Here is a 139,375-nt window from a genome sequence, read left to right on the forward strand (position 1 = left end):
TTCAATAAGTTGAGGGTGGGATCTAGGAATTATCAAAGCTCCCAGGGGCTACTCGTGCTGTTGGCTTGCAGACCAGTCTGAGAAACAAATCAGAAATACAAACTTTATCTTTGAGAAACAGTTAAGTCAGATATACAAACTTTATCTAGTGTCCGCATCTTGGTGGTGGTACAGTGTAGTCAGCCAGATTTTATCCTAATACTCTTTCATCTGCAGAATCTGCTTCCCCAGAAAAGAAGTGTGTGAAGAGTCTTTGTTCTCTGGGATTGAGATGGTGAGTGTGGGAGTCAGCACAGAGCCCTGCCATGCCAGGTGAGTTTGAAAACCAGACTGGGGGTTAAGGAGTATGTGGGGGATGAGTTGGTTTCTGCTTTGATAACCATAATCACACTTCATGGGGCCACTGTATACTTCCCCCACAGGTGGGAGGTAGAGACAGATGAAACTGTTCTACAGCGGCGGCAAAAACAGATAGATTATGGCAAGTGCACACCTGGTTATCAGTGTTTCCTGCAGCAGGTCCCCAAGTGAGTGCAATTGTGGGTGGTCACAACAACAGTGTCATCCAAGTGGCTTTGGTTCAATGTAGGGTGATGGAAAGATACTAGAATCTGAGTGTTCTCACAAAGTTACATTATTACTACAACTAATTCTCTTGCACTGTAGCCCCCAAAATAAGTTTTCAAGATTTTTTTTTTTCAAATAGAACAAATCATACTTGGCCAATGAGAATTTTTAAAGTTCTATTTAGTTTGCTATGAAGTTTTTTCTTTCTAACCATTTTTACCTCATACCTCCAGCTGACTTCACTAATTACAACATACTTGCCTAATTACATGTAAGTTTCCATGCATACATGCATACTAAGTGTATAAAAAGGTAGCATGTATTTTAAAGGGATGTCAGATACTGTCTTTATATCTACCTTGATTTCTGAGAGAGTTGAAATATCTAAATTATCTTTCCCAGAAGAATATTAGGAATTTAGGAAGTTAGGTGCTTAATCCCATCTGAAGATTTATTTTTTCTGATTGAATTGAGGGCATTGGTCCTACCTCACTCTCAGGAAATCCCCGAGTCTCCAAATTCACTGTGATAAACAATGAGCTGTGCCCCTTTATCTTGACCTGAGTCTGACACATATTTGTCATTGCCAGGGCCAAGCGACAGCCAGGACTTCACCCTCAAACACCAAACAAGAAGAGGAGATACAGCCGTCGGTCCTGGGATGCCCAGATCAGGCAGTGGAGAAGAGCCCTACATTCCTGGGACCCCCCCAGCCAGCCTCTGCAGGGCAGGGTGTCTGAGGGGTGTGTGCATTATTCTTGGTTTGTTGTTTGAGTGGTGGACTGAGCCCAACCTCTCCTCAATTTGCAGAGGTTTGGCTTTTACAGGCTGAAAAGGGAGAGTCTGAATGAGGTGTATATTCCTCTGACTCTGCTACCTTCCTAGGCAGGGAATGGAGGAACTCTTAGAGCCAATGGGTTCCACCCCTTTGGATGACCTCCTGAATGACTGGTTCCAGGCCCTGGAACCCTCACCAAATCCAGATGGAGGCCAGAAGGGAGCCCAGGTAGTATCCTCTTCTAAAACCCATTGGAGGGCGCCTGGGTGGCTCAGTGGGTTAAGCCTCTGCCTTCGGCTCAGGTCATGATCTCAGGGTCCTGGGATCAAGTCCCGCATCGGGCTCTCTGCTTGGCAGGGAGCCTGCTTTCTCCCCTCTCTCTCTCTCTCTCTGCCTGCCTATCTACCTACTTGTGATCTCTCTCTGTCAAATAAATAAAATCTTTAAAAAAAAAAATAAAAAAATAAAACCCATTGGAGCAGGTTTAGAAATGGGGTCTGGCCCATGAGGTAACCATTAGATGGTGTTCATGGTAGTATTCGAAGAAAAATGGGGCAGCAGGAAAAAATAGGACATAAATAAAAAATTTGAGAACTAAAGGTGACATAAGGAGATTTAACTGTAGTTGGTAATGGTGGGAAAGTTGGGTTGCATTGAAGGTTATTTTATACTTGATGAAAGGTGTATCTTCCTTGGAAATGAGAACTTGAAAGGTGACATGAAGGGTTTGGGGTATTTATTTTTCTTTTAAGTGTCTCAATTTATTTCCGTGTTTTGGAATAAGCCAGTACTAACTTTCCTTCTTATTCTCAATTATTGAACTTTTTTTAAAAAGATTTTATTTTTTTTTATTGAACTTAAAAAAAAAGATTTTTTAAATTTATTTGACAGAGAGATAGAGAGCACAAGTAGGCAGAGTGGCAGGCAGAGGGAGAGGGAGAAGCAGGCTCTCCACAGAGCAGGGAGTCCAATGCAGGGCTCAATCGGAGGACCCTGGGATCATGATGACCTGAGCTGAAGGCAGCTGCCAACTGACTGAGCCACCCAGGCATCCCAATCACTGAACTTTATTAAGTACTGTTAATAATAAAAATGAGTATCACCAAGTGGTGAAAATCAAGGGTTTTAGAGCCTCAAGAAGTGCATTGTAATATTACCTTGGCCCACCACATGGGCAATCACTTAATCTCCGACCATTTCATCTGTCAAATAGGGAGATTTGTCTCATTTGATGATTCTAAGCAAAAAATGAAAATACATATTTAAAGTAAGTAGTATAGTGCCTGGCACATAGTGCTCCACAACAGCAATTATTGGAAACCATGTCTCCTATACTTCATGGCCTCTTTTGCCAAGGGATTTGAAATGTGCAAATAAAGAAAATGTGCAGTGCATCTTCCCTCCACCCCCATTTTCTTGATAAATAGCTCACTTTCCCTCTACTCTTCTTTTTCAGTTTGCAGATTCGGTGGCTCCTGCCTACTCCCTTCCCGGGCTCTGTGAGGAAGAACCCCACCACTGGTTCTACTTCCTAGCTCATCACAGTTAAATATCTGTCCCAGATTTGAGTAGGACACAAAATATTTAGAGAAAACAGATGTCTTTCAAGGGACATGTTGCTAAGTGTAAGAGTGAAGATTACTTGCATTTCTGCTACTTCCCAATTAAAAAATAATCTTAAACTGCCCTACAAAGAAATCACAACACGAAGGCATTGTTTAAAACTTCTTTTCCTGGGTGCCTGGGTGGCTCAGTGGGTTAATGCCTCTGCCTTCGGCTCAGGTCATGATCCCAGGATCCTGGGATCGAGCCCCGCGTCAGCAGGGAGCCTGCTTCCGCCTCTCTGCCTACTTGTGATCTCTGTCTGTCAAATAAATAAATAAAATCTTAAAAAAAAAAAAAACACCTTATTTTCCCATTTTTGCCTGCTTTTCTAAACCTTCTTTGATAGCTGAGACTCAAATTTACATAAGAGCCGGTAACCATGTAGCTGTTCCCCAACCTATTCCCTACTAACGTCTACGTTCAGTCTTTTCAAAAAAGACTTAAACTTTGGCTGAGGTGGGAGGTGGTGGTAGTGGTGGAAATTTAATAAAGGGTGGCATCCTCCTCCTGAAGAGGAAATACAAAGCTATCAACATCTTTTACACAAGCTGCCTCTTTCCTCCCTCCCTCCCGTTCTGTCTTAAGGAAAGTGGTCCAGCTGTAACCACCATACTCCCCCCACCCCCCCACCCCCGCAAGCAACTGAACCGCCTATGATGTCATAATCACAACCCCATTACCTCATCCTGCTGGGGGGTGGGGGTGCGTAGAGGAAGGAGGAGGAGTGAACAGCCCTGGGCCCACCTCGGCTTTACAAAGTGTTTTGGGTGAGGGTTAATTACTGAACCAGTTGGGAACGGCCCCGCAACCGTTGCAAGTCTGAGGTTTATAAGGCTCGAGGCGATCGGGCAGCTGGAAGAGGGGCTCCTGGGACTCAGAGCAGGCCCTAATCGGCTCTTGGACTACATTTCCCAAAAGCCTTCACGCCGCGGACGGGTCCTCTGTTGGCGGAAGGGGGATTCCTTCCGAGAGGCTGCCGTAGAGGGCGGGACAGGAGAGCAGGTAAGAGGAACTTTGGCTATTTCTGTTACGCGGCCCAAATCGAGTAGGGAGCCGTACTTGGGCCAATGTCGGAACCGAGGGCGAGGGGAATGACTTTGTTTACCTTCGACCAACACGGTCTCCCCCGCGGGTTTGGAGATGTGCCGCCAACTGGGCCCGTCCACCTTCTGCAATATTTTGGAGGGGGTGACTCGATAGTGAGGAAACCACGTTCATCCCTAAATCAAAGATCCTGGCTCATTCCCGGCAGCACTTTCTAAAAATGACTTTGAGAGAGAAATGACGCGGGTTCGAGCCTCCGCGGACGGTTCAGGGCGATTCTGCGATCCAGAGCGATCCCCCACTCTCCTTAGGGGCCCGTTGGTTCGTGCCGGCGCCTTTTAAGGGCACCGTGGGGCGAACGGAGCGCTCAGAGCTGCTCTGGCCGCGGCCCTGGGAGCTGGAGGAGCCGCGGTAGGTGGCGAGGGCAGGTGGCGCTGGGGCCTCGGGGCGGGCACCTCGACCGTCCCTCCCTCCTTCCCTCCTTCCCTTCCCCCAGCCCGGTCGCGCGCGCTGCATGGCCTCTCTGGACGCCTCCGCGGGGAGAGCACGGGACCTGGTGGGGGAGGGGTTGGCGGAGTGCTAAGTCCCAGACCCTCTACAGCCCCTGTGTCCTGAGTTCGCTTCCCGCGGCCAGATGATGGAAGCTGATTGGGAAGAGGCGAAAGACAGCCCCCCTGAGCGAGCCCTGGTGCCCCCCCTAGGGGCTAGCGGACGCCCCATGCCCCACCCCGCAGGGACAGGCAGGGCAACCGAGGGAGAGGTTGAAGACTGGAGGGGGGGGCCTACCCCTTTTGCTTCTTCATCCGGGTGGGGGGAGGGGTGCTCCCCACTTGTCACCCCTATCCCCGCCAGAGCCATATGGAGGAAGAGCAGTCAGGTCCCCACTTACCTGTTCATGCACCTCCCTGCCTCCCTCATGTTTTCCTTTAGTGTCCCCCAGAGGTGTGGGTCTGGGACCTGGGGGGAAGGTCCCCAGGGATTTGTGACTCTCCTCCCCCTTGGTCTGACTTGATCCTAGGTTCTCCAGGTTTCAGCACAGCCTCAGCATCCCTAAAACCCGAATGTCAGGGGCGCCTACCATCCAATAGGAGATGGGGTGGGGGTCCAGTCTTTATTTTAGGGGGCTGATGGTGGAGGGAAAGCCTGGATTGAGAGTTGGGCCTGGTGGGGTGGTGGGGAGGGCCTAGCGGCCTGCTACTCTTTGAAGGGCTGAGCCCTGTGCCAGTTGTTAAGCTGAGAAGTTTTAACTTGTTTAGTGAACGTTCAGGGCTGCCTCTGCCCCTCAGATATACAAAATGGAAGGGAAGGAAGGCGGCAAGAGAGGGTTTCTTACACTTTTTTCTATGCCTGCCTGAGAAAGAGGAGGCCCCTCGCGGAGCTGGTTTGCCTTCTTTTGTGTCCTGGTTTGATTCCTTATGGCTTCCGTTCTGTTCCCCCTCTCAGCCTGGCCTGTTTTAGGAAACTCAGGCTGAGAGTATCAGTTGCGTGGTGGTAGTTGCATTGTTCCAATTACCGCCGTGTGTGGCCACATCCCAACAATTAAAATGCAGAAAAACACAAAATCACTCTCTTCACTTGATCCCAGAGAGGGCTGGGAGTTCGCTGTTTGGCCAAATGCCTCATGAAAAGCTTGAAAGAGTTTGCTTCACTCCCTGCTCTTCATGGCTGGTCAGCCTGAGGCCTGGGATCTCTGGGGTAAAAGCTTGCAATTAGGCTCCCTGTCTAGTTGATCTTTTGGGGGCAGAGTTAAGAAACCAAGAGGGAAGTGATATAAACTTTAGCTTTTCCTACAAGAACATAGGGGAAGCCACTGAAGGGAGCTCTCAGGAAGCTGGAACTTTGTTCAGGGTGGTAATAATAATTATGCATGAAAATGATAGTTAACTGTAATGATGATTGACTTCTCCCACAGCTTCCAAAAAACTACAGATACATCTACATGTAGTTCTTTGCTCTTCCTTACCTACCTTTCTCTGAGGTGGGAATGTGGTAGAGATGATTCTCTCTTTTTGCAAAGTAGAAAGTGATCTGCCTCCAAGGTCATAGGAGAGCCGTTTTGGGCTTCCCTAGGTGTTCAGGTAAGGGAGGTTGGCATCCAGCCAAATAGATAAACCCAATTGCCTTCTTCATCTTAATGATACTATCACTTGTGGCATTCTTGGGCTGTGTAGAGCAACAAACAGGAGGGTTTGAGAAGCCGCAGTCTATGTGGACTCCTGATTTGTATAGGCTGGATGGTATGCTTTTTGCATTTTGATATTTTGTGTTACAGTGTACCTGTGACAGATTAATAGACAGATTTTTTTTTTCTGCCCATTTTACACATAGGTTAACTAAGGCCAAGAAAAGTAAAATTATCTCCCAGAACTGTCGTAACAAATTGGAGCAAGACTTACATTTCTTGAATGTTTGTTGTTTCTACTAGAAAATGCTGCATACACTCTCTGATGAGCTGTCTGCCTGCTGGTCATTTCTGGGAATAGGCAGAACCATATGGAAACACTAGGTTATCCTCCCCTCCTCCATTGAGCAAGGTCCCTCAGGCGATTGTGTGGGCTTGAAGCCTGTTCTCTGATGGAATTAGTTTGCTTATACTGAAATTGACCATGAGAAGGAGTCTTGATTAATTGAATGCATGGTCTTTGAGTAAGATCAAGCTAAAAACTTAGTTGAATGAAGTCATACAGTTGTTATTTTTAACATGTATAGAGTAATGTAATTGGAAGAATCCTGGTACCATTTCTATCTTCTTACCATTTTGTAAGAGAATACATACAGTATGTGTTAGAAAACAACAATAAATCAAACATTCAAGCTAGGGAAGAACATAAAACCTTTTTCACTTTGGTCTGAATCAAAAAGTCATTCCTACAACCAGTGCCCCTCCCTGTTCCCTGTTACTATTTCTGTAGTTTAGGAAAAGGGTACTTCTCTGTTTCTGATTAGAAGATAAAATATTGGGGTAGTGAGGATGGAAGTAACCATTTGGGCTTCCCTTTTTCACGTGAGCTGTTTTTAAGTGGTGTTGGTACACCGGGTAGACAAAGCATAGCATGAACCAGGTTAAGATTGGCAAATAGGTTTCAACTTGCTTGCTAACTCCAGTTCATTTTACTGGTTAACTGGAGTTCCAGGTTCAGGGTGTTTCTGAGGCTGTATTGAGGCTTAGCAGGAAAGAGCTATGATCAAATTAACAATGTCTGCCAGAGGCCTGGCATAGGGATGCTGTGGTATGTGTGCCATGCATTTTCCACCTTTGGGCCAGGTACATCTCTAATATCACTTGGGGCTGGTCCCTCTGTAATTGGCAGACTCAGCAGGCATGACTGGAGAGGGAAGTCCCAATGGTTCTAGAATGGTGCTGCAGTGGCAGAAGACGGCTCACGAGTGAGGTCTGGAAGAACGACAGGGAAGACATCCATCATTTGCTCCAAAGTGTGCAAGTCAAATCCTGGGGAGAATCATGATAACCCTGATCACTGAGCAGCTACAGAAGCAGACTCTGGATGAGCTGAAATGCACACGCTTCAGCATCAGTCTGGTAAAAGACCAGTCTTCCTGCTTCTCTACAACCCCCTCCCCCTTTTTTCTGAGGCTGTTTGTTGCTACTAGTTTACCCATGTCCTGTGCCGGATGAGTCATGGTACTTATACTGGAAGAGCCTACTAAAGACTCAAAACCCAGCCCAAAAGGAAGGGGGCAGGTATTCTTCCATTGATAGAGAAGGGACACCAAAACTTGGGTGGAGAAGGGTTTGAGATATTGGAAGATACAGATTATTTTACTTACTAACTTTGGGAAGACAAGAAGAAGAGAACATTTAGGAGTCCCTCATATCCCTATAGCCCATGAATTCCAGGGGTGAGCTCAAGAGGCCCTCCTGGAAATCTGTGTCCTAAACCTGAATCACAATGGATATTCTCTCTCTCTTAGCCTCTGCCTGATCATGCAGACATCTCCAACTGTGGGAACCCTTTCCAGCTTGTGTCTGGTAAGGCATTGTGTGTATGTCTGTGTGTATGCCCGTGCTTCCATCCACACCTTTCTTGCACTGGTTTCCAGTGACCCCGGCTAGCTAGCCTACCTCCACAACTTTCTGGCCAGGGTTGCCTGCTGAGATTGATGCTCATTTCCATTTTACTGCGCCAGCATGGAAGTTATTTGTTTAGTTGGCTCTTAATCAAGCCTTGATGGGACTTTTATAATCTGGTTTTATTTATTTGGTTGTTCGTTTATTTTATTTTTTTTGCCCCCCCCCCCGCCAGTCTGTTTTTTTTTTTAAATAGGTAGTATATTCATTTAGTTCAAAAATTTTTAAATAATAAAAGTTTATTAAGTTATAGTGAGAAAAAGTCTGCTTTCTCCATCCATCTCCCACCATCTCCCTAAAAGCAGCTCTTCTTATTACTCTGTCTATCCATCTAGAGTTTGTTTATAGAAATAGAAGCAAATATAAATGTATTTTTTTATTCCTGCAAAGGGTTGCATATTATATTTATTATTTGCTCTTTTTTGTAAACTTAACTATAATATAGCCAGAAGATCTTTCCATATCAGTGTGTTAATTTGAGTGTTTCTTTGTGGGTGGCCAGAAACAAAGGAACATGAATAGTCTTAGGGTTTCCCAAGCACAGGTTCCACGTCAAAGGCCTTTCTACACTGTTTGCACTCTCTGGAAATTAAAATGATTTTTTACCTGCTGGATTACCTCTTACTCCTTGGCAGCCCTAACTCCTGTCTTGGTGCTGGTGGCACATGGGAAAGGGAAAAACTAAGGAAAAGGACCATGGGCCTGCTTTTTACAGCTTGGGGCTGGTGGGTAGGGGAGCAGAGTAGGGTTAGGTGGAGTAAGGGATGAACAGGGCAGACATGCATTTGCTTCTCTTTAATTGGTCTACCTTTGAGAGGGAGTAGCAGGCAGTATATGAGACTGTTGTCAATTTCAGGTAGTTCCTCATAATGGAGGCAGTACGTATAGTGATTAAGAGACCTAGCCTTCGCATCAGACAGACCTGGGTTTGAATCCTCCTTTGGTCATTTCATTCCTACATGACTTTGGACAAGTTATTGGACTTCTATCATCAAATAGGGATAATAATACCTACCTCATGAGGTTTTGGAGAAACCTCCCATAAAGTGCTCATTACATGGTGTGGCAAATAGCCCTTAAAAATATGTTAGCTCTCTTTAATACTATTTTTATTGTGAATGCTTTACAGAAGGTGCTTCCTGGAGGGGCCTGCCCCACTGTTCCTGTGCTGAGTTCCAGGACAGCCTCAACCTCAGCTACCACCCCTCAGGCTTGAGCCTGCACCTCAGACCACCCAGCCCGGGAAGTTCCCCACAGGAGCAGCCCCTCTCCCAAGTCCTAAGCCCTGAGCCCCCAGACCCAGAGAAGCTTCCTGTGCCCCCTGCCCCACCATCCAAGAGGCACTGCCGCTCACTCTCAGTGCCCGTGGACCTGTCTCGCTGGCAGCCGGTGTGGCGGCCTGCCCCCTCCAAGCTGTGGACTCCCATCAAGCACCGGGGCAGTGGTGGAGGGGGTGGGCCGCAGGTGCCTCACCAGAGCCCCCCAAAGCGGGTCTCCAGCCTCAGGTTCCTCCAAGCTCCCAGTGCCTCTTCTCAATGTGCCCCGGCCCACAGACCCTACAGTCCCCCTTTCTTCAGCCTGGCCCTGGCCCAAGATTCCTCTCGACCCTGTGCCACCTCCCCACAAAGTGGCTCCTGGGAGAGTGATGCTGAGTCCCTGTCACCTTGCCCGCCCCAGCGCCGCTTCTCTTTGTCACCCAGCCTGGGCCCACAGGCAAGCCGCTTCTTGCCCTCTGCCCGGAGCTCCCCTGCATCCTCCCCAGAGCTGCCCTGGCGACCTCGAGGCCTCCGCAATCTTCCCCGAAGCCGCTCACAACCCTGTGATCTGGATGCCCGCAAAGCTGGAGTCAAGCGGCGCCACGAGGAAGACCCCCGGCGGCTGCGGCCTTCTTTGGACTTTGACAAGATGAATCAGGTGGGACCAGTAGGACTAGGGAAGCTTGGTTGGAAGGAGGGAGACTATTCCATATTCCCTGAGAGCTGTACTCTAGTTCCATGCACTCCTGGAAGGTTCCTTTCTTTTTTATTTTAAAAAATTTTTTCCTTATTTTTTAAGTAGGCTCCACACCCAGCATAGAGCCCAACATGGGGCTTGAACCTGAGATCAAGACCTGAGGTGAGATCGAGAGTCGGACGCTTAACCGACTAAGCCACCCAGGTACCCCTGGCAGGTTCTTTTCTGTTTGAGCTTTTGCTAGGGTGATTTACCATCCTGGTTGCCCAGGACTGTACCCATTTTAGCACTCAAAGTCCACGTCCTGTGCCACTCCATGTCAAGAAAAACTGAGGTGAGACCCATGTTAAATCTTATAACTGGAATTCCCAGTTGTTCTGTTAAAGGCATTTCCCCCTCCATTCTGTGGATGCAGAAGCCATAAAAGTCCCATCAGCAGTGCCCTGCCCCTTCTTGATCTCAGGGCTCATTTTGCCACTTGTCCTTCATTGCTTCCCTTGGGTCTGTGACGGCCTAAGCAAAATGGGTTGCTGCCCTTATTCACATTCAGCAGATGTATTTTGACTTACTGGTGTGGTACAGCTGTTGTATGCATGTGCCCACTTTTTTCATACCCTTCCTTTTGGTCCGCCAGGTCACAAACCTCTTTGAGAATCTACGTGCTTATTCATAGAGTCATTCCTCCAGCGAGTCAGCAGATGTTACTGAATACCTGCTATGTACCAGGCTGTGACTAGGCACTTGCAATATTATGAAACATACAGATACTATTCCTGCCCACAGGAAGCTTATAAATGAGCTCCTAATCTTGAATCTGATAGAAACTATGGGCTCATTTCTCAAAGAATTTGGAGAAATTATAAATAATAAATTCATAAAATTTATTTATATATTTTTATATATAAAATATGTATTGTATAATTTATATATAAATTATAGTTTATATAATTTTATAAAATTATAAATAATACATTTATAAATTATAATATGTAGTTCACATATTTCACCCTTCGGCCAAAAACTTTTTTTAAATTCTTTTTTTTTTTTTTCTCTTAAAGATCTTATTTATTTGACAGAACACAAACAGGAGAGCGGTAGACAGGGAGAGGGAGAAGCAGGCAGAGGGAGAGGAAGAAGCAGGCTCCCCTAGAGCAAGGAGCCCAGTGCGGGGCTTGATTCCAGGAATCTGGGATCATGACCTGAGCCGGAGGCAGACATTTAACCAACTGAGCCACCCAGGTGCCCCAAGCCTAGGACTACTGCCTGCAAGAGTAACCAGAGGGACACTTGGAAATAGCTTGGACCCAGGGTTTTGTGGAAGTTGGTATCTATTTTTGCAATCTTAACTTTGTTGTTTGTTTGACAGAAACCATACTCAGGAGGTCTCTGTCTCCAAGAAGCAGCCCGGGAAGGCAGCAGCATCTCTCCACCGTGGTTCATGGCCTGTAGCCCCCCACCCCTCTCTGCTTCCTGCAGCCCCATTGGGGGTTCCTCCCAGGTGCTGAGTGAAAGCGAAGAGGAGGAGGAGGAGGGGGCCGTGCGGTGGGGGCGGCAGGCACTGAGCAAGCGGACACTGTGCCAGCAGGACTTTGGGGACCTGGACTTGAATCTAATTGAGGAGAACTAAAACTGAGAGGCTACTTCCTGGGGCCACACAGACTGACTCTCTATGGCTACTAACAAGTGTCGAGGCCCCAAGGCCAGGGGCCCAGCCTGGGAATGGGGGTGAGTGGAGGGCTCCGACTCAGGGCAGCCGGAAATCTTCTCGCTCCAGGAAGCTCGACCATGCCAAGAGACTGGCCGGGACAAGATAAACGGAGCTGGTGGCGGGAGGGACAGCCCCAGAGCAGACCCTTCCCATGGCGGCCCTGAGTGTGAGTATCCCTGCCACTGAGAAAGCAATGGGCAGGGAAGGAAGGGGTCTGCTGACCCCAGCTCGGGGAATTTCACTAGCCCCTTTGCTTCAAAGGGCACTTGTGTCTTAGAATTTGGCCAGGGTGGGGGGGTTCATTCAGCCTCCTTGGAGAAAATGTGTGAGAGTGTGTGTGTGCGTGGGAGTGTACTTGGGGAAAGGTGTGTTTGTGTAGCCTTAGGGAAGGAAGGCAGTTGCTCCTTTACAGCAGAGCGTCATGATACCCCCAGGATCTTGAATTTTCACAGGATAGCAGGCTTATTCAAGAAGTCAAAAGGAGGGCACCAAGTTTTTCTTTTTTCTGAGTAGCTCTGGAACCAGGCTTATAATCCATGAGCACCACTGGCTCTGCAGAGGATTGTTTTTGGGGTATGGCAGGGTCTTTTAAGTGCTGTGACCCCAGCTAATGGTCTTTTTCTTAGGCCCATTCCCTCCCCTAGGTAGATCTAATATTAGGACTGGAGAGGGCTCTTTACATTGATTCTGAGCTGGCCTTTTTTTCTCATCAGATTGCCTAGGCTGTATACAACCTGCCTTTGTGTCTAAGTAGATGTAAGTGCATGTGGGCAACTGAGGCAGAGTTGTGGGGGGGTCCATCTTCTTCTTTACCTGTCTACTGATGGGACTTTTTCCCCCCTCACTCTCTGAGCTTTGAGGGTTGAGAACATGGAGGGAAGGCTCTGTATTGGTCCCCATCATCTGAGGCCCAAAGGCCCATCTGCAGCAGAGGTGGCATTCAGTGCCCACTAACCATGGGTAAGCCCATCCCAGTACTGCCCTTTGGAAGCAGACTGTAGAGAAATTTGTTAGAAGATCCAGGCCTACCCTCTTTTCTGACCTGCTTGAGAAAGCAGAAGGGCATGTCAGCATTTACCAGTTTGCTTGTCTTCCATTCCTGCCAGGAAATGTTTATTTGCCTCTAATTGGACCTGAGAGACCTCAGGGAGGTTGGGGCTCACTGAGGAGTTGGCTGAGGATGTGTAAAGCAAAAGCTATGAGAAGCAGCTGGGAGTTTGTTGTTGTTGGATTGAATTCTCCCCCCCCCTTTTTTTTTTTTTGTTTCTCACCCATAACTTGAGCCAGGGCAGCAGGTCCCAGTGGTTGCGGTAATGGGTGTAATGGCTTCTGGACTCTTGGTAGGCCTGGCACCAGTGGAGGTATATACTGAAACTGCCGCCAAATAACTTGAGAGGCTTTATCCAGCTCTGGTTGACCCTGCACAACTGAATTGGACCTGTCCTTCCAGTTTATTGGAGGAAGGGGATTCTCTTCAATTTCCAGGGTGTCTTAGGATCCAATTCCTCATGTTAGGGAAGAAGACCAAAGCCCATATGTTTTCTTCCTCATGGAATTGAGCCTGTCATTTTCTTGGTTTCCCACATATTGGATAGGAGTGTCACTGAGGCTGCAGTTTCCTCACCTCCACTCCTGAGGAGGTGGCCATTTCTTCTTGAGCCTCTGGCTCTAGAGGTTCTACCCTTTCAGGGCTCTTCCCTTTCTCCTGATAGTTACCAGGTATTACCAGTGAGCTACCAGGTCTGTGGGGGGCCTGAAAGAGGCTCTCTGGAGAATCCAGGGAAACTGGGAGCCCGGGAGTTGCCCATCCTTGGTTTCATCCCTCCCTTGGCTCCTCTCCTTTTTTAGGCCATAATTTCCCTGGTGCCAGCTTCTTTTTCTCTGGGGGCATCCTTATCCGTGGGCTCTCTGCTGCATATTGGCTGTGCTAGCTTCCAGTAGGCCACTGGCAAGGCCAGTGGGGTCTCTGCAAGCCCTAAGCTGAAGAAATGAGGGCAGTTTCTGCCTCTACTCTGGCTTCCCCAAAGCCCTAGGGGTGCAGTCCTTAGAGGAGAGGGTCTACCGATACCATATTTGAATTCTGTTACTTTAAGATCTGGAAAGTTAAACTAGTTGAAACTGTCATCTTGCTTCCCAGTCTAAGCACCCATGACCCTGGTACAAGCCTTTTCAAGAAATGGTTCATTTTGCTTTACACAGTAGATCTGTTCCAACAGTTCTGTGTAAGCCAGATGCTATTTTGCGATGCATTTGGACTGCTGACCATTTTAAAAGCAGCCTGTGTGATTGCTTCTTTTGTAAAGCAAGCAACCTCCCTCTACTTTAGCTGTTTTGACTATTCGATTTTCACATATTGGGCTTACCCAGAGTGGAGCACACCTTTACAGGGCTGTGGTTGACGCTGGGTAGACCTCTGCATCTGTGTTGTGTGTGTGGTGTGGCTGACCAGTAGGTGAGTATTCCTGCGTGTGTGAGTGAAGCCACTCCCAGGCTGGTGCTCTCCTCCTGTGCCCGGTGACTGCCCAGTGGCAGCTCCAGCTGCCCTTCACTCCCACCTGCTGCCAAAGTCCCTGTGCTAATGGGATTACAAATACAAAAAGTGGAAAAAAATTTTTCGTAAACTTTGTTTTATATTAAAAAAATCCATTAAGTCTGTGTGTGTTAAACATGAGGTCCTGCCTCTGTGGCTGTGTTTGAAAAAATAAAGTTTTATTAGAATAATTCATTTTCCCAAGCAATCTTGTGTACTGCAGTGTCTTCTTCCCTTCTCCACAAAAAAAGGCAAGGAGGAAGCAGGGAGAAGGCTACCTAACTCTAACAGCCCCCTCCTCTAGTGCATGTCTGGGCCTTCACACTTGGAGGGCAGTATCTAATCCTTAGGCCCTTCAAGGCATGGCAGTAATATCCTGGGGCCCAGGCTTGTGTTAGGCCTTGGTTATTTCTGGCAGTCTGATTTGGTCTTTGTTTCCCTGGTACCTATCTCTTCCCTACGGTCACTCTTCCAACAAGTTGAAGTCAAGTATTTATACATTCTAGTTCCCTGAGAAATGTTTGATGGTCCAGTCAGGAACTTGTCTAGATTGGTTTGTAGGCTTTAGGAAGTGGGGAGAGAAAGCAGACTGAGAGACTTGACCGGGAATCTTTTTCTAGGAGTTTTCACATCTTATACCCCAGAGAGATGGAGATTTCATCATCAGAATTCAGATTCTAAAGACCTAGGCAATTTCTCCATTCTAAAAATTATCCTAACAGCAGAGCTTCTCTTTTATTCTAGAAGTTGGTATTTTCCATAATGCTTCAGTTTGGGTTGTTCGTGTGTTAAGGGAAACTGTGGTTCATTCTCTTTAGACATTGCTATTCCACCCTTTCCCCTGTGTTAGCATTCTTCCAATTTGTGTGGGTGAAATGTAGTTGCTTAGAGATCCAGGCAGGAGCCTCTGTCCCTGAGGCATAGCCTTTCTTTACTACCAGTTGTGCCACTGACTTGCCAGGCGTAAGAAGAGTCAAGTTGCTTAGCCTCCGTCCCAGTTTCCTGCTTCAAATTTGTGGCACTCATTGTTGAATACCAATGAAGTGTGCAGGAGGACAGGATTGGCTTGATAACCTGGAGCAGGAACTTTTGAGGGGTTGAAAGTACACTCCAAAAAAGAGGGGCAGTTGTCATCTGCCCCCCAAACAAAGGAGGGGTTTTGAGGAGGGTGGGGCTTTGGCATGTGTTTAAAGGAGGCTCAGTATTAGAAGTTTTTCTCTTTCTTTAAAACTGCTGCTGTTTCATTTCACCTACTATTTGAGAAAGGGTAAAGTTTGAACATCTAAAGTGACTTTGCTTTTTTTCCCTTTATGTTCATTTTGTTGTTGTTAGGTTTTTATACTGTTTATTTTCTGTAAGGCAAAGTGAGATTTCATTTTTCATTCCTGAAGTCCTGCTAGTATAGGAAAGAATGTAAATTCCATGAGGACAAGGGTTTTGTTTAATGTTGTATCCCCAGCACATTGAAAAGTTACTGGCACATGAAAAGGCCTGCCATATTTGTTGAATGAATTTCTCATCTTTGCCTTCTCATCCCTGAACTTAGAATTAGTTAGAACTTAGAATTACTGTCTCTGGTGCTGAGAAACCAGTTTTGAACACTGGGGCAATAATTAGAGCTCCATACAGGAGAAAATCCCAACAGTGGATTTTGGTAGAAAACCTGAAGGGCAGCCACCAGGTCTTAGGAATTCACCCTTGTTCTCCTCTTACCAACTAGAGTTTGTGGGCCATGTGCTTTGAGAGATGTCTCTTGGCCCAGGAAAGCATTCTGATTTAGGCCTCAGGTGAGATGGAAGTTCCAAGGAGTAGGGAGAGAAAAAATTCAAGGAAATGTTTCCTTAGTGCTCCACAGGGTTAGTTCTAGAATGACTTCCCAAGAGGTTTCATACTTTTTCTAAAGTCAGTAGTTGCTGCCTGCTCCCTTTTGGAGCCCTGGACCTTTGCTGCAAGAAAAGTATGTCAAGGGTAAAGAAAAGGTATGGACAGGAGTTAACTGTGTAGGCACATAAGTCTTAGAGAAAGAACCAGCTACTACTCTGTCTGTAGGGCAGATCATTGAAAGAAATGGTCACTTTTAGGATAACAAGGATTGTTTCTAGACCCTTTGTCTTTCTGGTTTGTATCTATTTCCATATATACTCATTCTGCATCCATAAAACTATGCAACCTGTGCTAATCTGATACTACCCACGGTAATGATTGAGGTTTCCCATTGCCTGGTATGCAAGACCATCTGGGCCAAAATTTCAGTATCTCCCCTTCTCTACTGTCCCTTTTCTGCCAGGAGTTATCAATCTCCCATACCTATATTAAATGAATTGAGATGGGAATGATGGGGTTTTCCTTGCCCCCACTCCCACTACTTCCGTGGTAAGATGAGGTGCTACTGAAGCAGAGAAGAGAATCTCTTTATTGCTGGTCTCATTCCAGTTCCCCTCAAAGTTTAACTGAGAAATACTTGTAATTAAATAACACTGGCAGACTTGGAAAGGGAAAAAGTTCCATGACTTTAGGTCAAAATACCAAGATGTTGGAAGCACATGGGCCTTCACCCGGTGGGAAGAGTGGTATTACAACCTCCACAGGATGTAGGTCATTGGTCAGTTGGAAAGGAACCCATGAGGTACTGGTAGTATAGAATAGGATGGTACTATGTTATGAGCCAGTGAGAAGAAGGATATTGTGTCCCATGGACCAATGGGGAAAGTTTCCTAAGAGATACTGACAGGAATGGTAGGGCCTATTTTCAGGATAGGAAATCAGTAGGTATCGGGTTGCTAACTGCTTGGCTCAAAACACCAACCTTAGGTGCCTTGCCCCTGAACCACCCCCCCCCCCGCCCCCAGTAAAAGTCTTTGGTGTCCAAGGCGGCTAAGCTAAAGCCTACTCACATATGGTACCCCCCCAGAAGGGATGTTGGGACCAGGATGGTGCCATGGAAGACTGAAGGACCCGCCCACTTTCCCACCCCGGCCGAAACTGCAATTCCCCTCCTTGCCGCAGGGGGCACTGCAGGCCCCGGGGAGGTTGGGGCGGAGCGCTGCGAGGGGCCCGGAGCTGCCGCCCCGCTCCGGAGCGCGGGGGGCGCTGTGCGGGGCCCGGGCTGCGGCTCCGCTCCCGGCCACGGGGGGCGCTGCGCGGCGCCGGTGGTTGGTGGTGGCTGTTGGGGGGGGTTGGGGGGGAGCTGCGGCCGCGGGTGGTGCGGAGGGAGGCCTTGCGGGCGGATCGGGCGCTCAGCGGCAGAGGTGGTGGGAGGCGGCGGGAGCGCGGGTCTGGCCGGCCCTGGCGATGGCGGACGCCGCGGCCTCCCCGGTGGGCAAACGGCTGCTGCTTCTGTTCGCGGATACCGCGGCCTCGGCCTCGGCCTCGGTCCCCGCGGCGGCGGCGGGCGGAGATCCGGGGCCTGCGCTGCGCACTCGGGCCTGGCGGGCCGGCACGGTGCGGGCCATGAGCGGGGCGGTGCCCCAGGACCTAGCGGTGAGTGGCGGCCGAGGCGGGCACTTGAGGCCGGGGCTGCTGGGCCTGCGGGCGGCCTCCCCGGGGGCCTTTGTGAGGGGGCGGTGGGGTGGGGGTGACCCAGTTCCGCGCCCCCAGATCTCCTTAGCGCCCCCCACCGGCCCCTCAGCACCCCTTGCTCTGGCCGGCATGGCTTCCGCGTCGGGGTGCGCGCCCCGGTTTCCCCCGGGGGGGCGGCCAGGGCGCCAGGAGCTGCCGCCTCCACGCGGGAGGCCCCGCCTCCTGAGGGACCCCTTTCTCAGCGTCCCCCCCCAAACACGCCTTGGGAGCAGGCTCCCGAACCCTGGGAGCCCGGGCCCCTCAGAGTTCGACTGGTGCTGTAGCTGCGTCCTGAAATACGCGGACCTGTAGTTCCCAGCCTCCCTGGAAACCTGCGCCCTGTTCCCTTCCTCCCCGAGCCCCGAGTGGGGCGGGAATGTGGGCAATTGTGGGAGGCACAGAGGCTGCAGTCGGAGCTGCTCGGGGGCTTTTTTATCTGGCAGTTACTTCCTCCTTGTTTGAGCCGGGCTCGGCCTGGCGGTCTCCAGAAAGGCCAGCTCTTGGGATTCTCTTCGGGCTCCTTTTTCTTTCAGCTTCTGGGTGACAGGAGCTGCAGTTGTGGCTGTTTTTGATAAGTTTGAGATGTGTCTTAGCAGCCGAATGGGGCTGCTAGGTGGTGCTTTTTTGCTCCCTGCTCGGCCCTGGGAGAGGTTTTGTTTTGAAACTTTGTGTTGGAGCTTGGGCGCTTTTGAATACTTGCCTTGGTATATTTTGTGATTAAGTTAAGTAAAATAGAACTTAACTAGTATTTGGGTGCGTTGTGTTATTTTTGCTAATGTGGCGGCAAAATACTGTCTTTGAGCTTTGGCAAGCCCCTTTAGTTCCTCATTCTGGTAGCGGCCCTAGCTTCTCTAAGATACTCTTAAAATAGGGAGATTCTTTTGGAATGTAATACATCAGCAGGCAGAAGGTAAATTTTCGTGATGAACTTGCTCCTGCAGATACTGTATTTGGTATAAATTGGAATGATTTGCAGAGATTTGATATTAATATTGTAGATTTCTCATACCCATTTTTCTATTTATTGATTAGTCGTGTTAGGCTTTTTCCTCTCCCCCTTATCAAGCTTTATGGGTTGTTTGGCTTGCGGCTGGCTTAGCCTTTGCTTCTGCTACTTGAGTTCACATTCTTTGATCTTTTTCCATGCTAAATAAGAAAAGGCTGCTTGGACATTTATGAGGCTTCAGTGGGGCGAATTTGTAAAAAGATACCAGAAATATAAGGGAATGAGGATGATGATTAGGAAGGGGATTTGGATTTAAATTCCTCCGTGCTTTCTTCAAAAGACTGCTTTCTAGGTTGAGGTGGGGGAGAGGTGTCTCTCTGAGAGCCAATAATTCACCCCCATAATTGCAAAACATAATGAAGATCCACCATTATATGCATACTTTGACCTATGGCCTAGCAAGCCCTATCTTTTCAGTTGGAATTTTATATTCTAGTTGTTTCCACCATCAGATGAATTGCTAATGAGCTCTGCACCTGAAATGGCTACCCATTCACTTTGTTTTTTTGCTGGGCTCCCTAAGGGCAGAGGTTTTTGAAGCTCCCTGAAATGCTGGACACCTACTAAGCTAAATACTGAATAATTTTACCACTGGGCTCATTGAATTGGTTTCTCAAACCAAGTAAAAAGTTGCAGTGATTCTTGGAAATTAAAGCCCAGCCTATCTTAGAACTGTTGAGGTCTTGCATGGAACTGTATACATATAGAAGCAAAGGCAGATTAGGGTTTTGAGGATAAACAAGCTTGTCCTGTGTATTTATCAAGGGACATAGATGAGAAAACAACCACAACAAAACTCAGAGCCTTTAGAATTTTTCACCAGTTTGCAAAATTGCTCAAGAATTGCAGGTGCTATGTTGAGGTTCTATTAATGACAATGACTAGTCTAGGATGAGAACTGGACGTTTGTTCTTCTTTTTCATTAAGAGATTTCCTTTGGACCCTAGACATGTGGGCCTTACCAATTTGCACCACACACCGTAGTAAACACAACCGTCTTCCAATCAAAAGTGTTCTTCCTGTACTCAAGGGTGGAGTTTTCAAGCAGCTGGTCTGTGATTGGGCAGATTTTCATTCAGTTAGTTTAAGATGTTTTCAGGCATGCTTGGTTTTGAGTAATGCATAGCAGGGCGCCCCCTGTTAAGGATGAGTAATTGAGGGTTGGATGAATGAGTTTTTGAAGTGATTGAAAACACTTCTTAGTTTTAGGCTCCATTAATACCCTCTTTCTAAATACTTTTTAATGCTGAAATGTTTCAAAATGTACCCGTTCTCCATTTAGGGAACCCTTTTCTGGAAAACAATACCAAAGCCATGTACTACCTTAAAATGAAATATGAAAAACAAAAAGTCAGGATCCTGTTGATTGGGAGTTTTCTTGATAAGGATTTTATAGTGGCCATCTTCATCAAAGCTATGCTAACAAGTAACTACTGAGGGAAAAAGCCTCCCTGCCCTCCATGGAATAGTAGCTTTATTTGTGTTTCTAAATAGGCTAGTTTAAAAAAAATAGTCTTGTTGCAAGATTAGTTTAATGGATTTTTATGCATTTATTTTCTGACTCTTAAGTCTGTCCTCTTTGTGTTTTAAATCATAATTGGTTCACATGAGTTGCAGAGACCTTGGGACCTTCATATAGTAGGGACGGTAGATAAAACACAAAAAAATGGGTTTTCCTTTTCCTTTTTTTTTCGTGTGTGTGTGTGTGTGTGTGTGTGTGTGTGAAAAATCAAGACTTCTGGTTTGTCAAATGTCAAACAACGAAAAGTATACATAGGGAAAGCCAACAATCTAGCTCTCAACAGGCTTCCACTTGTAAAAGAAGGCTTTGCTCAACTTAACAGTAGTACAAAAAATACAGAAACATTCATCTATATACAAAAGGTTGCTTTTTTTTTAATCAGATAGTATCACACTTCACGATATCTGCAGCCTGCTTCCCCCCGCCCCCTACTTTTTAAAGTAAGGACTCTGGTTTTTTTTGTTTTTTGTTTTGTTGTTGTTGTTTTTAATTTTATTTTTAAATAATCTCTATACCCAACATGTGCTCAGAACTTAACCCCGAGGTCAAGAATTGCAGGCTCTACCACCTGAGCCAGCCAGGTGCCCCTGTCTTTATTTCCATTCAACATTATACCGTGGGCATCGATACCTATAGATATTACTCATCCTTTTAGGTAACTACATTGTATTTCATAGAATAGATGTACCATCATTTGTTCTGTTATTCCTCCTTATGCTGTTCAAGATATTGAAAAAAAATTTGGTATTACAAATAATGCTGTGGTTAATAAACTTGGGCATATATCTTGTATAATTATGGTTTTATTTCTGTAGTTTAGAGATTCAGGAGTGGGTTAGGAGCTATAGGAGTATATGCATCTTTTATTTTATTAGGTAATGCCAGGTTATTTTCTAGTAAGATGATAGCATTTCATAATCCCACCAGCATTGTGTGCATGCAATGCTGCTTTCCCTTTTACCTTTGCCATCATCAGTCTTTGTCATTTTTCGCACTCCAATGGGTGAAGAATAATACAGCAATTTCATGACTACTAGTCTTTTTCTATGTTTATTGGCTGTTTGTGTTTTTTTTTTATAAAGATTTTATTTATTTATTTGACAGAGAGAGATCACAAGTAGGCAGAGAGGCAGGCAGAGAGAGAGAGAGAGAGAGAGAGGGAAGCAGGCTCCCAGCTGAGCAGAGAGCCCGATGCGGGACTCGATCCCAGGACCCTGAGATCATGACCTGAGCCGAAGGCAGTGGCTTAACCCACTGAGCCACCCAGGTGCCCCTGTTTTTTTTTTTTGTTTTGTTTTGTTTTTTTAATGAGTTCTATGGCTATCTTTTTTGCCCATTTGAAAAAAAAAATAGGTGTCTTACCACTCTGTACAAGTTCTGTGCATTTTCAGGATAGGAACCCCTTTACTTCACAAGTGTGTTGCAGTTGTTTTCTCTTCTTCATCTTCTGACTTGATGAGTTGTCTTGCCATATAGAAAAACAAAATGTTTATATTATCAGATCTCTTGGACTTTTCTTAATGGCTTCTGGGTTACTTACTTGGGGATAGCTCCCCTATCTTGAGCCTATATAAATGTTGTTCAGTTTTTCTTTATTTTTACCTTGAGATCTATGGTCCACCTGGAATATTTTTGCAAATGGCATGTGAGGCGGGGGATCTAACCGGCTTCCTACTGAGTGACCAGTGGTGGCAGCAGCAATTTTATTAAGTAAACTGCCCTTTGCTTGCTGTTTCTTAGAATTAATTGATGCCTTTATTAGCACTGATTTGTTTTGAATGTGTCGATCGTAGCTATCACAGCTATCCAGAACTTGGAAGAGGAGTGAAAGCATATCTGCCTTATTTCTTTATCCCTCAATCTTTCATCTTTATCTGGAGGAAAGGTGGACTCTAAAGTACTACTTTCCTTTGATTCCAGATAATGTAGTAATTGTAGCAGTGTCCAGACTAGTACCATGTTTCTTCTGTCTGGGACTCTTCCAAGAGGAATGAAAGCTTATCTGGATCTGCCTTACTGTTTTACATCCTCCTCCTAGTCTCAGGTTAGGTGCACTTTAAAATACCTCCCGACTTTGTTTGTAGGTAATGTAATGATTATAATCAGGTCCAGGACAGTACCATATTTCTGGTCCACAGTCTCAGCCTGTGTTCACACAAACCTAGAACCCCAACCCTAATTGAAATGGGAGTTTATGGATGTTAATGATTATCCTTAAGTGTCCTTTTCTTATAATTTCAGAAATTCAGTAAAAATCTGCATGATACATGATAACGCTGTTTATTAAAGTAAATAATATATGGTTTTGTGGATCAGTGTAAGGTTTAGAGAACTTTAAATAAAAGTGAGATTGTATACATGAATGTGTAATGTTTAAGTGTGAGCCCCTCTAACCGCACATTTCATCTTAATTCTCTTAGAGGAGATCTGTTTTTGAGACATTGAGCCATACTTGAGTTTTTCAGGCACTCAGGTGCTTCATATTGTTCTTTTCTTTTTAACTTTGTCTTGTGTGTATAATGGTTAACAGTTGTCTCTTACTTTGTGTTTGCATTCTGTTTATTTTAGAGCTGTGTAGTATATTCATCAGTGATCACATACACTTGTCATTTTGTCCATCCAGCATCTTCTCCCTTTACTACACAATTAGATCTTTCCTCTTAATTATCCACTTATTTCTAAGAGTTCCTTCACTAATTCCCCACCTGCCAAGGACTCATTCCCTCCTTCAGTACTCACTTGCTGACTTCTTATTTCCAAGTTGTTCTGGCTGATTCGGTTTCCCACTTCCCTTCCCCTAAATGGTGGGTAAGTAACGTGGCCTTTTCTTTTCTTAGGGATTTTCTCAACAGCCGGAATTGATTCCTGTAGGCTTTGCTTCCACAAGGCCTGGGGGATACAACACCTGTTGCTGCATCTCCGTTTTTCCACTCCCTTTGACATGTTGGTGGTTTTTAAGCCCTCCCCTACCCCACTGCCCCAACTGCCAAAGTGTCTTTTACCCTTGTTCTGTAGATGGATAAAACCTGCCTGATTGTTCAGTAGTGACTCATATAATATGACCTCTCTCAGTTTTGCAAGGGCAAAAACTCCATTTTTGTATGTGTGTTCAGGGATAATCAGGCTCTAGGGAACTGCTTCTCACTAACCAAATTCTCTGGAGACTGATTCGTAAATTGTCATATAAGGTTATTAATTTACAGTGGGAGATACACCTATCCAGAGATCTGCACAGAGCCCCCTCCTGATCTACTCAAGAGACCAAATTACAGATAGGAAGGACCCTTGGTGTGCAAAGAATCGAATGGGGGAAATTGGGTGTTGCCAAAAGGATATTTATAGCAAGCATCCCTGATTCAGTGATCTTGCACTTAATACTTCCTGCCTTCTACTGCTTGCTTGCTTTCTTTTTTTTTTTTTAAGATTTTATTTATTTATTTGACAGAAATCACAAGTAGGCAGAGAGGCAGGCAGAGAGAGTGGGGGAAACAGGCTCGCTGCTGAGCAGAGAGCCCAATGCAGGGCTCCCAGGACCCTGGGATCATGACCTGAGGGGAAGGCAGAGGCCTTAACCCACTGAGACACTCAGGACCCCCTCCCCTTTGCTTTAATGTTAACCATTGAAATCCTATAAGGAGAAGAGAAAAGCCTGTCTGTTCCAGGTTCTACCAGTTCTGTAAAGCCTGTCTGAATCCCCAGCATGCTATTTTTTTTTTTCTTTGCTCCTTTAGTACTTTGTTATATGCCTCTTTGGAATATTAATCACAGTTTTTCTTCTTATAGATAGATAACAAGATATATAGCTCATCTCCGCTACTAAATTGTAAGTTCCATCAAGAATAGAACATGCATTTTTCTGTTATTATTTTAAGAGGCCTTCTCTATCATATCTTAAAAATAATATTTAGAAGCCGGTATTAGATTAACTTTCACATCTGATTTATTATGGAATTTCTACTCTGTGGCTTCCTTTTATAAGGTGTTTATAACTGACTTTTAATTTTTGTGTTACATATTTCTGTTGATAGGGACTCAGTGCTAATTTTTTTGTCTTGAGATTATTGGAATCTTAACTTGGGACTCCAGTCCCAGGTCCATTGTCCCCTGGTTTTCGTGACTTATATCTGACTTGTTAGATTAGAAGCATTAGATGTTTTATTTTTGTGATTCTCGGGTAATGCATGCCTATGATACAAAAATGAAGAAATTATTTTGAGGGTAATTTTTAAAAGTAGCCTCTGTACATCACAACTGATTAGAAACTGCTGTTTATGTTTTGACATCTAACCTCTTTTTTAGAATTGTTAAAAGTCGAATTCATATTGTATTTTCAATTTTGTGTTTTGCTTTTTTACTTAATGTAGTAATTTTCCTGTGTTACTGAAAACTTTTGTATATTGTGATTTTAATTTTCTTTGTGCCCTTATTTATTTTCCAAAGGTAACATGTATTGTTCTCATAACTGAAAGGAAAACAATAAAATTGTCTAAGAAAACTCTTATAATTTTTATTGGCTGGATAATTTATTTAACTGTTACTCTTTCATTGAATATTGAAATTGTTTCAGATTTTAGGCTTTACCAATTATGCTGTTTTGAGCATTTTTGTGACTAAAGCCTATCCTGTGTTTAGGGTTATTTCCTAGGATTATTGCTGAAGGTATTATTAGGGAGACACGGAGTGTGCACATATTTAAGATTCTTGATAGATAACGTTTTTTTCTTTTATCAGTTGTAACAGACCAGTAGTGTGAGTTTCTTATGGAATGCAAGTTGATCTGGAGCCCAAAGTCAGCTAGGCCTTTTATGCTTTTATTTCATTTAATCCTCAAACAATCCTTTGAGATACTTACTGTCCCTATTTATAGGCAAAGGAAGTGAGGCGCAAAGAGGCTAAAGTGACTTGCCCTGGGCTACAACAGCTAAGAAATGAGGAAGTTGGGATGCAAACCCAGATCTTTGTGATTCCACAGGCCCTAAAAACACTATATATGTATATATGCTTGAGTTTTTATTCTCATTATCCCTACAGTTCTCAAGTACTTAACATCTAATTTATTGTGGATGTTAGAAAGTAGGGGGAGGTTTGAGGTGGTGAATAGGGTTAATTGTTAGGAAGCTATCTCATGATCAAAGGAACCATATAGAGAAAATTGCTTTTTGTTTGAAAACTGCGGTCTTCTTTTTTTTTTTTTTTAAGATTTTATTTATTTATTTGACAGACATCACAAGTAGGCAGAGAGGCGGGGGGGGGGGGGAGCAGGCTCCCCGCTGAGCAGAGAGCCCGATGTGGGGCTCGATACCAGGACCCTGGGATCATGACCTGAGTCGTAGGCAGAGGCTTTAACCCACTGAGCCACCCAAGCGCCCCTGAAAACTGCTGTCTTCTAGACATGCATCATTCCCCACCTTGGCTGTCGAGATATCCCACAGTTTTGTAAAGTCATTTTTTAAAAAGATTTTATTTATTTATTTTGACAGAGAGTGAGAGAGATCACAAATAGAGAGGCGGGGGGTGGGGGTAGGCAGACCCCCTGCTGAGCAGAGAGCATGATGTGGAACTCCCATCTGAGGACCCTGAGATCAGGGAGGACCCTCCGAGTTCAGGGCCCGAGCAGAAGGCAGAGGCTTAACCTACTGAGCCACCCAGGCGCCCCTGTAAAATCATTTGAAGCAGACTTTACATTTTGTTTAGAATTGTTAAGAAAACAAAATTCAACTGGTAGATTTTATAGATCTTACTGGCTTTATTCGACAATAACTGAATCAGGCAGCAACCCTTGTGGCTAATAGAAAGGAACTCCAGAGAGCTGTGCAAAGTGAAAGACTTTTATAGGCAGAAGAAGGTTGGACAAAGAAGTTATTCTAGCAAAGAGCTGATTGTTTCAGACAAGGCCACTTTCCTTGAGGGGGGACAGAAGGGATCTATCAGGCTGATTACCTCACTCACTAGTACTGACCAGGTAATTCTAGATTTACTGGTTTAAGATTCCATTCTCTAGAGAGGTTTTGTTGTGGTTTGATGACCTGGGCTTAGCACAGGTGACTCCATTTTGGACCTGTTGTCCTTTTTGAACAAAATGTAGGTAGGAAATTGGAAAAGAAAATTTAGGGACCTTGGGAGTTGAGTTAGTCTTCCAATTCCCTTACTCTCAGTCATCACCATATCCTGTTACTTCTATTTCTGTGGCTTCTCAAATAAACTTTTCCCTTCATACAGCCTTATGGGGTTAGGCCTTTTTCATCCCTTTCCTGCATTGTCATGGCTTTGTAATTGGTCTCCCTGCCATTAGTTTCTCCTCTCTGTAATTAATCTTCCACCCTGTTCCCAACGTTAATTCTTTCCCTTTTAAAAAGTATTGAGTTGCCTGGGTGGCTCAGTCATTAAGCGTCTGCCTTACAGCTCTGGTCATGATCCCAGAGTCCTGGGATCAAGCCCTACTCAGGTCATGATCCCAGAGTCCTGAGATCAAGCCCTGCGTCCGTCCGGGCTCCCTGCTCCACGGGAAGCCTGCTTCACCCTCTCCCATTCCCCCTGCTTGTGTTTCCTCTCTCACTGTCTCTCTCTGTCAAATAAATAAATAAAATCTGAAACAAGAACAACAAAAGAAGTATTATTTTAGCATTACATGAATTTTTTTTTTTTTTTTAAAGAAGAAGGAGCATTTACTGATTAAGGCTAAAATACTATTATCCCTTTTGTCCCAATCCTTCTCTTTTCTCTCACTGCCACCCCCCCCCAAATCTGCAACCAGCTTTTTTTTTTTTTTAAAGATATTTATTTATTTGACAGAGAACAATGGAAGGGGCAGAGGGATAAGCAGACTCCCTGCTGAGCTGGGAGCCTGATGCAGGGCTTGATCCTAGGACCCTGAGACCACTACCCACGCTGAAGTCAGATACTCCACTGAGTCACTCAGATGCCCCTGCAAACAGCTTTTTTGCATATAATACATCTTGGAGATCTTTCCTTGTTAGTGTTTTAGATGTATCTCATTTTTTAAAAACTTCTCAGTGCTGTTTCACAGTATGAGTAAAGTGTGTTTAGCCATTCATCTAATAATAAAATACTTTGTAATTCTTATTTTGATCTTCTATTTTAAACTGAGCATTGAGAAGTTTTTTCCCCCAAATGGCATTATCTTTATAAAGCATTTTACGATGTCTTCTCAGTGCCCCTAAACTATCAGTGACTCCCCCAAAGCCTATTTCTGGGAACATAAACCCACATGTGTCCAGGGTAGCAGGCTTATGAAAATAGCTAGGTGACAGACCAGAGGGTATAGTGGAGATTGGTAACTGGGGAGTGCAGACACTGCCTAAAGATGTTCAATGCATATTAAAAACAAACCAACAACAACAAAAAAATCCCACTCTGCTGGCCAAACAAGACACCTTTGCCACCAGATTTCAATGCATCATGCACTAACATGCCAATCAGAGTCCTTACAGCTTGTTTACTAATCCTATGGCTGCTGCCTAGAGCACTCAATCTACTTTTGTTTCTTTTCCTTTGTACCTGCTGAAAGTCTTCTCTCCTTTCTCTGCCAAAATGCTTATCCTTTAAGACCCAGCTTGGGTACTACTACCTCTTCTGTGAAACTGTTCTAGTTTCTCAAGGCAGATGCCTTTTCTGACCTAACGTATCATGTTCGGATCTTTGTTACTGCCCTTGTTACATAGCTCTGTAATCATTTCTTTTTTTTTTTCATTTAAGGTTTTATTTATTTGTCAGAGAGAGGGAAGAGAGAGCGCGAGCCTGAGCGGTGGGGAAGGGCAGAGGGAGAAGCAGGCTCCATGTTGACCCCGATGTGGGACTTTATCTCAGGACCCTGGGATCATGATGTGAGCCAAACGCAGAGGCTTAACAGACTGAACCACCCAGGTGTCCTGCTCTATAATCATTTCGGGTTTTTTTTTTCTTTTTAAGATATAATTTATTTGTTTGACAGACACAGGTAGAGAGGGAACACAAACAGGGGCAGTGGGAGAGGGAGAAGCAGGGTTCCTGCTGAGCAGAGAGCCCAATGTGCGGCTCGATCCCAGGACCCTAAAATCATTACCCGAGTGGAAGGCAGATGCTTAATGACTGAGCCACCCAGGCGCCCCTCTGTAATCATTTCTGTACCTCTCTGTTAACTCATCTGAGTTAACAGATGAGTCCCTCCTGTCAATTGCTAGCTTTATTCACCTTGGTATTCTTGGCCCCAGTAAATGCTATACATTAACATAAGAGGTGTTCTGTTTCTGTTGAAAGTAAATAAATTTTATTAATTGTAGGAAGAATGGCCTTAGGGAGAAACAGAATCCAAATTGATGATTAAACAATAAACATGAAAGCTTGTATTACTCAGGTTACTACTATTGATGTTACCAGTCTTAGGAGAAATTAATTGATTTTTTTTTAAAGATTTTATTTATTTATTTGACAGAGATCACAAGCAGGCAGAGAGGCAGGTGGGGGCGGGGGTGTGGGGGGGTCGGGGAGGTGGAGCAGGCTCCCTGCTGAGCAGAGAGCCTAATTCGGGGCTCCATCCTGGGACCCTGAGATCATGACCTAAGACGAAGGCCCAACCCACTGATACACCTGGTGCCCCAAAATTAATTGATTTTATTAAAGAATTTCTTTTATTTTAATGTCACTAAAATAAATGTAAATCACTTAGATACCATAAAAGGAATTTTGAAATAAAAACAAGAGTGTTACCACTAACTTGCCTTAACTAATGAAATATTTTATATCTAGTCCTTGGGTTTTAGCTGTAGCATGTGTAGTTCTGTTTGCTACTTCTAATAGTAAAAATTTTTAAAAGACTTTAAATAATCAACTCAAACTGTCTTAGTCTTGTTCTGTTCAGTTGATCAACCTGCCTTGGTCATCTCTGACTCAGTCTAACCACAGTCATTGATTTTTGTTAGTTTATATCTCTTCCCCCTGTTCTGTGGCCTAGCCACTACCATTTTAAGAGTTCATATTCTAGGTACTTTGATCTGAAATGATTATTTACTTTATATGTTCTAACTTCTTCCATTACTCTAGGTAGGAAGTAAAGCACAGTGCTAGGGCCAAAAATAAGCCTCGCTGTTCAGAGAATATGTTTACATTCCATATTGCTCTTTATTTTCCTTTTTCTAAAGACTTACTTACTTTGGAGAGAGAGCAGTGAAGCGAGCGGTGGGGAGGGGCAGAAGGAGAGGAAATCCCAAGAGGACTCTGCACTGACCACAGAGCCCTATCTCACTACAGGGGGCTCCATCCTCAGGACCCTGAGATCAGGACCTGAGGTCAAACCAAGAATTGGACGCTTAACCGACTGCCCCACCTAAGCACCACCCCCCCCATTTTGCTCTTAGAACAAATTCATATTGTTAGCTGTGAGATATAGCTTGATCCCAGAGCATAGAGCATTGCTGTTCTTTTCAAAGTAAATGCTTTATTCCATGTGTGTCCTTTGCCCAGGTGGATTGAGAGATAATTTCCCTTAAGTTAAGTGAGATCTGGCTTTCCAGTAACTGAACTTTTCCCTGATGTTTTCAGATAAGTGATGACAGGATTTCTGAATCTTAACTTTATGAATGTTGAAGTTCTTTGGTACTAAGAGTAAAAATTATTACAGCTGTAGTACAATGACTTCTTTCAGCGTTGTTCTTGTATTTGTGAGTTGCTATATTTTGTGCCTTATGGGTTGATTTCTCTTTATATGGTTGGCAGATTAGAACTGCAGTGTGGTGCCTGGCCATCACTCAGCATGGAGCCTCAGCTTCTGTTTTTCTGAGTGATGCCCAGTACAGGGCTGTGTCACTCACAGTCACACACAGCAGGGGATTTAATACTTCATGCTTCTTTACATGTCATGCAAGATCTTGTGTGTCTTTTAGCCATCTCCTCCTCCTGACATCAGTTATGTAATGGTACCACTCTTGTTCAAAATCCAAGTCATTTTTGCATTTTCCTTTACCCTTTTATCCAGCCAGTCATCAAGCTTGGTGATATAACTCATGGATTCTAATAAGCACAAGTCATTTTTTTCCTAGTCTTACTGTTCCCACTGTGGGTCATGGAAGAACACTCCCTGTTATCTTCCCCCAACTCCAGTCCATCTATATCCACTGGTAGGTAGGTGAATTTCCTTAAAACCAACTGCTGTGTTCATATCTTGACCTCAGTTAGAAACCTTTTAATGGCAACTGTGTACATGAATGCACACCCACACTCACACACACACACACACACATACACACACGCAGAAACACCCTCATGCCTCTCATTGGCGGCTGGATGAAGCCCCAGTTTTTTATCCCAGTATTCCGGGTCTTCCACCTTGACTTTTAGTTTTTTAGCCTCATCTCCTATTGCCTTCCTCAACAGTCTGCTTGTATAGTCCTGGCCATCCTAGAACTTGATTGGGACTTTTTTTTTTTTTTTTTGGCCTCAGACCATATAAGTCCCTCAGGACCCTTAGGTGATCTCTCCTGCCTCTGAACATCTCCCATACTTTATTTTACTTTATTTCTCTTTATATTGCCTAAGTAGTGCTTTGCAATTGACCAAAGTGCTTTTGAATCCATTACTTTATTTAAATTTCACAACCTGTGTGTGAGGGAAGTAAGACAGGTGGGTCTTAACACAAGGCACGAAGCTAATGCTTGAGGAGGGAAGAGTGACTTGCCCAGTTTTGCAGTTCATAGAGTGGGGCTAATGCTCAAATCCAAGCCTCCTAGAAGTTAGCTCCAGCCTTTGTTTATTATGCTGCTACTACCTACCTTTCTTGGTGTCTGAGTTTGCCCATAAGTGTACATTTGATTATCTCTTTCCAGTTGTCTGCAAGTTATTTGAAGTTGTGTTTTATTCCCTTGGAAATATATGTATATATGAGTGAGATAAGTGATAAATACGTTGCAATTCAGTGTTCTCTTTCTCTGTAAAAAATCATTCTTCTGCTTTCTGAGCCTTGTTTCCTCTTTGTGTGTGTGTGTGTATAAGTAGAAGTGAGCTTACTTATTATAATAAACTAGAGCTTTATATAATGAATTTAATTTCTGGGATAACTTTTCAGCAGTGCATTCCACATCCACAAGTATGCATTGCCTGTGAAGAGATGAAGCCTAATGCTAGGCTACTGTGAAGTGATTTCACACTTTTAAAGTATAAGTGTTCTGAAATTTCATATAATTGTACCTATAATTTTATATATTGACTGGATGAGAACATGTATACCAACAAAAGCTGATATGAATTCAGCAACGGTTTTAATAGATTCAAATTTTATTCATTCTATCATCAACATTTTTTTTTAAAGATTTTATTTATTTATTTGACAGATCACAAGTAGGCAGAGAAGCAGGCAGAGAGAGAGAGAGAGGAGGAAGCAGACTCCCCGTGGAGCTGAGAGCCCGATGCGGGGCTTGATGTGGGGCTCGATCCCAGGACCCTGAGATCACAACCCCAGCTGAAGGCAGAGGCTTTAACCCACTGAGCCACCCAGGCGCCCCATATCATCATCATTTTTAAAAAGATTTTTTTTATTTATTTGCGTGGGGGAGGAGAGCACAGAGGGAGAGAAGCAGACTCCCTGTTGATCAGAGAGCCCGCTGTGGGGCTCAGTCCCATGACCCTGAGATCACGGCCTGAACTGAAGGCAGACGCTTAACCAACTGAGCCACCCAGGTGCCTTTATCAACATATATTTAAAAAATAATAGTACATACATATAGAACACGTGCAGTACTCACTATAGGAAATGCTTGGTGCCCCTAGTGCTTAAAATCTTGGTAACTTCATGGTTCCTAGTTGGGAGTCACTACTAAATGGATTTTGGCTTTATCCTACATCGCTCATTGTTGCCTTAGGAAGCTTCTTGTGAGAAATGTCCTACAGTGCCAAACGGTTGGAAAAGCATTGCTTCCCTGAGTAATTGCTTTGTTTTCCTTTTAGACAGTGGGAAGGGTGCTTGGCTGCCTCAGTGGTTAGAACATGTGACTCTTGATCTCCAGGTTGTAGGTTTAAGCCCCATGTTGGGAGTAGAGTTTAATTTAAAGAAGTAAAAGAGGGACACCTGGGTGGCTCAGTCAGTTAAGCTGCTGCCTTCGGCTCAGGTCATGATCCCAGCAACCTGGGATGGAGTCCCGCATCAAGCTGTTTGCTCAGCAGGGAGCCTGATTCTCTCTCCACCTCTGCCTGCCACTCTGCCTGCTTGTGCACTCTCTCTCTCTCTCTCTGGCAAATAAATAAATAAAATTTTTTAAAAACAAAAAAGAAAAAGATGTAGAAGGTGGGACCTATGCAGCTGACTTCCCATTTTCAAACTGACCTTTAAGAAGCTTAGAGCCAAAAACATCACTCAGTCATACAGCTGTATAGATCCTTAGGGCCAGCTTAAGTTTTCCGTTTTATACTTTATACTTTTATACTATACTTTCCGTTTTATACGAAAGTATACTTTATACTTTCCATTTTATACGTGACTTCTGTTGGAGTTTTCTTGGTCTTGATTTTTTTCATGTATATTTTACCATCTTATTGCTTGTGTTTCTCAAAAGGCAACTAAAACTCTGTGAAAATGAACGAACACTCTAGCCCTTCTGTGACCAGCTATATCTTAGGTCCTGGGTGTATCTATTCTAAGTACTGATACCTATTTGCATAGGTCTTGCTCTATATGCTGCATGTGAAACATGCTTAGAAGTCACAATTTATATAGAAAAGCCAAACCTAAGCATGCTATTTATTAGAAAAATGTAGTTTCATTTAATATTAATCACTTTCCTAAACTTCTTACACTGCTTAACCATATGTCAAAAAGTGGAGTGTCTCTTGTGGAAGCAAAGCCTTGTTGTTGATAATAACATGCCTCTCCTAACAGGTATGAGATCACTTCAGGCAGGGGTAATTTTAAAAATTCACACACACAACTGGGAGGGCAGCTTTCCCCCCCCCCACTGTTTATCCTTTTGAGTTTTGTACCATGTGCGTATATCACCTATTCAAAAAAATTTATCAAAGAAGTTCACAGTCATTTTCAGTAGAAGTGTAAAAAATTTTTCTCCAGCCTATTAGACCATGAGCTCCTTGAGACCAGGAAATGTGCTAGATTTCTCTATTTCTGATCCTAGTGCAGTGCTTTATACATAGTAAGCCCCCAACTGGTGTGCATCAGATGTAAATTGGAAGTCAAGAGTTAAGATTTCAATAGGATCATGCCTAAAAATTGTTAACTGTGGATGTGCCTCTTTAACTCTGCTACCTTTTTAGAGTGTAGCTGAGTGCAGCTTCCTTGCTGTGAAATAAGATTTTTTTTTTTAAAGATTTTATTTATTTATTTGACAGATAGAGATCACAAGAAGGCAGAGAGGCAGGCAGAAAGAGAGAGGAGGAAGCAGGCTCCCCGCCGAGCAGAGAGCCCGATGCAGGGCTTGATTCCAGGACCCTGGGACCGTGACCTGAGCCGAAGGCAAAGGCTTTAACCCACTGAGCCACCCAGGCGCCCCGAAATAAGATTTTTTTTTATTGAAATTCATTAAAAGAACTTAAAAATGGGGCGCCTGGGTTTCTCATTCGGTTAAGCGTCTGCCTTCGGCTCAGGTCATGATCCCAGGGTCCTGGGATTGAGTCCCCCATTGGGCTCCCTGATCCGCAGGAAGCCTGCTTCTCCCTCCCCCACTCCCCCTGTTTGTGTTCCCTCTCTCGCTGTATCACTCTCTGTCAAATAAATAATAAAATCTTTAAAAAAAAACAAACAAACTTAAAAACAACTTAGTAGAGGGGGGCCTGGGTGGCTCAGTCATTAAGTGTCTGCCTTTGGCTCAGGTCATGATCTCAGGGTCCTGGGATCGAGCCCTGAATCAGGCTCCCTGCTCAGTGGGAAGCCTGCTTCTCCCTCTCCCACTCCCCCTGCTTGTGTTCCCTCTCTTGCTGTCTCTGTGTGTGTGTGTGTGTGTGTGTGTGTGTGAGAGAGAGAGAGAGAGAGAGAGAGAAATGAATAAATAAATATTTTTGAAAAAACCGACGACTTAGTAGATTTTTCCCAGTCACGGTTTAATTATTACAGTGTGGGATTTTTCCATATGTGACCTCCAAACTACTTTTCTTTTTTTTTTTTTTTTTAAAGATTTTATTTATTTATTCGACAGAGAGATATCACAAGTAGACAGAGAGGCAGGCAGAGAGAGAGAGAGAGAGAGAGAGAGAGAGAAGCAGGCTCCCCGCTGAGCAGAGAGCCCGATGCGGGACTCGATCCCAGGACCCCGAGATCATGACCTGAGCCGAAGGCAGCGGCTTAACCCACTGAGCCACCCAGGCGCCCTCCAAACTACTTTTCATCTCTTTTTGCAGATCTTTGTGGAATTTGATGGCTGTAACTGGAAGCAACACTCCTGGGTTAAAGTTCATGCTGAAGAAGTTATTGTGCTTCTGCTGGAAGGATCTCTGGTATGGGCACCCCGGAAGGACCCGGTCCTTGTCCAGGGTACTCGAGTCTCAATCGCACAGTGGCCAGCCCTGGTGAGTGACTTACCGGCTTGGAACATATTTGGGCTTTACTCCTAAGATTTTATTTATAACTGTAACTATGGTTTTTATCCAATAGCTGAACTCTTTAGAATTCCCAAAACTCCAGGCTTATCCCTAACATACTTTTATTCTGAAGTTACTAAAGCAAAACTGGGAGATCTTTTCTCCTTTCTCTTCTGAAACTTACTTTGTTTTATTGAAGTATAATTAACATACAGTGTTTATATTAGTTTTAGCTGCATAATATAATGATTCACCATTTCTGCATATTACTCAGTACTCATCATACTCCTCATACTCATGGTAAGTATACTCTGAATCCTCTTTATTTTACCCCTGCCCCGACCTCCCTCCCCTCTGGCAACCACCAATTTGTTCTCTGTATTAAAGAATCTGGGTTTGGGGCGCCTGGGTGGCTCAGAGAGTTAAAGAGTCTGGGTTTTTTGTCTCTTTTTTTCTTTGTTTGTTCATTTTGTTTCTTAAATTCCACATATGTGTGAAATCATATGGTATTTGCTTTTCTTTGACTTGTTTCACTTAGCATTATACCCACTGAGTCCATTCATGCTGTCGCAAATGACAAGATCTCGTTCTTTTTTATGGATGAATAATACTCCATTTTATGTCTGGGTGTGTTCTTAATCATTTATCTGTGGATGGACATTTAGATTGCTTCTATATCTTGCCTATTGTAAGTGACGCTGCAAGAACCATAGGAGTGCCTGTATCTTTTCAAATTAGTATTTATGTTTTCTCTGGTTAAATGCATAGTAGTGGAATTAATGGATCATCTGGTGATTGTATTTTTAATTTTTTGAGGACCTTCCATACTATTTCCTACAGTAGCTGTACCAGTTTACATTCCCACTGACAGGGCAGGAGGGTTCCTTTTTTCCCACATCCTCAGCAATACCTGTTACTTCTGGTCTTTTTGATACTATCCATTCTGACAGGTCTGAGATGGTATCTCATTGTGGTTTGATCTGCATTTCCCTGATGAGGAGTGATGTTGAGCATCTTCTCATGTATCTATTGAGCATCTATATGTCTTCTTTGGAAGATTGCCTGTTCAGGTCCTCTGCCCATTTTTAATTAGATTATTTGAGCATTTTTATGGTGTTATGTATTTTGGATATTGACCCCTTATGTAATATATCATTCTGCAGATACCTTCTCCCATAGAGTAGGTTGCCATGTCATTTTGTTTATGGTTTCCTTTGCTGTGCAAAGGCTTTTTATTTTGGTGTAGTGTTGGTAGTTTCTTTTTGCTTTTGTTTTCCCTTTCCTGAGAAGACATATCAAGAAGAATGTTTCTATGGCCAGTGTCAACGAAATTACTGCCTATGTTTTCTTTTATGGTTTCAGGTCTTAACATTTAGGTGTTTAATCCACTTTGAGTTTATTTTTGTATTGGTATAAGGGAATGGTCCAGTTTTATTCTTTTGCATGTAGCTGTACAGTTTTCCGAACAGTATTTGTTGAAGAGACTGTGTTTTCCTTATTGTGTATTCTCATGTCCTTTGTCATAGATAAATTGATCATATGAGCTATAAGCATGGGTTTATTTCTGGGTTCTTTATTCTGTTCAGTTGATCTTTGTGTCTAATTTTGTGCCAGCACTGAAACTTTCTATATTAGATAATATTTGATACTTTTGTCTCTAAAGAATTTTTTCACCTTTATTGCCTTCTCCTAGTAAGGTTATGAAACAATGTAATCCTTAAAGTCTTTTCTTTTCATAAGAACTCATTATTTTCCCCCAGCTAGATAAAATTGTCATAAACATTATATAAGTTTGTGAACAACATGATAATTTGATATACATATATATAAACATATATATTGTGAGATGATTGCCACACAGTAAGGTCAGTTAATATATCCGCTGGTTCACATAGTTAATATTTGGTATATGTGTGGTCAGAACTTTTAAGATTTACTTTCTTAACAACTTTCAGGTATACATTATTGTTAACTTTAGTTACTATCCTTAAATTAGGCACCCCAGAATTTATAACTGAAGTTTGTACCCTTTCACCACCTTTACCCATTTCACATTCCCTCTGACCCATGGGAATCACCAGTCTCCACTATATCCCTGAGTACCTTTTTTTTTTTTTTTTTTGGTAGCTTCCACATGTAAATGAAATCATATCTTGTCATTCTGATTTATTTCACAAAGAATGAGAAATTCCTGAAGTTTCATCCCTATTGTTGTAAGTGGTGGGCTTTCCTCCTTTTTATGGCTGAATAGTATTCCTATGTGTGCACTCACCATGTCATTTTCCTTATCTGTTCATCTGTCACTGGATGCTTAGGTCATTTCCATGCCTTGGCTCTAGTGAATAATGATGCAGTGAATGTGGGGGTGCAGGTAATCTTTTGAAATTTCATTTTTTCAGGTATATACCCAGAAGTATATGATGACTGCAGCATCATATGATAGTTCTGTTTTTAATTTTTGGAGGATCCTCCATGCTGTTTTCCACAGTGACTGCACCAATTTACATTCCCCTTGATTGTGTACAGGGGTTTCCTTTTCTCTACCTCCTTGCCATCCTTTGTTATTTTTTGTCTTTGATGATAGCCCTTCTAACAGGTGTGAAATGAGGTCTCCTGGTGGTATTTATTTGCATTTCCCTAATGATTAGTGATTGGCAGTCCCCCTCCCCACTTTTTTAGAGAGAGAGAGTGCTCTGGAAGTTGGGGGGTGGACAGAGGGAGAAGGAGAGAGAGAATCTCAAGCATGTTTCATGCTCAATGCAGTGCTTGATGTCAGGACCCTGCGATTATGACTTGAGTGGAAATCAAGAGTCAGACACTGAACTGACTGAGCCTCGCAGGAGCCCCTATTCAGCCCCTTTTTATGTACCTTTTGGCTATTTGTATACTTTTTTAAGAAAAATGCCTATTTGGGTGATTTCCCCATTTTAAAAACTAGATTATTTATGTTTTTCCTTTGAATTGTATGAGTTCCTTATATATTTTGGATATGAATGCTTTACCTAATATATGATTTCTCCCATTCCTTAGATTGCTTTTTCATTTTTTTGGTCATTTCTTTTGCTGTGTGTAAGTTATTTAGTTTGTTATGGTTTTGCTTGTTTATTTTTGCTTTTGTTGTTTGTGCTTAGTTTTTTTTTTTTTTTTTTTTTTTTTTTCCCCCCCCTGAGTAATTTTTTTTTTCTGAAGTCTGACAAAATAGTGCTGTTGGGCGCCTCGGTGGGTCAGTGGGTTAAGCCTCTGCCTTCGGCTCAGGTCATGATCTTAGGGTCCTGGGATTGAGGCCCACATGGGGCTCTCTGCTCAGCAGGGAGCCTGCTTCCCCCTCTCTCTCTGCCTGCCTCTCTGCCTACTTGTGATCTCTCTCTCTCTGTCAAATGAATAATTAAAATGTTTATTTGTTTGACAGACAGATCACAAGTAGGCAGAGAGGCAGGCTGAGAGAGACAGGAGGAGGAGGCAGGCTACCTGCTGAGCAGAGAGCCTGATGCGGGACTCGATCCCAGGACCCTGAGATCATGACCTGAGCTGAAGGCAGAGGCTTTAGCCACTGAGCCACCCAGGCGCCCAAATAAAATCTTTTAAAAAAATAGTGCTGTTAAGTTTAATTCTGAGAGTATCCATTTGTTCATATCCTATTAGTAAAGTAAAGGCATAAATGTTTACTTTTTAGAAAAATCTAATTCTCCTATGGCTAACCAGAGTCCATAATATTCTAAAGAAATATATTTTACGTATCGATTATACATATCATTATTTACTATACTGTCTCTTCGTTTTTAAGGCCATTTCCAATTGAACTTTTAGAAGAAGCTCAAATGGACATGGGCCCCTGGGTGACTTTTGTAGGCTGTTTATGAAACAGCAATATGAATTTACCCATGAACATTTATACCAGTGATTATTTTACAAGTCTCACTAAGATTTCAGGAGTTCTAGAGAAAATAATGGTGCAAGTGTTTATTCTGGGAATTTACTGTAATGTAGCCCTCTTGAAGCCTGACAAGATTAGTCAGATCCCTAGAGGGATTGAGGAATTTCTCATTCTTTGTGCCCTTTTTAGCTGTAAGTAAGAGTATTGAGCTGATTTTCTGCTTCTAGTTTGCTTCCTCTAATTATTTGTGGGGTAGATGCTGTGTTGGGAATGTTTTTAAGGACTTATGCTTTAGCTTATCTGTATTTACTGGGGGTGAAATATATTAATTTTGGGTACTTTCTCTGAAGTTAGATATGTGGCTGAATTGTTGTCTATTTTCTTGTGCAAGCTCTAATCCATTTCTTGTCCTTTCTCTTTCACAGACTTTCACTCCCCTAGTAGATAAACTTGGTTTGGGTTCTGTGGTTCCAGTTGAATACCTTCTGGATCGAGAGCTGCGTTTCCTGTCAGATGCTAATGGATTACATCTGTTTCAGGTACTTACCAGTTGCTCTAGTCTTACATTATTTTTCTCCTTGCTGGTTTTTTTGTTGATTATAAATATGTTGCCCCTTTTGTTTTAGCACTGAAAGAAGTACTTCTTCCCGATAATTCCCTGTGCCTTTTTTTTTTTTTTTTAAGATTTTATTTATTTATTTGCTAGAGAGAGAGAACGCAGGCAGGGGGAGCCGCTTGCAGGCAGAGGGAGAAGCAGACTCCATGTTGAGCAGGGAACCCAATGTGGCACTCAGTCCCAAAACCCTGGGATCCTGATCTGAACTGAAGGCAGATGCTTAACCAACTGAGCTACCCAGGCGTCCCTCCCTGTACCAAGTTTCTGTGCTACCTTGAAAGTTTATTCACTAGCTTGAGGCTTGTTTCCTCTCCTACATACCTCACCCTACCCTGAAACCACATAAGACCACAATCCTAAGGGTCTTCTCAAAAGGTGGCTTCCCAGAGGTGGCTGCTTGTATAACTTAAGGATACTTGGGTCTTTGGCAGAGAAGCTAGGAGTTTGGGCTGATTCCAAGTAGCATTAAATATTGAAGAGCTTAAGTTTATCTCTATTTACAAAGAAAGGGGTAAGTTAGTAGTTTAAACAAACTAGCATCCAAGTTAGAGTTTCAGAATTTATGGATGGTAATATTTATTACTTTCTTGTAAGATTTACTGTCTGAAGATTAAAAATTAGGAGACTTCTAAGAGTTTTGCTGTCTTATTGAAGCAGCCAAGGACAGTTTTTCCTTAACTATATTGTGTGAAATATTGATGATGATTTCTTTGTTGATATGTATTCCTCACTTTTCAGGCCTCACTCCCTCTCGCCACCCTTGCTTTATTCATCTTTGCAGTACTAGTGCTTCTATGAGTCGGCACTCAGTAAATGTTGGATAAATACCAAAATATGCCAAAAGATTTACATGGAATAAGTTATTTTGTGGTCAGATATGTATGAGAAACACTGACCAAAACAAAGTTTTTTCTTCCATGCCTTCTCAGAGCCTTTAATATACTATTGTGTATAGAAAGATAGAGTATATCATATTTCCTAAACCTGACTGATACTAGCCTCATTATTTTTTGCAGAACATCTCATGAGACTAGGGTTTTATAGAACATTCTTTGGCCTTATTGGCATAGAGCTCCTCAAGGGTATGATTTTTCTAATCTGGTTAGACACTATTGCTATTCATTTTAATATTTGGTTGTTTTCTTCTTTTATCTTTACCAGATGGGAACAGATAGCCAAAACCAGATTCTTTTGGAACATGCTGCACTGAGAGATACAGTTAATGCTTTGATTAGTGACCAGAAGCTGCAAGAGATATTCAGCCGAGGTAAGAACAGGTATTCTTCTGTCCCTGAATCCTGAATCAGGTATGTGATCAGTGTTGAAAGTGATAGAATGGGGAAGACACCATGCAACTCTAAACATTTGTGCTGCTTTTTGTGAGGAGAGTCAAGAGTATCCAATTAGCTAGATTTCTAGAACAGTTTAGAAAAATAAGATCTCACTCAGACCACTGTTTCCTCGTTAAATTAAGACATTCAGTTTTGTTGTGAGTTTTGTTCTGTTGTGGTTTTTTTCCCCCCATTTTTAAAATATTTATGAAGGACAAACTTTGGGAGCGCCTGGGTGGCTCAGTTGGTTAAGCATCTGACTCTTGTTCTCAGCTCAGGTCTTGATCTTGGGTCATGAGCTCAGGTCCTGCACTGGGCTCCTTGCTGGGCATGGAACCTACTTGGGGGAGAAAAAAAGGACAAACCTTGTACTAGACACAGTGTTAAGGTACTAGAGCTAGAGAATCTCTGCTATTATTGAGCTCATTGTCTGTGAGGTTCTCAAGGAGTAAAGACTGTAACACAAATAACAACTTAGACTGCAAGGTATGTTCATAAAAGAAGGTGTCCACAGACTCATTCACCTTAACAACTTGTTATTTTTTAAAGAATGCAAAGAAAAGAATTATTAGCTTTTTCTAGTTCAAATACAGATTTTGCCCGAGATTCCACATAAAGAATAGACAATCCTTTCCTTCATGTTGCATATCTACTCCTTTCTGAGCCTCTTGAAAATCATGATTTTCAGTGAAATAGGGTCTTTGATTCTCTTTTGTCAAACTGTATCTGAATGGGTAAAGGTAGGAAAACTGGTTTATCGGGGGAAGGAGAGTATCAGGATAAAGTGATGTTAAATAATCAAGGAAAAATATGGAGGCAGGAAGAATGTGAGGAAAAAATGGACAGCAGAGAGAAGAAAGTTGAGTGGACAGAATGAGAGGTTGACATGTATGGGAGTATATATAGAAAAACTGAGGAAACTTAATTATTGTTCTGAGAGATAATAATAATTTAAAATCAGTAATAATTTAGCTATATAGTCTCAAATATATGAGATACGGAGATAAGAGAAACTGTCCTTCAAGAGAAACTGTTCTTCTTGGAGGGCCAGCTGAAATTTCAGGATAACATTACCTGCTGATAAAGTAATAGCTTTTAAAACTCTGTGTTCCTAGGAAGACAAGTGCTATATTTGTTCAGACTATTATTAGTGCAGAGCCTGAAAACTTCATAAATTGAACTCTCCACCTACTGTTACTGAAAGTCAGCAGAGTGTAAATGATTATCTATTCCTATGGTCGCTTAACATAACTAGTATACTCAAGTTACTGGCCTTCCATTTTTTATATGTATATGTCAGATCAGATATGTCTGATAGATTTTCTTACTACCTGTAGTTTTTGTTTCTAAGTTTTCTTTCTCTTCCCTATATATTACTTCTACAATGGGAAGATTGAGATAAGGTGAAATCAGATCTGGGAGATGCTAAGAAATCTCCAAAAAACAGAATTTACAAAGATCACTGGGAAAAACTGTGTTTTTGTTTTTAAATTGCTGAGTATGGTAAATCTGAAATTGTTCATTTATTCATCTCCATAAGAGAGAACTGAAAATGCTAAATATTTACACCATATAGTTTTCCTTATGCTTTTAGAAACAATCATGAACTATAGCTTAGCCAAACATATTCAGTACTGACTGATCTCTCCTTTAGGTCCCTACAGTGTCCAAGGTCACAGGGTCAAAGTATACCAGCCAGAGGGGGAAGAAAGTTGGCTCTATGGTGTTGTAAGCCATCAGGACTCCATCACCCGTCTTATGGAGGTCTCTGTAACAGAGGTGAGGTTTTGATTCATTTCCTCTAAGATTCATCCATCCCCTTACGGAGGGTGGTGTAGAGGAAGGGAGCATTTGACTTTGTATTAGAAGACTCAGATTCTATCTCTGGCTCTTTCACTTAATGACTGTGTGACCTTGAGAAAGGCTGTTCAACTTTCTTAACCTCTTTGTTCTCATCTGTAAATTAAGAGATAATTAGGTACTCCCCCAGCCCCACTTCAGCACTGTTTTGGGAACTGAGATAATATATTGGAAAGTGCTTTGAAATCTGTAAAACATTAACGTAAAAATGTGAAGTGGTATTGGCCTTATTTTATCATATCCATAAAGGTTAGTTAGTAGTTTAAAATTCAGTCAGTGAGGATTTGCTTCTGTAATACTTACACCACTCCCGTGATGCTAAAAAAAAAATGAATTGTTTCTAATGAAGTAAATAAAAATAAAGCACAGCATCTATAGCTACCTGGAGAATTGTCTAGGAAAAACAACAGATGAGTGTTTTTAGGCAAACAGAAATGTATTTATGCTATCTTTGAATTTGTTTCAGATTTGCCCTTAGCAGTCATGTGTAGTATAAGCGTAAATAATTTTACTTAATTCCTTATTGAGTTTTCAAAAATATTACTAATTAATCTTCATTTTAAAATGTGAGAAATAGGGGCGCCTGGGTGGCTCAGTGGGTTAAGCCTCTGCCTTCGGCTCAGGTCATGATCTCAGGGTCCTGGGATCGAGCCCCACATCGGGCTCTCTGCTCAGCAGGGAGCCTGCTTCCCTCTCTCTCTGCCTGCCTCTCTGCCTAATTGTGATCTCTCTCTCTGTCAAATAAATAAATAAAATCTCTAAAAAAATAAAATAAAATAAAATGTGAGAAATAGGGGGACCTGGGTGGCTTAGTCGTTAAGTGTCTGCCTTTGCCTTAGGTCATGATCCCAGGGTCCTGGAATTGAGCCCCGCATCGGGCTCCCTGCTCAGGGGGAAGCCTGCTTCTCCCTCTCCCACTCCCCCTGCTTGTGTTCCCTCATTTGCTATGTCTCTCTGTTAAATAAATAAATAAAATATTTTATAAATAAATAAAATGTCAAAAATACATATAAATAAAGTAGGTATTGGAAAACCCTTTCCCCTAGGCAAATATCACTCCCCTCATCGGTAACTACCATTAATAATCTGGTATATATTCCATATTCTTTGAAATATCTTGCATTTGTGTGTTGTAATATTTGCATGTTACATATTTATGTGATAAGCATATGAGCCATACTTTATTAATAAATGAGAATATACAATACATAAAGTTCTATAATTTACCATTTTTACATAGCTGTAGATTATCAACATCTTTCTATATAAATATACATAGAAATTTGCCTTATTCTTTTAAGATAGATGCATGCTGTTCCATTGAATGTGTATATTATAACTAGTTTAATCTAAAATTGATGGACATTTAAATCATTGCCAGTATTTTCAATAATACAAATAATGTGAATATCCTTGAACATATATTATTATATACTATTTCGCATTACTTATTGGAATAAATTTCTAGGTATAAAATCGCTAGATTAAAGGATGTGCATATTAAATCTGACCGGGTATCCTTTCAGCTGCTCCCCAATATTTTTAGTGTTTATTGATAGAGTGGTTCTTTTAATGATTTTTGGTTTTGTAGATTTTTTACTTTCTGATATGTAGAGAACAGGAAGATTTTAGAGATGTAGAATTTGCAATTAATGTCCCTGAAAGAGACATTTGGGCCTTGAACTCAATTCATTCATTAATTTAACAAATATTTGAGTGCTCATAATATTCCTGACCTTGTTTTGGATGTTGTTATTCTGGCAGTGAATGACATAGTAGAGAACCCTGCTTTCGTGGAGCTTTCATCTTATTAGGGAAGTAGAAACAAAGATAATTACATGGATTAGAAGAATACATAATTATGTCTTTGGACAATACCTAAATCTTTTTTCCCCCCTTTTTCATATGTTCTGCTATCCTTCTCCTACTCTAGAGTGGTGAGATCAAGTCCGTAGATCCCAGACTGATCCATGTGATGCTGATGGATAATTCAACTACTCAGAGCGAGGTATAGTAGTCGACTGAGTCTCTGATCAGACTCATGATCTTTCTTTACCTTGTTAGGCAGATTCCTCGTGCGTGTGTTACCCATGGATGTGCTTTGGGCTTCCACTCTGGCCACTGTACATTTCTTGCTCTCTCCAAGTCTTGTCTGGTTAAGGGAATATAGTCTCAAGAAGAAGTGTAGTTGGAGCAAACCCTTTTAATCATGGCTGTGTTGCCTAACCATTTTAGGATTCTACAGCCTAACTATTCGTTCAGGACAGATACATTTGGTATATTTGAAAGATACAGTAGACAGTTAAAGCTGTAATAAGCAGTAGTAATATCTATAACCTGCCTAATAAGAAATGGAGAAGTTGCATCCTTTTTCTTTCCATTAAGCGGTGGTGAGCTCCAAGAAGTCTGAAATTTTGTATCCCAAGAAGAAATAAATCAAACAGGTGCCTAGCTAGTTCAGTGCTCAGCACACAGTGGATTACTCCTGTGATTCAGGCCAACTCTTGGTTCATTCAGAATTATCATAACCCAAAAAAAGATACGTAATAAACCTGTGCCTAAACCAATCAAGGAATGCCATGTGAATTTCTTTTCATGAAGACATTGACAAGATAGCCATCTAGCCACATGTTCCTCATAGTCTCTTAGCAGTTCTGTAATATTCTCGTCTTGGCCACTCCTGCTAAGTGTCTGGTTCTCATATTTATCCAGTAATTCTTGACTTGATAAAACAGAATCAAGTTAGGAAAAGAAGAATCATGGTTAAATTTAATAGCTCTTTAGTATGTATTATATTGCTACAACTAGGATATGTCTCTTGACTGTTTACATGACTAGAAATATCTTTTACTTTAATGGGTGTTGGGCCCATTTTTATTCCCTTTCTTATTTCTTCCATTCATTAAGTACCTTTTATATGCCAGGCACTGTTCCACTGGTCCGATATATCTAGAGAGTACTGGTCTCCATATCTTATGCTATCTACTCACATGTGATTAGCTCACCGGATATAGGATATACATACAAGTTAGTGCTCAGGGAGGTTGCAGTGAGCCGAGATTAGCAACTTGGCTGGATGGATAAGAGGTGAGATCTGTGGTTTTCAGGAGTAGATTGCCAAAAGTATGGGGGAAACGGAAGTAAATCTTGAGCTTGGTTAAGAACTATAGAAGAAAATTAAGGGAGAAAAGATGGAAATGAAGGCAGCAGGGGAAAAAAAAGAATAGAAAAACTAGAACTGGCAAGAAATATAAAATTTGAGGAAGTTGCAGCTGTCAAAGCTATAATGCTACAACAAAAATACAGATCTGTACAAAGAAGCTATAAATATTCAAGTACACCAGGATTAGTTTAATAAAATTGGTGAACATTAATGGCTAAATAACTGTGTCTCACTAGCTTATTGCCACTCCAACACATGTTACCGGAGTAAAACTATCCGAAAGTTACCTGAATGAAGCTTAAAAAAAAAAAAAAAAAAAAAAGCATTCCTTCATAGTAGGATACTATTCTAATAATGTTCTAGATGAAAGTCCTTGCAGCACAAAGATTGCTTGAGTGTTCTAAGCCACCTTCCCCTTGTTCTTGCCAGGGGAGGAGTTTATTTAGAGATAGGAATTGTGTCTTCTGATCTTCTATTTTTCAAGGTTGCTTGGCCTCTCAATTAAGGCACAAGTTAGATTTCATAAGATAGGCTGAAATTATTGGAAGAGCTAAGGGGTTTGGCTGTTTGGTCTGTGGTAGCCCGCCTATTTTGCTTTCCTTTGTCTAATACTTTTGAAATAAGTTCTGGAGATTGTTTGTATATTTATGGTGCCCACAAGAGCAATCCAAACCTGCCTGTGTTGGATACACTTTTCCTTTGGTCACAGACACAAATGTTGGTCTTCCTATTTTTAAGTTGTCACCAGTTTTTTAGTGACTTCTGGATAGAGGAGATTTTATATTTCAGTACTTGAAATGCCAGTTTCAGTCAAACAAGGATAAAAATACAAAATAAAGCAGATTTCTTTTTACATCAAGGGGCAAATGAGCTCCCATCCTAGCACTAATGGTCTTCTTTTGTAGACTAAATTCCACAAATCTTTCAAACCCTCAAAAAAAGTCCATTTGAGGAAGACTTTTATTTAAGGGAAAGTTCGCCAAGTGAGTTAATCTCTCCTAACCATTATCTTGAACACATGTGTAAATTGAGTCATAGGAAGATTGGAGCTTTCTGACTAAGGGGATATCTTAGAGCTGGCGTTGGAACGGGGCAATCTGCCTGCTTTGATTGTCTGCTTCTAGAGATGGGAAAGAGCTAATGGTTTATGGTTTTCACAGGATGGAAGGTTCCTTATAATAAATCTTTTTTGAATTTTGTTTTGTAGGGGGGTACGTTAAAAGCAGTAAAATCTTCCAAAGGAAAGAAGAAGAGAGAGAGCATAGAGGGGAAAGATGGCCGGAGGAGAAAAAGTGCTTCGGACTCTGGGTGTGACCCTGCATCAAAGAAATTAAAAGGAGACAGGGGTGAAGTAGACAGTAATGGGAGCGATGGAGGTGAGGCGAGCCGAGGGCCCTGGAAAGGAGGGAATGCCAGTGGAGAGCCAGGGCTGGATCAGAGAGCCAAGCAGCCACCGACTACATTTGTCCCCCAGATTAACTGCAACATTCGCTTTGCCACTTACACCAAAGAAAACGGCAGGACTCTGGTGGTACAGGATGAGCCTGTAGGTGGGGACACACCTGTACCTTTCACTCCATATTCTCCAGCCACAGGTCAAACACCTTTGGCCCCAGAGGTGGGTGGAGCCGAAAACAAAGAGGCAGGAAAAACACTGGAACAAGTTGGCCAGGGCATTGTGGCTTCAGCAGCTGTGGTCACTACCGCCAGCTCCACCCCAACCACGGTGAGGATCTCAGACACTGGCCTTGCAGCAGGGACTGGGCCGGACAAACAGAAAGGCGGCCGGTTACAGGCCCCAGGAGAGGTGAGTTGTTTCAGGGGCAGATTTGCAAGATTTGGGTTCATTTTCTTACCCTACTTTAATGTTAACACATTAAATAGCATCTAAAATGCCCCAGGGAAGGAGCATTTCTGAGGTTTGCTTAAATTGTACTCTGAATAGTCCTTTACTGCTCGTTGGGCAAATGTGTATATTTTAATAACTTTATTAGCTCTTAAAAGTCACCTGAACAATTGCACTAATCAAAAACTGATTATAAAACCCAATTTAATGAGATGCTCAAATAGATCTGGTGGGGAATCTTTTTAATTCAATTATCTATTTAGTTCACATAGTGGTTGAGCCTCTACCAGGCCTATGAGAGGCAAGGTTAATGAATTATAGTGTTGGTAACAGTGAACACTATAATTAAGGCTATGTGAAAGCGACTATTACCATCCCCTGTTTTTAGTTCATCATTTTCTGTGATATTTTCCTTTGAGACTAGGCTTCTTTCCATGATTTGATATGGCCATAAAAGTTTCTTTTTTCTTTTTTTTTTTCTAACTTACTCTTTTTAAGCCTTACCTGGAAACTTTGATGGAATTAATCACAGTAGTATCCAACTTACTATGTTCTTTTTCCAGTATACGTGTTCCTTCCTTAAATGGAACTTCTGTTAAATATAAGTTAGCATCAAGTTGGCTACCCAAATTTGAAACACTATCAAAATCATTTCTTACATGATGCTAGTCATTTTTTTTTTTTTTTGAGACTGGCTGTTTCCTCAAGTTGGAATATGAAATACAAAGACAAAATACTAAATGATTTTTTAAATTACGTATAGGAAACTACTGTGTGCTAAGTACTGTATATTATAAACAAAGAATTGAAATCCCTGTTTGAAGGAGCTCACATCTTAAGATGGAATCATTTTAGGTATAACAGTGCCCAGTAAAACATGGCATATATTTCACCTGACTCCTTCCTCTCCTGAAAGATGCAGTTTGTGAATCCTTAGTGTTCAGGGATGGGGAGGGAGGTGAAAGGTTCAGGCAGAAGAGGAGAAGGCCTATAAAATACACTATTCATGGTTTGTCCTCTATTGACCAGCATTCCCAAGATAACTAGGTGAGGATCTTATGTGGATTTCCACTGTGTGTAAGTCATCATATTGCTCAAATTAATTAAAATCCAGTTCATGTCAAAGGCAATATAGATGTAAAGGGGGATTACAAAGTAGACCACATTTTGTATACTGCAGGAGGAGACACACTGAATGCTGTTATTCTTGGGGTAGCAAAGCTGAATAGAGGAAATTTAGAGTCAAAGGGCATTTTCCAAACAGGTTGGAGAAGTTTCTGTGACTGTATCAGTGATTTTGGTAATGTGTCAGCCTAAGTATTGTCCTGGGATCTGATTTAAAAGTACAGAAATGGAAATTTCCACTGTGAAGTCAAATCTAAAATAGGGACACAGCCCCCAGGAAACTTCTTGCCCTAAAAATTAAGTTGAAATCACTTTGTCATAACTTTCTTACAAGAAAAGGATTTAAAATTCAATCATTTGAGGGAAAGTGAAAGGCCATCCAAATTATTTTTCATTCATGTGTATATTTTTATTTATTTATTTATTTATTTATTTGACAGAGATCACAAGTAGGCAGAGAGGGCGGGGGAAGCAGGCTCCCTGCTGAGCAGAGAGCCAGATGCGGGACTCGATCCCGGGAGAGGCTTTAACCCACTGAGCCACCCAGGTGCCCCAGTGCATTTTTTTTTTTAAGATTTGATTTATTTGAGAGAGGAAGAGTGAGCGAGAGAGCACAAGTAGGGGGATTAGCAAAGGGAGAGAGAGAAACAGGGTCTCCCCACTGAGCAGGAGGCCAAAGCAGGACTCGATCCCAGGACCCTGGAATCGTGACCTGAGCCAAAGGCAGATGCCTAACTATCTGAGCCACCCAGGTGCCCCAACACTTTAGTGCTTTTAAAAGTTTTTTTTTTTAAATGTCATGCAGCACTTCTTTTTAATTTTTATTTTTTAGATTAATTTATTTCAGAGAGAGAGTGCCTGAGTGTGGGGAGGGGCAGAGGGGAAGCAGATTCTTTGCTGAGTACGGAGCCCAGTGTGAGGTTTGATCCCAGGACCCTGGGATCATGACCTGAGCCGAAGGCAGAGGCCTCAACCCACTGAGCTACCCAGGCGCTCCCTGTATATTTATTTTTAAAGAGTAATTTTAGTAGTGAAACCTGAGCTACCCATGCTGGATTGTTGGAGTCATGCAGGTGTCAAGGCTCCTGGCCAAATTCTGCTAATGAAATTACAGCCAGGGTGGGTGGCTCAGTCGGTTAAGTGTCTGCCTTTGGCTCAGGTCATGATTCTGGGGTCCTGGAATCAGGGCCTGCATCCTGCTCCCTGCTTACCCAAGAGTCTGCTTCTCCCTCCCCCTCTGCCCTCCCCACACTTGTGCCCTCTCTCTTTCTCACTTTCTCTCTATGAGGTAAATAAATAAAGTCTAAGAGAAAGAAACAAAAGCCGGTCATTAGGGGTGTGTCTTTCTATTCTCTTCTTTTTTTGGGGAGGACATTTAAGTCAGTAGTTGTTGATTGGTGGGAAGGAAAGGAAAAAGAATAATGGGGCGCCTGTCTGGCTCAGTCAGTAGAGCGAGTCTTGATCTCCGAGCCACACGTTGGGTGTCAAGTTTACCTTTAAATAAATCAACAAACAAACAAACTTCAGGTTTTTAACTCAGAAATGCCATGAAGCATCCTCTGTAGCAGTTGTCAACTGGAGGCAAGCCACAGGTAGCCTGCATGGTTCTCATGTGTCTGTGCCACCCTCAAAGTCCTAACCTAGACTCTCTTGCATAGTTAAAGAATACCTTAAGTAAACAACACCCCCCTTTTGGACAATAGCCATTTCCTTTATCTGGAATAATTTTTTGAATTGTGGAAAAGTAACCATTAAATTTACAGTTTTAGGGGTGCCTGGGTGGCTCAGTGGGTTAAATCTCTGCCTTCAGCTCGGGTCATGATCTCACGGTCCTGGGATCGAGCCCCGCATCGCGCTCTCTGCTCAGTGGGGAGCCTGCTTCCTCCTCTCTCTCTGCCTGCCTCTCTGCCTTCTTGTGATCTCTCTCTCTGTCAAATAAATAAATAAAATCTTTTTTAAAAAATTACCATTTTAACTATTTAAAGTGTTATAATACGTGGTATTTAGTACATCTACAGTGTTGTGCAACCGATAGTACTTTCTAGTTCCAAAAATTTTCATCATCCCAGAAGCAAGCCTGATACCCGTTAAGCAGTCCCGGAATAATTTTTGTTACCAATATTTTTAAAATGAATGTCTAGAGATAGCATTTTCTCCTACCTGAAAGTTGATTTTAAGTTTTCAGACCTGGATGTGTATATGAAAGGGATCCTGCCCTTCTTTACACACACACCTTTTATTCACATGCAGAAGTTAAGATTTTCAAGGTGAAAAAAAGGGGTGTTTTTTCTTTCTTCAGTTTGTTAGGCTGAGTACTTAATGTTTGGTGGGTGTATGAGTATCTGTAATTCTTCTGTTTGGAGGCTTGTTAGATCCTAATGATAACAAAAGGGTTCAGTGATGAGTGTGCTTTTTTTCTTCCTTTTTTTTTTTTTTTAAGTTTTTAATGTAGGCTCCATGCCCGGCATGGAGCCCAGTGCAGGGCTTGAACTCACAACCCTGAGATCAAGACCTGAGCCAAGATCAAGAGTGGGATGGCTAACTGACTAAGCCACAGAGGCTCCCCATGAGTGTGCTTTCTATAATTTAATGTCTTTAGGTCTAACTTTATTTAATTGAAACAGATATTCAAATTTTAGGTTGATTTGGACTCATAAATAAATGGCCAGATTCTAAAACAATCCATCTTGGGGAGTTTCAGACTAATAAAGAGAATTTTTTCCTTAATGTGCAGTGGGCTTGTCATGGGATGGAAGTCACTTTTGTAAGATGGGCAGGTAGTTTAAATGAATCAAAACTTTTAAATAAATCAAAACTTCGACAATAGCTGAGGTCATTGAAGTGGATTAATATCACAGGTTCCCTAAATTCATTTCATAGTAAAAGCTCTGTCTGTTCAGGAACCCTTTTCTCCTGCTCCTGGTAGAGTTTTCATTGCCAGATAGAAACTAAGAAGCCTACACAGCCTTCTGGTGCTATGACAGCCAGTTGGCTAACAACCAAGGGAGTGGTAGGATGAACATCCTGCTATCTCTAAGAGCTCTCTTGTGTTAAAGATGCCCTCTATGTGGTCTGTGGCAGGTTTCTTCCTTAATGCTGGTGAGATGGAGTTTTAAGAGCAGTTTTCATGGAATTGTAGGAGAGAAAAGTTGATTGGACCCACAAGAAACATTTGCCTAAGTCCAGAAAAGAGGTAACAGGGTTGTCAAGAGAAAGCAGCATCAATAACTCTGGCTATCTTCTTTTCAGAATTCAAGAAATACCGTTCTGGCCTCTTCTGGATTTGGAGCATCTCTCCCAAGTTCATCACAACCTTTGACTTTTGGAAGTGGAAGGAGCCAGTCCAATGGGGTTCTAGCCACAGAAAACAAACCTTTGGGCTTCTCTTTTGGCTGTAGCTCTGCACCAGAGTCTCAGAAAGACTCTGATCTCTCCAAAAACTTGTTTTTTCAGTGCATGTCCCAAACCTTACCCACCAGTAACTACTTCACTACCGTTTCAGAGAGTTTGGCTGATGATTCCTCCAGTCGAGACTCATTCAAACAAAGCCTTGAGAGCCTGTGTAAAGGCAGATCCACTCTTGGAGCAGACACTAAATCAGGCTCTAAGGCTGGCAGCTCTGTGGATCGGAAGATGCCTGCAGAGTCCATGCCCACCCTCACGCCAGCCTTCCCACGGAGCCTCCTAAATCCCCGCACCCCAGAGAGTCATGAAAATCTATTTTTACAGCCCCCTAAACTATCCCGAGAAGAGCCCTCTAACCCTTTCCTTGCATTTGTGGAGAAAGTTGAACATAGCCCTTTCAGCAGCTTTGCATCTCAGGCGTCAGGTAGCTCCTCCTCTGCTACCACGGTCACCTCTAAAGCCGCAGCCAGCTGGCCCGAGGCTCACTCCTCTGCAGATTCGGCATCCTTAGCAAAGAAGAAAACTCTCTTCATCACAACTGACTCCTCTAAACTGGTGTCCGGTGTTCTGGGCTCAGCTCTTACCACCGGAGGTCCAAGCCTCTCTGCCATGGGGAATGGCCGCTCCAGCTCGCCCACCAGCAGCCTCACCCAGCCCATTGAGATGCCTACTCTCTCCTCCAGCCCCACAGAGGAGAGGCCAACTGTGGGGCCTGGGCAGCAGGACAATCCCCTCCTCAAAACCTTTAGTAACGTCTTTGGCAGGCACTCAGGCAGCTTTCTGTCCTCCCCAGCAGATTTTTCACAGGAGAACAAAGCTCCTTTTGAAGCTGTGAAAAGGTTCTCACTGGATGAGCGAAGCTTGGCTTGCAGACAGGACTCGGACTCCAGTACCAACAGTGACCTGTCAGATTTGAGCGATTCTGAGGAGCAGCTGCAGGCCAAGACGGGCATGAAGGGGATTCCAGAGCACCTAATGGGGAAGTTGGGCCCCAATGGGGAGCGAAGTGCTGAGCTATTGCTGGGCAAAGGCAAAGGGAAGCAGGCCCCAAAGGGCCGACCACGGACTGCCCCCCTGAAAGGTGATCTTGCTGGGGTTATCCATTGCCTTGGCTCTGGCACTGGCCTTGAATGCCTGCCTATTGTGCTCCTGGGCAGCAGAAGCCCTTCTTTTGATGGGAAGTTCTATAATCACATGGAATAAAATAGCCAGAAGGGCCCAGTAGAGGCCCCTCATCCAACCTTATGGTTCAGGGCAGGATTGCATCTAACCCAGCATCGTTACTACAGAGGGATACCTACCTGTGTAATGATAATCCCACAGAAGAGAACCCTTGAGACTCCTTTTGCTCAGGAGCTCTTTCCTGGTGTTTTTCTCATCTCTTTCTTCTCTTTGGCCCATCCTCTTTAATTTTAGAGGAGATACTGAGTACAGCCTTTCATAGAATTACTTTAGCAAAAAGAATCACCCCTCAAATTTGCTTCTCTCTGTTACACATACAAGGTTTTAACACCTCTTCCAAAAGCCATTAACTCCGATGCTGTGAGGTTATGGTCCAGAATTACGTACGGGCAAGTATCTAAGAAAGTCGAATGGTGAAAAGTAACTGTTATCATTAGGAATTGGTATCCTAATGGGGGTACAAGAGTTGTTGTTAGTAGAATAGTTGTATCCCTAGAGGCTAAAGGCAAGTGGCTACTTTCTGCTTTCTTGGGTTTTTCTCACCCATGCCAGAGCTATTTCCTCGCAATGGGACACTACCCACGAATTCTCTCCATGGTCCTTAGCTTCCAGTTAAGCCTCTTTGCTCCCTCCCTTTCTGTCAAGGATGGGTCTGGTAGGCACAAGCCAAGCCACGGCAAGGAAGAATGAGCCAGGTCAGGACAAGAATGCAGCACCAGGAGGATCATGTTATTGGGTCTCATTAATACCAGTCATGACCAGCTGTTTCTCCCCCTTTCCACAGTTGGCCAATCAGTGCTGAAAGATGTGAGCAAGGTGAAGAAGCTGAAACAGTCTGGAGAGCCCTTCCTGCAGGATGGGTCCTGCATCAATGTAGCCCCTCACCTGCACAAGTGTCGGGAGTGCCGCCTGGAACGGTATCGGAAGTTTAAAGAACAGGAGCAAGATGATTCCACTGTGGCCTGCCGCTTCTTTCACTTCCGCAGGTACCCATACCGGTCTCTGTCTCCTTCCCCGTTTCCATTTTCCACTCTTTCTCTGAATCTCACATCTTTTCTTTGTTTTCCTTAACCCCTTGGCTCTGGGGTCTTTGCTCTGCCATAGGAGCCACTCAGGTGCTTGGATTGTGAAGTGACGGGTGGCTTTGTCCCAAGGGAATTGAAGCTGAACAGTCTGAACAGTTTAAGAGAAACCCCAGCAACTGTCCCAAGGCTGGAATATGCTTGTGGAGCTAGGGTGGGGAAAAGATAGATTTGAGATAGAGTTAACAATGGGTCCATATTTTCTTTTTCTTTTTTTAAGATTTTATTTATTTATTTGACAGAGAGAGTGACAGCAAGAGAGGGAACACAAGGAAGGGGCGTGGGGGAGGGAGAAGCAGGCTTCCTGCTGAGCAGGGAGCCTGATCAGGGACTTGACCTGAGCTGAAGGCAGACACTTAACAACTGAGCGACCCAGGCGCCCCATCTGTCCATATTTTAAAAGAATACTCTAAGGGCCTTGGCTTTTGTGTTGAAAGAGAAGTCACTGAAGGTTTTGAGCTGATGAGTGACACTGGGGAATGTTTTAAAGGATCACTGTAATTGCCTTCTTGAGAATAGATTATATTGAGGCAGAGGCAGAAACACGGAGAAATAAGGAGGTTGTTGGAATTATCTAGGTGAGAAGTGATGGTGGCCTGCTGATGGAAGTGATGAGTCTGGTTGGATTAAGGATATATCTTGAGTGGGTCCCTGGGTGGCTCAGTCGGTTCTTCCTCTCCCTCTGCCTGCTGCTCCCCCCTGCTTTTGCTCTCTCTGTTTGTAAAATAAATAAATAAAATCCTAAAAAAAAAATAATATATATATATATACACACACACTTTATATATATATATTTTAAGATTGTATTTATTTATTTGACAGAGAGAGAGAGAGAGAGATCACAAGTAGGCAGAGAAACAGGCAGAGAGAGAGGGGGAAGCAGGCTCCCTGCTGAGCAGAGAGCCCGATGCGGGGCTTGATCCCAGGACTCTGAGACCACGACCTGAGCGGAAGGCAGAGGCTTAACCCACTGAGCCACGCAGGCACCCCAAAAGAATATATTTTAAAGGGAGACCTCATATGATTTTCTGATGGATTAAATGAGTATGGAAGAAGGAATGAAGTCAAAGATGTTTCTACAGCTTTTGACCTAAAAACTGGAAGAGTGGGATTGCCATTTACTGATAAGGAGATTTCTCAGGGAAAAGCAGGTTTGGGGAAGAAAATGAGAACTTTAATTTGGGCTTTTTAAATTTGAGAAGCCTGTTAGATTTCTAGATGAAGATGTTGAGAGGGCAGCTGGAAACTTAACTCCTGAATTGAGGGGGAAAGTCCAGGCAGGAGGTTAAAAATTTTAATGTCACCGGGTATTTAAAGCTGTATGTCTGGGCACCTGGGTGGCTCAGTTGGTTAAGCATCTGCCTTCGGCTCAGGTCACGATCCCAAGGTCCTGGGATCGAGCCCCGCATCGGGCTCCCTGCTTGGTGTGGGGAGCCACCTTCTCTCTCTTCCAGTCCTCCTGCTTGTGCTCTGTCAAACAAACAAACAAATAAACAAATAAATAATAAATAAATAACTCTTTAAAAAAAAAAAAAAAGGCTGTGTATCTGCTTGAGGAGTCCAGATGTAGTTAGAAAAGAGAAAAATTCCTAGGACCAATCCTGGAGTTCTGCAATATTGAGAGACTAGAAAGATGAGGAGGAGCTGGTAAAGGAGGTTCAGAAAGAACAGCCAGTAAGATGTCCTGGAAGGCAAGTGAAGAAAATATTTCCAGGAAGGAATAATGAACTGTGGCAAATAATGGGGATTGAGTCAGGTCAGATAAGGACTGAAAATGACCATTGGATTTAAGGGGGCAAATGACCTTGTCAAAAACAGTTTTGGTATGTCGTGGTGGAGGGAAGCCTGATAGGAGCAGATGAAGAGAAAATAAAAGGGAAGAGGAACTGTTGACAGTTTAGACAACTCTGAAGAAATGTTGCTCTTACAAAGAGATAAATAGAGGAGGGTGTGGGATTGAGAGGATTTTTGAGATAGCAAGTTTAAATACCAGAGTGATTCAGTAGGGAGGAAACGAGATGATGTAGACAGGAGAGTATGTGATGTGATGCCTATGCAAGAGGATAGGTTGTAGAGCATAGGTGGAGAGATGAGTCTTGGCTGGGAGGTCCATTCCTAGCAGCAGCAGGTCAGATGGAGGAACATGAGCACAGTTGCAGGAAGGCCTGGTAGTATGGTGGGGGGAACTTGCGGGACATCTCTTCTGGTTCTTTGTATTTTCTCAGTGGAATACATAGCAAGGTCCTTATGGGAGAAATTATACTAGAGGTTAGAAAAGAAAGGTGAGGATATGAAACAGGCATCTAGGAGAGCGTGCACCAGGAAACTGTTGTGACTGGGAGGCAACATGAAGGGCTCACCTGACTTAGGTAGACATGAATTTCAAGTGTGACAGTGAGCGTGGCTGTTTTCCTCTGGTCATGGTCAGTGGTGTGGGTGCACATGTCAAACAGGCAGATAGAGAAATTGCAGGGCATTTAGGAGGACAGCTTTTTTTTTTTTTTTTTTTAATGTTTTATTTACTTATTTGTCAGAGAGAGAGAGTCAGAGCAGGAGTGAGCACAAGCAGAGAGAGCAGTAGGCAGAGGGAGAAGCAGTTTCCCAGCTGAGCAAGGAGCCTGATGCAGGACTGGATCCCAGTCAAGACCTGCGCTGAAGGCAGACGCTTGACTGACTGAGCCACCCAGGCTTCCCCTGAGGACAGCTTTTTTTTTTTTTTTTTTTTTTTTTTTTTTAGATTTTATTTATTTATTTATTTGACAGACAGAGATCACGAGTAGGCCGAAAGGCAAGCAGAGAGAAAGGGGGAAGCAGGCTCCCCGCTGAGCAGAGAGCCCGATGTGAGGCTCAATCCCAGGACACTGAGATCATGACCTGAGCCGAAAGCAGAGGCTTTAACCCACTGAGCCACCCAGGTGCCCCTGAGGACAGCTTTTTATTTTTATTTTGTTTTATTTTTTAAAGTACCCTGCTTTATGAACTTATTTATTTCTCTTTTTAAGATTTTATTTATTTGACAGTGAAAGAAGGAACACAAGCAAGGGGAGTAGGGGAGGGAGAAGCAGGCTTCCCACTGAGCAGGGAGCCCGATGCAGGGCTCGATCCCAGAACCCTGGGATCATGACCTGAGCCGAAGGCAGACGCTTAATGACTGAGCCACCCAGGCACCCCTGAGATCAGTTGTTTTTGTTTTTGTTTTTTTTGAAGATTTTATTTATTTATTTGACAGATAGAGATCACAGGTAGGCAGAGAGGCAGGCAGAGAGAGAGGAAGCAGGCTTCCTGCAGAGCAGAGAGCGGGATGTGGGGCTCAATCCCAGGACCCCGGGATCATGACCCGAGCCAAAGGCAGAGGCTTTAACCCACTGAGCCACCCAGGCGCCCCTAATATCAGTTTTTTAAAGAACACAGACATAGTTAAGTGTTCACAGGTCTTTCTGCTAGTGAAGAGAATGCATACTGTGTTGATCAAATAGAGTGGAAAAATTTTTTTTTTCTTTAAGTATGTCTGCATCCAGTTTGGGCATTGAACTTGCAACCCCAAGGTAAAGAGTTGGATGCCCTTCCAGCGGAGCCAGCCAGATGCCCTCCAGGGTGAAAATACTTACTGCATGCTGATTGCTCTTAAGTCCTACCTAATGTTTTTAGCTCCTAGGGTTTTAGGTGTGTATCAGTTTGCACAGCTGCTGCTGTTTACCATGTATTTGATTATCTACCTTCCTATCTCAGGTTGATCTTCACTCGGAAGGGGGTGCTCCGTGTGGAGGGATTTCTGAGTCCCCAGCAAAGTGACCCTGATGCCATGAACCTGTGGATTCCCTCTTCCTCCCTAGCAGAAGGGATAGACCTAGAGACCTCAAAATACATCCTGGCTAACGTTGGGGACCAGTTCTGCCAGCTTGTGATGTCCGAGAAGGAGGCAATGATGATGGTGGAGCCACATCGTAAGACACCCTCTTGCTTGTTTTCCCAGCACTCCTGCTTAAGAACTTTACTTTTTGTTGCTTAAAGGAGGAGTGGTAGGAATGGCAGGTGGCATTTTCTGTGGATGAGCTAAGACTGGTAAGACTTTTCTTTGTAGCAAACTGAGTAGCTGAGGCCCTAACTGTATCCAGCAGACCTCATTCCTTCCTTGATCCCTGTCTGAGTTTGGGTCACCCTGAATATTTTCAGTTTGCTTTGAACCAGTTTGTAATAGTAAGTGATACATGGTTTGTGAATAGATGAAGTGCTACTGGGTACCATGTTTCACACCTAGACCCCACCATTGTTCAGATATTTTTGATATTTCATGTCTGTGAGATATTATACCTAAGGAAAATTCTCCTATGAAAATTTTCCCTACATTCCAAGTGAAGAATCCTCTTACTTCAAACCCCCAAATTGAAATTTTTATATTATCTTAAGTAAAAACATGTGGCATTTATTTTCGTTGACACTTGTTCAGAAATATTAGCAGTAGCATATTTTCTTTCTCTTAACATTTATAGAAACAGTAACTTTTTACATCTTTGAGTTTTATTGCTGGACAAAACAGTTCGAGTAGCCGTCAGTGGATCTGGCGTCTTTTGCTGTTATTCACGATGATCAACGCCAACAATATTCCTCTTCCTCTTTCCACCAGAGAAAGTGGCATGGAAACGAGCAGTGCGTGGTGTACGGGAGATGTGTGATGTATGTGAAACAACTCTCTTCAACATCCACTGGGTTTGTCGCAAATGTGGATTTGGGGTCTGCCTTGACTGTTACAGGCTCAGAAAAAGCCGTCCACGCAGTGGTGAGCAAATATTGTCCTGTTCAGTTCTAAAGGTAACCTGTCATTGGAGGTATGGGACTTGAAGCCAGAATGGGTTTGTGCCCCCTCTTGAACTGCTTAGCTTCCCTCATTTTTGTTGCATTGTGAGGCCTTAACAGTTGCCAATATTCCAACCTGACTGGGTAGGCTAAAAGAAGCCAAGAAGGGTTGTTATTTACCTTCTGTTGTTTCTCTCTCTCTCTTTTTTTTTTCAAACAACATCTTTATTGATGTTACTATATAACTCACATGCTCTAAAATTCACCCTTTTAAGGTGTACAATTCAAAAGTTTTTAGTATATTCTCAAGGTTGTGCAACCATTTCCACTATCAGATTTCACTCTGGTTGCTCCAAAAAGAAATGTTGTACATATTAGCAATATTAGCAATAACTGTATTCTCTCTCTGCTCAGAGAGAGCAGATGGTAATGGTAACCATTAATCTACTTACTGTCTTATCTCTGTAGAATTACCTGTTGTGTACCTATCTTATAAATGGAATCATACAGTATTTGGCCGCCTTTGACCTTTTACTTCAGCATACTGTTTTAAAGCTTCATCCATGCTATAGCACGTATCATTAACTTATTATTTTGTATTGCCAAATAATATTACATTGTATGGATATACTACATTTTGTTTATCCATTCTGATGGACATGTAGGTTGTTTCCATTCTGAGCTATTATGGAAAAGTACCACTATGAACATTTGTACACAGGTTTTTTGTGTGAACATAAGTTTTCATTTCTTTTGAGTATATGCTTAGAGTGGAATTGATGGGCTATATGGAAGTTCTACATTTAACCCTTTCAGGAACTGTCAAATTGTATTCCAGAGTAGCTACATCATTTTATAATGCACAAGGGTTCCAGTTTTTCCCCTCTTTCGAACACTTAATATTGTCTGCCTTTTTTTTTTTTTTTTTCAAGATGTTATTTATTTATTTGATCTCTGGAGAGAGATCACAAGTAGGCAAAGAGGCAGGCAGAGAGAGGGGGAAGCAGGCTCCCTGCCAAGCAGAGAGCCTGATACGGGGCTGGATCCCAGGACGCTGAGATCATGACCTGAGCCAAAGGCAGAGGCTTTACCCACTGCTCCACTCAGGTGCCCCTGTTGTCTGCCTTTTTGGTTATAGGAAAGAGTCCCTATCACATTGTGTGATTTTGGTTTGCATTCCTCTGATGATTGTTGGTGTTGAGCTTCTTTTCACGTGCTTATTGGCTCTCTGTTTATCTTTAGAAAAATGACTATTCAGATCTTCTGCGTCCTTTTGTCCTTGCTTTATCTTACTACGTATCTGAAAACCTTCTTGCCCCTTGACCTCCTCATTCTTCCTTCTTCAGAGACATTCTGCAACCATTGGAATACAGTGGTTTAGAGCTTATGCTACTGGGATTTGAAATCTCCTTTCACAGCTTATTACGCCAACTGTGGTATCTTGGGCTAGTTTCTTCGTCACTAGAGTCTCAATTTCCTTATCTATAAAACAAAGGTGACATGAGTACTTCTCTCTCTCGGCATTGTTGTGAGGATTAAATGAGATATTTAAGTGGTTAGCCCAGGGCCTAACATTCACTACTTACTGTGTGTTGTGTAGCTATCAGATCTTCCACTTCTGCCCATGAAAGATTAACTTTCACGGGAATTGCCCTCCTGCCATAAACAAGAAAACCAGACTAAATGTATGAATCCACGGTTTTAGACATTGGACCGCAGGCAGCATGAGTCTGTGATCTGTAAGAGAAGAGAAGAACCAAGGCAAATCCTACAATTTCTCCGGTTTACTGCCTGCAGGCAGTTTCCAGGCTGCAGTAGAGGGAAGAGCAACTAAAACCGTCTGGCAGTCTGACTGAGCTGAGACAGAGCTCAGAGTCTGAGAAGAGTAAGGCAGTGTGCTAAAAACCTTAGAGCTGCACAGAGAGAACAGCAGAGGCTGCAGAGCAGTCACCTCAGTTTTTGGCTGTATAGTGATCTGCACATATACGAGGCCCAAAAAGGAACCTTCAGAAACCAATTGACGTAATAATTTCCATAACTTACCATTTGTATTGCTACCAGAAAGACAATAGGAAGAGTCCAGAAGGGTCACAGTTTGACAGTGGGACTAATGTAGTTCCAGAATAAAGGGGGCTCTGGAGATAACATAGTGTAAAGCAAGCCTAGGAAGGATCCAACTGATCTGCAGGCTACTTAACTATGCACCAGACTAAAACCAAACATTCTTGAAAGGATTACAACAAAATCCAGCATTCTGAAACATTAAAGTAAAAAAACTCTGCATTTAGTCATGAAAAATCAGGGGGCAACTGGCTGGCTCAGTAGAGCATGCAACTCTTGATCTCAGGGTCATGAATATGAGCCCCACACTGGAGATAGAGTTGACTTAAGAAAGAGAAAGACAGAAGGAAAGAAAGGGAAGGAAGGAAGAAGGAGGGAGGGAGGAAGGAGCTGGTATGAGTCTCTTTGGTACTGGACAACTACTTGCAAAGGAATGAAACCAGACCACTGTCTTAACACCATACACAAAAATAAACTCAAAGTGGATTAAATAACTAAATGTGAAACCCAAAACCATAAAACACATGTAAGAGAACATAGGCAGTAATCCCTTGGGTATTGGCCTTAGCAACATTTTTCTGAATATGTCTCCTCAGGCAAGGGAAACAAAAGAAAAATAAACTGATGGGACTATACTAAAATAAAAAGCTTTTCCACAGCAAAGGAAACCATCAACAAAGCAAAAAGGCAGCCTCCTGAATGGAAGAAGATATTTGCAAGTGATATATCCAATAAAGGGTTAATATCCAAACTATATAGATAACTTATATCAATGCCCCCCCCCCAAACCAAACCAAAACAAAACAAAAACAAAAAGCCTGTCTGGTTAAAAAATGGGCAGAGGACCTGCATAGACATTTTTTCAAAGAAGGCATACAGATGGCCAGCAGACATATGAAGACATGTTCCACATTATTCCCATCAGGTAAATGCAGACCAAAACCACAATGAGATCCTGTGTCACGCATGTCAGAAGGGCAAGTATCAAAAAGACAAGAAATAACAACTGTTGGGGAGAATGGAGAAAAAGGAACCCTCATGCACTATTGGTGGGAATTTAAATTGGTGTAGTCACTGTGGAAAACAGTATGGAGGTCCTCCAAAGAAAATGGATATGCTAATTCAAAAAATGTACCACAGTGTTTACTGCATTGCTGTTTACAATAGGCAAGATATGGAAGCAACCCAAGTGTCCATTTGTTGATGAATGGATAAAAAAAATGTGAGGGGAGGGTATACACATATGTATCTCCATACACGTGATGAAATACTACTCTGCCATAAATAAGGACATCTTGCCACTTGGAACAACATGGATGTACTTAAAGAGTATTGCACTAAGTGAAATAAATCAGACAAAGATAGATACCGTATTTTTCACTTATGTGTGAAATCTCAAAAACAAAACAGGGACACCTGGCTGGCTGGCTCAATCAGACCATGCAAGTCTTGATCTCGGGGACAAGTTCAAGCCCCACATTGGGCATAGAGACTACTTAAAAAAATTTTTTTAATTAAAAAAAAATAATAAAGGGGTGACTGGGTGGCTCAGTCAGTTAAGTGTCCAACTGTTGATTTCAGCTCAGATCATGATCTAAGGACCATGAGATTGAGCCCCATGTCAGCCCCTACGCTGGGCTTGGAGTCTGCTTAAGATTCTCTCCAATAAATAAAATCTTCAAAAAGCTGGGGAGGTACCTGAGTGGCTTAGTTGGTTAAGTGTCTGCCTTTGGCTAAGGTCATGATCCCAGGGTCCTGGGATCAAGTCCCACATCAAGCCCCACATTGAGCTCCTTGCTCAGTGGGAAGCCTGCTTCTCCGTCTGCCTGAGGCTCTCCCTGCTTGTACTCTCATGCTTACTCTTGCTCTCTCTCTGATGAATAAAATCTTAAAAAAAAAAGATTCTTTCCCTCTCCTTTTGCCACCCCCACCCCCACTCAGATGTTCTTGCTTGCTTGCTCTCTCTCTCAAAAAAATAAAAATAAAACCAAAATGAACAAATAAACTCATAAATAAATGCAGAGAACAGACTAGTGATTGCTTGAGGGGAAGCAATGGGAGGTGAGCAAAATAGGTGAGAGGGTTTAAGAGGTACAGAATTCCAGTGATAAAGTCATCACAGGGATGAAAATTATGGCACAGGGAATCTAGTCATTAACGTTGTAATAATAATTGTGTGGTGGCAGATGGCACCTACATTTGTCTTGGGGAGCATGGAGTAACATATAGAATCAAATCATTATGTTGTAAACGTGAAACTACTTCAGAGTATCAACTATATGTCAACTATGCTTCAGTAATAAAAATTTTAAAGTAAAAGAATAATCATGTTTGCAAAAAAGGCAGGATAATATAACCAATAATCTGTGGGAAAGAAACCATCAATAGAAACAAATCCAGAAATGACAGTGATGATGGAATTACTGTAAAAGGACCTTAAAGCTGCTGTTATAAATGGTATAAATATATTGAAATACATAAAGGGAGACATGAACATGATGAGTAGAGAAACAGAATACATAAGAGACCCAAGTGAATCACCTAGGTATGAAAAATATCTTTAAAAAAATGTATACTAGGTGGGATAATGGCAAATTAGACACTGCAGAAGAAGACAGAGAGAAGAAAGACTTAAACTTATAAATTGAAGAGTGCCTTGTTGAAGTATAGTAAGTATCAGGCAGTTTATGAAACAAAATTGTTGGGAGTTCCAGAAAGAGCAACAGTGGGAGGACAGATATAAAAAAATATCTGAACAAATAATGCCACAAATTTTCCAAATTTGATGAAAAAGCTATAAAACCACAAATCCAGCAATTAATCTCAAACGGAAGAAGCATTAAAACCATCCAAAACACATCAAAAACCACCTTACTGGAAAGCAGTAAGAGAAAAAGAAAATCTGAAAATCACAGGAGGGTAAAAAAACAAATTATATATAAAGTAACGAAGATAAGAATGACAGCCAACTTGTCAGAAAGCTCTTGATACAGTAAAGGAATTCAGATTTACACAAAGGAATGAAAAACTTCCTACGTGAAAAATATATAAGTAGATATGAAAGGCTTTCTTATTTTTACTCTCTCTAAAAGATAGTTCTTGTTTTTTTTTAAATTTTTTTTAAGATTTTATTTATTTATTTGATAGAGAAAGATCACAAGTAGGCAAAGAGGCAGCCAGAGAGAGAGGAGGAAGCAGGCTCCCTGCTGAGCAGAAAGCCCGATGTGGGACTCGATCCCAGGACCCTGAGATCATGACCTGAGCCAAAGGCAGAGGCTTTAACCCACTGAGCCACCCAGGCGCCCTAAAAGATAGTTGTTTAAAGGAAAAGTAACAATGTAATGAGAGGTTGATAATATATGTAAAATTAAAATATGTAGTAATAGCACAAAAGAAGGGAAATGGAATTAGTTCAATTTTACAGGGGTCTCAGGGAAAAGAGTGGTATAATATTTGAATATAGACTGTGTTAAGTTAGAGACACTACAAACCCTAGGGCCAATAGTAACAAAGGTATATATAGCTAATAAGCCAAAAGTAGAGAGAAAATCAAATCATAAAAGCATCTAGTTCAAAAGACGGGACACGTAAACAGATACATAGTATATCTTGTATTCAGTTTTCTTGGGGTGGGTAGCACTATTACAAAAATAACAACAACAACCAAAAAACCTGTCCATAAAGGTCTTTGAGGGAGTGATAAATTAAGGTTGAAAAGCACTGAACCTGGGTACAGGTAGGGGCATCTTACATAATTCAAAAGACTGACCTTTTCTCCCTGAGATCAGGAGCAAAGCAAGATGTCTACTTTTCACAATTTCTCAACACTAAGCTGGAGTTACTACACATTTCTACACATCAAGAAATAAAAGCATACCCTTCCCACACCTGCGCCCCCAAAAAAGGCATATAGACTGGAACCAAGTAAAACATGTTTTTATTTCCAGGTGACATAATCATCTGTGTAGTAAATACCAAGTAGAGTGCCTGGCTGGACAAGTAGGAAGAGGTGGTGACTCTTGATCTCAGGGTCGTGGGTTCATGCTCCATGATGGGTGTAGAGATTTATTTTTTTAAACTTCGTAGTCTTTTTTAGATTTTATTTTTAGGTAATCTCTATACCTGCTGTGGGGCTTGCACTCACAACCCAAGAGTCAATTTCAGTAGTCATGTGTTCTACGGACTGAGCCAGCCAAGCACCCCAGATGTAGTATTTTTTTTTTAAAAAGGGGGGGGGGGGGGGGGCGTGCCTGTGTGGCTCAGTGGTGAAAACCTCTGCCTTCAGCTCAGGTCATGATCTCAGGGTCCTGGGATCGAGTCCTGCATCAGGCTTTCTGCTCAGCGGGGAGCCTGCTTCCTCCTCTCTCTCTGCCTGCCTCTGTGACTACTTGTGATCTCTGTCAAATAAATAAATAAAATCTTAAAAAAAAAATTCAAAGAAGAGAAAGAAAAAAAGCCTAAGAAATCTACAAAAAAGCTATAAGAACTAAAATGTGCATTTAGCAAGATTGCAGGACAAAACGCAACAAAAATAAATTCATTTCTATATGCTGTCAATGAGCAAATAGAATTTGAATTTTTAAATCACTATCCTTTATGGCAGCATCAAAAAAACATGAATTGTATAGGGATAAATTTAGTCAAAATGCAAAAAACGCATACACTGAAAACTACAATTGCTGAGAAAAATGAAAAAAGACAAAAACAGAGATGTGACATATTCATGGAAAGAAGATGGTGTACTAAGATGTCACTTCTTCCAAATTAATCTATTACATGTAATTCAAATCAAAATCCCAGTAGACCTTTTTGTAGAAATTGACAAGCTGGTTCTAAAATTTACATGAAATCAAAGGACTAGAAGAATGAAAGCAATTTTGAAAAATAAGGCAGTTGGAGGATTTATACTACATTTTTTTTTTTAAGATTTTATTTATTTATTTGACAGAGATCACAAGTAGGCAGAGAGGCAGGCAGAGAGAGAGGAGAAAGCAGGCTCCCCACGGAACAGAAAGCCCAACGCGTGGCTCGATCCCAGGACCCTGAGATCATGACCCAAGCCGAAGGCAGAGGCCCAACCCATTGAGCCACCCAGGCGCCCCTATACTACTTCATTTTAAGAGTTATGATATAGCTACAGGAATCAAGGGATTGTGGTAATACAATAAAACAGAAATAAGCACACATATAATCAGCTGAGTAGTTAACAAAGGTGTCACAATAATTCAGTGGGGAAAAGATAGTTCTTTCAACAAATGGTACTGGAATAACTGTGTATCCATACTCAAAATAAACTTAATTTTTACTCATGTCATATATTAAAAGTTAACTCTTAAGTAAATCATGGGCCTAAACATAAAAGCTAAAACTGTAAAACCTTCAGAAGAAAAAATAGAAGATCTTTGTATCCTTGGGTTGGGTAAATATTTTTTAGATAGGACAAATTATCAAATTTGAAAGCTATCGCTGTTCATAAAAACAGTCTCAAATAAAAAGGTAAGCCACAGATTGGGAGAAGAGATTGACTGATCCCATATTTGTTAAAGGACTTGAATCCACCATAAAGACGTCTTAGAACTCAATAAGAAGACAAACTAATTTTTTAAAATTAACAGATAATGTATTTGTTATATAATGTATTTGTTTCATGGGTACAGGTATGTGATTCATCCTTACACAATTTACAGCACTCACCACAGCACATATCCTCCCCAGTGTCCATCATCCAGCTACCCAATCCCTCCAACCCCCCTCCACTCCAGCAACCCTCAATTTGTTTCCTGAGATTAAGAGTCGCTCATGGTTTGTCTCCCTCTCTGGTTTCGTCTTGTTTCTTTTTTTCCCCCTCTTCCCCTATGATCCTCTGCCTTGTTTCTTAAATTCCACATATCAGTGAGATCATATGATAATCAGTGGGAGATGTTCCTCTCTGATTGACTTATTTCACTTAGCATTATACCCTCTAGTTCCATCCATGTTATTGCAAATGCCAAGATTTCATATTTTTGGTGGCTGCATCATAATATAGACAACCCAGTTTTTAAGTGAGTGAAAGATTTGAACAGATACTTTACCAAAGAAGATAGATCAATAGAAAATTAGAACCATAATGAACAATCCCTAGATCCACTTGGAAGGCTAGAATTTTAGTGACTGATAATACCAAGTATTGCCGAGGATGTGGAAGAACTAGAACTCTTAAAATTGCTGGTAGGAATGCACACTGATAACCTCACTTTGGAAAACCTGTATGGCCATTTCTTATAAACATTCCATATGACCCAGCATCCCACTTCTAGGGATTTATGAGAGAAATGAAAACATGTCCACATAAAAGATTGTACTTGGATGTTTATAGCAACTTTATTCATAATAGCCCAAAATTGGAAACAATCCAACTGTTCACCAGCTGGTAAATGAGTATATTTTTTAAAAAAGTATATCCATACAATGGAAGAGTATTCAGCCATTAAAAAGGAATGATTACTGATACATGAACAGTATGTATAAATCTCAAATCATGCTATCTGAAAGAAACCTGACACAAATGACTATATACTGTATGCTTCCAATTATATGAAATTGTAGAAAAAGCAAAACGTTAGTATTAGAAAGTTGATCAGTGGTGGCCAGAGATTAAGAAAAGGCTTTGACCACAAGCATAGGACTTGAGGGAACATCAGGAAGGGAGATGGAAAGTTCTATATCATGAAGGTGGTGTGTATACAGTTGTATACATTTGTCAAAATTACATTGAAGTGCACACTTTAAATTGTTGAATTTTTTGTATGTATATACAATAAATAATAAAACAATGAAGCAGATTCTTTGAAAGTTAGATGTTATCTTCTCTGGCCCGAGAGAAAGTTGGCCTATAGGATCTGAAACTCTGACTCACTGAGAAGGATACATCTTGTGACCCTCATAAAATAAATGAAGTTCTTTCATTTCTGTTTCAGAGACAGAAGAGATGGGTGATGAAGAGGTTTTCTCCTGGTTGAAGTGTGCAAAGGGGCAGTCCCATGAACCAGAGAATCTCATGCCCACACAGATCATCCCTGGCACAGGTAAGGGAGTTCTTTTCAAAATTTGGTGAAAGAAGGGCTCCTGGCTAGCTCAGAGGAGTGGTGGTTCTTGATTTCGGGGTTGTGTGTTTGAGCCCCATATTGGGTATAGAAATTACTTAAATAAACTTCAAAAAAAATTCTAAAAAAAACATTTGAGGGGAAAAAAGTGTTTTTAAGTTAATTTAGGTATAACTCACACACCATAAAATCTGGTGAGGTGGTTTATCCTGGCCAGATTTTGTTTAGCCTCCCCAGATTTTTCTGACAGTTTGAATCGTTAGATAGCTGTTAGATTTTATGCAGCCAGTGCACACACTTTGCCTCACATTTCTGGTTGGAGACATTGGTTACTTTTCCACGTAACATTTTACATTCCTGTGGTTGGTAGGATCAGAATAGAAGAAGTCCCAAATGCTTCTAGAAAGACTTTTGATTTTAGGTTTGTAAAAATCCACCTTAAGCTAATCAGACCTCTTGAATCCCTGAAGAAGGCAGCTTAACAGTAGGAATGAGTGATCCTGTTTATGTCACAGTCCCAGCTTACTTCAGTGAGTCCTCCAAAAAGTTTCCAGCTTCCATACTTCTGATAACACATAGACATTGAAGATGGCCAGTCTACTATCTGTATTCTCCTCTAATCTGCAAGGGGCACTCTGGATCCTTATACCCAGTGCCTCCAAGCAGAAGGGTTCCCTCAGTGCACTGGTAGGATGGCTGCTCCCACTGATCTAAGCATTGGTTAAATGTTCATGTTAAGTTTGCACTGGTCTGGGTTTTTTTTTGTTGTTTGTTTTTTTAATTTTTATTATTTTTTTATTTTTTAAGATTTTATTTATTTATTTGACAGAGATCACAAGTAGGCAGAGAGGCAGGCAGAGAGAGAGGAGGAAGCAGGCTCCCTGACGAACAGAGAGCCCGATGCGGGGCTCGATCCCAGGACTCTGGGATCATGACCTGAGCCGAAGGCAGAGGCTTTAACCCACTGAGCCACCCAGGCGCCCTGGTCTGGTTTTTTTCTCTACATTTTCTTTTTTGTTAGGTATAACTTAAAGTATACAAATCTCAAGTATACAATTCAAAATGTTTACCATGCTTTCGAACATTAAGGAATCTACCCCTAGAGTTTCTCCTACAGGTCAGCTTGCTAATGTTTACTAGAAGAGGGAGTGTAGCTTAGTAGTTAAGAGTGCACAGAACTTTAGGGCTAAGTATACCTCAGCTAAACTGTTAGTACTTCCATTTACCAACTATGTGTGCTTGAGCAAATGACGTAAACTACTCTGAGGATCAGTTTCATCATCAGAAATTGAGAGTGTGGGGCACCTGGCTAGCTCAGTCAGTGGAGTGCAGTGCTTGATCTTGGGGCTGTGAGTTCAAGCCCTATATTGGGTGTAGTGATCATTTAAAAAAAAAATACAGTCTTTAGGGGTGCCTGGCTGGTGTTCAGTTGTTAGAATATGCGACTCTCTTTTTTTTTTTTTTAAGATTTTACTTATTTATTTGACAGAGAGAGAGAGATCACAAGTAGGCAGAGAGGCAGGCCGAGAAAGAGAGGGGGAAGCAGGCTCCCTGCCGAGCAGAGAGCCTGATTCAGGACTCAATCCCAGGACCCTGAGACCATGACCTGAGCCGAAGGCAGAGGCTCAACCCACTGAGCCACCCAGGCACCCCGAACATGCAACTCTTAATCTCAGGGTCTTGAGGTCTGGGTGTGGATCCTGCTTAAATAAATTTAGGGGTGCCTGGGTGGCTTGGTCAGTTAAGCGTCTGCCTTTGAGTCCTGAGATCTAGTCCCACGTCAGGCTTTGTGCTCAGCCAGGAGCCTGCTTCTCCCCTTCCCTCTGCCTTCTGCTCCCCCTGCTTGTGTACTCTCTCTGTCAAATAAATAAAATCGTAAGTAAAATCTTTTTCAAAAAAATTGAGGGTAAAGGCTACCACCTCACTGAAATGTGCTAAGGGTTGAGGAGGGTAATGTAAATGAGATACTTAGCACAATACCTGGCACATAAAACATTCTGCGGCTTTCGTTGTTGCTGTCTGTCTTCCAGCTCTTTACAATATTGGAGACATGGTACATGCTGCCCGGGGCAAATGGGGAATAAAAGCAAACTGCCCTTGTATTAGTCGGCAAAACAAATCTGTGCTGAGACCTGCTGTCACCAATGGGATGTCACAGGTAAAGTGGTATGTGCGGGTATAAGTGAGAGAAACTTCACCTCTTAGTTCTGGGAAGTGCCCCCATCTTCACCTGTGTTGTCCTAGGCTACTGTAGGATATCTGAGGAATTAGGGGATGGAGAAGTGTTTCTAGAGAAAGCCCCCAAAATGTTACTCAGGGATTTGATTCCCTCTGCCTGGTATGAGTTTCTCTTCAGTCATTTTTAAAACCATTTCAGGCTGGGTTGATAAATAGCACAAAGAAATTCTCTGCATCTTGTCAAGATTTACACTTTAGAGTCCTTATATAGGTGAGAAGTATAGAAAATGTTACTAGGAAGGCAGTCCTATCTGTGTGCATGGTCCCTGTCCTTGTCATGTTAGGTACTGAGGACAGAAATGTGAAGACTGGCCTGCTGAGCTGGGATCATTCTACCCTGAAAACAATGCCAGGCCTCCAGAGAGGCAGTGGTTTGCTCATTGCTCTGTCAGAGGTGGAGGTCATTCCGGTTTGATGGTAACTGTTTTGAACGAGAGGCTGTTTTTAAAACACAAATGCACACCCACACACATACCCCTACCTGCTTTCCAAGAACACAACCAACACATGGTCAGGAGGAGCCGCAGGAATTAAGGCTAATCATCTGGAAAATTCAGTAATAGAACAATAAACATTTATGGATTATTTATGTGTGCCAAACACTATACCAAACTCTTTGCGTATACTATCTCATTTAATCCTCAGAACAGCTTAATGAGATTACTTTCTAATCACCAGTTTGCCAGTGCAGAAATTGAGCTGCTTTGGGCATGCTAAATAAATGTATTTTAATAACATTTTAAAATATTTGTTACGTTCAACTGTTCTTTCCACAGAACCACGTTTCTGACACATTGCAGAACTCCTTAAATGTATGGTGAATGAATGAATGAATGAATGAATGAATGAAATAGCAGTTTATGGGACAGTTTCACATTGTTTTCCCAGACTTTTTCAGTGTCAGCAGCCCTTACTGTGTTGTTGTTGTTTTTTTTCCTGTGCAAGGACAGCACTCTAACCATGTTGGCCTTCTATGCTTTAGCTTCCTAGCATAAACCCTAGTGCCTCTTCTGGAAGTGAAACCACCTTCTCAGGCGGAGGAGGAACTGCAGCAGTAACATCAGAGACCGACCATGTTCCGAAAGCCGACAGCACTGATACCAGATCTGATGACTCTCTGAAAGCAGAGAGTTCAGCTTCAAATAGCAATAGTGAGCTCAAAGCCATCAGGCCCCCTTGCCCCGACACAGCTCCCCCCTCTTCTGCCCTGCACTGGTTGGCAGATTTAGCAACTCAGAAGGCTAAAGAGGAAACAAAAGGTAAGATAAACACAAGCCTTTGCCCTGCCAGCGGGTGGAACACTTGAGTTATTCAGGGATTCTTCCGATTCACACATTACCATCCACATTTACAAAGCGTGCTGCTTGCATTCTCTTGCTAATCACATAAAATGAGGGAATCTCCTTCATTTTCTTTCTAGAAGTGGAGCTTTTTTTGAAAAGCACATGCCTGGGCTCTACCCCAGACCTCTTCAGTCAGAATCAATCATAGAGTTTTAATAAGCTTCCAGGTGGTTCTGTTATGCAGCCAGGTTTTCAGTGGGCCCAAAGTCACCTGGGGAATTGTTAAAAATGCAGATTCCTATGCCTCACTAGAACTATTAAGTGACAACCTCTTAAAGGACTATCAAGAATCTCCATTTCTCGTGATCACTCCAGGTGATTCCACTACAGGTCTTCTGAAGACCCCCTTGTAAAGACACTGTCTTAGCAATTGAAGGAGACAAAAGATGGATGGGAACAAGAGAAAGTTTGAAATTCAGATCTGGGAAAGGAAGAAAGTAGTAGGAGAGCTTCTCCTTGGCCATGATCCTGCTTTAGTCATACCTGGTCAGGCTTGGTCCATACAAAACTATATGTAGTTTGGGGGGCAGGAGTGGAGAAAATCTGCTCCTTCCCACTTGGCTGATTTTTAGGAGTCAGTTGCCTGTTGGATGTTCCTTATCATGCCTAATACTGTTCCCGGTTATGTCCTTACAGAAGCAGGGTCCCTGAGGTCGGTGCTCAGTAAAGAGTCTCATTCACCCTTTGGGCTGGACTCGTTCAACTCCACTGCAAAGGTCTCTCCGTTGACTCCAAAGCTTTTCAACAGTCTGTTACTGGGTCCCACTGCCTCTAACAACAAAACTGAAGGCTCTAGCCTTCGAGACCTCCTTCACTCTGGGCCTGGAAAGCTTCCTCAAACCCCCTTGGACACAGGCATACCCTTCCCCCCCGTCTTCTCTACATCCTCAGCAGTAAGTGTCCTTTCTACAACTCTAGCCTTTTCCAGTGAAGAGCCATTGGAGATCTGATAACTGGGTTAGAGTATGTTTGGGTGACTTGTATTCTCTACGTTGTCTGTCCAGTTAACAAGATCTTTCTTTACATTTGAGTTTGGGGAATGTTTGAGATGCTTTTAAATCATGAAAATTTTTTGCCCTGTCAAGAAGTTAGTAAAATTGAGACATTGAAATTTTCACTCAGCAGAAATTACTATTTTCTTGACAATAATGGGCATTTTTTTTTTTTTTTTTTAACCTAGGCAGTACATCCATGTTATCTTCTCTTGGATATCTAATAGATACCTCAAACCATGTAACCATGTAACACATGTAAGACCACATTCTTGCCTCATCTTCTGCCCGTAAGCCTGCTTCTCCCTTAGTTTCCTCTCTTGGTAATGGGCATTTGCATTCTTCCATTGCTTGGCCAAAATCTTGGAGTCATTCAGGACTCCCATCTCTCACATTTCTTATCTAATCTGTCAGCACATTCTTTCAGATTGATCTTTTTTTTTTTAAAGATGTATTTATTTGACAGAGATCACAAGTAGGCAGAGAGGCAGAAAGAGAGAGAGGAGGAAGCAGGCTCCCTGCTGAGCAGAGAGCCCAATGCAGGACTCGATCCCAGGACCCCGAGATCATGACCTGAGCTGAAGGCAGAGGCTTCAATCCATTGAGCCACCCAGGTGCCCCTCAGTTTGATCTTTAAAATGTATTCAGAGTCCACTCATTTCTCATTGGCTCCACCATTTCCTATCTGGTCTGAGCCAGCATCTTCTCTTTCCTGCATATTTGGAGTAAACTCCTTACAGGTTCCCTTTATTTCTTCCCTTTTCCACTCTATATAGTCTGTTGTCAACACAGCAACTAGAGTGATCCTTTTAAAGTATAAGTGATCTTCTAGCCATGATTTATGTCAGTTCTGCCTAAACTCCTTCAGGGGCTATACTCCTAGTATAAGCAGAGTTCTTTCTGTGGATGGTAAGGCTCCAGCCCTGTCTGTGCATCTTGCCCACACTTCTCTGACTTAGCTACCACTCTCCTTGTGCAAGCTGCTCTGACCACACCCACTTTCGTATTCTTTGAATGTGACCGGCAGGCTCCTTCTTCAGAGCCTTTGCATTTGTCCTTCTACCTGGAATGAACTTTCCCATGTAACCACAGGCTTGCTTCATCACTTTTGTCTCCTCCCTCCTGAAATGTCACATCCTGTAAGCCTTCTTAAATCACCCTTTTTAACTGACTGTAGTACCCAGACGCACCCCTTTAAATCACCCTTTCTAAAGTCCATCACACTCCCATCCTCCATAACTGTTTTCCCTGCATTTGATATTCCATAGCATTCACTACCGTGTTTAATTTCTTTTCTGTCTTACCTCTCCTTAAAGAATTTTTAACTGTTCTATTTACTTTTAAATCACTAGTGCCAGAGTTTGATACATAGTAGGTGTTTGGTAAGCATTTACTGAATGAAGGAATTCACAAGATAGAAATTTTTTTTTTTTTTTTTTAAGATTTTATTCATTTATTTGACAGAGAGAGAGAGATCACAAGTAGGCAGAGAGGCAGGCAAAGAGAGGGGGAAGCAGGCTCCCTGCCAAGCAGAGAGCCTGATTCGGGACTCAATCCCAGGACCCTGAGACCATGACCTGAGCTGAAAGCAGAGGCTTAACCCACTGAGCCACCCAGGTGCCCCACAAGATAGAAAATTTAAAAGATAGAGTGAGAAGTCTCCTTCCCGTCATTGTCTCCCCACCACCTGTTTCCCTTTCTGGAGGTCAGTCATCATCATTTCAGGGGCTTTACTCTATATATAGTTTCTTCTCCCTCTTTTTACATACATGTTCTACACCTTGCTCTTCTGCTTTCAGTCTGTATTATCTTTGAGATCATTTCAAGCAAGTACATAAACATGCTTGTCATTCTTTTTTGTGATTAATGGCTGAAGTTCAATGAATTGTGGGTTGTTGAGCCCTGTATGATATGAATATTTTTTCTCTTTTAGATTCATGAATTTTAAAAAAGTCACTTTTGACTCTGTTTTATTTGTACATGCTCTGTCAGTTCTCCTTTTCCTTTTTTAGTTTTCCCAGGAAGTTACATGATTACATGTACTCTGTACAGATAATGATTAGTGATATTTCAGGCATAGGAATATCAGATGTACAAAAGCCCTCTGAGAGGGGCGACTTGGTGGCTCAGTGGGTTAAGCCTCTGCCTTCAGCTCAGGTCATGATCTCGGGGTTCTGGGATCGAGCCCTGTATCAGGCTTCCTGCTCAGCAGGGAGCCTGCTTCCCCCTTCTCTTTGCCTGCCTCTCTGCCTGCTTGTGATCTCTGTCTCTCTGTCAAATAAATAAATAAAATTAAAAAAAAAAAAAAAGCCCTCTGAGTTCTGTAACATTACAGATGTCACCTTGATTTCTGAACCTGAGCTTTCCCATCACCTGAAGCATGTGAGAGATTCTCACTGTGGTGAGAAGTGGGGGCAGAATTGGGATTAGGAGACTTCTTTCAGAATATAAGTTTCCAATTGAATACTTTGGTTTACACCCCTCTATTGGGGTATACTCCCTGGTTAAAAAAAGCACTGCCTTGATAAGTCACTTTATTACTTAACTGAAGTATTGTATCCCTTGGGCATGCTGGCGAGAAAAAACATTTATAACCTTCAAAGTCAATGATCTTTTTCACTCAGCTACAGTATTTTATGATCCCTGTGGTCTCCATGCAAATCCTTAATACCAGGCTGGATACCAGAGATATTTCTTATATCTCCAGTCTCCTGAGTCAGAGGGGATCTTTCTGTACTTTTATAAACGTAAAGCACAATCTGCAGGACAGGAAGATTTAAGATCTTGACTTAACAGACCCCACCCTTCAATTACAAAAGGCGTTTCAGTAAGTTTTGTGAAACTTAATGAGGTAAATCAGAACTCCTTCTTGTGAAGACAACTGGGAGACAGTTTTGTGAATGCTCTTCTCATGGCACCTCAGTCAGACTTACCCAATGGAATTGTGTGTGGCAGGGAGTGAAGAACAAGGCCAGCCTACCCAACTTCCTTGACCACATCATTGCCTCAGTGGTAGAAAATAAGAAAACCTCAGATGCTGCAAAGCGGGCCTGTAACTTGACTGATACCCAAAAGGAAGTGAAGGAGATGGTGATGGGGTTAAATGTGCTGGACCCCCATACCTCTCACTCCTGGCTCTGTGATGGCAGACTTCTGTGTCTTCATGACCCCAGCAACAAAAATAATTGGAAGATCTTCCGGGAGTGTTGGAAGCAAGGCCAGGTAAGTAAGAAATAAGCAGTTAGCCAGGCCGGTTGCTTATCCACCACAGCTGCCAGGGCAGTTTTAATTCTGTCTGGGAGCCTTTTTGCCAGGGAGAGTAAGACATAGTTAAGTTCGTTTTAGACAGCCTTGCTACTTCAGGTTTTCTTGGATTTAAAAAAAAATCAGAAGATTCCTAAACATATATCGTGTTTCCTTATATTTTTATAATTCTATATAGTATGTAGCTCTGTGTTCTTAAAAGGGCAGTTGAAATTTCTGTGAAGTGGTGACTGCCATTAATGACACCTTTAGAGGAAAATCCTTAAGTGTGACATAAGGGTAAGGCAAAGGTGGGTGGAAGTGAGTGGTACTTTTCCAGGTAAATATTTCAAGGCCACACAAATTTGAAGGATAGTGTGATAACACTTAGTAATTTTTATACTTCAGCAGGTGCTTGAGAAAGGGGGAGGTTATGGAATTGTCTGGATAGTTTTTCATTCTAGATGTGAGGAAGTATTCTCAAAGGTGGATTTGTCAGCTTTTTGTTCTCTCACCCCAGCATAGTGGTAGATACCAGAGCAACAGAAGTGATTTCTGTGGCCTGCCTCCCAGGGTGAGAATCGAGAATAATGATAGAGTAGAAGTAGTCTCCATTTCCTGCAACTGCCATGTTCAAATCTTTAGATTCTGAAACTGGGAAAGAACAGTAAATCATGGTAAAGAAGACTATGTTGTCCCAAGAAACCTCCTATTCTGTCCCTTAGCCCTGAGCTAAATGTATTCCTAAATGGTTCTGATTGGGATATTTTTGTTTCCACAGCCAGTGCTGGTTTCAGGGGTACATAAAAAGCTCAAGTCTGAACTCTGGAAGCCAGAAGCCTTTAGCCAGGAATTTGGGGACCAGGATGTGGACTTGGTGAACTGCAGGAATTGTGCTATAATTTCTGATGTGAAAGTTCGGGATTTCTGGGATGGCTTCGAGATCATATGCAGTAAGTAGCTTTGGTAATGGCTGACTGAGCATCTATACACCCATCACTACCCCTGGACTCAAAATAAATCTTGGCATGTGGCAGTGGCGGCGGTGGGGGGGGTTGGTGGAACACACATTCTGTCCTGGTGCCAACCAGGCAGCTCTCATGGCAATCACATGGCTCCCAGAGCACACCTGGGCATAAGCCCATGCTCCCTTGGGTTGTGTGGAGCACTTCACTGAGGAATAGGGTGGAATCCCTGTGAGATGGAAAAAAATATAGCATGTACTAAAGCAGTAGGTGAGGAAAACTAAGCCCACGTAGTCCATTATGACAGGTTACAAGTCTGCAAATAAGAAGTTAAAACTTTTGGTCACTGAAAAAATCAGGCAGCAGCCAAACTAGCAGATTATGGGAGTGCTTTCTATCTTCCAGAGCGATTAAGATCCGAAGATGGGCAGCCAATGGTGCTTAAACTCAAGGACTGGCCTCCTGGGGAAGATTTTCGGGACATGATGCCAACAAGGTTAGTAAACCACAGTGGGTCATCTTGAGACACTGGCCTTGCTGGAGCATCTCAAAGTAATTATAGAAAAGGGGACTTTGTGCTTTTTTCCCCCGTAACAAGTTAAGTCATCTTTCCTGATCTTTTGTAGGTTTGAAGATCTAATGGAGAACCTTCCCTTGCCAGAGTATACCAAACGAGATGGCAGGCTCAATCTGGCTTCTAGGCTACCCAGCTACTTTGTAAGGCCGGATCTGGGCCCCAAGATGTACAATGCCTACGGTATGAGGGAGAAGCCATATTGCCCTTTTTGGACACTGCCATTCCCCCGTTTCACCTATAGAGGGAGATATTTAGGCAGGGTCATTTGTAGAGCTAATGGAGGGCAAAGTGACAGATGATAGAAAATTTAGGTGTCCAGGATGATTTGGGGTTTTGTTTGTATTGTTTTGTTTTGTTTTAGAGTGGGAGGGGCACAGGGAAAGGGAAAGAGAGAATCTTAGGCAGGTTCCACGTCCAGCATTGAGTCTGTCACAGGGCTTGATTTCATGCCCCTGAGATCATGACCTGAGCCGAAATCAGGAGTCTGTTGCTTAACCAACTAAACCATCCAGGCGACTGTGTGCGCGCCCACGCTGTTTTTTTTTTCCCTTTCATTTTTTATTTATTTATTTATTTATTTATTTATTTATTTATTTTTAAGAAGATAGTTTGATTGATTTTAGAGAGAACATGAGCAGGGCAAAGTACAGAGGGGAAGGGGAGGGAGGGGGAAAGAATCTCAAGCAGAATCCATTCTGAGCATGGAACCTGACCCAGACTGGATCTCACAACCCTATGACCTGAGCTGAATCCAAGAGTTGGACATTTAGCTGACTGTGCCACCCAGGCGCCCCTATTTGTTGCTTTTTTGTTTTATGAGTTTATTTATTTGTTTGAGAGAGACAGAGATAGAGCATGATTGGGGGGCGTGGGAGGGGAGGAGGCAGAGGGAGAGGGAGAAGCAGATTCCCCACTGAGCTGGGAGCCTGACTTGGGGCTCAATCCCAGGATCCTGAGATTGTGACCTGAGCTAAAGGCAGATGCTTGACCAACTGAGCCACCCAGGTTCTTCTCTCTTTCCTTTCCTTTCCTTTCTTTTTTTTTAAATTTTAATTTTTATTTATTTTTAAGATTTATTTATTTGAGCGAGAGAGAGTCAGTGAGAGCACAAGTAGGGAGGAGAGGGAGAGGCCAGCTCCCTGCTGAGCAGGGAGTCCAGTGTGGGGCTTCATCCCATATGATCATGGGATCATGACCTGAGCTGAAGGCAGACAGTTAACTGACTGAGCCACCCAGGCGCCCCTTTTTCTTTTCTTTTCTCTTTTCTTTTCTTTAAGATTTTACTTATTGTTTGTTTATTTTTTTTTTTTAATATTTTATTTATTTGACAGACAAAGATCACAAGTAGGCATAGAAGCAGGCAGAGAGAGAGGAGGAAGCAGGCTCCCTGCTGAGCAGAGAGCCCGATGTGGGGCTCGATCCCAGGACCCCGAGATCATGACCTGAGCCGAAGGCAGAGGCCCCAACCCACTGAGCCACCCAGGCGCCCCTTTTTCTTTTCTTTTATCTTTTCTTTTCTTTTCTTTAAGATTTTACTTATTGTTTGTTTATTTTAAAGATTTTTTTTACTTTGAGGTAATCTTTATACTCGTCATGGGGCTAACCTTAAAACCCTGAGATCAGGAGTCACATGCTCTTTTTTTTTTTTTTTAAAGATTTTTTTTATTTATTTATGAGAGAGAGAGAGCGAGCGAGCACAGGCAGACAGAATGGCAGGCAGAGGCAGAGGGAGAAGCAGGCTCCCTGCAGAGCAAGGAGCCCGATGTGGGACTCGATCCCAGGACACTGGGATCATGACCTGAGCCGAAGGCAGCTGCTTAACCAACTGAGCCACCCAGGCGTCCCAGGAGTCACATGCTCTTATCAGCTGAGGCAGCCAGGCACCCCAGGATGGTTTTGGATGTGTTTGCCGCATCTTTTGTCATATTGTCATATTGATTTGTCAATATGATTTTGTCATATTGATTTATGTCACATCTATAACTTGTCTATCTCCAATAATTGGAAAGTTTTCTATCAAATATTCTGTGCAAGAAGACATGATTCTTAGTTTTTAAGAGACTTGATAAAAAGAAACAGTGAAGGGATCTGAGTACCATGCTACCCGTCCTGCTCTTTGTGGAGTCAGAGTAGGGCCATAAATCACTGTGAAAGCCAAGCTTCTACTGAATGTCAGTAATGCCCATATCAGTTTTGCTTTTTAAGGAGAGATTGTTGTGGGGGCGGTGAATCAGTTCAGTGCCCAAATCTAATGATAGTGTCAGCCGAGCTAGAAATCAATCTTAAAACACTAAAAAAGAGATGAAAAGAATGATTTCTTAATAAACAGATAGACTTCACTCTTTCACTGTTACCCATTTAAGAACATCTTTGAGTATGTTTGCACTTGTAGGGTCTCTCTGGATTTTTCACAATATTGCCCTTTCACCCTTCATATCCTCCTTTTCTCTCAGGCTTGATAACTGCGGAAGATAGAAGAGTTGGCACAACAAACCTTCATTTAGATGTGTCTGATGCAGTTAATGTGATGGTGTATGTTGGGATCCCCATCGGGGAGGGTGCCCATGATGAAGGTATGATTTCTAGAAGCCATACTTCAGAATGGTGAGGCTTGGCCTCAGGAGTAGAATCGGAGTCTTCCTCCTCATATAGAGCCAGTGGTTTCTTAACTCTCTTCAAGACTTGATGCATAGTAGGCACCCAGTGGGTGTTGCTAGATGAAAGGAGGTTCTAGGAGAGAAGAGTGGTACTTGTGTATCTTTGACCGGTCATCCTCTTTATGGGAATGCTCCCTTTTCCACTAGTGTATAGCATCAGAAAGATGAAGGAGGAAGGATCACCTGGCTTACTTGGTCCATCAGCCAGATCACCTGTGAGGTGAAAGATGATAAGGCCAGCTCACTGGCACAGAATTGAAGCATCACAGTGATATTTTGCTGCATTTGCACTCCCTCCATCTTATTGTAAATACGTGTTAATTATGGACATTTTAGAAGACAGAAAATTGTAAAGAAAAATAAGTTAACTCAGAGTCTCACGGTTCAGGGATTATCAGTGTCAATCATTATGGTCAATCATTATGTCAATCATTATGACATTTGCTGCCATAATTTTGCTTTTAATGCTACACACCTGCAGATCTTTCCATGATATTGTCCTTTAAGGGCTTAAAGTAGACAAGCATTAGAAGCCGACTCTCTTAACTTGTCAGAGATGCTTTGCATTTCATGGCTTTAAATCCATAGAACCCTTGAGTTTGAAGAGGTCTTGAGGAAGTGTATGGAGTCTGTCTACACAGTGGGAAACGACCTGCAATTTGAACATAAGATGTGGCTACACAGTTTGAGCAGGAAATAGTTTTAAAAGAAAACTCTACCCCCCAAAATGCTGAGTTTCTCTTAAGTAAAGAAGATTTAGGGTTGTTCTTCCTGTGTATGGGAAGCTTAGACAAATTTGAGTTTTGATTCTTTGATTCGACTTTCTATTACTCCAGAGAGATTGAGAATTGTAGAGACTAAACTTCTTTGAGTTGGACATTTCACTTGACTCAGGTACTGAAATAGCTGGTTACACTGAAAAGTAATTTCGCTGTTTTCAGAGGTACTCAAGACCATTGATGAGGGGGATGCTGATGAGGTGACAAAGCAGAGAATTCATGATGGAAAGGAGAAGCCTGGTGCTTTGTGGCATATCTATGCAGCCAAGGATGCAGAAAAGATCCGGGAATTGCTTCGAAAGGTATGCCCCTGGGTTGGCTCCCAGCTCCCAGATTAAGGGTCTGGGATGCTGCTGACACAGCCTGCTTTGGGTTTCTCCTGTGCAGTCTCTTGGCTTTAAAGACCTGTACCTTTTGTCAAAATTCCCTGAAGGTGGGGTTCCTGGGTGGCTCAGTTGGTTAAGCAACTGCCTTTGGCTCAGGTCATGATCCCGGAGTTCCGGGATCGAGTCCCACATCAGGCTTATAGCTCTCTGGGGAGTCTGTTTCTCCCTCTGACCTTCTCCCCTCTCATGTTCTCTCTCACTTTCTCTCTCTCTCTCTCTCAAATAAATAAATAAACTCTTAAAAAAAATTCTCTTTAAAAAAAAAAAATTCCCTGATGATGTGAATCCACACCTGGAGGATGCTGAAGAGAACAAAGCAGAAGATTTGGCCCACTAGGGACATTGCCTCTATACATGGCATTTATGCTGTTAGTAATATTTATGTATTGATTTTTCCATCTGTGGGTTTGGTTATGGCTTCAGGTTGGAGAAGAGCAAGGCCAAGAGAATCCCCCTGATCACGACCCAATTCATGACCAAAGTTGGTACCTGGACCAGACCCTCCGTAAGCGACTCTATGAAGAGTATGGTGTGCAAGGCTGGGCCATTGTTCAGTTCCTGGGAGATGCGGTCTTCATACCTGCTGGAGCCCCACACCAGGTGGGTTCCACTTGGTTCCATGGGCTTCTGTATTTCTGATTTTCTTAGTAATCTAGCAAGAGGTATAAGTGGCTGGATTGGACTGGCTGTTCTTTTTATTTATTTATTTATTTTTCATTATGTTCAGTTAGCCACCATATAGTACATCATCAGTTTTGATATATAGAGTTCAGCAATTATTAGTTGCGTATAACATCCAGTGCTCATCACAACACGTGCCCTCCTTAATACCCATCACCTCGCTACCCCGTCCTCCTACCCCCTCCCCACTGAAGGACTGGCTGTTCTTAAACTGCAGCTTATTTTTTGCTTTTTAGTTTCCTTCTGTGTAATTTTAAATGCACATTTAAAAATTTTTTGAAAAAGGGAGACCATTTTTTAAAAAGTGGAAGTCGCAGCTCACCTCCCTGTGCCTTACCCCTGTTCGGTCCCTTCATCCTGCCTTCTCCAGAGGTAGCCGGTGGTTAACAGTTCGGTGTGTATTTCTCCAGATCCTTTTCTGTACAATTACCAACATTTTCATGTATAAATTTATACTCGCAATTTTTCTGCATTTGTTTTTATGAAAATGGAATTTTGGAAGTATTTCTCAAGTTTGGGGATTTTTTTGTTTGTTTTTTAAACCCTATCATAGACGTTTTCCAGGTGTTGCTGACTCTCTGTGGCTCTTCTTCCTCTGTACTTCTCCCCTCCCAGGTACACAATCTATACAGTTGCATAAAAGTAGCAGAAGACTTTGTATCTCCAGAACATGTAAAGCACTGTTTCCGCCTGACACAGGAATTCAGGCATCTCTCTAACACTCATACAAACCATGAGGATAAACTGCAGGTAAATAACTCTTCCATCACCCCTCCCCCCACCCCTCATTCTGTCTCATCTCCTACTTGGCTACATATGAAAAACACACATTCTACATCAGTCCTCGTCACATTTTGCTTTTAGAGAATACTCATCTTTCAACATAATCATTGCTGCCATCACCTTCTCTTTCTCTCCCACCGGGAGATAGAGTATTTAGTGCTGATAACTGACTGGATTTGACTTTTCCAGTCAGGTGGCAAAAGCACTGTGGCAGTGTGTTACAAGCATGTTTCCAAGAAAGGCACCTCCCCAGAGCTGCTTCTCACAGTACGTTTTGGTGCAGATTCAATTCCCTAAAGCCCCACTAGGACTGCAGTTCATGTCCCTGAGATCTACTGGGTGCTGCAGTGGCATTTAAAGAAAAGAATAAGGAAGCAAGATTCCCCAGGCAGATGTGGAGTCTTTCCACAACCGGCCAGTAGATTCAGTCACCTTCAACCCTGATCTGATCTTTTTTGCTATTCCTTTTTTAAAATTTTAGACCATTTCAGCCATAAAAGTTGTTAGACAAAGTCCGTTCACGTGGATGGAGTAGGTAACACTTATCCTATAGATAAAATGCATACGTATTTCAGACATCACTGCCATCAGGTCTACTTGGGATGTGTCACCTCCAGCACTCCCAGTCCTCTGTCACTGCTTAATTTTTTTCTGTAGTAGTTTTCACTAACATTATGCATTTTATCTGTTTGTTTCTGTCCCTACTAGAATGTAAGCTATTTAAGCTCCATGAAGGTAGGGATTTTACTGCTTTATTCATTGCTTTTCCCTAGCACAATATCTGATACATACTAGGTACACAGTAAATATTTATTGAATTAGTACAAAAATTTAATAAAGAATAGCAAAAGGGGGCTGTGTGCCCATCACTCAGGTGAAGAATTAAAGCATCCTATACATACAAACAATATTAACACACAGAACAACTGCATTATTGAAGGTTCCGTGTACCCTTCCCCATCCTGTCTCCTTACTTTCCCTCCACAGAAATCATCACTATCTTAGTTTAAAACTCTTTTCAGCATGTTACTTAGTGACTGTTCTTCCTGCTTGATGTGTAGATTGTGTTCCTCTTAGACAATTAGAAAATACGTACAAGCACAAAGGGAAAAAATTTCCAATAATCTGACCTGCCCGCTGTTGTTTTAGTGCATTCCTGTTAGTTCTAGGACCTTAGGCAAGGTTCTTGACCACCAGACCTTGGTTTCCTCAGTTTCTCGTGGATAAAAATGGGGATATAGTAGAATCGACCTCATAAGATATGGAAAGGATGAAATGAAAGTCCATGTAAAAAGCTTACTGGTAGGGTGCCTGGGTGGCTCAGTGGGTTAAGCCTCTACCTTTGGCTCAGGTCATGATCTCAGGGTCCTGGGATCGAGTCCCACACCAGGCTCTCTGCTCAGCTCAGAGCCTGCTTTCCCCTCTCTCTTTCTCTGCCTGCCTCTCTGCCTACTTGTGATCTCTCTCTGTCAAATAAATAAAATCTTAAAAAGAAAAAAAAAGAAAGCTTATCGGTAGTGCCCAGCACTTAACTAAGCACTTAGATGAAAGTGATTATATAGCCTTTCAGTTGGATTCATCATTCTTTTTCGATTATAGACCTTCTAGCCTCTGTGATTTGTGAATCCTCTTTGGAATTGATTTGGGAAGTATGCGGTGCTTGCTGACAGATTTCCTCACTAATTAGTCTTTATAGGCTGTGTAAAACATATGCTTTGGGGGCTCCAGCGTGGCTCAGTCAGTTCAGCATCTGCCTTCAGCTTAGGTCATGATCCCAGGGGCCTGAGATCGAGCTCCTTGCTCACTAGGGACTCTGCTTCTCCCTCTCCCTCTGCCTGCTGCTTCCCCAGCTTGTGCTCTCGAGAGCCTGTGCACGTTCTCTCTCTCTTTGTCAAATAAATAAGTAAAATACTTTAAAAAAACAAAAACAAAAACACACAACATACATTTTTGTTTGAGAATATAATATGGGGCCACCATGAACTGACTGCTGATTGCTCTCTCCAGGTGAAGAACATCATTTATCACGCAGTGAAAGATGCTGTTGGCACCCTCAAGGCTCATGAATCCAAATTGGCAAGGTCATAGGCACGGAGAAACTCCAGACTCCCCTGTGAAGCAGGTCTTTCACTCACAACACATACAGGGAACGGCGGGGCTTCTCTGCTGGAGCAGAGGCCCTTCACTTGGAGCCAGTGTGGTCAGTATTAACAAACTCTCCAGCCACTCTTTTCTACGCTGCCTCAACACTGAAGGTTGACACAGGAAAGTCGCACTGTTCACACACACAGTTTCAGACTCCAAGCCAAGGGTGCCGCATCCCCATCCTGTGGTCTTTTGGGACTCTGAATTGCCTGAACGTTGCTGGGCTTTCCTGCACATTCTCATGACTTGAGATCCATGGAAACTGGGAATGTGGGCACACCTTTCTTTTCCTTTTTCTCTCGTGCCTAGTGAAGTGGGAATGTGTTTGGAGGTAGGGGGAATCCCATAACTGGTACAAGTAGGGGCTAACTGCTTAAACATGCCCGGTGGAAGCCTGACAGTGTCTTTGCACGTGACCTCTGATACAGCCCATCCCAGGAGACGGGGTGAAGCCATTCCCCACAATCTCTCCCATGAACACTGGAGTCTTACAGGACCCAGGGAGAACCCACTGCTTTTCCCAGGAGGCTCCAGGATTAGGAAATGTGTGTATTTAGTGAAAAATAGGTTTGTAGTGAAATAGTTACTATTTCATGAAAGTAGATATTTTTAGAATTTTTGAAATACCACAGTTGTTTTCCTGGATTATGAGGAAAGGCACATTACATTTAGTCTTCCTTTCGATAAAAATCTTTGAAAAAATATGATTTTTAGAAATCAACTGCCCATTATAGCACAAAATCAGCCAAAGCAGAATTTAAAAGAATTGGCTTTTTAGAATTCTTTTAGTTTTCTTCCCCTCCCATCTCAGTCATATCTTGAGGGAACAGCCAATTGAGAAAGAACTTTGTCGTGTCTGAGCTGTGGTGTGTTTTACAAATATGCACACTCATGACACAGGAACCATTTTCACCTATTACCAGCGTTCCCTTGGGACTCCTCTTACACTTCCAAATGCGAAGGAAAGTTTGATTTCCTACATGAGGCTTTTGGTTTTTGGGTTTTTTGTCCAGAAATATTTTAAGCAAAACTTTCCAACTCCGTGGAGTTTTATTAAGAATTTATTTGAAAATTATGGAATTCATTGGCCCATAGATACATTGGAAAATGTATCTATCTTCTTTCCAGCTGTACTGTAGTGCCCTGCAGGCTTGTTTATATGTTCACAGTTACTTTTTTTTTTTTTTTTAATAAAAGTCATTTACTGTAGAATACTTTTAATTTCACTTTCTGTATTTTAATTTTGTTGAAGGGCTGATTGGGATTTCCATGTTCTTATTAAAAATCTAACAAATCTGTTTGGAGTGGACTAAATTCTTCCTGTGTCAGCCATTCTAAAAAGTGAAGGCAGGTTGAATGTGGGTTGAAGATGGAGGATGGTTCATTTTCATATCTTCATTACATTGCTGCTTCCGATTACCCTTTGCTTCCTGAATTTGAGCCTTTTTGAGAGCAGAAAGTGCCAGGTCATTGTGGTCTGTGGGCTTGTGGGTGGGGGTGAAGGGAAAAGGTCACTTGAGTTAGAAGGTGGGAGAAAAGATGGGTTTTCCACAGTTTATGCTGTGTGAATGGAATGGGAAAGGTGAGGTCTTGATCTTCCTGCAGCAGTCAGGAGTGAGGGGGATGGGGGATGGCATGAGCAAGGTTTTGGGCAATTAGTAACAGGGTTCCTCAAAGCAGGAGGCCTGGCTGCCCACATAGGAAACTTGTGGCCCTGGATCCACAGGGAAGTTGGGAAAAGAGTTGTTGGGAAAAGACCCAAATGGGTTTTGGTTTTTTTTGTTTTTTTTTTTTTTCAATCGAGCAGTAACTAAAATGGCTTGAGGAGTGAGGACAGACTACATTCCCATTAGAAAAGGCCTTTTGAAAAGGAAGTTGTAAAGAATAGCAAGAGGGGTCATCAGAGGCTGCTTCTCCAGACCCTGTTGGAAAATATCTTCCAAAGTGTTTGAGCCTGGAAATACAATTATCAGGGTGGAAATAGACCATTGTGTGGTTCAAGGATACTGAGTTTGAATAGGACCATAACTGAAATACAGAACTCTGAGCATGTCCTTTCAGCCTGGGTGGGCACGGGTCGAGGCTGTGATCACCAGAAGACTTACACCTCCACTTAAAGAATGCAGAAGCTTTGAAATGGGACAGGAAAGGAAAGCTTTGGGGAGAAAAGGGGGTTGCAGAGGTTGGAGCTTTGTTGCTTTGGTGAAAATCAGGAGGCGGGCTAGCCTACATTCTGGATATAAATGTCTTCAGAATTAGGGCATACACTGCTACCAGCGTTTGCTGATGGGGGTGGAACTGGAGCTCCTGGATCCATCTCCAACCTAGACATCAGGCCTCCAGCCCTTCTGTTTAAAGAGGGTCTGTCCTGGGGTATTCCCCTTGAGAGCATGGGCTCATTACCCTGCAAAGCTGAGCAAATGACAACCTAAAAAAAGCAGATGGGGGGTTCCTTCTCCAACTGGGGTGATTGGTGATGGCCAAGAAGGGGTAAGGTGGACAGGTGCAGCCATACTTCAGGAGTTGCTTGGGCGGGTGTCTTCACAGGACCTGTAATGGGGGAGGACAGTTTGCTGGTCAGCAGTTGGGAGAAGTGGCCTGACTAAAGTAGATTTTATGGGTTACATCTTAGCAGCATGACTTAGTGGTATTGTGACCTTGGCAAATTACTGAACTTCCCTAAGCATCCCATTTCCTTATCTTCAAAATGAGGATAATTCTAACCTCTGTCATGTGGAATGATAGGATTCCGTGAAATAATGCGGGTAAAGCTCTTACCTCACGGCCTGGCCGTTAGTAAGCACTCAATAAGTCATTCCTCAGGGGATGTTTAAGCCTTTTCAGCCTGGTGTGGTCAAGGCAGGAGGGCTAGGATCTGGGGATTAGGATGTCAGGATGGAACCTGAAGGCCTGTGAGGACCTCAAACCAGGGCTTGGAATCCAAGAAAGAGCAACAAGCGTTTAGAGGAAGGCAGGGTGCTGAGGGTCAAAGGCGCATGCCCGGTGGTAGCAGGTGCAGGGGGGGCGCGCCGCCGCCGCCACCGCCGCCGGGGCCTCCCCTTTAAGAGCCGCCACCGCCCACGGCCCGCCGCTGCGGCAGGGACCTCCCCTTTAACCGCGGCTGCTCGGCGCTCGGCGGCCCCCGCGGCGGCTGCTGCTGCTGCTGCTGCTGCTGCTGCTGCGGCTGCTGCTGCTACTGCGGCTCCTGCTGTCGCCGCCGCCGCCGCCGCCGCCCGACCTCCGGCACCTGCATCCTCGGCCCGGGCGGGTTCCCCCGGCCCTCGCCCCGCCCGGCTCCGCCATGGTGTCCTGGATCATCTCCCGCCTGGTGGTGTGAGTGCGGCGGGGCGCGGCCGGCTGGGAGGGGGAGGGGGAATAAGGTTGGGGGATGAGGGGTGTGTTGAAGCCCTGGATGGACCACTCCGTGGCTTCATACAACAGTCACCTAAGGCACATCGTCCCTATTTGGGGTCCCCGGAGACAAGACATGGGGTGTAGGACCTAGGACCGGTGCGGGGCATATTAGAGGAGCCATAGCACGCCCGGCTTCTCATCCCTTTTATTTTTAATTTTCTTGCTCCTTTGCCCTCATCCTAGGGCTGGGCAGCATGGCCTGATTTATGAGGGGAGGTGGCATGTCCCCTCCCCCACCTAGCAGATGTCCGCTGGAGGGGCAACTCAGACCTGGGCCCTCATCTCCCTGAGGGGAGAGAGCTAATGGCAGAGTGGAGGGCAAAGCAGGGCCTCTTCATTCCATAGCTTGGGGCCATAGCTAGCAGCCTTGGCCTCTATCCTCTTCCACTATCAGGACACTGTAGATGAGAGCACTTGCGCTAGAAGCCCCCCAGGAAGGACGTCTGGGTATTGGGAAGCAGAGATCCCCGGAGGACAAAGTGTGGGAGGGAACCGGGAGAGGATATGTGTGTTCAGCCTGGATTTGTGAAAGGCACAGAGGGAACTACGTTAGGTGGCCTTAATTCCAGGCCAGCCACAGTGTGGAGCTACGTCCCTGCCTCCTCCCCTGGGCCCCAGGAGGGAAGGCTGCTCCCACACCCCACACTTTGTCCTTGTGGAGTCCGCCCCCACCCCATCTCCACAGGTCATTTCGGAAATGTCCTGTTCTATGAGGCAGGTTCCTGTGAGAACAAGCATTACCCACACATTGTCAAGGAGCTGGGCCCGGGAGGGGCTCTGCCTGGGCCTCAGCTAACTCCTGTCCCGGCTCAGGACCCTGTCCCTCAGCCTCCACTGTGGGGGACGGACAACCCAGGGTTCCCTCCCTCTTGCCTTCTTCCCTCTCAGTTCTGTTAGATGCTTGTGTTCTGGCTCCCTCTAGACCTACCAGGATCTCCCTTCTTCCTCCCCCATCCCACCCCAGAGGGAATCCTGGGGCCTTGTGCCTCTCTGTGGCCTTCAGAGTGGCTGCTTCTCTCTTACCTGGATGAGCTCCCTGGGGCATCATTCCTCTTATTCCCTCACCTGTGCCCTTTATGTGGTCTCCAATGGGGTCACTACCAGGTTGTACTCCAGCCAGAGTCTCCAGCCCAGCCCTCCCACTGCCTTGAGCTTGGTTCCAAGGCTGCTTACATGAGGTAATAAACCTTTTTGCCCCTCTAGGTCCTCCTGCCCCTGTGCCCTCTGCTCCCCAGGGCCACAGCGGTGCCTCTGACTGCCATATAGAGGGCCCTGTTAGGCGGTATCACATTCCCTTACAGACCTGGCTCTTCCCAGCCTGGCTCTGAGACAGGGAAGTAGAGGTTAAGGGCAGATAGGTATGAGTGAGCACCATATCTGGAGAAGGAAGACACCTGTGGTGGTGACCGGACCCCCCCCACACACACTCTCCATGATATGTTTATGCATAACCAGCAATCATGGCTAAAGAGACCACATTGGACCCTCTGGCCTCTGGGTCTTTCTTCACTTAAGGGGTTGGAGAAAACCTGAACAATAAAGGGGAAAAGGCATCACCCTAACCATCCGGAGGCCTCTACACTTGTGTATTACCCAAGGCTGAGCTACTTTGACCATAGCCACTGATCTGAATTCATCAGTCCAGCCAATGTGGCACTCTGGAGTTCTGTCCTTCTCCCCTTACCTACCCAGGGACTGACTGATGCAGAGCTGGGAGGGAGAGGCCACTGCTCTTGGCCGAGGGGACCAGTAACCCTGCCTGCCTCCCTAGGCTCATCTTTGGCACCTTGTACCCAGCCTATTCTTCCTACAAGGCCGTGAAGACAAAAAACGTGAAGGAATATGTGAGTTTGTGGCACTTCATCTCCCATTCAACCCACATGGCAGAGATAGGGGAGGATCATGGGTCACATTACAGACGGGGTGACTTTGTACCAATGCCTCAGCACTAAGGAGACCCTGCTTCCAGAAGGTTCCTTTGTGTTCCTTTCCCCCAGGCCTGGTGGGTTCCACAGGCAAAGTTGAGATCCTGAGTGTCCCTTCACCACACCTCCAGCATAGTTGGCATCAGACAGGGGCTCCTGGGTGTTCCCCTGAGACCCCAACTGACACTACCCTCTGTGCCTTCAGGTGAAATGGATGATGTACTGGATCGTCTTTGCCTTCTTCACCACGGCTGAGACGCTCACGGATATTGTGCTTTCCTGGTGAGGTCCAGCATCCCCACCCCGCACCCCAAGGTCAGGGTTTAGACTACCCCACCAGCCAACTGAAGATTGAGAGCCGGGGTGGAGCCCCCCCACAGTCCCATGGGGTCCTGAATATCCACCCTCCCTGACATAGGCCTGGTTTGATCAGTAGAATAAGAGACAGAGCCCCCCCCCTTTCTGGTGGCAGCCAAAGCACCCCCCGTAGAATACAGGTTATAGTTTTGTAGGTCTCAGTTTCCCTGCTTGTAAAATAGGATTCAGTCTTGTAAAGTTCCAATGCTGGTATTTCAAAGCACTACTAGACTATGTTACGAGAGCACTTGGAGGACAGAGAATGTCTTAATTGCCTATATGTATATTCACAGCAGGAGCTGAAAAAATGTTTATTGGGTGAGCACATACCTCTTGGAAGAGAGGACTAACAGCACAGAATATTGTAAGACAAAGAGAAGAGAGTTTTATGGAGAGGTAGAGGAAAAAAGATAACTGCCTTTGTAGATTGTAAGGACCAGTGGCCTTTGAGAAAAACAGTTTTAGCAGAAGTTGAGTGGGGTCAGATTAGGAAAGAATAATGGGTTCGAAATTGAGGACAGTGAGCGTATATGCTTCTCGACACAAACAAAGCAAAAAGCTTTGTGAGGATGTAGGAGATGTGAAGGAGTCTGTGGCCTCAGGAAAAGGAGCCAGGGAATGGACAACAATCCTTAAAAGCAAGAGGCATGTCATGACAGCAAAGGATGGGAGTCTTCCTCTTTAGGGGGGAGGTCAGGAAGACAAGGGCGTGAAGACCCGGGAGCAGACCCAGAACAGAGGAGTAGGAATCTTCTGTCAGAGTAAGATGCCTGGAACTCTAAGAGTAAAGTGTGCAGAGAGCCACTGCCGGGGGTTGGGGCGGGGTGGTTAATTCTTGACGGGGGCACTTCTCACCAACCCACTTGGAGTCTCAGCTGAGCCTCCCATTCTCCTGGAGATGAGAAATGCCCAGTCACCTGAGCCACGTGGGGATCCCAGTGCACTAAGGGGTGGGGTCTAACCAAGGTCTTGCAGGGGATCAGCTCACCCCCTGAGTCCCTATCCCAGGCTCTACCACTTGCCTCTCTCCCACCAACAGGTTCCCCTTCTACTTTGAGCTCAAGATCGCCTTTGTGATATGGCTGCTCTCCCCTTACACCAAGGGCTCCAGTGTGCTCTACCGCAAGTTCGTGCACCCGACACTGTCCAACAAGGAGAAGGTTTGCCCCCACTCTCAGCTGACTTCCTCGCCTGCCCCAGGCCGAGGCAGCCCTAGTACCTGTAGCTGTGTACATTTGTGGCTCTCCCTGTGGGTGCCCAGAACCTGAAGTGATCTGCCAGGACCCTGGCATCCTGGAGCAGGCTGTGTGCCTTTGTCCGGGTGTGAACAAGGGCAGGGCAGGGCCTGGCCAGTGGGGCCCACCCCTCACCTCCCACTCCTTCCCCTCCAACCCCTCAGGAGATCGACGAGTACATCACCCAGGCCCGAGACAAGAGCTATGAGACCATGATGAGGGTGGGCAAGAGGGGCCTGAACCTGGCTGCCAATGCCGCGGTCACAGCCGCTGCCAAGGTGAGATGGGGGCAGACCCAGGCTCCCAGGACTCCACCTTGCCTGTTTCATGCCTCTGGCCAAGCCCCTTTTTGTTTACCCTGTCCTTGGGGCTCTGCCAGCCCCGGACTCTGTGATTTCCACTCCCCGGGCCAGATTCCTCATCTGTCCAAAGGGTTAGTGTGGCAACGCCACCCTGTCCGTGCTGTTGTAGGACAGGGTGAGGACAGTGTGGGGAAAACACTGAGCTCGGGGGCTGCTCGTGCTCCATGGTGACCTCTCTGTCCACCCCGCCCCTTCCTCCGGTTCTCCCGGTGCGTGGTGGTGACCCTAGGGCCAGGGGGTGCTATCAGAGAAGCTCCGGAGCTTCAGCATGCAGGACCTGACCCTGATTCGGGATGATGATGCGCTGCCCCTGCAGGGGCCTGACAGCCGGCTCCGATCCAGCCCCGGCAGCCTCCTGGACACCATCGAGGACTTAGGTACAGGCAGGGCTCCAGGCTGGGAGGGCCAGAGGGCATGGAGGCCAGGCGGGAGAGCTGCCAGAGCTCTGCTCTCCTTTGCTCCCCCAAAGCAGGAGATGACCCTGCACTGAGTTTAAGATCTAGCACAAACCAGGCAGATCCCCGAACAGAGACCTCTGAAGATGATATGGGAGACAAGGCCCCTAAGCGGGTGAAACCCGTCAAAAAAGTGCCCAAAGCTGAGGTGAGAGCTTGCGGACATGGGGAGGGGCTGTGAGCCTAGGCTGAGCTCTCTGACATCCTCTCTCCCTCCTACAGCCACTGGCTTCCAAGACACTGAAGACCCGGCCCAAGAAGAAGACCTCTGGCGGGGGTGACTTGGCTTGAGGTCCTGACGCCCCACAGGCTGCAGAGCCCCTGCTCCACACTGTGCCAGTAGCCCATGTGTCTCAGGCCCCGGGTCCCCTCCGATGGCTGCCTGCCCAGTGACCACTCCTCTGGAGGGGCTTGGAAAAGAGGAGGGAGGCCCTGCTGTGGGGGTGGAGGGTAGTGGCTGGAGGAGTTGCTGAGGACTGAGCCACCCAAGGAGGTGGGGGCTCCATAGAGCCAAATTGCTATTCTCCCTGCTCCAGTCCTGTCCCCACCCACCCAGTGCCTTGCTGAAGACCATGGCCATTCGCTTTTCTGAGGTCCTTACATGCCCCCACTGCTCTCTCTGGGGTGGGGGTGGGGGGGTACTCAACAGCCCAGAATGACCAGAGATGGCCCCGAAGGCACCTGGGAGACCAGGAAGGAGTGGAGAAGGCTTCAGAGAACCTGGGCAAGAGCTCAGGCCTTAATGTGTGTTTGAAGGACCAGGATGGCCAGGCCAGAGCTGCAGTTGGGGGTATTGGGTAGGGCTGTGTGCTATGTGTCTCCACTAAAAAGAAGTGGGGTTCTGGGGGTGTGCCTGTGAGTGTGGGTGTGTGTGTATTTCTGGGTCTAGGGCTGGGGGGGTTTGGGTAAAGGACTTTCCTGCCAGCAGCTGCCACCCCCCACCGCAAGCCCCTCCCTGCTGTCGGCCTTCTTTCCTACTCTCAGACTGCCCTGAGAGGATGGGATTCTGAGGGCCTCTTACCTCCTCCTCTGCCCTTGATAGCCTTTCGCCTCCTCCCTTTCCTGCCCTGCCCCTGTGCTGGGCTCCTCTGCCTCAGCGCCCACTGTAGAGGCCGATGCTGAGCCAGCTCCTTTCCTCTTCACCTGGGGGCTCATCTTCCTTTCCCCCAGAGCCCTCTTCCTGTGCCAAGCAAACTGGGCCCCACGTGAGCAGACTCTTAGGAGCCCAGCCTTTGCCCCCACACTTTACCCCTGCTTCTGCCGTGGCTTCAGTCAGGGCCAGGAGAAGTGTGTGAAGAAAAAAAATTTAGGAGCCACAAGGCTTCCAATTCTGTGGAAAGAGGGTGCCCATTGGACCTTTGGCCCTGGATGAGCCAATAAACCAAATTCTGGCACCTCATGCGTTTCAGCCTCTGTGCTTTGTTCTCACCCATCCAGTCCACAGGTGAGAAGGACCTCAAGTGAAAAGCAGAGCCCAGCTTTGGGGGGGCGGGGGAAGAGGTCGGATTGTGGACCCCAGGAGTTCCATTCTCCAAGATACGAGATGGACTTCAGCTGGTGCCATCTGGGGAGATGGTTTGGAGGCTCAAGGTACAGCCAGGGGAGGGGTGCCTTGGTGGTTCAGTCGGTTAAGCGGCTGAGGCTGACTCCTGATTTCCTCGGCTCAGGCCCTAATCTCAGGATCCTGGGATCAAGCCGTGCTCAGCGGGGAGTCTGCTTCAGGATTTTTTTCTCTCTCTCTCCTCTGCTCTTCCCCCCTGCTTGGGGCCGTTCTCTCTCTCTCTCAAATAAATAAATAAATCTTAAAAAAAAAAATACAGCAAGGACAGTAGGAGGGATCAGGACTTGAGGGCTGGGGGCCCCAACCCTCAAGGTTGTCTTGTCCCTCAGAATCCTGCCCAGAGACCTCCTGCCCCAGTGGACCTTCTGGTACCTCATAGAAAGTGCCAGTGTAAGCTCTAAGGACAAAGACCTTCATAAGGCTCCCAGGGAAGGAGGGATAGGATTTGGGGGCTACTGGGCAGGGCGGGGGGATTAGATGGCCTCAGGGCCCAGAAAGGCTAAAGAATGTTGGAGAGGGGAGCTGTGAGCCAGAGACTCTGAAAGGAAGAGACAGGTAGGCTGAGGGAAGACGGGGTAATGGGGAACCAGCCTCATGGTGTATGTCTGACCCTGGGGACAGAAGGAGGACAGGGGACCAAAGGCTGGGGCCAGAGAGACCATCCCTGTGGCACCTGGAGGGAAGCCTTGAGCCCTGGGCTACTGGGCTGGGCTGGAGGAGAAAGGGAGGGAGGGTGAGCATATGGGGTCTGAGTCCTTGGGAGCTAGAGCCAAGGCCACCAGGGGCCAAGGGGCACAGCCAGCTGGGAGTGAGACCTGCAAGGCAGTGCCCAGGGGAAGGGAAAGGATGGCACAGGAGCAGAGGCAGCATGGAAGGAGAAAAACAAAAGAGTGAAGAGGGAGGGGGTAGAGAGAGCAAGGCAAGGAGGAGGAAGGGAGAAGGGAGCGGAGAAACAGCCTCACGCACAGCCTTGTGGAAGGAAAACGGAGGCAGCGCACAGGGTGGGTCACAGCGTGTGTGGCGGCTTGGCCCCAGGTCTGCAGTAAGTCTACTGACTTTCCTGTCCCTTCCCCAGCATCACAGAGGTATGTCCTCTTGCCACATTTGCGCTCAACTGGCCAAGAACCTCCCAAACTGATGTCGCGGTGGAGGTGAGGCGAGAACAGTCCTTTTCATCTTCCCTAGAGTCCTCCGGTCAACAGACCTTGGAAAGTTATTCCTTTCACCACAGGCCTCTGGGCAAATTGGCCCCTTTCTCTCTCTGAAAGGAGATGATGTGTCAGGGTAGAATTCAGGGGAGAGACTTGCTTGTTCTAGAAAGATCTCCAGAGAGTAAGATGCAGTCTCAAGCTAGCAGCTACCATATGGTCAAGAAACCAGGTTAGGCCCTCTCTAACCTAAATCCCATTTGCTACATAACATGCACACGCGCGTGCACACACACACACACACCCCTGTAGTGACTGGTGGCTAAAGAGGTCACTGCCAGTTTCTCCATGCCAGGATCTCTGTGCACATCTGGGTTTCTCTGTGTCAAGAGGAACATGCTCAGATTTCCAAGCTCCTTAGTCTGTTGCCATGGGAACATTCAGTCAGTCTCCTAGAACTCTGGCACTGGGCCTGGCCCCTGTGGTGCAGGGGAGGAGAGAAGAGGTGGAGGGTGACAATGAGATGGAGGGAAAGGCTCCTGGGAGGGGCTGGTGGGACACATTTGGGTCAGGGTGACATCTTGCTATCTCATTCCTTGGGACCACCTGCCCTCTCCCGTCTGCCTCAGTAGACTTCTAGGCCCGAGCAGTGGGGAAGAGATGTCAGAACAGAGGCTAGAGCTCTGTGGAGGATTCTTGATCACTGCCTGGGTCACCAGGGGGCATTGAGGGATATTAGGTTTTGAGTGGGAGCTGAGGTCTGTTTAGCCCTGTGTCCCATGCTCAAACCATCTTGGGGACACTGGGCAGCGCTCCAGGCCTGAGGTCCCTGGATAGAATGTCCTCAGGGCTGGAGCTGCTTTAGCTGGCTCTCCCTTCCTTTCTTGTGTGTGTCCCACACCCTGAGAACCTGCTTAAAATGGGATTTCCAGGCTGTGACGTCAGAGGAAAGCCAGCAGCAGCTCCAGCCTGTGCCAGCTCTTCCTTGATCAGCAGAGCTGAGCCGATCCTTGCTCAGCCTGGAGGAAAGAGGGTTAGCAGAGGAGGGAGGGTTTCTGAGGGCTCTGGATCATGGTCCCCATATCAGTGCAATCCATGATAGTAGGGAGAGACAGTAATAGGGAGAAGCAGGCTAAAGCCACAGCTGGCTTCCTCACAGCCTTAAATTTCAGCCAGTTCGTGGTCATTTCCCTTCCCAGTTTATCTAGTTTTTCCCTCTCTGCACTGAGTCAGGCCTTCCTGGTGGAGGAGGGTACCTCAAGTATTAAAGCCATTTGGGTTCTGCCTGAGAACTTGTCCCATATCTAGGCTGGAGGCCGGGAGGGATCAGAGGGATACCTGCAAGGATGGAGAAGCCCACTAGGTGGCGCAGCTCACTCTCAGTGTGGGATTCCCCACCCCTGCAGGGGAGACTCTTCAGGCAATCAGTCTGCCTAAGGTCTGGCGAGCAGGGTGCCTCATGCCCCACTCCGTGGAGTTGGAGATTCATGAAGAAAACATCCTTACAGGTGCATAAAACAGCTATGGATTCTCAAGTCATCACTTCCCAAGCCCAGCCTGTGTGCCCACACCCAGTATTCTCACCAGGGGATGGTCAGACCCAAAGGGCAGGTACTCCCCTTGGGTGAGGATCAGGCACCCTCCTGGGATCAGGGGAGTTGCCAAGCTGACCCTGGGAGGGCCCTGCAGCCTAAGGGACACAACATGGGTTTCTGAAATGACATCTAGAGGGACTGTTGGAGCTAATTTCAAGGTCAGGTGAGGAGAGGGACCCAAGCTGTTGGCAAAGGGTAGGGAACTTGGGAGGGCAGGTTAGGTCCAGAGGGAAGGAAGCACACTTGGCCACAGGATTCTCTGGATATGATTTCCCTGCTGGCCACAGTGGCAGTTCCAGGCCTGCCCCAGGTTTTCCTATTCCCTGCCGCTTCCCTTATTTTCATCTGGGGCATGCAGGATTAAAAAAGGAGAGAAAAGACCCTAATTTCCAAACGCTGGGATCCCAAGGTACTTTTGCAAGAGCCAAGGCTGTGGCTCCTTGGTGACCTACCTTTCTCTGACCTCTTCCCCAAAATGACCCCACCAGCCCTGCATCCCTAATGAATTACCATGAATTACCCTCTCCTTTTGTCCCAGCCAGATGAGTGATCAATAAATAATGCTGCTTGAAATATTGATGGTGAGTTTTACACAAGCATCCCTCAGCTGTGCCTGTCATTGGGGAACTCGAGAGCTGACAGAGAACTTCATGGCCCCCCAGAGAGCTCTCTCCTCTCTCTGCCAACAGAGGGTCTATCTTTGCCAAGATTTCAACCTGTTCCCCTCTCAGCCAGAATCGTGACTCACTCCCATCAAGTAAGAAGAGGGAAGGTCCCCCAGAGACTCAGCCAGCAATCTCCAACCTGGCAAGAATCAGGTAAGCTAAACCAAGCAGAAACCCTTCTTGATACTTTTGTCTCAAGACAAAGAGATCCCATTTCCTATGTTCCACGTCCACCTTGGACCTGAGTGATGACTCAGAAGGAGACTTGCACGTTTCCTGTCCCCTAGGTTGACTGTTTAGAGCATGAGCAGCAAGGACTCACAGGCTCCCAGGCTTCTCTGGCCCACACCACTGTCATCTGGTTTTGTTGTCCCTGGAAGAAGGGGAGAAGAGGAGCAGGTGGAAACTCTGGAGCCTTCTTGAGCCCAACTCACCCGGTGCCAGCGCCCTCTGTGGCAGAAGCCAGGCACACTCAGATCTCTGAGTGCACAGTGCCTTCTGCCCAGGCACTCTAGTTCTGCTCCACTTGGTCAGCTCCTGCCTGCACGTCAAGTCTCAGCTTGGATGTGATGTCCCCCTTCATCCCAAGGGGTTCCTGTGGCATCCTGCTCCTCTTCCCAACACTTCCCCCTGGTGGTCATTGCCTATTTCCCCACCAGACTGAAAGCCAGAGTATAGATTATGTGTCTACCTGGCTCACGGTTTCCCCAGCATCTAGCACACAATAAGCCCTTGGCACATTTTTGTGGAATGTTCGAATGCTTCCCTCTAGCATTCTTCCACTCCTGAGAAAACAGCAACCTTCAAACCTCGGTGTCTCTCTGCTGAGCTGTCTGCCTGCACCTGAGGATAGGTGTCCAAACTAAACAGCAGCAGCCCAGATCAACCTCCCTTGCTCTGACTCCCCCTGCTTGTGCTCATGCTCACTTGCTCTCCTTTCTCTCTCTCACACACACAGATGGGAGTCAGCTTTCCAGCCACATTCAGTTCTCACTTTAATTCAAAAGCTAAATTGGGAAGAAGAACAGCTTCACACTCCCAATTTAGCCTGGGAGAGAAAAAGGGAGACAGCCTGGATTTGCCAAAGAAAGGAGAAAAGCTGGGTTGGGGGTGGGGGAGTGGGGGCAAACATACCCAGAGCCCAAGGGAAGACAATGAAACCCTCACCACCCGGCTCCTAAAAATAAACCATCCTGTGGTTTATCCTGGCACCCCAGAGTGACCCCTGTTAAGCCTTTTTCCCATACAAGTGCAGCCATTCGGGGCATTACCCCAGTCCAGGGATGGGATGAGGGGAGCTGGAGAAAATTGTGGTTATTAAAACTATGAAAAGAGGGAGATGCTGCTGCTTTGGTCACTGGTAGTATGAAATCAGGAAGTCCTTCTTAAATCTAACTTTAATCCCTCTTGCAATAGCTGATGGACGATGAATAAAAACAGAGTCTGGGGGCGCCTGGGTGGCTCATTTGGTTAAGCGTCTCTCTTTGGCTCAGGTCATGATCCCAGAGTCCTGGGCTCAAACCCCGCATCGGGCTCTCTGTAGGAGCCTGCTTTTCCCTCTGCCTGCCGCTCCCCCTGCTCATGTTCCCGCTCTCTGTCAAATAAATAAATAAAAATCTTTTTTTAAAAAAAGAAAAAGGAAAAAAAGACACTGAGTCCAATGTCAGCTTGAAGACTAGGTCATCCTGCCAGGATGGCCCTCTCTGAGACTTGACCAAGGGAAATCGAGTCCTAGAATTTCCAAAGATCCCTCCCTTTGCTGATCGGAACAGAAGTGCTACTTCTGCATGGAGCGCAAAGAACACTCCTCTGGGGACATTTCTGAGGATAAAGATTTATTTTTTATTTGAGAGAGCGCACTGGGGAGTGGGGGTGGGTGGAGCAGAGAGAGGATCTTCAAGCAGACTCCCCGCTGAATGGCTCAATGTGGGGCTCAGTCTCACAACCCTGAGATCATTACCTGAGTGGAAGCAAAGACTCAGATGTGCGATTGACGAGCCACCCAGGGGCCCCCATTCCTCACAGGAGCTAACACTTCCTACCTCTTATCTCCTCTTATCAGTATGATTATCTGGAGGGAAGCTCTTCTTCTTGGTTCTGTATTCCAGGTTCCTCTTCAGTCACTCATTTTAACTTCGCCCAAAACAGAGTTCCGGTAAGGGTGAAGTAGATAAGGGGCTGGTTAGATAAGGAAAAAGAGAAGACCCTTCCCTCCCGGGTCTCCAACTACCCTATTGCCCCTGTACCGAGGGGAAGTGAAGCGCCTTTAGGCTGAGCTGCCTGTCAGTAAATTTGGGTGTCCAGTATTCTTGCTCTCTGCCTCTGGCTGGGATGCCCCTGAAGGGAGTGTGTGATAGCCGATGCTGAGGCCTGCAGACCTCACCCTCTCTCCTGGACGACTGCACGGCTCCTTGGCTAGTCTCACACCGGCACTCCACACCCAGCCTCCTAAAGAATTGCCTGTTGGCTCTCTGACTGCTCAGAAGACTTCAGTGGATGGGACAGATAAGGGGCTCCCACAATCGCTGTGTTCCCCACGATAGCACATTTCACACTGTTGTGATTGCTTGTTTGTCTGTCTCCCCCAACAGATGTGAACTACAAAAGAGGGAGTCACCTTTTTACTTCTGTTTGTATCTTTAATGCCTAGAGGAGCAGATGTTTGATAAGTAACTGCTGAAATGACTTGTTCACAGGTCTCTCTGCCCTGCTCAACCTCACCCTTAGAGGGTAAAAGCTCTGTCCAGTTCGTTCTGGGCCCCCAGAGAACCTATGGTTCTTGGCATAAGGTAGGTTTCAGCCAGAGGTTCAGAAGCCAGACTATGTGGATTGAACTCCTGGCTCCCTGACTGCCCAGCTCTCTCACCTTAATCAAGTCACCCGCCCTCTCTGAGCCCCTTTCCTCATTGATGAAATGGGGGTGAGAATCGTACCTATTTCACAAGGCATTGTGAAGACCAATGCCTGTCCAGTTGTTCAGCACAGAGCCTGTCACATAGTCAATATGTCTTGGGGGTGGGGTAGGGGTAGAGAATTCATTTAGAGATTAAGGAAAATCAGGAGAAACAAGCATCCACCACTGACTGCTGTGTCCTGGTGTTTTGGGGTAGGGGGAGTGAAGCCAGTGCCACAGTGGGGTAACCCCGCAGGCTGCCCATCCCCACCTTCCCTCCCCCTCCCACCAGGTCGGCAGAGTCCAAGCTCACCCACCATGAAGCTGAGCAGCCCCGGAGCTGGGCTGGGCGGTGGTGAGGGGCCAGAAATAACCACCGTTGCTATTCCTGCTTTTCTAGGCTGGATGGGAACGCTGCCTCTCTCATCTAAAGGCTGCTCTAGACTTCCTGCACATCAGTGGGCTCTTATGTAACGCTCCCCTCCCTCTGCCTGCCCAACGAGCTTCCAGAGATTTCTGCAGCCAGCTTTGCTGCACACTCAGCTGGGGGTGGGGGGAAGCAAAGAAGTCACCATAGGCCAGATTGTCCTCTAAGCCCAGGGTCCTGACAGCCCTAGGCCTGGGACAGGGGCCACACAGCACAGGGTAAAGGGACTGATGTCCAAGGACAGAAGCCTTTTCTAGCATCTGCTCATTAACTCTGGGATGGAAAGGACCCGGAGAGCTCCACCTGAGTGTTCACCCACTTTCTGCCCTTAACAGATTCTCTGTGCCACCTCCCCAAATTATTATACCTCGGGGTTCTCCCCTTCAGGCCCAACCTAACAATGTGTGACACGTGACTCCTTAGGCAGACTCTAAGGACAGCAACCCAAACCCCAACTCTCTTGGGCAGATACCCCAACCTTGGCCAAATCCTCCACTGTCTCTTCCTGCAGCTCCTGGATCCCATGGGAGCATGCCAGTTCCCCTCTTCAGAGCCAGGGGCCCCCTCCGCCTTAGGCCTCAGCATCACTCCGCATTAGCCCTTCTCAGACTTGCGCTTCTCCACCTGTCCTAGGACTCAGGGTTCTCCTCTGGCACCCAATTTCCCCATCTATAATAGGAGCGCATGAGATGGCTTCACACCCGAACACTCCGGGGTAATTTTTCATCTCCCCTGGTCCTTCTTCATGTCTCCAAGCATTCTCTTCCATCAGTTCACCTTCGGCCTCCTTCCCCCACACCGCTGCCAGACCTGGCCTCTTCAGGTTTCTCCTCGCCCTTCACAACCCTTCACAGGGTGGGAGCAGAGCTGCCTCCAGACCTACTGAAGGCCAGGCCCTCCATATTTCCGGCAGAGCCCATCAGCTATCGGAAAGAGTGACAGGCACCCCATATAGAACCGAAGGGAGAGTCACTTCCTGAGCCCCAGGCTGGGCCACCACCGTGGCAAACCACGAATTGAGCAGCACATGTGGGTGCTGACGTAGTCCAGGGCTGGGGAGGAGGAAGTGGCAATGGAAAAAGGGGCTTGCTTTCCTCTGAGAGCGGCAGCCTGCTCAGCCATGGCTCGAGTTTCTGAGACATGATGGTTCCCACTGGCCTTCACTTAGAGCCTCAGCTGCTGTGGCCAAGTTCCATCCTGCTCTCGGACTCTGCCCCCTACTCCTCTTATTAGCAAGGAAGGTCAGAGTGTAGAGGGCAGCTCAAAACTGCACACCCTCTGAGAGCCTCTCCTCTTTCCCTGGACTTCTGGCACCAGTCACCCAGGGGGCCAGGTGTGAGTCCCAGCCTCATCCCTAATGCTTCTTTAAGTCCTGTAGATACCCGGGCCAGGCTGCAGGAGTGGTTCTGAATCTTTCTTTCCCCCAACCTTCCTTAAAAGTCTTTCCCTTTAGGCTCCAGGCTGGTTGACCCATGAGGGTTGTTGGTCACAAGTTAGGTACTCGAACCCCCAAATGAAATTTGGCTCCTTGGGAGGGGTCTTTTTTCTGTCTCCTCCCCTTTCAGTGCCCCCAGTCAGAGCAAACAGGAATGTGCCATTGGCCAAAAGACGGACCACACTAGAATGCGGATAACCTAGATGCCTCCAGCCCTATCGCTGAGAAGGCAGGTCTAAAGCATAACTCTATCCAGGGAGAAGCATCTCACGCCCTTCTTCTCACCGGTTTCCCTGTGGCTAAGGTCTGGGGGGTGTGTAGGGGCTTTGAGCCAGCTCTTCTCACTGTTTCTGTGGAAGCTGTCTTCCCAGGGCCACACAACCTTGAAGGCAGAGCAGGGCTGAGAAGCCACCTCCTCCTCTGTAGGAGCTGTAGAGGGCAGAATGAGGGAGATGAGGGTGGGGGGATACAGTTTATCCCATCTCATAACCCACACCTTAGCTGGAGGTCCTAGACTGATCAAGGCCTTTCCCCTCCTGAGGCCTTTGCCCAGTGGTCCCCTTTGCCTAGAACACCCTCCTCTATGCAGAGTTGGTTTCCTGTCATCCTTCATGTCTCTGAATAAATGTCACCTCCTCTGAGAAGTCTTCTCTCATCTCTCCATTATGTTATACTTACCATAATCTGAAATCATCCTTTTAAATTATGTAGCTGTTTAACTTGGATACAAGTAACCCACTGAATGGCAATTTCCAGGAGGGTAAAACTACATCTGCCTTTTTCATTGCAGAATCCCTAAGACTTAGCACTACCTCAGATGTAAGCAGTGGCCAATTAACCCGTTTTTTTAAAAAATGAATGTTTTACTCAACTTTACCCCCTACTGTATCTCCCAATTGGAACCCTTTCTATCCCAGCCCATTTTTTCCAGACAGAGCACACAAGGACTGTCCTGGACACCCTACTCTCAACCTTGACCTGCAACTGCCTCACTTCCTCACCACAAAGTTCTGTCCTTATGTTCTCTTTCCTCCAAGATCTCTTTGTCATTTCTGCCCCTCTCCCTGAAGTCTTTCCCTCCTCTTATCTTCTGTGTTCTTCAGCATAACTGACATTTGGTGGCTGACGGCTTCCCATTCTTAATTCTCTTGCAACATGGAATGCAGTCTTCCTTCCACCCAAGTGTAAGTTCCTTAGGGGGCAGGGCTTCTGTAGGCCTTCCCGGGCCTTGCCCATAGAGTCTTCAGAAAAATTATTGGTTGTTGTGGATGATGGGTGTACTAACCAGAAACTGCTGGGTTGTGAGAACAGAAACTAAAATGAGCCTATTTTATTAAATAAAAAAGGGATGCATTGGCCTGTATAACTTAGAAGTCCAGATTGTATCAAAGACTCACTTTCTGCCTGTAGATACCTTCTGTTTCCCTCTGCATTGGCTTCATTTTCAGGTAAGTCTTTCCAGTCCTCACGGCAAGATGGCCTCCAGGCTTACCTTCCATTGGCTTAGTACCACTAGGGAGGGAACTTTTTCAAGGGTTCCAGAAAAAATCCTGGAGGTGCTTCTCACTGGCCTGGTTTGTGTCATGTGTTCATCTTGACTCAACCACTGGAGCATCCTAGATGGATGGCTAGGTATGGGTGACATACCCACTCCTAGATCTGGGATGGGGTTATCTACCTCCAACCGCATAGACTGGATTGGTTTCCCAAAGGAAATTACTAGCTAGGAGCTATTGTGAAAAGAAAGGGGAATTGCTAGGGGCATCTGGGTGGCTCAGTGGGTTAAGCCTCTGCCTTCAGCTCAGGTCATGATCTCAGGGTCCTGGGATGGAGCCCCACATTGGGCTCTCTGCTCAGCAGGGAGCCTGCTCCCCCATCTCTCTCTGCCTGCGCTGCCTACTTGTGATCTCTCTCTCTCTCTGTCAAATAAGTAAATAAAATCTTTAAAAAAGGGGGGGGAATTGCTATTGCATATGCAAAACAAAAGATGCAGACTATAAGGATTTCCAGTGTCCACCTTCAGCAAGGACCTGAAGATACCGTAGGTCATCTTGCACATTAGAATCATAGGGGAATTGTTTTGCTCCGGCTGGGTTTGGGAGATGTGCTCTTGGGGTCTGGACAGCAGCCCAGGGACAGAAGGAAGATCTTAGGATGAGGAACTGACTCAGTTCTGGCACTCACAAGCTCAGAAAAATTGTGACTCAGTTGTTTTTTTTTTTTTTTTTTTTTTTTTTGACTCAGTTGTTCTAAGGTTAAAACATTTTTCTTTTTTTTTTTTTCCAGAGTTCCACAGGTGACTCTGTTATATCAGCAAGGTTGAAAAATTCTGCTCTGGGAAATGATGTTCTACCGCAGCAAGAAAGATTCAGATTAGCTCTTCAGGACAATGTCCCCTGTGTTAGAATTGGAATGTTTCTCCCTCTCTGTACAACTTTTCTGAAAAGGGTCACTGGAGTTTGTTCAGAGGCTGAAGATTGGTGGGTGAATTGTGGGTGACCCCAAGGGTCAAAAGCCCCTGAAAATAACAATAGCCACTGTTAATTGAATAGCAACTGCAAGGCAGGCACTGTGCTTTGGGACTTCAGAGACTCAGTCCCTGTAAGTTTCAGTTTTTTCACAAACAATCTTTCCACGTGGGTATCATTAACATTAGCTCCATTTTTCAGTTGAAGAAAGAGAGATTTGAAAAGCCTGGCCAAGGTACCCCACCAGGGAGTGGCAAAATGGGCATTGAGACACAAGACCATCTGATCCTGACTAGCAGGAGGCCCCAGAGAGGTGCATCACTCATGCCCCTAGTGAAAAACACGGTAGAGGGTGGGAGTGGGCCCCCCATTTCCCCTAAGATTTTGGGTTGGGGAACTCAGAGCACAGAGACAGGGTTCATTGCGGGATTCCTTAAATAGATTTTTATCAGAAAATGTGTGTGTGTGTGTGTGTGTGTGTGTGTGTGTGTGTGTGTGTGTAAGAGATATAGGCGGATGAAGCCCCAGAGAGCTATGCCCCCCCTTCAATTAACCCCCCTGACTCCGACCTATTTGGGTTCAGAGACCCCAGCCCCGCCCCCTTCTGTCCCGGTGTCCTCAGCACACTCCTTTCACATACATACTTTCTGCTTTCTTTTTAAATTCAGAAAAACAGCACCTCCCCTGGATTCAGAGCTAGAGCAAGAACCTTCCTCTCTCGGAATCCCTATTTACTTTGGGGTGCGCACTTGAATGCTGGGGGTGGTAATGGCACCGAAAGGGCTTCCCCGTTCACGTCCGGCTCCCAGGAGACCTGCAGAAATTGTTCCCGCCTCCTTCCCCCGGCCCCCCTCCATCACCGCCCTTAGCCTGGCTCTGGGAGGGGAGTGTTATCCCGCCCAGAGTCTGGGCGCCTCGGCGGTGGCGGCTCCCCAGGGACTGCAGGGAGAGCCCAGGCTGCGGCGCCTGCTCAGTTCGTGTTCACTGCGTCTAAGGCTCCCCCTCCCTGGTTGCGAGCCCAGCACAGGAGCAGGGAGGGGGAGCAGGAAGGCGGCGGAAGAGCCCACTCGGCCCGGGGTGCGGGGAACCGAGCTGGAGAGGGGACCTCCAGGGGGCAGCACCAGGCCGCTAAGCAGGTCCTCTCCGTGCCAGCCTCGGGGTCTCCAGACAGCCCATAGGGAAGCCCCCTTTTAAGACTGCCGCACTGCCCGCCCCACCTCCATTTGTTCTGGATAAAGGTGGGAAAATCTCCCACCACCACAAGGACCACCAGCTCCTGGTTGAGAAGCAGGTGGCCCACCACAACGCAAAGGGACGTTGGGGATGATCTAGCGATTATTTCCTAGCCTCAGTTTCCCCAAAGACATCTGGAAAGCCATAGTGTCATTGGTCAAGGCCGGAGGGTCAACGCTCCGCCTCTCCTGGGCGGCCTCTGCCCCGGCCAGCCCAGTCACTCCTCCCCTTAGCTCCCGCCCGGCTCCCACGGTCCCAGAGCGGGGCGGGAGGGCCCTGGATGACGGTGGCAAAACCCTGGCCCGACTCGCCCTCGCCCCCGCCCCGGGCCCGGGCTTCCCCAGTCCAGTCCTCGCCGGGGAGCCGCCTGAGCCGCGGTGCGCCTAGCTCTACGCGCCCCGAGACCTCCACCTGGGCGTCCCCAGCTCTTGCGCACGTTCGGGCTCCCGGCTTGGAACCAGGGAGGTGGGAGGGTGCCAGGGAGCGGCAAGCAACGACCCGGAAATGCCATATAAGGAGCAGGAAGGATCCCCCGCCGGAACAACCCTTATTTGGGCAGCACCTTATTTGGAAAGGCCTGATATGGCCCGGCCGCTTCCGGCTCCGGGAGGAGGGAAGAAGGCGGAGGGAAGAGGCGGGGGTAACGCTGGGAACTCCGGAGCAGCCTGGGTCCGGGTGTCCTCAGCTGAGGCTTGAGTCCTAAGCTCTCTCGAGGCCTGGGCGCCCAGGGTGCGGGAGTCGGCTCGGGGGCCAGAGTGCTGGACGGCGGTGTCCACGGCTCTGGGATAGGGGGCTTCACGTCACTCCGGGTCCTCCCGGCCGGTCTTGCCATATTAGGGCTTCCTGCTTCCCATATATGGCCATGTACGTCACGACGGAGGCTGGCCCGTGGCGTTCCAGACCCTTCAAATAGAGGCGGATCCGGGGAGTCGCGAGAGATCCCAGCGCGCAGAACTTGGGGAGCCGCCGCCGCCAGCTACGGTCGCCGCCAGCTTCCGCCGCCGCAGGACCGGCCCCTGCCCCAGCCTCGGTAGCAGCGCAGCGTCCACACCGGCCGGCGGCGAGGGCGAGCCTGGAGGCCCCACCTGCTCTCGCCACAGTGTCCCCCGCGTCCCGCATGTGACCCGGCCAGGCCCCCCGAGAGTGTGTCCCCCGCAGCCACGGCTCCGGGCTGCGCCCGCCCGCCCCAACACCAGGTCTCCAGCCCGCCCGTCCGGGATGGCCGCAGCCAAGGCCGAGATGCAGCTGATGTCCCCGCTGCAGATCTCCGACCCGTTCGGCTCCTTTCCTCACTCGCCCACCATGGACAACTACCCCAAGCTGGAGGAGATGATGCTGCTGAGCAACGGGGCTCCCCAGTTCCTCGGTACCGCCGGGGCCTCGGAGGGCAGCGGCGGTAACAGCAGCAGCAGCAGCAGCAGCGGGGGCAGTGGAGGTGGAGGGGGCGGCAGCAGCGGTAGCAGCAGCGGCGCCTTCAACCCTCAGGGGGAGGCGGGCGAGCAACCCTACGAGCACCTGACCGCAGGTAAGCTGTGGCCTACGCCGAGGATTAGCCCCTTCGCCACCACCTTGGCGAACAGTCCTTCCCCACCGCCTTGCAGCGCCCTCTTCACCGCAGCAGCAGTGTTCTGGACCTCAGGGATGCAAGTGGGATTTCCCTTCCCTTCCTCAGGGTGATGTGTTAGAGGGATGCCTGGGGACATCCACCCTCACCCTCACCCGCCTGGTCCCTAGCGGTGCGCAGAGGAGCTAGCTTCTGTTTTGGATGGAGAGCTCGGGCTGCGTGGGTGGGTGGAGAGGGGGGAGGGCTTGTTTTGAAAAGCAGAGCTGCGCCCCCCTTTCTCCAGACAGGCTTGCTTTGCCAGCCGCCTGACCCCAAGGAAGGGCCGCGATCCGTGCCCAGGGATGTCCAGGCAGCTGGGGGTAGGGGCCGCGCACTAGCCGCGGCGAAAGGGGTGCTGGCGGGAATCCCTCCGTGGCGCAGCCGCCGCTGCGGAGCGCTGGGAGCTGCAGTGGAGGGGGATTCTCCGTATTTGCGTCAGCTGTTGTTGAAATGGGCTCTGCCGCTGGAGCGGGTCCAGGAACATTGCAAGCTGCTGCTATCAATTATTAACCAGCTCAGGAGTCAATGGTAGCCAGCCCGACCTCTTGCCTGGCAGCTCTAGTCCTTCTCGTCCTCCAGTAATTGCTCTCCAGTAACCAGGCCTCCCCCTTCTCTCTTTCCTGCCAGAGTCTTTTCCTGATATCTCTCTGAATAACGAGAAGGTTCTGGTGGAGACAAGTTACCCCAGCCAAACCACCCGGCTGCCCCCCATCACCTATACTGGCCGCTTCTCTCTGGAGCCTGCACCCAACAGTGGCAACACCTTGTGGCCTGAGCCCCTCTTCAGCCTGGTCAGCGGCCTCGTGAGCATGACCAACCCACCGGCCACCTCATCTTCAGCACCATCTCCGGCAGCGTCCTCCTCCTCCTCCGCCTCTCAGAGCCCCCCCCCTGAGTTGTGCAGTCCAGTCCAGTGACAGCAGCCCCATTTACTCAGCGGCACCAACGTTCCCCACACCTAACACTGACATCTTCCCTGAGCCACAAAGCCAGGCCTTTCCCGGCTCTGCGGGGACTTCGCTCCAGTACCCGCCTCCTGCCTACCCTGCTGCCAAGGGTGGCTTCCAAGTCCCCATGATCCCTGACTATCTGTTTCCACAACAGCAGGGGGACCTGGGCCTGGGCACCCCAGACCAGAAGCCCTTCCAGGGCCTGGAGAGCCGTACCCAGCAGCCTTCACTCACTCCACTGTCTACCATCAAGGCCTTTGCCACACAGTCGGGCTCCCAGGACTTGAAGGCCCTCAACACCACCTACCAGTCCCAGCTCATCAAACCCAGCCGCATGCGCAAGTACCCCAACCGGCCCAGCAAGACGCCCCCTCATGAACGCCCGTATGCGTGCCCGGTGGAGTCCTGTGACCGCCGTTTCTCCCGCTCTGATGAGCTCACCCGCCACATTCGCATCCATACCGGCCAGAAGCCCTTCCAGTGTCGCATCTGCATGCGCAACTTTAGCCGCAGTGACCATCTCACCACCCACATCCGCACCCACACAGGCGAGAAGCCCTTCGCCTGCGACATCTGTGGGAGAAAGTTTGCCAGGAGCGATGAACGCAAGAGGCATACCAAGATCCACTTAAGGCAGAAGGACAAAAAAGCAGACAAAGGTGTTGTGGCCTCTTCTGCCACCACCTCCCTCTCTTCCTACCCCTCCCAGGTGGCTACCTCCTACACGTCCCCAGTTACTACCTCTTACCCATCCCCAGCCACCACCTCATATCCATCCCCTGTGCCCACCTCCTACTCCTCTCCCGGGTCATCAACCTACCCATCCCCTGTGCACAGCGGCTTCCCCTCACCCTCAGTGGCCACAACATACTCCTCTGTTCCCCCTGCTTTCCCGGCCCAAGTCAGCAGCTTCCCTTCCTCAGCTGTCACCAACTCCTTCAGCGCCTCCACAGGGCTTTCGGACATGACGACAACCTTTTCTCCCAGGACAATTGAAATTTGCTAAAGGGAAAGGGGAAAGAAGGGAAAGGGGAGAAAAAGAAACACACAAGAGACTTAACCTTAACGGCCAGGAGGAGGAGATGGCCACTGGAGGGGGTTCCTCTTAAATGAAATGGAGGTTCTCAGAGCCAAATCCTCCCCCTCTACTCCACCCCCAGGTTGGCGTGGAAGGTCTGTTGGCCTGCAGTCCTTTCTGCCCACTTGTCCTTCCTCCCCAGTTCCTACGCCCTTTGACTTCAGCTGCCTGAAACAGCCATGTCCAAGTTCTTCACCTCTATCCAAAGAACTTGATTTGCATGGATTTTGGATATATCATTTCAGTATCATCTCCATCGTATGCCTGACCCCCTGCTCCCTTCAATGCTAGAAAATCAAGTTGGCAAAAATGGGGTTTGGGCCTCTCAGAGCCCAGCCCTGCATCCTTGTACAGTGTCTGTGCCATGGATTTTGTTTTTCTTGGGGTACTCTTGATGTGAAGATAATTTGCATATTCTATTGTATTATTTGGAGTTAGGTCCTCACTTTGGGGGGCGGGGGGGAAGAAAAGCCAAGCAAACCAACGGTGATCCTTTATTTTGTGATGATGCTGTGACGATTAAGTTTGAAGCTTTTTTTGAAACAGCAGTCCTTGGTATTAATCAGAGCATGTGTCAGAGTGACGTTCCGTTAACCTTTTTGTAAATATTGCCCGACTGTACTCTCACATGTGACAAAATATGGTTTGGTTTTTCTTCCTTTTTTTGAAAGTGTTCCTTCCTTTTCGTCCTTTTGGTTTAAAAAGTTTCACGTCTTGGTGCCTTTTGTGTGATGCGCCTTGCTGACAGCCTGACATGTGCAATTGTGAGGGATGTGCTTACCTCTAGCCTTAAGGGGGGCAGGGAGTGATGATTCGGGGGAGGCTTTGGGAGCAAAATAAGGAAGAGGGCTGAGCTAAGCCTCGGTCCTCCAGAATGTAAGAAACAAAATCTAAAACAAAATCTGAACTCTCAAAAGTCTATTTTTTTAACTGAAGATGTAAATTTATAAATATATTCAGGAGTTGGAATGTTGTAGTTACCTACTGAGTAGGCGGCGATTTTTGTATGTTATGAACATGCAGTTCATTATTTTGTGGTTTTATTTTACTTTGTACTTGTGTTTGCTTAAACAAAGTGACTGGCTTATAAACACATTGAATGCGCTTTATTGCCCATGGGATATGTGGTGTATATCCTTCAGAAAAATTAAAAGGAAAATAAAATAGCTGTGGTTGGGTGCGTGTTTCCTGGGCTGGGGTGGGGGCCCTTTTGCTTTTTTATTTTTTTTTTTAATTTATTTATTGAGCAAGGAAGAAGAGAGAGCGTGGGGGGAGGGGCAGGGAAAGAGGTTTTTTTTTTAATATTTTATTTATTTATTTGACAGAGACTCAGTGAGAGGAAGCACAAGGGGGGTGGGGAGTAAGAAAGGGAGAAGCAGGCTTCCCGCTGAGCTGAGCCCGATGCGATGCCGGGCTCAGGGCCCCAGGTTAATGACTGAGCCACCCAGGCACCCCAGGGAAGGTGAGTCTTAAGCAGAGCCCCCTGGGAGGCTCCACGTGGGGCTGGAGCCACGGTTTGAGTTGGGGCTCCATCTCACCATGGGAGGTCAGGACCTAAGCTGAAATGGACATTCAGTCGCTTTGCCGACTGTGCCTGCAGGACCCCGCTTTTTCCATCTTTATTGAAGGCTTTGAAGGGCTTTTACTGAGAAAGGGAAATTCCTTTTTTTTTTTAATTTATTTTTTAAGGTCTTATTTTTAAAGTAATCTCTGTACCCAATATGGGGCTTGAACTCACAACCAGAAGATCCAAGAGTCACATGCTCTACTGACTGAGCCAACCAGGCACCCCCATTCAGAGTCATGCCTGCTGTGTGTCACTTGAGTGAATTCTTTGAGAACTGTGTCTGGGTCTCTTCTTGATACTGGGCCTCCATCAGGGTGGATTGCAGCCTTATCTCGGTTAATTAAAGCTAAAGAAGGCCAGAGGCAGAAGTGGAACAGGAGTGCCCAGGGGCAGTGCTATTCTCTTAGCCCCAAATGTTTGGCTTGCCCTGCCCCCCCTTCTCTACCCAGGGCTGGAGAAAGCCATGTTCTTGGGAATCCCTGCTATATACACTTGGGGGAGATGAAGGATAGGCACAAGAGCTTTGGGAAATAGTAACAAGGCTAGAGCTGACTCAGCCTCTCCTCTCCATCTTCCATGGCCCCAGAAACCTGAGGGTGTCGAAGAAGCCTAGAAGAGGTGAGGGCCAGTTCTCAAGCCAAGAATCCTTCCAGGAAGAAATCTCATTGCGTGCCAGCTGGAGCTGTGATCCTTGGCAGCTTCCAGGAATACAGGGCAGAGTGGGCAGGAGGTTGGCTTGGTATTTAAGGTTCCCATCCAGACCAAGTTTGTCCCCATTGTGTAGGAGGCCTGAGGTGCTAGGTTCCCCAGCCCCAGCTCCCTGATGGTGCATACTCCTGACTGGAGCAATTCAGAGGGGCTTATTAGCATCTGTCTGCTCTGTGAGAGGCCTTGAGCTGGTCACAACAATGCAGATTGTTGATTGAGGAGACAGAGACATAAGCCAAAAAAAATTGTAACATGGTGTTATGTTATATAATGTGGACAAGTGTAGGACTCTATGAGAGATGGACAAGGACACCCAACCCGCTCAAAAGCTTAGGAAAAGTGGAAAAACTGAATTGGGAAGGGTAAGTAGGAGTCAGCTCAATTGACTTGCTTTGTCTGTGAGCCAAGGGAGGGTGTTGGTGACTGCCTGGGAGGGTGAATGGATAGGCTATTGAATGCAAGCACTACCTTCAACTCTGATTTGAGCCTTTCATGAATTGCTCTGACACTACCATCCATTGGTCATTTGGGTGCAATAGACTTGATGTTCTGGAATTCCCAAGCCTTGGCTCCTCTCTCAACGTCTGATCCTCCCAGTCAAGGACAGGGAAGTATCTTCTATACCCAGTATGGCTATCAGGCCTTGTGTGGGGTTGATGTCTAACCCGCTCCACTCCTTCTCCCTCTGAGGGTCTCCCAGGTTACCCATGGGAAATGCTTCTGGAGCCAGGGCAATTCCAGCAATCTCCTAGCATTAGCCCAATTTTTTCTTTTTCCTTTCTAGCCTTCAACTACCAACCCTGTTGGTCTCTGCCCTTTCCCATGATATCAGACTCCTCAGCCTGGAACAGGAGGAACCAAACCACCTTGCATAGCTAAGGGCACATCCCTGTGAGATCCTGGCAACATTGCCAGTCCTGATGAGACAATATTTGTATTGACACACCTTTTCCCAGCCCCACCAACCCCTCCCCATCTCACTCTGGGCCCAGAAACACAAGTCCGTGCCTGTTACACATTCTTAATAATTCCTCACCACAGACTACCAAGGCGGGCAGTGGGGAAGGGGGTGCGTGGGGGAAGGAGAACATGACAAAAATAAAGTATGAAAGAAGAGGAAAAAAAGATTCTGTTCCTCTAAAGCAGAAAATCTCTATGTTATTATTACGATGGATCAGAATCAGATTCCCAGGCCCCCTTCCTAGGGCATCTTATTCTTGAGGTCTGGGATGGGGACCTGGAACTGGTCTTCTTAACAACCACGCCCAGCAATTCTGATGCAGATGGCTTGTTGAGAAATTCTGCCAAGATTGCTAGCTAATATTTATTAGTCCTGTCACCGGGGTTCCTTTGGATTCTGCCACTAGAAACTCAAGTTTCTCCGCACAGCTGAAATAGAGCAAGACTCAAAAATTGTCCCATTTTACGGTCCTATAGTATTTAAAAAAAAAAAAAAAAAAGTTCATTTTAATTCCTGCTCCTGTGAGGGTAATCTAAAACCAAGGGCATAGGGCAGTACTGATAAAAGCTCTATCATCATCAAGGCTGAGGTTTAGGAAGGGACCCAGATAGTGTTGAACAATTGACTGTTACCTGGGGGCATTGTCCAGGGCCTCAGGGATGTGGAGGACAGAGGGGAGTGCGGTGGGAGAGCCAAGGGGGTAGGGAAACCCGGCCAGCCAAAGCTAAGATTAGATTCTGAAGAAAAAAACGAAGCAGGTTTTAAGGACCCTTGACCCTTCTTCCTAGTACCTGAGAGATACTCTTCTCTCTAGAATTTTAAGAATGTTGAGCCTCATCTTTTTGGAAAGATTCTAAGCACTCAGAAAGACATAGCTTAGCCTGGTTGTCAGGCTGGGTTTAAGGTGTGCTTCTTTTTTATTTCCCCCCAAAGATTTTATTTATTTATTTGACAGAGATCACAAATAGGCAGAGAGGCAGGCAGAGAGAGAGGGGGAAGTAGGCTCCCCACCGAGCAGAGAGCCCCAAGCGGGCCGATCCCAGGACCCCCATCAGAAGATCACGACCCGAGCCCGAAGGCAGAGGCTCAACCCACCCAGACGCCCCTAAGGTGTGCTTCTTTCTACCTTCCTCTTCTTGGAACCTCCAACCCAGGAAGAAATGGAGTCAGGAATGGGTACTATAGGATCAGAGGTAGTTTCTGCAATGTCCTCTTCTCTCCCCATTCCTGCTCTTTTTCTTGGTTCAGCCACACTTGGTGTAGTTTGAGAGGGGAAGACTGAGCGGAGTGATATCTCGGTGGTCCTAAGGGAAATGAGGCAAAGTCTAAAAGGATCAGGTGTTGAGCAAGTAAGGTTTCAACATTTTACTCGTAAGCCTCCAGGTGCTAATAAGATTTTTGCACCCAAATAGTAAATCTAGCTCTCTACTGTAGTGATTTTTCTTCCCGTCTCCTTTTTCCATTACCAGAACCTAGGAAAGCCTTATGAGGCAAAGCTTACTGGAGAAGTTCTCTGAGGTCAAATCAGCAGCTTGGCTCCTCATTTGCAAGAAAATCTATTTCATCTCTCTTTTCAGGAGATCTCTCCAGCCCATTCTCCTCAGTGCTTAGGTTGTTTATTATTATTATTATACCTTTACTGAGGGGCAATTGATACAGAATAAACTGTACAATTTGATGAGACTTGATATATGTGTTCACAGGTAAAACTGTGACCACAATTAAGATAATAAACATATCCATCCCTGCCCAAACTTTCCTTGTACCCCTTTGCTTTCCTTCTTCCGTTCCTTTCCCTGGGGCAACCACTGATCTGCTTTTTCTCGCTGTATAGATCAGTTTGCACTTTCTGCTTTCTGGAGTTTCATATAAATTTAATACTTCAATATGTACTCCTTTTGGTCTGGTTCTTTTTTTTTTTTTTTCTCCTTTTTATTTCTGAGGAGTATTTCACTCTATGGCTATAGCACAATTTGTTCACCCTTTCACTTGTGGATGGATGTTGGGGTTCGTTTCCTTTGGGATTATTATAAATAAAGCTGCTATGAACATCTGAGAACAAGTCTTCCTGTGGATGTGTTCCCATATGCTCCAAAGGGCACCCCCCCCATTCTGGACCCTATTTTCCCACCATGTCCCCATTTACTCACCTCCCTCTTGCTAGAAACAATAATCACCCATCTTCCCCCACATTCACACAGTTAGGGCCCAGCCTCTTAAGAGATCTGTTTCATTTAATTTTTCCTCACATTGTGCTCGCTTCGGCAGCACATATACTAATTTTTCCTCACATAAACAGAGCCAGCCCCTTCATTATTTTTATTGCCCTATTTCAAACTCCCTCCCACTTGTTTATACCTTCCTGGTAACGAGTCATCTAAGGCTAAGCAAGGTAAACTATTGTTACTTATTCAACTTGGCAAATGTACATGAGTCCTTGGTGATACTTTTCTAAGGTACCCGGTAACTGGTGGGCTACATACTGATGAGGCACTTCGACCTCAGAGGAAGGGGCTAAGCTCAGAAGGTGTGAGAGCCTGCCCTGGGATACTTGTCCTGAGAAGTTATCTGTCCACGTTATCTCTGTCTCCTGTGGGCTCTTCCCTGGATGGGTTTTCTGGAACACAGGCCCCACTCACTCACTAGTTGTCCAAAAAAACTTTCTCTTCTGAATACCCACCTCTCAGTTCTGAGGTAATGTTTTATTTTTCTGTTTTGTTTCCTTTTTGTTTTTAAGATTTGCTTTATTTATTTGAGAGAGTGCATACACAGGCCGGGGGAGAGGCAGAGGGAGAGGGAGAAGCAGACTCCTACTGAGCAGGGAGCCGACTTGGGACTCCATTCCAGGACCTGGGGATCATGACCTAAGCCAAAGGCAGAGTCAAAGGCAGATGCTTAACCAACTGAGCCACCCAGGCGCCTCAGTTCTGAGGTAATGTAACTACAGCTTCTCTCTCTCTTCTTTGGGCCCAGGGAACTGCAGAGCAGCCTGAGAGTGGAGAGGACAGCTGAGGCTCTGTGGTCTCAGCTGTGATAATCTGGCACTTTTGCCTGCCTGCGTATATGTCGGGGTTGGGGTGAGGAGAGATGGCTTTACTTATTGTAGAAAATTATCCTTAACAGTTATCCTTCCAGACAGGCAATAACAAGTGTTGGTGAGAAAATGGAAAAATTGGAACCCTGATACCTTGCTGGTGGACATGTAAAAAGGTACCACTTTAGGAAATAGTTTAGTTGTTTCATTTTCAGCAGGGGGAGTGGGAGAGAGAGAAGCTGGCTTCCCATTGAACACAAGCAGGGGGAGTGGGAGAGAGAGAAGCAGGCTTCCCACCGAGCAGGGAGCCCTATGGGGGGCTCAGTCCCAGGACCCCTGGGATCATGACCTGAGCTGAAGGCAGGTGCTTAACGACGGAGCCACCCAGGTGCCCCAGTTGTTTCTTATAAAGTTAAACATACGTTCACCGTATGACCCAGCAATTCCATTCCTGGGTATGTCCTCAGGACAAATGAAAGCACGTTTGTACAAAGATATGAATATGAATGTTCATAGCAACATTATTCATAATAGCCCCAAACTGGAAATGATCCACATGCATATTTCACCAGTGAATGGATAAACAAGATATGGAATATCCAAACAATGAAATACCATTCTGCAATATGTGTGCTTTAACATAGATAAACCTCAAAAACATTATGATTAAAAATGTTTGGTGCATGGAGCGCCTGTGTGGCTCAGTGGGTTAAGCCTCTGCCTTCGCCTCAGGTCATGATCTCAGGGTCCTGGGATCGAGCCCCGCATTGGGCTCTCTGCTCAGCGGGGAGCCTGCTTTCCATCCCCCAACGCCCGCCCCTGCCTGCCTCTCTGCCTACTGTGACCTCTGTCAAATAAATAAAATAAAAAAAAATGTCTGGTGCACACTGTATGATTGCATTTTTATGAAATGTCCAGAAAAAGTGAATCTACAGAGGCAACAGATTAGTAGACCCTGGGGTAAGGGGAGGTATTGACTGCAAATCAGCTTGCTATTTTGAAGATGGTGGAAATGTCCTAAAACTGGATTGTGATGTTCGAACAACTGTAAGTTTACTAAAAGTCATTGAGTTGTACAAATGGATGAATTTCATGGTATATAAATTATACCTCAATAAGGCTATTTTTAAATCCCTTGTACTTCAATAAAACTAGATTTTTTTAATAATGCTTTTTTTTTTTTAAGATTTTTATTTATTCATTTGACAGAGATCACAAGTAGGCAGAGAGAGAGAGGAGGAAGCAGGCTCCCGGCAGAGCAGAGAGCCCGATGTGGGGCTCGATCCCAGGACCCTGGAATCATGACCCGAGCTGAAGGCAGAGGCTTTAACCCACTGAGCCAGCCAGGCGCCCCTAAATCTAGATTTTATTTTATTTATTTATTTATTAAGATTTTATTTATTTGTCAGAGAGAGAGGGAGAGAGAGCGAGCACAGGCAGACAGAATGGCAGGCAGAGGCAGAGGGAGAAGCAGGCTCTCCGCCGAGCAAGGAGCCCGACGTGGGACTGGATCCCAGGACGCTGGGATCATGACCTGAGCCGAAGGCAGCTGCTTAACCAACTGAGACACCCAGGCGTCCCCTAAATCTAGATTTTAAAAATCTTATCCTTCCCTGGTCTCTGAGTGCCCACCCATTCTCTAGGTGGGCTATGCAACGTTAATTCTACCCTACAGACCAGTCCTCCATCCTTGAGTGTGAATCTCTTGGGCCCTCTCTCCTGCTAGCTGCCCGGCCTGTGCTCTGACCAGACTCTCTGCTCAGAGGCCATAGCCCTCTAAGACTGTGGTGCTGATTTGCAGGCTGGAGGGCGAAGATCTGGCCCTAGGGTAGAACTCCTCCTGACTCTCATGTAGGGATTCATTTTGAAGGAAGGGACTTTAAAAATCTGGGGAGGCAAATGGGTAGAAATGCTTCTATGCTGAAGTGACCCTGTGACCCTGTGGCCCAGTAAATCAGTCTGCCCTTCGGGGCTGGAGTGCCTCCTCCTTTCCCAAACAAACCAAGAAGCCCAGTTTCCACACAACCGGTAATGGGTGCTCTCCTCAGAGAAAATGATTTCAGCCTCTTCCAAAGCTTATTTCTCCTCAGAACCAACTTCTCACTCCAGAACCTTTTCAGATCCAATAACCAGACTCCTGAGAACCAAACTGTTCATCCTTTATTCAACAAATGAGTGGAGCATCTACTGTGGGAGAGTTGGTCCAGGGGATTTGGAGGGGGTCTGGGAGAAAGAGAGAAAAAAATCTATCCCCGTCTGCCAATCACCTTTGAATCTATTTTTTTTTAAGATTTTATTTATATATTTGACAGACAGAGATCACAAGTAGGCAGAGGAGCAGGCAGAGAGGAGGAAGCAGACTTCCCGCTGAGCAGAAAGCCCGACTCGGGGCTTGATCCCAGGACCCTGGGATCATGACCTGAGCCGAAGGCAGAGGCTTTAACCCACTGAGCCACCCAGGCACCCCTGAATCTATATTTTTAAAGATTGTATTTATTTATTTATTTATCTTAGAGAGAGAGCGTGGGAGGGAGGAACAGACGGAGAGGGACAAGCAGACTCTCTCTGGGGCTCCATGCAGGGCTGGATGTCACGATCCTGAGATTATGACCTGAGCCTAAATCAAGAGCGGCACACTTAACTGAGCCACACAGATGCCCCAACTCTGAATCTCTTTAGAGCCAACCATGAGTTTCCTCAAACTAGCTTCTCAAAGACAGTGACTCTCCTCTTGCTGCCTTGTCACAACCAATTTTCAGTCATCTCAATGCCAACATCTCCAACTGTCTTCTCACAACCATCTATTTAGTACTCACAGGTCCACTTGACTTATAAACCTTCTCAAATCAGTGATGAGGCCAACAATACCTTGGGAGTATTCCTAACCTTTCCCTCTGAGCAAAGGGGAGGTGCCTGGCTGGCTCAGTCAGTAGGGAATGTGACTCTTGATCTGATGGTTGTGACTTTGAGCCCTACAATGGGTGTAGAGATCACTTAAAAATAAAATCCTTGGGGCACCTGGGTGGCTCAGTGGATTAAGCCTCTACCTTCAGGTCAGGTCATGATCTCAGTCAGGGTCCTGGAATTGAGCCAGGGATCGGGCTCTCTGCTCGGCAGGGAGTCTGCTTCTCCCTCTCTCTCTCTGTCTGCCTCTCTGCCAATTTGTGATCTCTGTCTGTCAAATAAATAAATAAAATCTTTTAAAAAAATAAAAAATAAATAAAATCCTTAAAAAAAGTAAAAAAAAAAGAAAAAGAAAACCTTTCTATTTATGAAAGTAAAAGAAAAAATAAGACTAAGCAAATAATTATTTTCTAGAATCTGGCTTGATGCGGGGCTCTTCATGAAGGTCCCCTGATAGCATATTCTCTTCCCCTGCAGGGATTTGCTGCTTCAGTTGTAAGGTGTTAAAGATGAGTGCTTAAGAAAAGATTTCTAGAGACTCAGCGTTCTAGGTTCTTTGCTGTGTGGATACAAATTGCCTGTTTCCTTGTAGGCGGGTCATTTGATGGGGGCTCGCAGAATAGAAGCACCCAAGAGCTGCTACTGGCTTCTAAATTTGAGGGCTGTAGGGTTTTCTAAAAATCAGGAAGGACTTATTTTATTAACTTGCTGAGCTCCCTCAACTACGTCTTAGAGAACTCTTGAGATCTTGAGCCATCTTTGAATTATCTCTGTCCCCATTTCCAATATACAATTCATGCATGCCACTAGGCTCCAAACCTTTCTCTTCAATTTCTTTTTTTTTGTTTATTGATGAGTTGATGTTAACCAGGTGGTCTTGTTGGTTATTCTTGGATCAGAATGTTTTCTTTCTGGGGTTCCCACTTATTAGGCAATAAAAGGAAGAACACAAGTCTGGGTAAGGGTAACTTTAACTCAGCACTGGGCCATCCAAAGTCTATGCTGTTCCTTTAGCCCCAGTCTGTTATCCAAAAAGCATTTATAAAATACCTATTTCATGTTAGACCTTGAGCATGCAGAGATAAATGCGATAGAATCTGGGGCAGCACAGAGTTGGGTGTAGGGGAGATTTGGACATAAATAAGTACCTTATAGTGTAAAATATTAGAGGTGTGTATGGAACAGGGAATGACTAATTCTGTCAAGGAGAAGCAGATGTAGGAAAAGGGTGTGGGAGAAAGACTGGGAGTTCACAGAAGGATTTGCAGCAAGGATTTAAAGGCAAGGAGGTCAGTGTTCAGAAACCAATGAATTAATGGTAGTGTGGCCAGGAAGCAAGGAGAGGAGGGGCAGGGAACACAGCTGGAAAGGCAGGTCAGGGCCAGATTTGGAAGCCTGTGCTTTTCCTAGAGGCAACAAGGACTCAAGTGTTGTGAGAGAGAAGACCAACATCTTAGTATGACAGTGTTTCTGGGGTGTTTTGAAAGGCCACACTACTTCCTGCCTCCCTGGGAGGGTCCTGGTGCCCTTGTTCCACTTGTAATTTAGTTATTGCAATAGCGACAGTAATGATAACAATAATTTGGGCTGGTCATTTGAGATTCTACACATGCTCTTTAATTTCAACTTGTAATAAAGTATGAGTCACTCAAGCCCAGCTATTCGTTTCAGCCCATTTTCCTTTAAGTGATTTAGAACGTGTAAATATGCTCCAATTTAATGGGTAATCAATGTCTCATATATATTTTTTAAGGTTTTATTTATTTTTTTTTCCTTTTTAAAAAGATTTTATTTATTTATTTGACAGAGAGAGACAGCGAGAGAGGGAATATAAGCAGGGGGAGTGGGAGAGGGAGAAGCAGGCTCCCCACTGAGCAGGGAGCCTAATGTGAGACTTGATCCCAGGACTGGGAACATGACCCAAGCCAAAGGCAGACACCTAACGACTGAGCCACCCAGGCACCCCAAGGTTTTATTTTTTTTAAGTAACTTCTGTACCCAGTGTGGGGCTTAAACTCATGACCCCGAGTTCAAGAGGCACATGCTCTCCCAACTGAGCCAGCCAAGTGGCCCACAAGCCTCATATATATTTTTTTAAAAAGATTTTATTTATTTATTTGACAGACAGAGATCACAAGTAGGCAGGGAGTCAGGCAGAGAGAGAGGAGGAAGCAGGCTCTCTGTGGAGCAGAGAGCCCAATGCGGGGCTCAATCCCAGGACTCTGGGATCATGACTTGAGCCGAAGGCAGAGGCTTTAACCCACTGAGCCACCCAGGCGCCCCAAGCCTCATATTTTTTGTTTAAGTTTTTAAACATTCACAAAAGGAGAGAATAGTGTAATAAACCTCTCTGTATCTATCAAGCGTTCAACAACTGCCAGTTCACGGCTATCTAGTTTTGTCTATACTGCCCTTCACTGCCACCACACATTGGATTATTTTGAAGAAATTCCAGACATTATATAATTTTCTGTGTAAATACTTCAGTATATATCTTTATGAAGTATTTTTTAAGGTCTTCGGTTAAATCAGGGCCTTAGATAGACCACGCTTTGCATTTGGTTTATATATCCCTTAAGGTTCTTTTCCTCTATAATAGTTCTCTCTGGCCTTTATTTATTGAAGAAATCAGGTTATTTGTCCTGAAGAATTCTCTACTTTTGGACTTTGACAAACTGCACTGTTTTTTTCCCCCCTGTAAGGTTTTTTAATATGTTCTTCTATCCCATGAAGTTCCTATAAACTAGTTGTTATACCTAGAGTGTTGATTAGATTCAAGTTCTTTCTTTTTTTTTTTTTTAATATTTCATTTATTTATTTGACACAGAGAGAGAGAACAAACAGGCAGAGTGGCCACAGAGAGAGAGAGAGAAGCAGGCTCCCCTGCTCAGCGGGGGACTTGATCCCAGGACTATGGGATCATGACCTGAACCAAAAGCAGATAGACCCTTCACTGAGCCACCAGACATCCATTCAGGTTCACTTTTTAAAAGATACTATTTAGGGGCGCCTGGGTGCCTCAGTGGGTTAAAGCCTCTGCCTTCAGCTCAGGTCATGATCCCAGGGTCCTGGGATTGAGCCCCGCATTGGGCTCTCTGCTTGGCAGGGAGCCTGCTTCCCCCTCTCTCTCTGCCTGCCTCTCTGTCTACTTGTGATCTCTCTCTGTCAAATAAATAAATAAAATCTTTAAAAAGAAAAAAGATACTATTTATTTGCTGTTGTAACATATCCAAAGGCACATATTTTTTGATTGTCTCTTTAATTTTCTAGATATATTTTAAAAATTGAAATACATATAATGTAAAATTCCTCATTTTTTAAAGTGTACAATTCAGAGTGTTTTAATATATTCACAATGTTGTGGTACACTATGTTGTACTGCAATGTTGCATCTCTAATTCCAGAACATTACCAGCACCCCTAAAAGAAATCTCATAACTATTAGCAGTCACTCCCCATTCCACATCCACCCCCCACCCCCACCAGGAAACAACTACTCTATTTTTCTGTGGATTTGCCTGTTCTGGGGATTTCATATAAATGGAATCATACAATATGTAGTCTTTTCTATCTGGCTCTATTCACTTAGCATAATGTTTGTAAGGTTGATCCATGTTCCCGTATGCATCAGTACCTCATTCTATTTTGAGGCTGAATAATATTCCATTGTATGGAGATACCACTTTTTTGTTTACCCATTCATCAGTTGGTGGACATTTGGATTGTTCCCCTTTTGGCTATTACAAATAATGCTGCTGCTATGAACATTATGTAGAGATTTCTATGTGGACATGTTTTCACTTCTCATGGGTGGTCTCTTTTTATGATGTTAAAATTAATTGGTGGGTTCAAGTATTAATGGGATTAGAAAGTTCCTTTAGTCTTTCACTCAATAGAATCCCTGATGACTGGTGATCCTTATCTAAATCCATTATCTCACAGAGGTTACAGAATGGCGATTTTCCATTTCATTCCATTTCATTTATTAGTCAGAATCTAACAATAAAGAATTTAGACTAAATGACGTTTGTTAAGGGGTGTCTGGCTGGCTCAGTCAATAGAGCTTATGACTCTTGATCTCAGGGTTATATGAGTTCAAGCCCCACGTTAGCGGTAGAGTTTACTTAATAATAATAATAAAAAAAATCATACTTGTTCAAAAACAAAGGGCAGGATAAATACTTGACTGTTTTCTTTCTTTTATCAAATAATGATATTTTGAACTTTCCTATATAGAACCCTAATAAATTCTGGGTCCCTACATGGTCAAGGCTCTAGGTGGAGTTACAAATAGAGAATTACAATCCTGGAGCTAGAAAATAAAAATTTTATTCCAATCTCTACTTGAGGAATTATAGGGGATCCATTCAATGCCTCATAGTGATAGTTCATAAAATTCCTCCTACTTCTCCCTTTCCAGCCCATCTCTTCCACTTCTCCATCCCCTTCCTGATTCTTTCCTATATAGATCAATTTAGCCTCTCTGCCCCAATTTTTCCCTCTCCCAGCCTCTCAGGCTCTACATTTCATTCTCTCTCCCTAACCAGCAGCACCCCTCTCCTCCTTCCCCAGCATTTCTGATTCTACATTTAAAAAGATCCAGGAACTGGAGTGGCAAAGACCAAACTCTTTTTTTTTTTTCTTTAAAGATTTTATTTATTCATTGGACAGAGAGAGAAATCACAAGTAAGCAGAGAGTCAGGCAGAGAGGGGGAAGCAGGCTTCCCATTGAGCAGAGAGCCCGATCTGGGGCTCATTCCGGGGCTCGATCCCATACTCCATCCCAGGACCCTGAGATCATAACCTGAGCAGAAAGCAGAGGCTTAATCCACTGAGCCACCCAGGCATCCAAGACCAAACTCTTTATACTAGAAAGTGGGAGCACCTGGCTAGCTCAGTCGGTAGAGCATGAGACTCTTACTAGAAAGTGGGATTGGATTCTAAGCTGGAAAACTTTTTTAAAAAAGATTTTATTTATTTATTTATTTATTTATTTATTTATTTGTCAGAGAGAGAGAGAGAGCGTGCGAGGGAGCGCGCGGGCGCAGGAGCCTCGATCCTGGACCCTGGGATCATTCATTAGATCTAATTATCTGAATTAGTTCTAATTATCTGAATTAGATTATTAGACCTGAGCTGAAGGCAGTGGCTTAACTGACTGAGCCATCCAGGTGTCCCTAAGCTGGAAAACTTTTGATGGATAAGTAAAAGGAGAGAAAAAATGGAGGGATATTCACACTAATAAATCTTACCATCATATGTACTTTCTGCAATGAACATGCATAAAAAATACATGAATGGAATAGAAAATACATAAATAAAATGTTTTAAAAATTTTTTAAAAAGATTTTATTTATTTATTTGACAGAGATGACAAGTAGGCAGAGAGGCAGGCAGGGGGGCAGGCAGGGAAGCAGGCTCCCTGCCTTGCAGAGAGCCCGATGGGACTCGGGAGTGGGGGGTGGGGCTCCATCCCAGGGTCCTGGGATCATGACCTGAGCCGAGTGCAGAGGCTTTAACCCACTGAACCACCCAGGTGCCCCAAATAAAATGTTTTTAAACATCAAAGGGATGGTAGGGAAAGAAAGAAAGGAGCACTACACTCTTTCACTTTCCAGTTCCCTTTTCTCTCTACATAGACTGCTGCATCCTTGACTTGCTATTCCAGGGAAAGTGAAGTGGAACCTTTCCTCTGACTCAGGATTCCAAGTGTTTCCCACCCCCACAGCCCTGCAGCAGGGGTGGGAGCAGTGGAGTCTGCTCCTGTAGCAAGGTACAGGAGCCTCTGGGAGAGGCCACTGAGAACCTGCCCAGGGGAGAGGCTGCCACTCTGTGGTCTCCCTGATTGATCACTGTGTTCTCCAGCCTCTTCTCCAAAAAGGACCCCTGTTGGGCATTCAGGAGACCTCCTAAGGGCTGTTGCGTTTATGTTTTTGCATCTCTTAGGGAAATGTCAAAGCATGGGGCGGGGGTGGGTACTGGGTAGTGAAGCCCTCTCAAGGTTTCCTCTTGCCTTGGGAATCTGGATTGGAGATGACCAGAGCCCCAAGACACAGGGCCCATGTGACCCAGGCCCATCTGTCGAAACCCTAGAAATAGTCTGGTGGCAAGTCTGAACTAAAACAAGGGGACACTCCTGGCCAGGTTCTCGCTTGTGTGGCAAGCACTACAGAAATGTAGGTGTGGTCAGATTTTTGTGGTCTCAGCCTACGTGAGCAGGAGCTCCTGAGGACATGGAGAAGCCTTGGTGGCAGCAAGGCCAAGTGGTCACGCCCAGGTACTCTGGAGCCACAGAGTCAAGTTCTAATCCTTCAGTCTGTTGTTCACATTACTTAGTGATCACAGACAAATTCCCTACTTTGTGAGCCTCAGTTTTCACCTGTAGAAAATGGACATAATGGTTCCATCTCATTCGTTGCTGGTGAGGATTATATAATGTCTACAGAGTGCCTGGCTCACTCCCATTAATTGGGAGCTCGTATTATTGAGGAGCCCACAAACTTTAGCTTCCTTATCTCTAAAACAGGGATAACAGTAGGATCTACCTGAGGGCAGAGATTTGATAAGATAATAAATGTAGCATGGCTGACACAATATTTATACATAAATATTAACCATTAATACTATTAATACTTCCTTTGTTTTGCTTGAGGTCACTACCTGATAGTGCCCTTCTCCTATTGTTTTCTTCCTCACCCTGTTCTGGTTGCCAGGAGTCTTCTCATCTTTTTGGACAGAAGACTTGCAGAAAGAAAAATGATCCAGGAGTCTTTCTCCTTCCTGAGAACTGCCTCTCCTCCCCTCCCATCACAGTCAAATCCAGGGCTTTACTACTAATGTCTCTCCTGGGCAAAGCTCTTGCCCAGGGGTTCATTTTAGAGACTTCTATAATCTCAAGAGGATCAGTATTAATCTTCCCACCTACAAGATGAGTGACAACTTAAAGCCCAGTGCTTCCCAGCTGGGGAAAGAAATGGAAGTTTCCTTTTTTTCTCAGTGTCTCTCCCCCCCTCCTTTTCGCGGGGGAGCTGAATGTGCTCACTCTGGAGGGACTGAGGGAAGCCGGGGCTGGCTCTCATGCAATTTTGCCTAGACGAAGCTGGCAGCTGGGAACCACTTTCCCTCAGCTTGCCCTCTGCCGGGGAAACTCCATGACGGAGACAAGGCAGCTGGCAGGGGTTGCCTCAAGTTTGAGGACGCTGCTGCTGCTGCATTGCCACATATAGCCATACAGGACCCTGCGGCCATGGAGACCGATGCCTATGCCCATTTTGTTCTTGAGCACCTCCTCGAAGGGCAGTAGCTTGGGACCCAGGTGGGGAAGGAATTCTTTTTCAGTAGCAAGGTAACAAATATAAAGAAACAGAAGACCTAGTATAACGAATATGAGACTGGGGGGTGCCTGGGTGGCTCAGTCATTGAGCATCTGCCTTCAGGGTCAGGTCATTATCCCAGGATCCTGGGATTGAGCCGTACATCAAGCCCCACATTGGGTTTCCTCCTCAGCGGGAAGCCTGGTTCTCTCTCTCCCACTGGGAATCTGGAGACTCTGAGTTGAGGTCCCAATGCTACCACTTCATGACCATGTGATTTTTGGTCAATCTGCATAAGATCTTTGTCCAAATTTTAGTTTTCCCATGTGTAAAATGAGTGTCCTAATACCTTTGTCATAGGGACTTGGGAAGAATCAGTTGAAATAATGTATGGGAAACTACAAAACAGGATATGGTTAATAAATATTCATGTATTCCACAGAGGGACTGAGGAGAAAGGAAATCACTGGCTTCTGGAGGCTTTATGGTTTATCAGCTTATTCTACAGAATTAAGCACTGGGCATCATGCCATTTGTTGGGTGCCTGGTTTTAGTGAAGATATGTGTTTATCATTCACCACGAGATCTGGAGAAGCTCCCTAAATACTCTGGGCCTCAGAACTGGTTTCTCTGGGTGGTGGAGGATCAACATGTAGGGCAGAAGGAACCTGTTCCTCAGAGATCCAATCAGCATCTCCCTTAAGCCCTTTGCTGCCTTCCATGAACCAGACCCTCTTTTGCGCCACCAGCACCATGTTCCCATTCTGGGGGAAGCCAGAATGACACAGCTACGAGTTACCCAATGATCGACAGTGCAGGGAAGGAGCTATGTCCCTGCTGGAACTGAAAAACATCCTTGAGGGCTGCAACTTTTATAGGAAAGGTTACCATGCCAACAACAGCCTCCTTGGCCAACAAGGATGAAAGGAAACAAGGCCGTGGGTGACACACATCTATTGTGTGTGTCCACAAACTTGCCTGGAACCTCTTAGGGGCTGCTAACTGCAGCTCAGCAGCATGGGGCTTGGACTGAAAGGCAAGAAGATTCAGGTTAGATATAAGTGGGACTCCAGGAAAGGCAGAACTGACAAGGGCAGGGCAGGAACAACAAGGGAAGATTGGGAAATAGATTTCTGAGATTGATACCCATCTCTTGTTGAAATGTGTGGGTGTGGTACTGACAGCAGGTGTAGGAGGGGATGGTGTCCTAGATACCAGATTCTGGCTGTGATGAGAACTTCAACTTCCTATACGTTCCTTTTGCCCTTGCTGGACGGTCCAGGTCACGTATGCTCCAGGGTAGGTAGAGTAGAGCAGCAGCAGGGAAGACAGGTCACCTGGATGGTGGTGGAACTAAGAAAAGGGAGTATTAGGGACACACACACACACACACACACACACACACACTCCTCTGGTAAAGGTATCAAATCAAATCTTGGCAGTAAGGCCCCAGAGAAGCCAAAGAAAGGACCAGAAGAACAGCCAGCTACTCAAACCCTTCCTATTTTCTTCTCCCACCTCCCTGCTGGGAAAGTGCACAGAGAAAGTCAATTAAGCATCAACTCCCTGTCAGGCACTTTACACACACACACACACACACACACACACTCCATTGCATTTGCTTATCACTACAACCTCACGAAATCAGGAATTATTTTAGTAAATGTGCTGCCGAAGCGAGCACGAATCGGGAATTATTATCTCAATTTCACTTATGAGGAAATTGAGATTCAGGGAAGGTAAGTACCTTCCCAGCATCGACCAGTTGATATGGGGAGAAGCTGGAATTGGAACCTTCTCTATGTGAATCTCACAGACTCTAAAGGAAAACTAGACCTTAAAGTTGCCCTATTTTCTTCTGGAAAGATCTCTTCTGAACCCATCGCCTCCCATATAGCCCTTCATCCAGGTTCCCAGGAGTTGCCTGGGGAGAGGCTTAAGGGACACAGGCATCATGTGACTGGAAAAACCGGCCCACCTCCCCCGCCCCTTTCAATTGTTAGGGTGACAGAACCGCCAAGGAGGGCCTTACTCGCTCGAGGACATGCTTAACGGGAAGCCTCATTTTCGAAGAGGAAACTGAGGCTCAGAGGCGAAGCCGCTGTACCCAAGGTCACAGAGCGAGTGCCTGGCGGAGCTGGGAATCCAACTCCGCCAGGCCAGGCGTCTAAGCCGGGCTGGATCCCCCGCCGCGCCGGCCCCCGAAAGCCCCCTGCTGCCCCCCCATTCCTATGGCCCCTGCCCGAGGACAGGGTGGAAGAGGAGGGGACCGCTGGGGGGCGCCGGCCGCGGCCAGGGAGGGGCCCCGCGGCTAAACGCGCTGTGGGGGTGGCGCGGCGCGGCGCCGGAAGCGGCCTCCATTCCGGGCGCACGGCCCGCCCCCGGCCCACCCCCTCCCGCCCCTCGCCATGTTTGGCGCTTCCTCCCCGGGCCCTACAAGGCGCTTCCTCCCTGTCCGAGGACCATACAAGGCGTTTCCTTCCCGGCGCGTCTGGCAGGCGGCCCGCGGGCGGCTGTGGGCGGGAGCCAGCGGTCAGGAGACAAGCTGCCAAAGAGGGGGCGGCCGGCGGCGCTGGGAACGCGCGGCTTGGCCTCCTCGCGGCCGGTCCTGGCTGAGGTAAACGCGGACAGGCGGACTTGGGAGTCTACGTGCAGGCAACGTGCTTTCTTTCGTCCCCAGAAGGGCTCAGGTTCCCACCAGCCCCACAGGTTTCATTTTTTTGCCCCCCTGCCCTCCTCCATTTCTGGAACACAGCACACTTTGCTGCAGAACCCTCCGCGGCTCCCAGCCTAGGGCCAGAAGCCCAAACAACCAACTGGCGTGAGGGCCTGCCGTTCCTCCCTTGCTGCTCCTCTTGTTGCAAGTGGCTGTTTGGTGTTTGTCCTTTCGCCCTCCTTGCTGTTTCTTGCGAGTCTTCCCGCCTTTACTAGAACTGTCGGCTCTGTCAGGAATGCCCTTCTCACACCATTCTGGGAGAACTGCTACTCATCCTTTACTTGGTTGAGACATGTTGGCGATCTGGAAATCCTTCCCACCCCCAACTCCTAGGCATGTTATGTGTAATAACAGTATTGTACACCGTTTGTTTATTGAGGCTGCTATTTGATCTCACTCATCATTGCATTCCTGATGCCTAGCTCAGTGAGAGTTTTGTTTTATCTGGGTGAGGAGAAAGAGGGAAAAGACTCTCTTTAGACCCCAGTGCCGTTTCAACCATGGACAGGGGTACCTGACTTTAGATCTGGCCCCTACCACCCTGTGCTCCCTGTGGTTTCTTCAGCCTCAGAACTCTGCATAAATAGTTTGACTCTGTAGGGAAGGTTGGAGGGATGATGTGGGGGAGCCAGAGCTGGGGCAGGTGTATATCTTCTGTGGGTCTGAGGCCTGGAGCAGTGCACACCGGCTGCCCCCACCACTCTGGAAGGCCCCCGGTTGTTCAGCCTGACAACTCTGGTTTATCCACTGCAGGAACCAGCAGCAAGTCCTTACAGGCCTTCCCTGCAGCAACTCCAGGGACTTAAACCTGGCCCTGCCACGTGGTTACCCTGATCTGTCTGCCTGGAGATGAGCAAAGGTCAGAGAGAGGGACCAGACCTCAGCAGACCAAATCAGCAGCCTCTCCTGAACCCCTACCCCCCAGCTCTTCCAGAAGTGCAACACGTCATCAGCATGCAGGCTTTCTGCTGGACCGGTGAGCGCCTGATTGTTGTCCCTCAGGTGAGGCAGGGAAAGAAAAGCTCAGAGCTTGGGGCTGAGTCAGGCAGGGAATATGCCCCGGAAAGGGCTTCTAGTGCCAAGCAGCCTTTGGGCTTGATTGCTCACAGGCTTCCACTTTCTTGGTTGTGCACATTTGTGTATATGAGCATGTGCACACTTGCCCTTACACACATGCTTATGCTTGCTCACACTCACGCACGCGCGTGCACACACACACACACACACACACTGTATAAGGTTGAAGGATAATGAGCTTTGTTGGTCTCCCTGACCAACTACTCAGGTAGCCTGAGTGCCTGTGAATTGAATGGAGAGGAGATGAACTCTAAGGTTTAGGACTGAGGGTTTAGGGCTTAGATTTTGTGGGGGAAAATACCCCAAAACAACAAACTGGGTTTCAGGGCCTGGGCTGCATACCCAGGGCCTTTGATGTCTCTGGCCTTGTTTTTCCATCTAAGGCTGCCGGCCCCCAGCAGCCTCCTCTTCCCAGCCACTGTCTAGGATTGTGGGTAATGTAGTCCAGAGGCCAGCCTCTCTGTGGTGCTGGTTCCTGCCCTCCCCTCCTCTCCTTCCCCCTGCCAGCCACCACCCCGTTCTGCTCCAGGCTGAGGGCAGCACAGGGTGAGAAGGCGGAGCTTTCTCCTTGCAAGGCTGGGAGATCCCCTGCTGGAAACCAGCAATCTATTTATAGCAGAGCCTAGCAGAGGGGGAAGGCCTGAGAGAAGCCAGGGAGCTCCAGCAGCCTTCTCTCTAGCTACAGAATTTGCAGGAAACCCAGGCCTCTGCTGGGCAGGCCTTGTGTTCTATTCTGGGTGAAAGGGCTTTGAGCCTCAGAAAGTCCTATGAAGCAGTAGGGGTCCTCGGCTGCTCCCTGCTTTGAGAGAAGTAGATTACTACGGTGGCCCTTGGACCTGGCTTTTGGGCCTCTCTAAGGTGGGAGTATTTGGAACCTGAGAATTGATAAGGTGAGACTTTTTGCAGAAAAAGCCAATGTGACACCCAGTATAATGGTTGCCTGGTATTTCTATGCATTTTTGTTATTGTTTTCCTCTGCTTGCTTTCTCAACTAAGTTATATTATCTTTAAGCACAGGGACTAAACCTTTTCTTGTCACCAACCCCCTCTTCACTCAGTTACAGGTGATCTTGTCAAAAGCAAAACCAAACCCTCCCTTACCAAGACTGGGTTGGATGCGATTTTTAGTCCCCCTACTGCCCAATCCTTCCAGTGCCCTGTGCCTTTCTCATCAAAGTTTTACTTGACTGGATTCCTCACTAGATTGGGCATTCCTTGCTGACATGGATTGTGTCTCTGTTGTTGACTACAATAGCACCCATTGCCTGTCATATCATAAACAATTATTGGATGAATATAAATGAATGAATATGAGCTTATGATAGCCGATATTGTTTGTGGAGTGCTTGGTACATGCTTCACTCTCACCTTTAATCACAGTGTTTTACAGGTTGGAAAACAGCTCCAGCCATGTAACTGTCTTTCACCAAGATGTTGATAGAGTTAGAACTGTGATAGGAATTGGTATCTGACTTCAGAGTAGTGCTTAACTGTTGTAAGAAGCTGCCCTTATGGTGGTACCCAGCAGGAACATCTGGCTTCCAAACAGCAAGATGGAGGAGATGGTTAGATGAGGTGGACAGACATGTTTGAACTGGCCTCACCCCATGACACAGCTAGTGTAGCCAGCCAGGAGAGCTACCAGGGAATCCTCCTAAGAAACTTAATGAGACAGACCTCTGATCTCCTAGAGGGTAAGTTCTGAGGCAGTGGCCATGGGGGCTGGAGATGACAGACGGGTTCTGGAGGCTGAGCAGTAGTGTTTGGGGACTCCTCAGATATTACCAGGGACCTCTTATTTCTGAATCCAGTGGATTTTTTTAGTCCTCCTCTTACTTCAGTAATTTTCAGCAGCATTTGACTTGTATATGATCATCTCTTCTTGAAGCCCTCTTTTTCATGGCTTGATAAACAGTGTTCTACTTGGATGTTAAGTGTTCCAGTACTTCAAGACTCAGCTCCACACTTCTCAAAATATGAAACAAATTTCAAAAATCTGCATTGTCATCCTCCTGCCTAAAACACCTGAATGACTTTTCATAATCTTCAGAATAAAGTTTCAAGTTCTCAGCAAGGCCTTGGAACTTAGCCTGTTCTGTGCTTGCTGGCCTCTCTTCTAGTTTCATCTTCTGTTGCACTCCTCCTTCATTCTCTGAGCTTCCTCCACACTGGTCTTCACCTACCTCCTCAACTGTACTCTCCCCCTCCTTCCCAAGCGTTGGGATGTTCCTCATCTTTGCCTAGTTAACACCTTTGTGCTTAGTTCAAGAGTCATTGTTCTTTTTTTAAATTTTTAAAAAAAATTTTAAGAGATTTTATTTATTTATTTGACAGAAATAATAAGTAGGCAGAGAGGCAGGCAGAGAGAGGGGGAAGCAGGCTCCCCTCTGAGGAGAGAGCCTGACGTGGGGCCCGATCCCAGGACCCCGAGATCATGACCCGAGCCGAAGGCAGAGGCCCAACCCACTGAGCCACCCAGGCGCCCCAAGCGTCATTGTTCTTAGAAGAGCTTTCTCTGGGCTCTCTGGCTGGGTCAGAGTCCTGTGCAACAGATTTCATATGTGTTCATTGTAATAGGAATTTCATATTGCTTGGACTGATCCACTAGCCTGAAAGCCCACTGGGAAGGCAGTTGTGGTCTTTTGCTCCTTACTGTATTGTAGGGTCTAGGACAATGCCTGGCTGGGGGTAGTCACTTATTTTATGTAACAAACGGAAGAAACAATTTATTTAACAAAACACTCTATGTTAAATTTGAAGGAGGGGAAAGAGAAGTTGAGTAAGGTTAAGTTAAATTATGTTCAAGGTCACGTAGTTAGTAAGTGGCAGATTTGGGACATAGTTGGTTCCAGTCCCTGTGTTCTTAACTCCCTGACCTGTGCTGCCTCTCTACCTGTTAAGTACTTTTTGAAAATACAGAGAATGGAAGAAGGGAAGAAGAAGGATATCTGAGAAACAAAGTGACTCCTTCTGTCTCTACTCATGGAAATGGCAGAGTTGGAGATTAAGAATGAAAGATTAGGGGAGTTTGTGTGGCTCAGTCGGTTAAGCATTCAATTCTTGATTTCAGCTCAGGTCATAGTTTTAGGGTGGTGAGATTGAGCCCTGCTTGAGGCTCTATGCTCAGCATGAGGTCTGGTTAAGATTCTTTCTCTCCCTCACACCCTCTCACCACCCCCTCCCCTTCTTCTCTCTCTTTGGAAAAAGAATGAAAGATTAGGATGCTAGCTGTGTTTGTAGTGAGCATAGTATAATTATAGAGTTGTCCAATCACTGTGTTGTACATCTGAAGCTAATGTGACATGTGTCAACTGTGTTTCAGTTAAAATGAAACATTAGAATAGAATAAACAAGTCTGGGGGGGGGAATGAAAGATTACATTCTATCAAAAGAGCTGTAGGAGTGGCTAATAAGCACATGAAAAGATGCTCAACATCATTAGTCATCAGGGAAATGCAAATGAAAACCAGAATGACACCAGCAATGAACAATTCAAAAAGGAAATCAAGAAAACAGTTCTATTTATGGTAGCACTCAGAAGAATAAAATACCCAGGAATAAACTTAACCAAGGAAGTGAAAGATTTGTACATAGTTGAAGGAAACTAAAGACCTAAATAAATGGAAAGACATACCATATTTGTGGATTGGAAGACTTAATATCTTTAATGCAGCAGTACTACCCAAAATAATCTACAGAGTCAGTACAATCTGTGTCAAAATTCCAGTGGTCTTTCTTGGAGAAATGAAAAAGCTGATCCTCAAATTCTTATGGAATTACAAGGAGACCTCCCAATGGCTCAGTGTGTTTACCAACCTGGAAGCTCTTTGAACCCCATAATTTAGAAAGGGTTTTAATGGAAGCACCATTACACAGACATTATTGATTAAATCATTGACCATTGGTGATTAACTTAACCTCCAGACCTCCCTTCTGCCTAGTGGGGCTGAACATTCCAAAACCTGATTAGGCCTTTCTGGTGACCTGGCTCCATCCTGAAGCTATCTAGGGGGACCCTGCCACCAGTCATCTCATTAGCATATGAAATGCACTCATCACTGGAGATTTCAAGGGTTTTAGGAGCTATGTGCCAGTACCTGGGGAAAGAGACCAAATATATATTTCTTAATGTATCACACTCCTCAACAATAAAAAGGAGTAAACATGTAATAACATGGATGTTTCTAAAAAGTTCATTTAAAAGGAGCTAAATCAAATAAGTGTAACCATGTAAAAGACTACATGTTGTACTTGTCTAGTAATACAGAGTTTCTAGGAAAGGCAAACAGATCAGTGGTTCGGTAGGGCTGGGAGTGGGAGCAGGATTGACTGCAGAAGGGCACAAAACCCTTTTGGGGCAATGGACGCTGGACTGTGTTTGTGCAATTGTACAGATTTATTCCAAAGAATCACTAAACTATATTTACAGTGGGTGAACTTTAAAGTTTTTAAATTATACCTCAATAAAGCTGTAAATAAACAATAACAAAAAATGATAGCTGGGTGAAAATAATCAGTGTCCTGAAATCTGAGCGGCATCCTGGTCTTTGGATCAAGACAGGACCAACCCCTCTGCCTCTCCAAACCTACTTATCTCTCCAGGTTCCCCCCTTGCTTACCAGGCAGGTCAGGTAGTCCCAGATGAAGTGGGAGCCATTCTGCCTATCCCTTCTTCTAACACTCCTCACTCTGTCATTCCTTGCTACCTACCTCTGCTCCTGAAGGACAGGGATAATGCCTGCATTGTTCACCACTGTATCCCAGCATCTTGCACAGGCCCAGCACACAAGATAGGTCTCTAAATGCTTAAATGAAAGAATAAGACCAGGTTAACCTAAATCTAATTTAAGGAATGGTGTGGCAGTGGACTCTGTCTGTGGAGTCAGAAAGCTGAGGAGATTGGGTTTTTGAGGGCCTTTGCTCAGTTGCCAAGGGAAGGGCAAACCCCTTCCTTCTGTGCTACCTATCTTCAGAATTAGAGTTTGATAGGGGTGTAGGGGGGGCCCTCCAGCCCTGAGTACAGGAATGCAACATTATCTAAAGGAACTTTACCTCCTCTTCCCTAGATGACATCCTGCCCTATTACTGACAGAGTCCTTTTCTGGAGGCCTTTCAGTGGGGATTGTATCATGAGATGGTTGGTCCATCCCATCCCTTGGACAGCCTAGGCTGAGAATGTATGTGGCTCTGGATGTCCATGTAACATGGGGCAGGTGTCCCCACATCACAATGGTTATTCCTCCTTCTTAATCCCGCTCCGATCTCCCACCTACCTTCCCCCATGTGGCGGATTGTCCCTGCTTCTTTGCCTTTACCTTAGAAGATCCTTGACATTCCTTGGAGAGCCTCTGTCTGAGGTTTCCACGCTCCTTTCTTGGTCTGCAGCCTCCCCTGGGAAATGGGCTTGTCCACCAGGTTTCCTTTGTTTGGGGATGGAGAACTGAGCAGAAGGGGTTGAGCCCACGGTATCTCAGCAGAGTGGAAAAGCTAGAAGTCTGACAGGGAAACCTAGATTGTGCTAATCTGGAACCTTGGGGGCTGGAGAAGCAAGTTAATCTACCCACTCAAGCCAACCCTGACTCACAGGGAAGTGACTTCAAAACAGCTTTCATAACCCCACCTGGATGTTGGCCACATTTCCCTTCCCAGCTCTGTCTTTGGCATCAAGCCATTTACTCTCTGATCTTCCCTGTTCTCATCCCTGACAAGGGGGAGAATGGAATTTTGATGAAGAATAACAAGATCATCCATACGTTAATAGCAAAGAATTTGGAGCTATAACATCAGGTGTTCATGTTGGCTTTGCTCATTTGCTGCACAAGCATGACAGGTCATTATGTTGTCTCTGGGGTTCAGCTTTCTTCTCTCTCTCTTCTTAATTTATTTGACAGAGAGATAGCACAAGTAGGGAGAGCGGCAGGCAGAGGGAGAGGGAGAAGCAGGCTCTCCGCTGAGCAGGGAGCCCGATGTGGGGCTTGATCCCAGGACTCTGGGATTATGACCTGAGCCAAAGGCAGTCGCTTAACTGACTGAGCCACACAGGTGCCCCAGCTTTCTTCTCTTTTTAATGAGGGGATTGAAGTAGCAAGGTCCCCTTCAAATACTAAAATTTTGATTCTTTAAGAAGTAAAAGTATGGGGCAACAGAAGAGTTGTGTAAGGGTGTGACAGTAGACAAAGGACTAGAATATCTAATGACACTGTTGTCCTGAGAATGGGCTCTAGGGTCCGAGGTACAGCTCTGCCTCCTTCCCATCATCCCTAGGGTTGTTCATTAAGCTAGGGGTCAAGGGCCCCCAAGAAGCCCTGTACTTTACATGGCCTTATCTCATCCATCTAGCATCAGACCAACCCCAAAGTGATTTTCTTTTAATATATATATTTTTAAAATAATTTTTTTAAAAAAGATTTTATTTATTTGACAGAGATCACAAGTAGGCAGAGAGGCAGGCAGAGAGAGGAAGGGAAGCAGGCTCCCCGCTGAGCAGAGAGCCCGATGCGGGGCTCGATCCCAGGACCCCGGGACCATGACCCGAGCTGAAGGCAGAGGCTTTAACCCACTGAGCCACCCAGGCACCCCATCTTTTAATATATTTTTTAAGTAATCTGTAGAGATTGTACCTATTGTGGGGCTTGAACTCAACCCAGAGATCAAGAGTCACATGCTCTACTGACTGAGCCAGTCAGGTGCCCCCAATCCCAGAGTGATTTTATCTCTGAGGCATGTGACAGCAGCTCCTCTCATGGTCCTGCTTCTGTTCTCCTATGTAACCTGGGCCAGGTGGCAAAGACTGGATAAGGATTTTTCCTGGGCTGTAAACCCTATGGCAGAACTAGCTTCTAAATGATGACATCTGAGTCAAACCCAAATCCTGAGTGAAAACCAAACTTGAATGAAGAACTAAACCAAAGTTGTGTTTTAAATACCTTGTGAACCAGTTTAAATCTAAATACTCATCATCACACTGTTTTATAATGGATGTTCATAATGATTCTAAACTGTTAAAGATAGTTAAATGATGCTTTTTCACTTCTATTATTTCTGAAATTTCACAATTTTTCTCTTCTTATAAACCCCTGAAACTTCAATGTGTATTTTCTAAGAAAAAGGGTATTCTCTTACATAACCACAGTAGAGTTATCAAATTCAGGAGATTTAACATTGATACAGTACTTTTTGTCTAGAGTCCACATTCCAATTTCTTTAATTGTCCTGCTGATGACATATTAAGAGCAGGGGCAGATGCCCTAGTCTCTGAGAAATTCCATTTTGTGTGTACATTCTTCTCTGAAGATGTTGAATCAATTACAGGGATCTTTTAGAGAGTCCAAGGAAGCAAGCTCCTTTTATCCATCAACTGTGGTTGTGCTGGGTTGACCAGTCAAAACTTGTATGTGTTGGGGGAAGGATAGAACTGCTAGATGGGTACCTTCCAGATGAATCTGAGCTGTTGGTTGTCCCTGAAAGCACAAGGGCTGGTGAAATGAGTCCACATTATCTTCTTAGCAATACCGGCCGACTGTTCTCTCCCTTCTTGAGTGAGGAACGATCTGCGTTTACATTGGCTTTGTAATTGGCTTTGTAACCACATAGACTTGTCTTTGAGTTCCGGATTTTGTCACTTAGTAGCTTATGAACTTGGATGGGCAGATATAAAACAATATCCACCTCATTGTTTTTCTAAGGATTAAATGAGATGATGCTCGTGACACAATACTTGTGTCTGGTAATAGTTCAACCAGTGTTGGTGATTGTAGTTATTTTACAAATGGGTAGCTCAAAGCCCAGATTGAGACTCCTGGGTTCTCCCTGATATTTGGTCATCTCTACATCCTTTAGTAGTTTGCCCTCTACACTTCTCAAAAATTTAAGGTAAGCAAGCTGTCCCAGGTACCTCTTAATGCTGGTCAGAAATCTCTCCACCAGAAGCAACAAATTCATTCCACAGCCGGTATCCTTAACTCTAGCACCACCTCGTGGTTGCCAGTGCAGACTCACCCTGGCTACTTCCAGAGGACCAAGGTTGATAGTACAGGACCATGGGAGACAGCTCCCATCTGAACCCTTGCAAAATGCCAGGCACTGTACTATGCATTTCATATGCTTACTGCATTTAATCCTTGACAGTCCTTATGGAATAGGCATTACTACAGGTAGGGAAATTGCTGTTCAGAGACATTAAAATAATTAGCCAAAGTGTCACTGTCAGATTTGCTCACCATGATGCTACCCTTGATAACATTAAGGCTTTTAAGGCTCTTTAGAATCACAGACTTCCTTACCCTGGTGGGGAAACTAAGGAATAGGGACTTAGCTGAAATCACAAGGCCAACTTATGCAGAGCTAGAACCAAAGGTGTTTGTCCTAAGAGGTGACTCTCTGACCTGGACTCGTTAAGCCCCATGATGAGCCTGCCAAGCAATTTCAGATTATACCTGAAACAGCATTCCCAGACAGGGTTTAGAGCTGATTATCAAAGAACCCTGGAGGTGAATTGTTTCCATGTGTACCTCTAGTTCCTGTTATTTAGCCACGTCCTCAGCAACTTTGGCATCCAGTGCTTCCATACCCTTTGGCTGGTCATTTCCTATGTCCCTGGAGGCAGAGTCCCACCAGGGTGGGACTTGGCAGGTGGGAGTCCCAGCAGGCGCTCGCTCAAATTGGCAACAAGGGATAAGCTGGCATGAGGCTTAAATTCCACCTTGGCACTCAGCCCTGAATCGAGTGTGCCTGTCTGGGAGCGTCACAGCATGAGAACCGGAGCCAGAGAACAAAAGATGGCAAACGCTACAGGCCCAGACAGGCAAATACAACAGCCCACGTACCCAGCACTAGTGTGCTGCCTTCCAACTTTTGACTTCAAACAGCACCTAGGGATGCCATTAGGAGGGAAATTATATACCTCCACCATGCACAAGCAAGTCTACCCCTTATCAGAGGGTAACTAGGTTTCATCAAGGCTATCATCTAAATCTGGCAGCACTACTGGTCAATTTGTGAAATGTATTTCCTTAAATAGGGAGAAAGGAAATCCTGCACCACTAGGCTTGGTTTTTTAACTAGGCTCCCTGAAACACCAAGTAGGAACCCTAAGCACTTCCATCTTTGGGAAAAACAAATGAAAATCTGCAAATGAAATTCTCTTCTCTTGACCCAACTTGGAAGGCTTGCTCTTGCATGAGGTTATTACTCTCCTACCTAGTACA

At 45.3% G+C, this 139,375-nt stretch overlaps 5 protein-coding genes and 1 long non-coding RNA gene across 12 annotated transcripts in view; all 6 read left to right on the forward strand.

Annotated features, from left to right (window-relative positions):
* LOC116855226 (oocyte-specific histone RNA stem-loop-binding protein 2-like) overlaps positions 1-3,039 on the forward strand; it is a 4,462-nt gene extending 1,423 nt beyond the window's left edge. The window contains 5 exon segments of the mRNA XM_032837769.1: positions 205-312; positions 423-527; positions 1,158-1,310; positions 1,453-1,573; positions 2,802-3,039. Of these exon segments, the coding sequence (XP_032693660.1) occupies positions 205-312; positions 423-527; positions 1,158-1,310; positions 1,453-1,573; positions 2,802-2,933 (619 nt within the window). The 3' untranslated portion in view covers positions 2,934-3,039.
* Positions 3,040-3,658: 619 nt separating this feature from the next.
* Positions 3,659-14,483, forward strand: FAM53C (family with sequence similarity 53 member C). Of its 2 annotated transcripts, none has more exons than XM_032837767.1 (5): positions 3,659-3,952; positions 7,306-7,535; positions 7,928-7,985; positions 9,214-9,998; positions 11,404-14,483. In XM_032837767.1, the coding sequence occupies exons 2-5, from the start codon at positions 7,458-7,460 to the stop codon at positions 11,662-11,664; spliced, it is 1,182 nt and encodes a 393-aa protein (XP_032693658.1). In that variant the 5' UTR covers positions 3,659-3,952; positions 7,306-7,457; the 3' UTR covers positions 11,665-14,483. The 2 variants fall into 2 exon arrangements, with proteins under 2 accessions (XP_032693658.1, XP_032693657.1); XM_032837766.1 differs by lacking the exon at positions 3,659-3,952 and adding an exon at positions 4,083-4,405.
* Positions 14,484-17,487: 3,004 nt separating this feature from the next.
* Positions 17,488-86,383, forward strand: KDM3B (lysine demethylase 3B). Of its 2 annotated transcripts, XM_032837673.1 has the most exons (24): positions 17,489-17,755; positions 34,693-34,860; positions 39,172-39,285; positions 40,524-40,629; positions 42,348-42,472; positions 44,487-44,561; positions 46,924-47,523; positions 51,937-53,173; positions 54,059-54,260; positions 58,086-58,300; positions 58,981-59,133; positions 68,171-68,278; positions 70,327-70,454; positions 71,517-71,793; positions 72,514-72,770; positions 75,825-76,091; positions 76,894-77,065; positions 77,483-77,573; positions 77,704-77,834; positions 80,108-80,227; positions 81,253-81,392; positions 81,900-82,076; positions 82,773-82,907; positions 84,948-86,383. In XM_032837673.1, the coding sequence occupies exons 1-24, from the start codon at positions 17,567-17,569 to the stop codon at positions 85,026-85,028; spliced, it is 5,268 nt and encodes a 1,755-aa protein (XP_032693564.1). In that variant the 5' UTR covers positions 17,489-17,566; the 3' UTR covers positions 85,029-86,383. The 2 variants fall into 2 exon arrangements, with proteins under 2 accessions (XP_032693565.1, XP_032693564.1); XM_032837674.1 differs by lacking the exon at positions 80,108-80,227 and having other exon boundaries at positions 17,488-17,755.
* Positions 86,384-88,309: 1,926 nt separating this feature from the next.
* On the forward strand, positions 88,310-94,232 carry REEP2 (receptor accessory protein 2). 5 transcript variants are annotated; one of them, XM_032837655.1, is made up of 8 exons: positions 88,310-88,418; positions 90,271-90,343; positions 90,630-90,706; positions 91,821-91,941; positions 92,181-92,294; positions 92,608-92,755; positions 92,848-92,981; positions 93,056-94,232. In XM_032837655.1, the coding sequence occupies exons 1-8, from the start codon at positions 88,387-88,389 to the stop codon at positions 93,122-93,124; spliced, it is 768 nt and encodes a 255-aa protein (XP_032693546.1). In that variant the 5' UTR covers positions 88,310-88,386; the 3' UTR covers positions 93,125-94,232. The 5 variants fall into 5 exon arrangements, with proteins under 5 accessions (XP_032693546.1, XP_032693551.1, XP_032693547.1 ...); XM_032837660.1 differs by having other exon boundaries at positions 88,313-88,418; positions 90,192-90,343; XM_032837656.1 differs by having other exon boundaries at positions 88,387-88,418; positions 92,851-92,981.
* A 2,738-nt stretch (positions 94,233-96,970) lies between these two features.
* LOC116855149 lies at positions 96,971-98,372 on the forward strand. Its single transcript, XR_004380300.1, has 3 exons — positions 96,971-97,050; positions 97,676-97,955; positions 98,090-98,372. It is a non-coding gene; the product is annotated as an uncharacterized LOC116855149 (long non-coding RNA).
* Positions 98,373-107,182: 8,810 nt separating this feature from the next.
* EGR1 (early growth response 1) lies at positions 107,183-111,055 on the forward strand. The gene is given in 3 exon segments (XM_032837570.1): positions 107,183-107,783; positions 108,489-108,745; positions 108,747-111,055. Coding segments are annotated over 3 exon segments (1,635 nt in total). The 5' UTR covers positions 107,183-107,476; the 3' UTR covers positions 109,818-111,055.
* The last annotated feature ends 28,320 nt before the right edge of the window (positions 111,056-139,375 follow it).

This window comes from Lontra canadensis, unplaced genomic scaffold (assembly GCF_010015895.1).
Source record: "Lontra canadensis isolate GAN:19392208 unplaced genomic scaffold, GSC_riverotter_1.0 scaffold99, whole genome shotgun sequence".
Lineage (NCBI taxonomy): Eukaryota > Metazoa > Chordata > Mammalia > Carnivora > Mustelidae > Lontra > Lontra canadensis.

Coding starts and splice junctions, on each gene's coding strand:
- FAM53C (XM_032837767.1), top strand. CDS start 7,458: ATGATAACCCTGATCACTGAGCAGCTACAGAAGCAGACTCTGGATGAG. Junction 7,536..7,927: donor CACGCTTCAGCATCAGTCTG/GTAAAAGACCAG, acceptor TCTCTCTCTTAG/CCTCTGCCTGATCATGCAGA. Junction 7,986..9,213: donor CCCTTTCCAGCTTGTGTCTG/GTAAGGCATTGT, acceptor AATGCTTTACAG/AAGGTGCTTCCTGGAGGGGC.
- KDM3B (XM_032837673.1), top strand. CDS start 17,567: ATGGCGGACGCCGCGGCCTCCCCGGTGGGCAAACGGCTGCTGCTTCTG. Junction 47,524..51,936: donor GGTTACAGGCCCCAGGAGAG/GTGAGTTGTTTC, acceptor TCTTCTTTTCAG/AATTCAAGAAATACCGTTCT. Junction 54,261..58,085: donor CGCTTCTTTCACTTCCGCAG/GTACCCATACCG, acceptor TTCCTATCTCAG/GTTGATCTTCACTCGGAAGG.
- REEP2 (XM_032837655.1), top strand. CDS start 88,387: ATGGTGTCCTGGATCATCTCCCGCCTGGTGGT. Junction 90,344..90,629: donor CAAAAAACGTGAAGGAATAT/GTGAGTTTGTGG, acceptor CTGTGCCTTCAG/GTGAAATGGATGATGTACTG. Junction 92,756..92,847: donor GGACACCATCGAGGACTTAG/GTACAGGCAGGG, acceptor GCTCCCCCAAAG/CAGGAGATGACCCTGCACTG.